We start from the raw sequence: 130,863 nt of genomic DNA, 5'->3' as shown, positions 1-130,863 counted from the left end.
TTTTAGCCCCCAGTCCTATGGGGATGATGTAGAGGTGGGCCCAGGTGGATGCTGGGTACATAGGTTTATGTCACAGTTGAGGTATACCAAGTTTAGGAAACTCTCTTATGAGGGAGCTGCTGGCAAATCTGCCTAACTTTTGCCCCAGAGGAGACATTAGCTTTAATATCCTGAATGGCAAACAGAACTTTCCTTTGCCCTAGGGGGAGCTGTCATTGCTGTCTTTCAAGCTGTTTACTGTACAAACACCTTTGAAAAGATAGTCCAAAATAAAAGCTTTCCCAAGACATGCAGAAACAGGGATTGGTGAAGACTTCTCTCTCAACTATACCTACCTCTTTCCATACACTCTTGACTTGTGGTGAAGTTTTCAGTGAATATGCTGCTCTGTTGGTCACTCTTACTAATCTGACAGGGGCTAGGACCAAATCCATTCAATTTGCCTAATGTGGCATTTAATTAAGGTTAATATCAACAGGACTCCTGGCAGTATGATGAAAACAATCTGTAATATTGACCTCAGCCATGTCTCCCTAGGGTACCAGACCTAACCAGCTGAAGAAATTCCATAAAACATCAGTGACTGGTTTAGAAAGTCAGGTGGCTTTCTTCTTAAATTTCAGTATTGACTGTTCCACTGAGACAACAACACAGAACAGGATATATTAGCTATTGTGTAAACTCCACCATTGCCTGCAGGAAGGGAGTCTAGAGCAATTCTTATCATGTGTAACAACCCTGGTCTAAACTAGCTAAATGAAAGAGAGAACTTGTTATTCATATAACTGAAAAGTTTAGCAATAATGCTGGCTTCACAAGTTCAATTGATGATGTTTGTTAAGCCTGGGTCTCTTCTTTTGGCCACTTCTGCCATGTGAATTTAATAGGATGGCCTATAATAGGTCCAGCTTTGCATCCTGTTGGATTGGCAGTCCTATTGGAAAGATAGTTTCTTCTTCCCCCAAATTCTAACTCAGATCTTCAGATTGAATCTCAGTGGACTGACTTGCACATCTGCCTCTCTGTCGTTGAAGCAGTTCTGTGGTCAGGATGATGGGATGTGCTAAGTCATTTGATCACCTCAAGAACCTTGGCATAAGTCCCACGTAAAATACTAATAAAACTATTACTGCTGCTGCTGCTACCTTTCCTAGGATGGATCTTGAGCAGTCCTCGCTTGTGTTTGTCACCAGATCCCAAATCAAAGTCAAGGTCAGAGGTCAGTGCCTAGCTACAAGAGAGGCTGGGAGAGTGAGAGTCTGACTTTTAACTCTGATAGTGGGAAGGGTCTCTGCCTCCTTTGGCTTCTTATCTAGAGCAGTCTCTAAACTTAGAGTAGGTGTTCGCATCTGGACAGTTAAAAAAGAATGACATAATCTTTTGTGGATGACTTGTGGCATTGTACTTGGGACAGAAACATACTAGAGAATTTATTTCAACTGATGTTTTGTGAATCTGAGAGATCCAGGGGCTGACTTGGCCAAGGGAGAGGTGGAAGAACTGGAAAACCATGACTTAACCTCACTCATTCTTTAAGACTGCTTCTTATGACTCTAGGGTGGCGGTTACCTGGGATGTCACAAGATCCCTGAGTAACGAAATTCTTTGAATATCACGAACGTTTCTATAGAAACAATCAATCCTAAAATCAACCCTAATAATCCTAAGGTGGGGACTGTAACTAACTCTGCTCTGAAGGTATATAACGTGCTCACGTAAGACCCCTTCTCGGGTCTCTCCACCCCCTTCTGGTGTCAGTGCCAGAAGCTGCCATACTTTCTTCCTAATAAACTGTTATTCTGTAACTTAAACCTGAGCAGCGGCTTCGGAGATCACGAATCCACTCCCTAGACGGATTTCACGGCATCATTTTGGGGGCTCGTCCGGGACTGAAGACAAGGTAAGGTCGCTCAGGCTTTTTTTGATTTCTGCCCTTTCCTGTCTCTACTAACCTGTTCACTACAGTATGAGTGACTGAGAGAGTGAGACGTCCGGTTGAGGACGGAGCGAGTGTGGAGTCCCGCTCCGCGATTTCATGGGTACCTTCATATGGCTAAGGGCAGCCCGTAAGGGAGCCTGTCAGGAGCTTGTACTGACCTGCCAAAGCTAAGAAGTACCCCAAGTCCTTGCGAGGGGCGTGGCTGGAAGAGGACTAAGCGTTTGGATTTTCCTTCTTCCTCCCCATCTCCCCCTTTCTTTCCTGGCCTCTTTGAACACTTTTCTGTGACCTGGGGAAGTTATGGGACTAACTTAACACTCGGGCTATGCAAGGCTTAGGGCATCTGCTCTCCCTGCTGTTACTGCCGTTTTCTGCTGATTTCTATATCAGGACAACACTCTTGGGGTACTCGGCCTCATCCCCATAGAGACATGAGATTCCATTTACATTGTCCCTTGATACAGTGTCAGGAGAGGCATGTTAAAGAATTGGGAGGCACCTTAGCCCCAGGCACTGCTCTGTGGCTAGAGATCACGTTATTAGCGGCTAGTAGCCGAGCCACACCTAGGAGAGATTGTTTCCTTCAATGGCTATGTCTTGAGATGCTATGGAAAGAGACCCTTATGACTTGTATGGACTTTCTCAGAACCCTGAATGGGAGCCCCTTCATATGGGCAGATTGGAAATGCAGTGGATTTCTTCCCTTGGTCTCTCTGGCCAGTCGTGGACCACCTTACGCCCTTAAATTGTTGTTAAAAAAGCTGCTACGGTATCCTTATTGTTCCATCTGTTGTGTAAGGATGAGTGCTTTTGAAGACCCCGACGACTTTCCTTTGGGTTGTCCACACCCCGCCGTGGCCGTCTCTACACCATTTCTTTCGCTATCATCTAATGTGGTGTGGAAATCCCAGGGCGCGGCATTATAGAATTCAAAACAGGCCGGTAAAAGTATATCTCTTCCACAGAGATTACCCCCCTCCACTGTTGTGTCCTAGAAGGAAAACTCAGGTGCTTTCACTTCAGCAGCAAGCGTGGGAAGCCTAACTATGGTATGTTAGGTGACAAGGCAGTCCTATAAAGGTTTTACTGGTGAGAAAGTGGCAACATACCTGGGTTGACGCCAGATCCACCGCTGGCTCATTCCCACCCCCACTTGTTGGTGGAACGAGTAGGGACGGGAGGAGGGACACCTGCATGGGTAAAAAGTGGGCAGAATAAGTCCGACCAGAGGGGAGAAGCAAGCTTTAGGCGGACGTCTGCCTCCACCCCCGTTCGTGATTAGGAGGGACGCCTCCTGGAAGGATTGGCGCTGGACGCCGGGTTTTTGTTTTGTAGATGGGAGCTTCACGAAGTTCCAGTCCCGTCCCTTTAGATTGCTTCATGAAGAGCTGGGACACGTTTGATCCGCAGAGCCTAAAAAAGAAGTGCCTGATTTTCTTTTGTAAAACTGCCTGGCCACAATACCCTTTGGGAGATGGTGAACGTTGGCCCCAGGGAGGGACGCTTAATTATAATACAATCCTTCAACTTGATTTGTTTTGTAGGAAACAAGGGAAATGGGTAGACGTTCCTTATGTAGAGCTGTTTTTCACCCTAAGGGATAGACGTAGGGTAGACGTTCCTTATGTAGAGCTGTTTTTCACCCTAAGGGATAGACGTAGGGTAGACGTTCCTTATGTAGAGCTTTTTTCACCCTAAGGGGTAGCCCTGAGATGTGTGCCAAGAATAATATCATGGTGATGACTCCCCCTCTCTCTCAGTTACCCCCATATTCTGACTCCCCTGAGGGAACTAGACACATACCTCAATTACCCTTAGCTCCCCTGGAGTCAGACCGGGAGGTAAAGTCCAATCAGGGAGAAAGCAATAAGTTACCTGTTAAGACCTCTCTCAAGTCCGAACCTCCTAAAATGATGCCTCTTCAAGAAATGGCTAATGGAGAGTTTGAACCCACAAAAATTCAAAAACCCTATTCTTATCAGGAAGTACAAAGGGTGAAAGGAGACTTGGGAGACTATTTAGAAGACCCTGATAAATATCTAAAGACTTTTGTGACTCTTAGTCACTTGTATGATTTGACTTGGAAAGATGTGAGGATGTTACTAAGCCAAACTCTGACCCAGGATTCTCTAGACCGAGTTTTATGCAAAGCTCGGAAGTGCGGGGATGAATGGTATGAATCAAATGCTAGGGGGAGATCTGAGGAAGAAAGTAAGGCGCTTCCCATTGGAGAGCAAGCTGTTCCCCCCGACTGAGCCTGATTGGGATTTCGATACTGAAAGGGGTGAATGGTTTAGAAATCATTTTGTCACGTATTCTTGTGGGACTGCGGAAGGCAAGAGCCAAGCCCCTTAATTACTCTAAATTGGCAGATATTGAACAAGGAGAGAGGGAGTCTCCCAGCAGATTTTTAGAAAGGCTAAGAGAAGCCCTACAAAAATTTACTGATTTAGACCCTGAAAGCCTTGAAGGCAAAGTTATCTTGAAGGATAAATTCCTCACTCAATTGGTGCCAGATATTCGAAAGAAATTACAGAAATATGCTTTTGGACCAGACCAGTCTTTAGATAGACTGTTACAATTGGCACAGTTTATTATGGTCGAGATGCCGAGGAGGAAAAACGTAGACAAAGGAGAACAAAGGAGAAAGCTGAGGCCTTGGTGATGGCAGTCCAGGCTGTAATGAAACAACCCCGAGCCCCAGGAGGTTCCTCGAGTTGGGGCTTCCCTGGCAAGGGACTTACCTGCTTTCTGTGTGGAAAGGAGGGGCACTTCAGATGAGAGTATCCTTGGGCTGTAAAGCTGCCCCTGTTCTTTGTCCTATCTGCAAGGGACTGCACTGGAGGAGGAACTGCCCCCAGGGGCGAAGGTCTTAGGGATGGGACCTCCCAGAAACCCAAGATTGACAGGTCCCGGGGGTCCCCACACAGGCCCCTGTCATGATAACATCTGAGGAACCCTGGGTGCAAATAACAGTGGGAGGCCGATCTATCAACTTCTTATTAGACACCAGGGCAACTTTCTCTGTTCTCGCTGAGACCCCTGGTCCACCTTCCTCTCGTTCTACGACCGTGAGAGGGCTGTCTGGTCAAACAAAATGATATTACTTTGCTCAGCCTTTAAGCTGTAGTTGGGACTCTGTTCTTTTTTCTCATGCCTTTCTGATAGTGCCTGAGATTCCGTCTGCCCTGTTAGGACGGGACATGTCAATGAAAGTTCAAGCGTCAGTGCATATGAATACCGAGGCCTCTGCTCCTTGATGTCTTCCTCTGGTAGAAACACGAGTAGATCCTGAAGTATGGGCTGAAGGAGGGAAAATTGGAGAGGCTAGATATACAAAACTGGTGGCTTATTTAAGTAAAACTTTAGATCTCGTGGCTCAGGGATGGCCTCACTGTCTAAGGGTAGGGGCCGCTATTTCTTTGTTAGTACCTGAAGCTCTCAAATTTGCTAATGGCCAAAACCTAAGAGTTCTTACCTCTCATGGTGTACCTGGGCTTCTTAACTCTAAAAGTAATCTTTGGATGTCTAATATAACCCACTATACTAACCACATGAGTCAAATGATAAAGTCTTTAAGCTCACCTGAAGTCTCTCTTTGGGATAAATTTAGGTCCTGGATTACTGGATCATCATGGGGAAAGATGTTGTTAACTGCTACTATATGTATCATTTTATTCTTCTTGTTTGCTCCTTGTCTTTTAATTGTATAAGCAGATTGATTTCCAGACGGCTGGAAACCTTCAGCTTACAGATGGTTGTGGAGCATTCTTCCGTTTATCTGCCAGGCTATGCTGGATCTTACTTAGGCCCTTTGGATCCAAGGTCCCCCAAAAGGGATGATGGAAATAATGCTGCTTTCCCTTCAATGACCACGCCCCTTCTCAGCAAGAAGTAGCTAGAGGAACATGGCACCCCTTTTCCCTGCAGCATTAATTTCCATCTCAAAGAGGGGGGTTATGAGAGTTCCAGGGGCTGACTTGGCCAGGGGAGAGATGGAAGAACTGGAAAACCATGACTTAACCTCACTCATTCTTTAAGACTGCTTCTTATGACTCTAGGGTGGGGGTTACCTGGGACATCACAAGATCACTGAGTAATGAAATTCTTTGAATATCACGAACATTTCTATAGAAACAATCAATCCTAAAATCAACCCTAATAATCCTAAGGTGGGGACTGTAACTAACTCTGCTCTGAAGGTATATCACGTGCTCACGTAAGACCCCTTCTCGGGTCTCTCCACCCCCTTCTGGTGTCAGTGCCAGAAGCTGCCATACTTTCTTCCTAATAAACTGTTATTCTGTAGCTTAAACCTGAGCGGCGGCTTGTTATTGATCCCGAGGAGAAATTCTTTTCCTTCGGAGATCATGAATCCACTCCCTAGACGGATTTCACGGCATCAAATCCAAGTGGAGGACAATTAGGATTTTCAGTTAATAATTAACATTTGTTTTTGTTAGTTGCAGTAATTTTTCACAAATATTAAAATTTCTGCTTCTCATCATGTTTATATATTTAAATTCTTCTTTTTTATGCACAGCTTTGGTATTTAATAAGCCAAGAGGCACCTTTGTGTCTGTGTTTCATGTAACAGCATGAGATTTTGGAGAGTCTGTAAACTGTCCCATAGAGTTATGATTCATCTTATGTGATGTCTCACTTTCTGGAAAAGCACTTCTCCATGCATATTCCATGGTGTTAAATAGGAAAGTGTTCTAAGGTCAAATGTGTTTGTTTTAAACTAAAATAAACAAAGTCTTTTAGTGTAGGGCTTTTTAGAGTTGCTAATATGTATTGTAAATCATAAAAAAGGGACTCTTATACAGAATTTCCTAAACTGATCTCACAGTAGAGTGCAAGGTTGGTTAAGTCCACCTAAATTAGAAGGTTTAGGACTATTGCTAGTCCATTGTCTTTGGCTGTAGAACATTTTCCTCAGGAGCATCACTTAGGACCAGTGATTTTGGGAACACATTTTGGGAAACCCTAGACTGAATTCACAAGTGGAATCACATTAACTTGTGGATTCTTGGTCTGCTTTGTTCAAGGCCAAAAAGTTTATTGTGACTTCAGTGTTAAGGTCACTGGGCTAAGTGCTGTTGGCATGATTATAAAATACTAAGAATATATTCAGAAGAATGTCTACAGGCATGTCTTGAACACCCACCTTGAATTATAAATTATACTATTTAGATTGGAATTCATTGATTATATACAAAATGTATATATAGTTACATTTGATTACATTTGATTATATGATTTATGATATTGAAGTACAACTTGTTTTTGAAGCTATATAAAAAAAACTTCACTTAAGGATGGGCAGGTCTGAGAGATGGAGAGATGGACCTACACTCTATGTTCCTAAACAGTTCCCTGCCTCCAGGATGATGTTGTCATGGATGTCAGGCTCTCCCAAGGTTCACCAGGCAGATAAGCCACTCCTCCCAGGAGGGGCAAGTAATGATCACCCCTTGTGGTAGGAGTGACTCAGAGTGACTCTGAGTATTCAGAGAGACTCTGAGTATTCAGAGATTAAAAGGGCTTGATTTCAGCTCTTCAAGTCCTACTGTGCCAGGCATATTAGTGGTTAGACACAAATCTTAAGGGAGTAGTTTTCTTGACATTTTTTTTTTTTTTTTTTTTTGTAGAGTGTGGGTTTAACAATTGGGTCAGTTGATGATTCTGGGCAAACCATTCTCTGAACTTGAGTGCCAGCTAAAACTGATGAGTGAGGAGTAAATAGAGGGCTCTACCTCACTGTTAAAGGACCAGATGATTCAAAGGAAGAGAGAGAAATCAGGGAATGTGCGGTTTCTGTTAAATCAGAGAAAACAGTTCTAATGGCTTGGAGGAGTTCAGGTACTTGTACATGTATTTGTGTCTTTTGGATATTAAATAGGAAAAATTTTATATAAAAATCATTCTCTCAGAAACCCTGTATCATCATCAGCATTGTCACCAGCATCATAGTCTAGCATCAGTTGCTAGACCATTTACTATGAAAGAGGAACACTACTGCTTCAGTTCTGATGTTTAAAACATGATAGGATTTTAGGTGATAGAAGAGGGAAGCTCCTAAATGGGAATTTTTTTTTTTTTTTTTAAGTGATGTTTTATTTATTTATTTGGCTGTGTTGGGTCTTCATTGCTGCGCACAGACTTTCTCTAGTTGTGGCAAGTGGGGGCTACTCTTTGTCACAGTGCATGACTTCTCATTGAGGTGGCTTCTCTTGTGGAGCATGCGCTGTAGGTGTGCGGGCTTCAGTAGTTGTGGCGTGCAGGCTCAGTAGTTGTGGCACATGGGCTTAGTTGCTCCACAGCATGTGGACCAGGGATCGAACCTGTGTCCCCTGCATTGGCAGGTGGATTCTTAACCACTGTGCTACCAGAGAAGTCCCTAAATGGGAAGTTATTTTTGGAAAAAGTTAGCTTTTGTTTCTGTTTGCATCGAATCAAAATAACTGATTGGTGCAGTCAATGCAGTGAAAATTCTGCTCACATTCTTATCTTAAATGAACTGTCCGGAGGGAAGTTGTTGTATAACAAAGGGAGTCCAACTCGAGGATGGAAGATGCCTTAGAGGACTGGGGCAGAGAGGGTGGGGGGGACTCGAGGGGGGGGCGTCAAGGAAGGGAGGGAATATGGGAATATGTGTATAAAAACAGTGGATTGAACCTGGTGTACCCCCCCCAAAAAAAAAAAAAAAAAATGAACTGTCCGGTTGTTTGTGAAGCAGCCAGAATTTCCCTGTAACTTAAGGGGTATAACTGATTGATGACACAATCTGTGGTATTGCTCTAGGGAGGGCAAAAACGACCTGAAAATGTTATCCAGGTGTACCAATGACCTGTTAGCTTTGTGTAATTATATTTAATATTCAAGTAAACTGCCTTTTTCTGGGTATGAAGAGGGAGGCTAGTAAACATTTTCTTGGAGGCTTTTTTCTCTGGCATCTACTGCTGTTGGTACATACATATATTTTTTTAAACATGCGCATCATCATTAATGGGCGTAGTCTGCATATCTCTGGTGGGAATGTTGTTTGTTACTGAATTGCAGACCAGTATTTTTGCAAGCTGGGAGATAAACAGGACAACTTCCTTCCATAAATCTTGCCGCCTGACTCATCAATTTGGGTTCCTTATTGAAATAAGGAAAGCATCTTTAATCATGCAAATATTTGGAAACTGCAAGCATATCTCTATTTGGAATTTGGGAGATAATTAAAATGGACAAGTTATGATTGATTAACTCATGAAGAATGGGTTAGTTAAAAGGCAGTTGCTTCTCTTTTTATCCTTATATCAACACCCCATCAATAGGAATTAAGAAAACAGCATACCTAGGTTCCAGCTCCTTGCTGAGGGCAATTAATCAGGACAGAAGAGTGGGGAGGTAAATTGAAATGATGCCAAATCAACCTGTTTTTGTATCTACATTTATCTTTGTTAATTCTTATAGACCATCTTAATATTTTGATCTTTGATTTGTATATTAGATGATAGATTTTAGGAAAAAATTCCTGGGTATTTTGAATTTTTAAATTAATAAATGACATCTTTTGTATTTCCATATTAACAGCTTTACTTTATTGGAAACAAACTTGTAAGAATGTGTACATTTCCACCTTTAATTCAAATATGAGAAATATTTGTTTTATTCCAGTTTGTAAGATAATGGGGAGCTTATTTTTGTCTTAAAATGCTGTCACAGAACATTCAAACTCCTTAAAACCTTTTGAAGAAAGGGCAGAGTTTTAATAAATAAATGTTAATAACATAAAATGCCATATGGGTAGAAAAATAAAAGCATAAAATCAATTCTAAAAAGAAAATGTCAATATTTTCTGACACCCTGTTTACTCTTTACCTGATATGAGTCTTAAAAAAGGTCTGTGTTCTACTTTGCATGGCTCCAGTTCAATTTCAATTTATTCTTAAAATTAGTTTGAAGGGCAGCCTCCAGGCACACAGATAATGCAGCGATGCTGTCATTCGGCAATCTGGTTCTAACTACCAGATTGTTTTTTTCTGTTCCCAGATTCTAAGTCATTGAGACTCCTGTGTTTCTTTTATATTACTATGAGGTAGTTTGATGGGCAAATCCCATGATGACTACTCAAGTTGACACTTGAGAGTAATAGGTTAAAAACAGATTCTCTCGTGGTCGTTTGAAAAAGTTAACATTTGAGTGCTTAGAAAGATGATCAGTACAGTGGGTGTTAGCACTTGGATTTTCGCACGTTAGGAGTGGTGTGTACTTTAATGTTGGAATGTTTTCCAGTCCCTTTGGAGGACTAGGTATTATATCACCATACTTTTAAATAATAAAATTCTTCCGAAGAGCTCTGAGAATTAAATAGCTAAATTGACACCTTTATTGAGATTTAAAAGAAGATTCCAGAATCTTAGATCGTTCAGGTTTTTTTTTTTTTAACCTCAGAGTTTTTTGGTCTCCAAATGCAAGCGGAGTGAGCTTGCTTCACAATTAATGACCTAATTTTGTAGCACTGCATGCTGCTCCCCAACATTGATCTGACTGGGAGGCAAGTGTGTTAAACACGATGTCAGGAGGAATTATTTTGACAGCTGCCAGAAGCAGTAACATAAGTCTCAAAAAGTGTTCATTTTAGAGTGTGGTGGTCTAGAGTATTGGTCTGATGTGTACATACTAATGGACAATTAAAGACAGTAGCATAGTATTCAAGAGAGGAACCCATAAGGAACCCATGTTAATGGAACATTGGGAGGTAAGGCCGAAACATACAAAAATATCCTCTTTAATTTCAAATTAGAACAGCAGAATCAAAGTGCATTCTTCTTTTTGATGGTCTCTGGTATTGTTTTACTGTCAAGAGAAATGATTCCAAACTGTATGAAATGCCATCCCCAATACACGGAGGATTGGCTGTTGACAGGTCCCTCTTAATCTGGAGAGAGTGCCTCTGTGGATGGGCTACAGTGTTCATTCTCAGGACTGATGATCCAGCATCAGATTACATGATAACACAAGCATGGTCTTGTGCTTTCTAACAGTGTTAGATAAACATTCAGTGTCTGCATTTCAGAGTGCTAACACAAGGATGAATCAGATAGCAAATTAAATTTAGGTATGCCATCTGCTGCCTTTATTTTATGAATTCCAGTCCATAGGACATTGACTGGGCATGAATGTATAAGCCACTGTCTTTTATTGTCAGACTTACTACAAGCATTGGACAAATGTTCATCCATGCTGTTGGTCTTCTTGGAAAGAGTAAAATTCAGCAAAAATGAATTTTTTTTTTAGTTGTAAGTTTTTTGTTTTAATAAACCTCAGCAGAAGAAAAGACAGCATGTACTCGTTTCTTAGAGTGCAACATCTCAGCAGGCTTTAGGAACTCATCCACAAGGGGTAAATTGTTTAATGCGTAATTGTAAGCAGAATTGTAAAAAGCCATATTAGGCTTCCATGATTTTACTCTCTTCTTCTGGTAAAAGATCATTACTTCTCCCTGGGCCCCTAATGGTTAAGCCTTTTATAACTTTTCCAAGAAAGTTCTTGGTTTCTTCTGATGGTGACTCTCATGCCATGTATTTCCTTCACAGTGGTTTCTTTAAGAAATTATGTTTTCCCAAATGTTTCTGAGGAATTTTTCTTATTTTCTTTCAAAACTTAAATTTTAAAAAGTCTCCATTTTGGAAAGATAATAAGTATATTTTCTTTGAGCAGTTTAATGTAAAGTATGAATTTACAGACATGAAATTACATTCTTATCTTTTAATATCTGTTCCCAGTCTGGCTCTTTAGCAGCATTTGCTCAGATGCAGTGGTTACCAGGACCAGTAAGAACTGCTTTTCAAGGACTTTTGTAGATTTTTAGCTAACACCATAAAATGAGTTCTCTATTTCTGAGGCTAATAAAAGTCTTAATGATATGTGCATCCAACAGATGGGACAGAGGGCTATTTTGGCAGTGGGCAGTTGAAATCTGCCCTCAGTTGTTTGTATAAGGCTCTCACTAAAGTCAATAGAAGGTAATTTTCACGCACAATTTAGTTCAGGGTATAAAATGTGGGAAAGAGTGGCTGGTTTAAGTCCAGTGGGCATAAGGGTAGCAGTTGGTAAAAGTTCTGTTTGATGGCACATTCTAACCGACAGACTGACAAGTTGATCAAGAGTAACACAGAACCAAGTCACAAATTGTGGACAATGGCAGGGCTTCAGAAGCTGGAGAAGGACATAGCTAAAGTAATTATCCCCAGCATCTCTGGCATAAGCCTTGGTGATTTTTTTTTTTTGAAAAGCTCTTTCTCTTTTTTTCTGTTCCCAGTCTTCTCTCTTTTTCACTCTCTCACTCATACCCATTTTTAAACTCATTCATTTGCTCATTCTGCTTAGCATTTTGTCCACTAAATGAAAAGTTTATATAAATTAATACCTCAGTGAGAGTGTCATAATGGCATCAGGCAGATTCAGAATATAATGTATAATTCCTGCCATGCAGGGTCAGGTGTGTGGCTCAAATCTGCTGCTATGAAAGACAGACTCCATATATTCTTTGTGGTTATGGTAGGGGATGTTATGTTTAATGCAGATAAGCCTTTAATGGGGCTGAGAAGGAGTCTAGAGACAGGTTCATAAGTGAAAATTATGCACAGAAACTGTCAGGACTTTGCTCTTTCATGCACTTGTTAAATGAATTGTTAAATGATTTATGCATATTAATAGCTTCATGTATTTTGGGAATTAAAAAAAGAGTCAACAGTGTTCTTGGCATGCATTATTTTATGTGATGCTGGTGATCTCTGAATATAGTTTGTTTGCATGGTAGGTATGCAGAACGGTTTTGTATTTTAGCTCTTATTATTGTTCAGTCTTTGAGGGCAGGTACTGTAACTCTATACACCAAATATACATGACAAATGAGAAATGAGCTTGAAGTCCTGGAATTAATGATATTTTGTCAGGCTGCTGCAGGGTTTCTTAATCTTAGCATTATTGACATTTTGGTCTGGGTAGTTCTTTGGGGGCTGTCTTGTGCTTTTTAGTCTGTTTAGCAGCATCCCTGGACTCTACCAATTAGATGCTAGTAGTAACCCCCTTATGCCCTGAGGTGTGACAACTAAAAATATCTTCAGACTTTGCTGAATGTCCCCTCAGGGCTAAACCTCTCCTATTGAGAACCACTAGTCCACTGGTAGGATTAGCTTGCTTCCAAGTAAATGAACTTTAGTAAGACTATAGCCCCAGGTGGAGAGGCAAATCAGGAAGAAGGTATATGTGTAGTATGTTTAGATTAGACATCGGTCATGGCTTTTTATGGCTCCATCAGCATCCTTAAGAACCTATTAGAGCATTAAATCACGAGACAGCATCAGTGACAATGAGGTAACTTACATGCCAGCATGAAAATGATGCTTGCTCCAAAGATTATTTTCTGGAGCTGAGCAGTGCAGAGAGGTTGGTGGCCTTGTAAGCAGCTGCGGTTTGGTGAGGTGAAGTGGAACAGCTGTACCCAGGGCAAAAGAAACCTTGAAACATGGTCTGAGGAGTGGAAGCTCAGATGTGACAAGTTGGAAAGCAGCAGCAGTTGCCTAAAAAGAGGTTGGCAGTTACTGAGTGGGAGGCTTTTCTTGACTAAAGGTAACTTGAATTCTTTAAAGTTCCTTGGCATTTGTTCCTCCTGAACACCTGCAAGCACTTCCAGTCTCCCAGGGAAACCTAAGTTCCCTGTACAGTCCAGCTGGGCCTAGAGCCTGTGACTGCGGTAAATGACTGATGCTTTCTCCTTGGGCTTGATTCTTTCTACCCTTTCCAGGTGAAGACAAGCTGGGGCAGGGAAACTAGGAGCTGAGTACTTCTAATTTCTTTCTATTTTAGTTATGATACTACCTCCCCAGAAGTAAAGAAGAGGGGCCCATTTCTTGCAAATTCTTGTCTCTGTGAGCCAATTGAATGATGTTTTTTATCCTTGACATTTCCCCATAGCACATTCTGAACTTCAGCCTCCCTAATGCTGTTAGTAAAAATCTGTGCAAGCACCAGACGTCCTTCCTTATTTATGTTTTTTAATTTTACATTTAACACATTTTTTAAGGAATATGTTTTAAAAGTATATTCTGTTTACTTAGAATTCTAAAGGACCAGTGTAATTTGCTGATTTCTAAGTTACAGAATTCTTAAAAATGTGTAGCTGCTCACTAGGTGATTTAAAAGAGGGTGGTTTCAAGACTGAAGTGAATGGTGCATCTTCATTTGAAATGAGATTGTGCTTCAGTGAGAGTTTGAAGGTGGATGCTGAGTACATTTTAGATGTAGGGGATTATGGGTGATTGTTGAAAGCCTGCTTAGTTGCTCAGAGCTTTTTGATAACAGACTGTTTCAAGTTGGTTTTTGTCTTTCCAGTTACCATAGTTGCCCAAACACACCAGGCATTTTCAAACACCCCTGCCTTTGCTTGTGCTCTGCCAGCTGCTTGGAATAGCTTCCTTTCTGAAGTCCAGCTGAGGAAATTCTTCACCTCCTTCCCACAATTTAATGAATCCAATCTCCCCCTCCCCATTTTTTTAAATTTGTTTTTAATTGTAACCGAGCCACGCAGCTTTTGGGACCTTGGTTCCCTGACCAGGGATTGAACCTGGGCCATGGCAGTGAAAGCACTGAATCCTAACCACTAGACCACCAGGGAACTCTCCCCATTTTAATGTGTCTTAATTTGCTGTGATTCTTACAATGAGCATATCATAATCAAGTTGGTGACTTTTTTCCTTAATAGTATATAAAGTAATGGTTTATCTTGTAGCTGATAGCAATTTAGATTTGATGAAATACAGTATATGAATCTGCCCTGCCAATATGTTATCCAAGTAGAAATATGCAGTAGGCAGTTGGAAGTGATTGTCTGGATCTTTGGAAAAGTGAAGGTACAAAATACATTCACCCGTCCCAACAGTCCCGGAAGTCTCAGTCCTCTACAGCATCAACTCTAAGGCCTAAAAGCACATTCCTGATAATTCATGTAATCTGAGGATTGAAGAGAAACCATTGAGGATGTAAATTTATAGAGCTGTGTAACTATCACCAAAATCCAAATTTTAGGACTTTTCTAATACCCCAAAAAGATCTCTCAGACCCCTGTGCAGTTAATCACTGCTTCCATCCCTGGTTCCGAGCAATCATTGATCTGCTCTCTGTTTCAGTAGATTTTTTTTCTGGGCATCTCATGTAAATTGAATGATATAGTAAGTGGTCTTTTGTGCCTGGATTATTTCACTCAACATAATCTTTTTCGAGGCTCATTCACGTTGTAGTATTTATCACTAGTTCATTCCTTTTTACTGCCAAATAATATTTCCTTGTCTGGATGGACCACATTTTGTTTATCCATTTACCAGTTCATGAGTGTTTTTGTTATTACGAACAGTGCTGCTGAGAACATTCACATGTAAGTCTTTGTGTGGATATATGTTTTCATTTCTCTTGGGTAGATACAGAATAATTTCTTGATCGAACTATGGATTCTTGTCTCAAGAGCTGGATATTGTATAGACATCTTTGCGATTTTCTCTTTCACATGGGGTTGTATTGAAACCTTGTTATATACCTAAAAATTAAAATACTAATGAGCATGTGAATATGAGAAGTGCAGCTAAAAGGCTGTTCAAATTTACTTGGCATCTGGTACAATTTACTGTCATTCACTAGTAACTACCTCCAGTCTTCCTGTCTGGAATAAAAATGACATATACATTATATTTACTACTCTGCTAATACCACCAAAAAGCCTAGCAATTGTCATTTCCAGACTGCTCTCAGGCAATGTAGCAATCTAATTCTTTAAAACTGTGTCCTTGAATGTATCATTTCTTCTCCCTGTTTGTTCTTTTATGGTTGAAGGACATTTTACATTTGACAACTGGGATTTAGATTGATTCTTAAAGGGGCCAAAAGAAAAAAAGTAATTTGTTTTAAAGCCTTTTCAAACCCAGAAGAACATACAGGAGAGTTTATTAATTTGCCAGAGAAGTTAAGAGGTTAGAAAACTCCACCCACCTTGATTTGCTCTTTTCCCTTGCTTCTTAGAATCGCAGAGCAATCTAGAGTCCAATTATACTTTTGCACATTTTTGACAGTATGAATAGGGAAAATGTGATGATGATGAATGTTAAAATAATGTTAACAAGAACACTTAGGACATTTCTGCTAAATTGGTATAAGAATAAGACTTATAATGTGGCCATTCATTCATTCATCTATTCACTAAACTAGCCTCATATTATTTCTACAGATATTTGTATAGCATCTTCCATGTGCTTGACACTGAGCTAGGCACCCTGATTACAACTGTGAACAGCAGTTTAAATTGTGCATAGTAAAGAAAGAAGCTATTTAGCAGATGGTTTTCCCAACTAATTAAAAAAGAGAGTTAATTTGCATTGGAAGAAGAAATTTGCAACTTTTGGTTACTTGGTTTAAAGATCCTTGGGGCTCTTTGATAGAGTAGCTTGGTTGGCATTTTCCTGAATCACCTATGAGTTTGGTATTGAGCAGCTTCTAAGATCAGGCCAAACGTGATCAAGGACAAGAAGAATCATTCTCTGAAGTGAAAGTTCCAAGGCTTCCAAGATGAGGCCTTCTGAACCCTATATCTCATGTTAAAACCTAAGGAGAAAGATATAAATATTGTTCAAAAATAAAAATGCAAGATTAATTAAAGTATTTCATACAGAATAAAAATGTGGTGCTGTGTTCTATTCATCTAAAATTCTTGCACATTTCTTTACACTATTGATCTTGTACAAGATGCTTAATGTTTGCATCAGTTGAGTGTGACACAATAGATCCTTAGTTAAAACTGACTGCTCTCTTGGGTACCAGATTCCCAGATTAATTTCCAGGTGAAGCATGATTTAATTTTTAAATTCAAACTTTTCTGCATCAAAATGAGCACTCATCAGATGACATCTAGGGAGTGAAACTTCCTATGAACTAGAGAAAATGGTATCCTAAGTTTTGGGAAGAAAGCCTAGAAACTAATGATGCTATTATCTAAAAGAAAAATCATTTTCAACACAGGCATATATCAAGTTACACTTCAAATTTATTAAATTCTAATTCATAGGGATATGGAGTTGTCCAGTGACCCTACAAAGACAATCTCACCGTAGTCCAACATCTATACTACGTTTTCCAAAGTGTGGATATCCGTAACACTGGTTGAGCCATACCAGAGTCACTGTTGTTTCTTTCTGGACTTTTATTATGTAACATTAACAAAACATTGAGTTCCAGTACTGTGACATTGTGATTTATAATAAGAAATATATATTTGGCCTTTATCCCCATTCCTAGCACAGAGCTCCTAAAACGCTTGGAATTTCCTAAGTGATAAGAGCCACACAGGTGTCTTGACATTCATAACAAACCCCTTTCAGCCACATCTGAGTGTATGTTAATAAGGTGACTTTTGGAAAGCACCTAAGGATGGGGCTGGTTGCTAGGAAAACTAACCGTGTAATTAGATGGTTGGAACTTTCGGTCCCACTTGCCTGTCCTTGGGGAGGGGAGAAGAGTGGAGGTTGAATCAATCACCAATGGCCAATGATTTAATCATTGGTGCCTGTTTAATGAAGTCTTCATAAAACCCCAAAAGAATGGGATTTAGAGAGTTTCTGGGTAGGTGAATGCATGCAGATTCAGGGGAAGTGGTGCGCCCAGAAAGCATGGAAGCTTCTAGCCTCTTCCCGCATTGCTTGCCATAGGCATCTCTTCCATCTGGCTGTTTCTGAGCTATATCCTTTTATAATAAAGCAGTAATCCAGTGAGTAAAGTGTTTCTCTGAGTTCTTTGAGCCACTCTAGCAAATTAATTGAACTCAAAGAATGGGGTGGTAGGAACCGCTGGTCTGCAGCTGGTCGGTCAGAAACACAGGTGACAACCTGGACTTGTGATTGGCCATCTTGAAGCAGTAGGGGCTGGGGTGGGCAAGCCTGTGGGACTGAACCCTTAACCTGTAGGATCGGATGCTACCTCCAGGTAGATAGTGTTAGAATTGAGTTAAATTGTAAGACACCCAGCTGGTGTCACAGAGAATTGCTTGGCGGTATTAAACACACACGCACACACATGAAGTATCAACCAATGCCAAATTAGTAAGTGCAATGTAAAGAGTCTCTATTTGTTAGTGCAATAGCTTTTAAGTAGAAAAAACTATGTTTGGTTTTGAAATATCAGAGTAGGAATCCAACTATGTTTATTATCTGCTGGGATTAGACCAGAGATGATCTGAGTTCCATAAATATATCTTCACTACCACAGGCCCACAGGAGAAAGTGGAGCTTTTGACTGTCAGAGGAAACAGGCCCTAAGGAACACTCAGCCTCCTGTTTTCTCCTGGTGCTATGCATATGCTGACGGTAGCCAGGTGGAGGATTTGGCTAGCCCAGCTAATTGCTTCTATCTGGAGGAGTAAGCAAATAGTGCAGTAACAGTGTGCTACCCCTAGATACAAATTAAATAGCACTAAAGTGCACTTAGAAGAAATTAGCAAAGCTCCAGAATGGAAAGTGACTTTAAAAAATTCATTCTCTTTTTATTTCGATTTTACGATTAATGGGAAATGAATAAATGAAAAGACCAAGTGGAGAGAGGAAATAGTAAGGAATTATTATCACCACATAAAGCTTTTATAAATATTGTATTTGAATGGACTGAATAAAGGAGATGGGTTTTTCGTCATTTTCCTAGTTTTAAAGATCATTATTACTTTAAAAAAATATTATTTTGGAAATCCCCAGGCTAAGCCAGTGTACTTTGGATTTCCAAATGCAGAAATCACAAAATTTTTATTTGTTCTCCCTAATAGAAGCAGTGCTATAGTTGTCCTCTCTAGTCCCAGGCATAATATGAGCTACTTACACTTGAAGTTAAAATTATACTTTTAACAACTTTGGTGTATAAAAAATGGCACACCATTGGCACACCATTGGCGTATGTTTCACAAAATATAAGGAGAACAAAATAGATTCCTAAACAGGTAAAAGGCATTCCACAGTATACAAAATTCAACTGTTCTTCCTTCTCATAGTTTGGAATATTATCTGCTCAGTTGGATGGATCTGTTAAAGACCATCACGGTATTATTTATGGAGAGCTTACTCTGTGCCAGGCTCAGGACTAACAACTTACCATGGATTGTCTATCTTGGTTTTCATTTTTGTTCTATGAGTTACACCTATATTACATTTGAAGAAACTGGGACTTAGAAAAAAATAACTGCTCAAGGTCACAGGATTAGTCAGGGAGCCCAGAACAGAATCAGAGACATTATGTTTATTTGCATTTGAAACAACAGGAAGGGAGAACTATGTAGTCTGGAAAGGGCAGAGTCTTCTGGGAAAAAAAAAAAAAGTGTGAGTTCAGGTGCGACTTTCACACAGATGCTTCTGTCTGCCTTCTGACTGAGTCTTCTTTGTGATGAATTAAGAACAAAATAACAAAAATCTTCATGTCGGAGTATTGAAGTAATTGGAATAGATCTCATTTTCTCTGGCTAGACAGCATAGTATTAAGTGCTTTCCCCAACTGGCATTCTTATAAATTATCATTATTTTTTCAGACAGTTTTCTACCCAGGTGGCCGAGTTTTTTGTTGCAAAATTAGTTCAGATGGTCTCACACAAAATTATGTTAAATGTTGTTACACCTGCTTTACTGAAATGAAATATTTAACATTTAATGAATTCCCTTTTCTCATTGGTAAGTCTAAACTATCTTGCACAATTTAAAAATAAATTTCATTTATGAGTCTCTTGTTTTCCTATTGTTTCCATATTTATTCCATATTTTTTTATTAACTACTTGCTGGGGGATTTAACCATCTTATGGATTACTTAGCCATGGCCCAGAAAGCCAACCAGAAAATTCAGTGGTCTCTAAGAGAATAATCATATAAGATGCTTCTAGAATATTATTTGAGAAGGAGGGTGATAAGTGTGTGTGTGTAGTATTGTTACACTTTTGAGTGCTCTGTATTTGCAGTATGTGGATAACAAATTTTAAGTGCTTGAATTCCTTGTAATCTTCTTGACTGTCCAGAAATATTTTTAGAACTATTATTTGTTAATACTAATTTCTATAACAATACAGGATTAATTAATGTAACCTTAGTTTCTATAAGAACTTGATATTTAAATGATAAAAATTATGTCAAAATATTCTACTTTGGAGATTAGATGATTTTAGTGACTGTCTATTGACTAAAGTTAACAAATAATTGCTGTTTTCATTCTCAGCTGTGGAGACTTTCTTTCACTTGTGACAGAAAGGCCTGGAACAAGCTTCATCCATCTCGTACCTGGGCCGCATTTCACGGTGTGTTCCCTCTGTGCCCAAACCTCCACTGTGTGCCATGGATGGACCAGTTCAAGGGCCTGTCCCGATGGGCTTGCTCACGTGGTCAGTGTGTTGAGAAGGGGATTCTAGAAAGTGAGAAAAGAGAATGAAGGAAGAGAATGGGAGGAGGAGAATGAAGTGAAGGAAGTAAGGAAAGAGTGAAGGGAAGGCAGAAACAGGAAGAAATAGTGAGAAGCTGCAGGAAAAGGGGACAGGAAGGGGATTTAGATATTCAGGACAAGTCTGGGGAAAGGGATGAATACAAAGCAGCAGAGAAGACTCATTTTCCTGTACCTTCTTTTTTTTTTTTTTTTGACAAAAATGTGTTTATTTGATATTTAAATTTCACTGGTGATTCTGTATTTTCTGGCCACCCTACCAGGAGCATCCTATTTTACAATAAAATCATGCCTAACAGGAATGCTTAAAATCATCCTGAATTTCCATCTTGGTGAAGAAGGGACTTGGACCTGATGGCAGGGTCATGGGCGGAGTCATTTTGAATGTCTTTTTAATTTATTTTTAAAATAAATTTATTCATTTATTTGTTTATTTATTTATTGGCTGTGTTGGGTCTTTGTTGCTGCACGCAGGCTTTCTCTAGTTGCAGCGAGCTGGGGCTACTCTTCATTGTGGTGGCTTCTCTTATTGCAGAGCATGGGCTCTAGGCATGCAGGCTTCAGTAGTTGCAGCACATGGGCTCAGTGGTTGTGGCTCACAGACTTAGTAGGTCCGAGGCATGTGGGATCTTCCCAGACTAGGGATCGAGCCCGTGTCCCCTGCATTGGCAGGTGGATTCTTAACCACTGTGCCACCTAGGAAGTCCCTAAATGTCTTTTCTGGTGGCCTTTGAGAGCCCCCAGCTGAGGGAAGGTGCTGTGATACTCTTGGTACTGACATAGGGCTCTAAGCAGATTCTGCAGCTCTCAGCTTTTCTGCTGGCTTTTCTTTGGAGGTATCGCACTCACAGAGAAATCAGGATCCCTCAATAGGTCTCTCTCATCATTGCTATCACTGAGCTTGACCTCAAGCATATCAATATCTGAGCTTCGCACAAGAAATTCCTGTTCTTGTAGGTGGACTCTGGTCTGTGAGGGAAAAAGCCAAATGAGATCAGTCTCCTATAAGACCCGGAAAGTAGCTGTCAAGGCATCCGATGGCATTGTACCATATAGACCCTCTTCATGGGAATGACCTGTTTGATTGAGCAACCTCCCCCACGTTAGGACAGCCAAATATCTTCCAGCGATGCATGACGCAAACTCTCACCCACTGAGGGATCACTGATTTAGAGTCAACCTCTCAGGTCCTAGCTTGTTCAACCCCCAGCTCGCAGTCCTCATCCCATCACTTCCTGTCCCAAAACAATCATTAGGGTCCTACTTATCCATCTTGGGTTTCTCCTTATTTCTTAGCACGTCCTCCATGTCTTTGCAACTCTCCTACCCACTTTCCTTGACTAAGTTCTGGGTCTCTGGCAGCATGCAGGTCATAAACTGCTCCAGCACCAGCTTGTCCATCATCTGCTCCTTGGTGTGAAGATCTGGCCTCAACCGCAGATGGCATAGTTCACGTAGTCTTCTCAGATCCTGGATGAGGTTGGATTCCTCTGAGCTGCTAAATGTTTTGAAGCAAACGTGTGACTTTTCTGGATCATAGTCTGGCTTTTCGCTGTGTGTGGCTTGGCGTGACACAGACATTGGAGACTCTGATCCAGGGCAGTCTGGGACTTTTCCATGACCCCGAGAAAAAAATGTCTGGTCCTCAGCCATGTTGACCATAGAATTCCCTATAGGACTGTGGGCAAACGTGTCTAGAAACCTGTGCCCGATTGACCCCTAATGGAACGGGATTTCCTCTGATTTTCCTCAGCAATAGAGTCACTCCTTTGAGTCCTCCTGCCTTCAGCCTCCTGAAGTCTCCCTTTCTTCTTTTAAAGCAGGCTTCTCAGTGTGAGATTCATAGAGAAAAATCAGGGGGTTCATGAGTTGAGATTTGGAAAAATTACATGCTTATTTTCCCTCATTTCTAACTCAAAGTTGGCATATCCCTCAACTATGAATTTAAGCCACAAACCAGTGTCATATTAGCAACACCCATGCCTTTGTTTTTAATAGAAATAACAAATGTTTTCACGTCACAGTGTAATTGTTGCAGATATCTTGAAATATTACCTATCCTCACAACTACTTTGAAATTATAGTAGTTACTAGACTTGCCACTAGATCTTATTTCATGCTTTAATAAGAAAAGCACATATACTATATCGTACATTTGGTTTTTAAATATTTTAAACTGTGTTTCAATATAATCAGTTTCCTTTTTAATCTTATGAATTTTATTTTATGCATTTAAAAATATTATTCTGAGAAGGGATCCATAAGCATCACCAGATACTAAAGGGGTCAATGGCACAAAAAAAGGTTAAGCTCCTCTGCTGGACAGAAAAGCTTCCCATGTGAATAGCTTACAATATATCTGAGATATTTATGCTCTCAGTCCTCAGGGTGGCAGTTTGCAGCTGGAGCAACCCCAGGCAGGTTGCCTGACCTCAGACAGCATTGTCTGTACAAACATTAACTTTATGTGTCCTGTGATATGAGAAAAGTTGGGGGAGGACTCTTTTATTTTATTTTTTTAAGCTCTTTATTGGAATATAATTGCTTTACACTCTTGTGCCAGCTTTTGAGGTACACCAAAATGAATCGGCTATGTCTATACATATATCCCCATATCCCCTCCCTTCTACGACTTCCTCCCACCCTTCTTGTCCTGGTCCTCTAAGTCATCACCCATCATCGAGTTTATCTCCCTATGTTATGCAGCAACTTCCCGCTAGCTATCTATTTTACATTTGGTAGTGTTTATATGTCAGTGCTACTCTCTCACTTCGTCCCAGCTTCCTCTTCACCCCCTCTCCAACCCCGTGTCCTCAAGTCCGTTCTCTGCATCTGCATCTTTATTCTTGCCCTGTCACTGGGTTCATCAGTACCATTTTTTTAGATTCTGTATATATGAGTTAGCATACGGTATTTGTTTTTCTCTTTCTGGCTTCCTTCGCTCTGTATGACAGTCTCTAGGTCTATCCACCTCATTACAAATAACTCAATTTCATTCCTTTTTGTGGCTAATATTCCATTGTATATATGTGCCACATCTTCTTTATCCATTCATCTGTTGATGGGCATTTAGGTTGCTTCCATGTCCTGGCTATTGTAGATAGTGCTGCAGTGAACATTATGGTACATGTTTCTTTTCGGATTATGGTTTTCTCTGGGTATGTGTCCAGTAGTGGGATTGCTGGGTCATATGGTAGTTCTATTTTTAGTTTTTTAAGGAACCTCCAAACTGTTTTCCATACTGGCTGTACCAACTTACATTCCCACCAACAGTGCAGGAGGGTTTTCTTTTGGGAGAACTCTTAAGTTACCAGTGATTGGACCCTTTTTAACATTAGTCTTCCAAGGATACCACACTTTTTCAAATTATCTCCTACATGGCATTATTATCTTTATTTCAGGGAAAGCAAGGGTTTATTACAGAGGGGAAAAGAGCTTAGAGCAACAAGAAGCTCTATGAACTAGGAGGCTCAAAAGTTCTTGGGGGAGAGCCCCTCAGACAGGAACAAGATTGCTGACAAGGGAAAATGGAGGCCCATTAAATGGGCTCCTTTTGGCTTCTTTTCTGGAACAGAGGAAGATGGTACATGGATTCTTCCTAAAAAATGTACCACCCCTGAATTCCAGAGACTCTCTTCCATTTGTTTAGGCATAAAGTTCAAATGACTTTGATATTGCCCACATTTATATCTGACCTGCAAAATTTTAATTCATTAAATTTTATCTCATAGAGCATAATGCTAAGTGTCTTTAGATATGGGTAGCTATAAAAGGATTAATTTCTTATCAATGCCCAAACTTCTTGTGAGAGGTTTGACTGATGACTTTTCCTTCATGTAGTCATTTTTCCCCGTTTAAGTAATATACAAAGCCAAATTTTAATAAATCCAGAGTCACACTCCATGTGTCATTTGGTACTCCCCAATCCAGAATCTGTATACATGCCAATTTCTCCTCAGTATTTGAACGATAAAATTATTAGAATAAAGGGCATTGTAGCTGATTGGATTGTTGGTTCTTTTTACAGACTGCTGAAGTTTTCTCTCCGTCACTTGCTGAGTCCCCAGCTTTGCAGTAGGAGGCTTTAAAGTAAATGGAATCCTTTCCTTTTTAAACTGTAACAAACAATGATGGTCCAAGGACTATACAGAAAGTGTCAAACTCAGATGAGCAGTACTGAAATGTAGAATAATATCACTAACTGGCCATCGATGACATATTCTGTTTCTTGGCAGTCAGGAGATTGAAAATCACTTGGTTTTCTTTATCTAGGCCACAGCTGCCTTGGGCCTGATTCCAATCATTTTGATCTGGTGAGGATTCTTGTTGGCAACATAAATGCAGTTGAGGAGGGGCTGTAATGACATGGTAGTGACAGCTGAAGTGCATATCCTCATTTTGATGTAGGTGAATGTTCTCAGTAGTATTGCTGGAGACCATATGCTTATTCCTCTCACACGTCTAGGAGAAGATTTTTTAAAGAGACCAAAAGGTATTTTTTTTTCTCCATTAAACTCCGGACAAAGAGCAGTTGTGAGCCAGTGTTTGTTAATCCATCATATTATAAAGTATGAAAATCAACAAACAGAAAAACCCAAAGTACCCCTGTGTGCCCACCCTGTCTCAAAGGAATTCATTCATCAGAAGAGGCAGCATCACAGCAGATTTGTTAGCCTAATTATGATGTATTTCCTTTTAACCACTTTGTATACGATAATTGATCAAAAGTCTTCATAACAGGCTTCCCAGAGCAATTCATTAGTTCAGTAAAACAATGTGAGTAATAGTTGGAACATGCTTGCTTCATAATCATTTTGTTAGGAAAAAAGAAAAAGAACAGCAGCTGTAGTTCAGGGTAGATGGCCATCAGAAACAGTTGATTTATCAAAATGAATTGATCTTGGCAGTTTCCATTCTGGGGCTTAGACAGAGAAACAAAATTAGAATTCACTGCTGCTCACATAGCCAGAACAAAGTAATGTTGGCTCATTTTCCACTCACATTATGGGTTACACCATGGATAGATAGAAGATTCAGAATTTATCCAGCCGTACAGATTAAGCCACACGTTTAAGTGACCCATAAATGGAGTAAAAGCATTCCCTGCTCTCCCTCCACAGGAAAATGGCAGGCCAATGCCTTGTTTTAAACTTGGACCTACTATCTTATTCCAAAGCACAGACTACCAATATAACACGTTCTAGCATACCAGGAAAACAATGGACTGAGGGCTTTAAAGGTGAGCTTGCAAAATGATCCCCCCCCACCCCCAACACACACAGTAAAATGTATTATCCTTCTGACTTCATAGGGTTGAACTCTGGGAAAATCCTCAGTCAGTTAGTGCGTATAATCCTGATTTTTAACCATAGATCATAGCTCTGCACAGCTGCATACATTCAAAACTTTTATCCTTTTCCAACCCACCCTCTCTTCTTAAAAACTGTGGCTTAATTCATTTGGTTTAGCAGCTGCCTGCTTACAGCACATGCCTCCCAGATATACAGATTACATCGATAACTGGCCATCTGTGTTCTACAGTCACCCGTACCAGCTCCAAATCTTTTCGGCTTCTCTTTCCAAATTCTCAGTGGGATACTTGACCCTCAGGTACTGGGATACAGTCAGAAATGCAAAGAGGTTTGGATTACACACAAGGGATGCAGGCTGAATGATTCCATGAAAGTGGCCTGTATATGACTGTGACCATTTTTTTTTTTTTTTTTTTAACGCAGGGAGATTCTGCAAGTACCTAAAACTTATTTTCCCATTACCCACCTTATCTCACCTAAGAGGAAGCGGATTTTCCAGGCCAGTGCTCATTTGTTGTTGCCACGAAGCTTTTAAGGTCCAAATCAGGCTCTCACTCACACTGCCAGGAAGAATGGTCAGCTGAATTTGTTATTAGCTTCCAACATTTTCTCATTCCGGAGACTTTGTGGTCTGCCTAGCTATGTTGCTTTGGGTGCCAAGTCTATTCTGTGGGGACCATGTGGGGAGCTCTGCAGAGAGACAGTGCACTCACTCACATACTAGAAAAGTCATGGTCACAGCGCTAAGGGAAAACAAACCAAATCCCCAAATCCCACAGTGAAAAGTCTTTGGTTTGCTGCTGAAGGCAGGAATGAAAGGGCCATGCTTGGACTCTGCTTAGAAGATGGTGTGACTGAAGGAAATTTGTTGAAGTTTCAATTCTGTTTAGTTGCTCTAGGCCCTGCCTGACATCCATTCTACTCCAGGTTTAGATAACCTGAACTTCCAAGAGCTGCTAAGATTTTGTGATCAAATGTATTCATGAACGACAGCACGACGGAAATAAATTTGTATCTGGAATAAACAGAGAAAAGACTAGAGATTTGATTTGTATGCCTTTACTTTGCTTTCTGTGAGAAACAGCCATAACTGCACCCTTCTGTGTGCAAGAAGGCAGTCTGATTAAACAAGTGATTATGGGAACTAAGAGCCTAGGATTGGAGGCACAGCCCGCTTGCAGAGCTCATTTGGGGTTCCCACTCTTTACCTATGTTCTCAGCATAAGCGGTAAACAAGGATTGATGATTACTGAGCAATGGTGAGTTCCTCTTCTTAAAGGTATTCAGATCATGTGATTTCAGAGTATTTTCAGTGTTTCATCCAAATCCACTTGATGAGTAGCTCTTGTTGCTGATTGATTCCCTCCACTCATGGCCTCCCCCAAATTAAAATGTCCTCATGGATGTTGTTTTCTGCTTATTTAAGGGTATCAGTAGTGTCCATCAGAGGAAGGCCAGAGGGAGATAGCATGGCTTGGGGACAGGGGGCTGCGTTGGGGGCAAGGTGCCCCAGATAGCTGTGCGATGTTGGACGAGCCGCTTAACTTTTCTAAAGACAGCGTAGTACTCTCAGTAATGAGAGGCTTTCTTTGACAATAAGATCCTGTTGTGACCCTTAGACAGAAAAATCAGACTATGCCTGATGCTTTCAGCACATACGACAGATTACATTAGTGTTTGTAAATATAAGCTACATGTATTAGCATCAACATGATATGAATAGAAAATAAATCGTATATCTTGGAGGTGTTAAAAAAGTTAATGTACTCTTATCCCCTTCCCATTCTATTTCAGGTTATAGCTTTGCTGTTCCCAGGAATTCTAAGGATAATGTTATTTAATATGAGCAGGAACTGGACAGAATCGGATATTTCCTGATGTAGTTGTCTTTAGTAGTTTATGAGAAAGGCTATCCCCAGGATATTCCCTGGTGTAGCATTCTCATCTTAGCCTAGGGCTTTTCCTCAACTCTTCTCTTTCCTTCTCCCCAGAGCCCCATGTCAGCAGCAATGAATGCTTAAGTAGGCTCTTGTCAGGAAAACTCTTGGTGACCTTGGAAACGGTATTTAACCTTTCCAGGGATCAGCCTCCAAATTGCAAAGCAAAAATGACAGGAGCTGCCTCTTTCACAAGTCTGTGAGTTATGACTAAGAAAGGGATTGTAAAACACTTTAAAAATCCTAAATGCTACAGAGAAGTCTAGTTATGTTAATAATTCACCAGCTCATGCCTGGCGGCCATCACCAGACCCTTAAAGCCAGCCTTGTGCTAGTCCAGGTCATTTCCTACTGGAAATGGAAAAAACTAAAAGGACGAAAACCTTCGCCAGTATTTGATGATTGTTAACAGGAAAACTGTGGATTTTTTGAAGTGCAGGTGAGGCATATCAGGGCTCTAAGAGGGTGTTTCTCCTGTGGTTAAGCCAAGGTCATGAGCTGTTAGTGTGGCTCCTTTCACCAGCACTAAGTTCATAAAAGTCTCTTATAACAAGTTTTTTTGTTTTTTGTTTTTTTTTTAGGAGAAGAAAACAGATTTGGCATAAGTTATATGACAGTCACAATGAGGCTTTCTTATGTATGAAAGACATTGACAGTCAGCCCCACGGGGTTTATATAATTTGAGAATATAGCTTTAAAAATCATATTACAGGCGGCAGTACTTAAGATTAATACAGAGGCCATTTACCCTTTTATTACATGTTTCATTAGCACTTAGCAGCTTGATTTATGAAAGAAAAAAATTGACTATAGTGTGTCAAAAGAGAAAGACTGCTCTAGGAAAATTAACATAAGAAGGTGACACTGCACTCCTCAGTTTTAGGAGAGAAAGTTGTGGAAAGTTTTCTGCAGAATGTGGCTGTGGGTTCCTTGGAAGATGATCTCCTAGGAAGGGCTAAAGTAGAATTAGGGGAGGACTTCTCCAGGGAGGTGGAAACTGTGGGAAGACCAAAGGGAATGTGTTTATCGTGGGGTGTAGGAGAAAGTGGGAGACCATCCAGACAGAGGGAACGGCATCTGCAAGGCCCTACGGCGAGAAAGAGATTGGCATGTTTTAGGAGCAGGTAGAAGAACAGTGTGGCTGGGGCATCATCAACAGGGTGGAGCATGGCAAAGTGAAGTTTAAGAGGCACGCAGTTAAAACTTTTTATTAAAAAATGGCCGTTTGCAAAATGAAACCTTAGTTTACTTGTTGATGTATCAAAAGTTACTGCATCTATAATAAAATTGTGCACAAATTTTAAGACAGTGATTCCATTTCTAGGGATTCTAAGGATATGATCAAATATATATAAAGAGGATTATATCCAAGAATGTTTATTATAGTATTGCTAACTTTTAGTTTTTTAATCACACTTAGTTTCTATTCTTTATCCAATTTTCTATAAGATCGATCAGGTTTTTGTTATTTCTCACATTTTTCTCTACTAATTTGGAAGTTTTTAATTCTATGTCTACTTCATTTTACCTTTGAAATTTCCATGTACCTTCTTAAATTCTAAAGTTAAACAGTACATCTGTATCCTCTTGTGAACCAATGTAAGGCCCTTGCAAATCCTTACCTCTGAAATCTCCCACTCATTTTCTTAGTTTTTGTCCCATATTTTAATCCTCTTGTTTTATTTAATATTTTTATTTATTTTTTATTGGCATATAGTTGCTTTACAATGTTGTATTAGTTTCTCCTGTACTGTCCCCTTGTTTTAAAATCATTTCTGTTCTAGGTTCCAAATCATTAACTCACTGTTAGCTGTGCCTGCTCTACTGTTGGACGTTTTTATTCTGTTAACATGAAATAATTTCATACCTAGAGAAAATTTGTAAGACTAGGATGAGGAACATTTCTTCCTGACCTGTTTAAGAGTAAGTGGCTGATGGGATGCCCTGTCACTTCCTATTACTCCAGTGTGTAATTCTTATGAACAAGGAAATGCTCCTACATAACCACAATCATCAAAATCAGGAAATTAACAGCGATGCATGTCTAATCAGACTCCATTTAGGTTTTGCCAGTTGTCTCAATAATGTCCTTTTTAGTGAAAGGACTCAGCACGGAATTATGCATTGCATGTAGTTGTCTTGTCTCTTTAGTCTCCTTTGGTCAGGAACAGCTCCTCAGTCTTCCTTGACTTGCATGTTGAAACTTCTGAAGATTACAGCTCAGTAATTTTGTAGAATGTCTCTCAGTTTTTGTATCTCTGATATCTCCTCGTGGTCAGATTCAGGTTATCTATTTTGATAAGAATATTACGGAAGTGACACCATATTCTTCTCATTGCATCCTATCAGGTGGCATATGGGTTTGATTTGTCCCATTATTGATGTTCATAATCATGGTTAAAGTGGTATTTGTCAGGAGTCTCCACTGTAAAAGTGCTCTTTATCCCTTTGTAATTAATAAGGATTTTGAGAAGAAGTACTTTGAAAATATATATCCCATTTCTCATTAAACTTTTACCGGGCTTCCCTGGTGACGCAGTGGTTAAGAGTCTGCCTGCCAATGCAGGGGACATGGGTTCGATTCCTGGAAGATCCTACATGCTGTAGAGCAGCTAAGCACAAGTGCCACAACTACTGAGCCTGTGCTCTAGAGCCCATTAGCCACAACTGTTGAGCCTGCATGCCACAGCTACTGAAGCCTACCAGCCTAGAGCCCGTGCTCTACAACAAGAGAAGCCACCGCAATGGGAAGCCCGTGCACAGCAACAAAGGGTAGCCCCTGCTTGCCGCAACTAGAGAAAACCTGCCTGCAGCAATGAAAACCCAATGCAGCCAATAAATAAATTGATTAATTAAAAAAAAATTTTCACTAAGTAGCTCTAGCATGGTGTTTCTTGGCTGAATTAATTATTACTCTGATGGTTGTCAAATTGTGATTTTCTGATCTCTTTATTCAATTTCCATTTATTCACTGGAAGTCTACTATAAGGGAAAGCTTTCTCCATGTTTAGATATTCACTTATTTATTTATATCAGTGTGGACTCATGAATTTCTGTTTTATTCAATGGATTATAATCCATTGCAATAATTATTTTGATGCTCAAATTGTCTAAAAATTGGCTAGCAATCGCTTTACACTGATGTCTGTGTCTTTGATATTTACCCATGATTCCCTGAGCATTTTATTACTTTTTGGTCCAAAGATGTTTCATGCTCACCTTGTACTTTCCTTGCCCTAGCTCAGGAAGCAGCCTTTCTACAAGGAGCCCTGTGGTTCCTTTTAGTGGAGAGTGGTTATTTAGAAAGTAAGATCTGAGTGTTAGGTGTAATCACTGCTGTTATGCTCAGATCATTCTCACAGTCTCTCTCTCCTTCTGTGTGTATCTATCTAGATACATATACATAAATACATACATATATATATGTATATATATACATTTCTATGTTTACTTCCCAAACCATCTATATTGACACCCATGAGTTCCCCTAATACCTTCAATTCCAATCCACTTTATTTTTTATCTTTTTGTATTTGCTACTCTTTTCTCTAACACGAGGAAAGTGACTTCCGTTATCCTTGATATATTTATTGCATCAGTCCTACCTACATGTGGCTCATTTCTCGTTGCATCTGTGTCCCCCCACCCACTGACCTTGCACGGACACCCACCATACTCAACTCCACTTAATGACTTTTGAATTGAAACATTTAAATTAAAAAAAAATTATGTTGGTCATATATTTTTATTTATAGAATCCTTTTTAAAAAATCACATTTGTACCTAATCCTCTGTTCTTGACATTGAGATTCTGTTCTTTATTTCTTTGATCATTTGAAAATTACTTTCATATTTATTTGCAAGTTTCCTTTGCACTGCTCTGTCATCTTCAGTTCTTAGGGTTCAGATGATCCCAGTAGTTGCATCTACTCACTCTGCTTCAGTGTAGCTCACTTTTGTGTAGGGCTTATAATTTTTTTCCTGTGAGCAGTTCTTCAGTAGGGGTTGTTTACTGCAGAAGTCCCTGTGTCTGGGTTGTGGAATTGTCTCTGTGGAGTCATTCCTGTGGAATGATTTTGTACTTGCCTCTTCCAAGGATTTATGAGTTTTACTGATTTGGACAAACTGTTCTATTAGTTTCTCATGTTGGGACTTCTGTACCCAGGGAATATGACCCTCTCACCCATGGCACAGGTTTGCTGCCCTGCTTTCCTACAGGTGATTCTTTTTCAACCTTATCCCTGTGTACATGCCCAGCTTCTTTATGGCTTTACAAGGCTGGCAAACAGAGCTGGTAGAATAGAATGCACAGTCCTTCACGGCTCCCAGTTTTATGCAAAGTTTAGTTCTGACTCTCATGGGTGTGACATCTCCTCTATTTCCTAACTTTGTTAAATTGCAGCCTGTAGCCCCTATGGCCTCTGATTCTAATACCCCTGGTGAGTGGTTTAATCTCCTACTTATCCTTTAGACTTTTAGTTTTCTCTTACTTGGCTATGTATTAAGATAGTTTTTTATTTTGATTGTTTTGGTTGTACATTGTTGCACATTTTAATGTTTGACCAGGGAAGTCTGTATTGTTTCTAGTAATAAAATGTTGCAAATGACTTAAATGTTTAACAATAGTTAAAACTGCTGCAATAAATTAGAATGTAGTTATACGATGAAGTAATATGTAACTATTACAAATAATGTGATTGAAATATCAGGTAGATAGGAAATGCTTATAATCTTAGGTTAGGAAGTGTGATGCAAAACTGTAGGATGTTTATTATGTAAAAAAATAAAAATAACGTGTAAGAAAAATATCTACAAGAATATATTAGAATGTTAGGAGTAATTGTCTCTAGTTTGTGGGATTATTATTGAATTAATTTTATTTTCTGTAAAGGTAACAGAAAAGTAACTTTGACAAACATTTCTAAACCATAGAATTTCGCAAATAATAATAATAAAAATACATTTTGACTGGCTGTGCCTTAAAAGTAAAAATAGTTGCTAGGAGGTTTAGTTGTAAAATTTTCCCTACATTTGAGATTGAATAAAAAGTTTTGAAAGTGAATAAGATACTTTGATTTCAAACCATTGTGAGCATTCTCAAAGGAATTTTATAACTTGAATCTAAATTAAATATTAATAACAAACAATCTTCATATGATTATCTAAGTTAAGTTTAAATAAAACTTTGTAACTTTTCCAATCTTTGTGTTCCTTAGTGCACCAAGTACTAAATTTGGAATTTTAAACTCACTGATACAAGAAATACTACTAATTATTAGTTCGTGGAATAGCATATATATTTGTATTCAGATTTTTATAGTTACCAATAAAAATTATTTGGTAACTATAAAATTATTTTGAAATCAGCTGCATCCAGTTGATTTTAAAGTACGCTGATGGGAATGCAATTTTGAGTTGTATAGCTTTAAGAAAAATAACAAAACAAAATAAGACAAAATATTTATGTATTTTCCTGTGGTATCCCAGAAGCAGACTTTATAATAAAGTGGTTGTTTCAAACACTACCATCGTTAGAGCACTGAATGTATTTCTTTACCTGTTTAACACTTAACCAGATTATCTTGCCTGAAAATGCTCACAACTCTAACTCATATTTCCAATTATTATATTCTTTTGAATTGACTACATCTCCAGTAACCATTTGTGACCTGTTTTTTCAGTGCCTTTTTTTTTTCTCTTCAGTTTCAAATCATTCTTCTCGTCAACATTCTCTCTCCATTTTCATTGCTGTTGTTTCATAGTCTGTTTTGGTGCTTTTCCCTTCTTTTTGTGCATAGAAAATGAAACTGTTTTTACACAGTGGGGTAAACAGGTAAGGCTACTTGCTCGAGGAACCCCAAGGCTGAGAGAGCACTATCTCAGATCACCTGTTTCCTGTTAGCACACCTGTACCCTTGGCAGTGGCCTGCTGATTGGGAAGCCTTGGATTATTCCATGCTGTCTCTATTTCATTAGGATTTTGTCTATGGGGTCTCAAAGTTCTCATGTGTTTCAGCCATTTTTGCACTTATTAAAACTTTAGAACTTTTGAATAAGTGAACCAACACTTAAAATGTATAAAATTATTTGATTAAGTAATCAAACCCTCAAATGCATATAGCTCTTAAGAATGGGCATCACCTACCTCTCACCTGTCCTCATCAACATTTATAAGTGAATGGGTGTGGCTTTCCTGGAATCACTGGGTGCTTGTGGGTGAGTTGCCTTGAGTGATTAAGGGAGGATATTGTCAGCTGAATCTTGAGATCTTGAGGAAATTTACTTAAAGTTTTATAAACATGCACACATATTAGATGCTGGTTTTATTCCCTCCCTGCCTCATGTTCTCCTCCCCTCTCCCTCCCCTCCCCTTCCCTTCCATTCCTCTTTCTCTTTTAAAATCTAGTCCTCTGAGCAATTTAAGGTTATGAAGAATTTATCATTTATTTTTTGAATTTTATCTTAATACAGGAGTTGTTTGTTTATTTAATAAGGAAAGAACTGTGCCCAGGAGAAAGTAATTTCAAAACCAGGTCAGAAAGGGATGCTACCCTCTAACTGGAATTGCCCTTAAAAAAGGGGAGGCAGGGACACTTTAGTGAGCAACTTACTTTGTGCTAGGTACTGCCTCATCCTTTCTTATATATATATTAGCTGTTAACATTATTACATAGTAAAAATTGTTATAGACAAGTAACATTTCCCATTTTTGCCTTTGCTGCCAGCAGGCTACAAATGGAACTGATACCCAAGTATAATTATGATCTCCCTTTAGTTTCCAGATGGAATGATCTCTTTCCTTCCTTTATATGGTTATTTATCTTTTTACTTTAAATGTTCCAGTTCATCTATCTTTTAACTAAGTGTTCCTTCAAATCCTTTTCCTGAATAAGCAAGCCTGAATAAATAAAATGAGGACGGGGATAGATGATCTTGAAGGTATCTTTGGACCAGGAATATTCTATTACTTTAGAGTGACACTATCGAAATTTACCAGATATTCAAAATTCTCTCTTCTCATCTTTCAAGTTGAGGATGATGCCTCTAGTTCCTTACATCTTAATAAAAATACTCACCAAATTTGCATTTTTGTGAGATAGTTCCTCTTCAAGCTAGAGAACACATAATTTAAGGTTTTGGCTCTTTTTGAGCATTTCACAAACTCTAAGATCTGTGGGAGTGTTTTTCTCTGAGGGAAAGATGTAATAACATAACAAATAATACTAGATATAATTTGATAAAGGAAAAAATCTTAGATAAGATCTTTGTTCATTGGAATGTCTTTGTTCCATCTTGAGAAGATGTGCAAACTCTAGTTGCGAAATGAGATCTTGGGAAACAAATTCTTCTTGGGTAAAACCAAGAAACTATAGAATAGTGGATAGAACAATAGACCAAGGCTCAAGGAAATAATCTGGGGTGTTTTTAAAGAGCATGGACTTTGGACTTTGGAGACAGAAAGATGTGGTTTCAAATCCTGAATTGACAGTTTGCTAGTGACCCGGCCTCATGTAATTTCCTTAACTACTGACTCAAATTTTATTTATGAAAATAAGAAAATAATACTATTTGAGTTGTTGTGAGATATCAGGTATCTAGTTCAGTGCCTGGCATCTGGTAGACTCCCCAGAAATAGTAGCCGCTGTTATTCGTATCAGCAAAGTCCTGGTTTAAGTTCTGGCCTTGGTTCATCTTATGTTTTATGATCTGTAGGTTCTTGCTGTTGGGTATTTAGCTAACATGGCAAGTTTACAGAGGCAGACCCCTGATCTGATGGCAGGTTTTTACCTTGACCCACATAGAAACTGTTTCCATGTGCTTCTGGAACAGACTGGACTAGTGGCAGAAGTCTCCGTGGGGGCTGCATGTTTCCAAGGTAACCAGTGGCAGATGAGCTAGTAGAAGTAGAGGATATAAATTCCTGGTTTATATAGTCAGATGCCTTGGGCTTCCCTCCAGGACAGTTCTGTTAGGTTCTACCACAGTAAACTTTTGATACTGTTTTCACATGCAAAGCCTGCGTTTTGTGCATGCGTATTGGTAATTGAGTCTTTATCTGCTCAATTTGCATAACAAGCATCCTGACATTTTTATGTGTAACAGACGTGACTGCCATACTCAAGAAGACCGATGCAATTTCAGAAGATGGCTTTATAATAATACCACAAATGGTAGGCCCTTTTGGCTGTGTGCAGAGTGTTGCAAATACTCTGTTAGCAGCAAAGGGAAAAAATGTGACCTTCAATGGTTTATTATTGGTTGAGACATCTTCCACAGAAATATTAGGATAGAATAATTCGTGGTTCATCTTATGTTTTATGATCTGTAGGTTCTCTAATGCAGGTTTGTGATATTATTTTTTAATATGACTATAGGTATAGTCCGAGTACTAAGACGGGCTTAATGAAGAATACATTTATTATACAGATTTACCTTGTGTCCCATTACTGGACTTTTGAAGTACACTTTAAATTCATATGTTTATATAGATTGTCATTATCTTGTGAATAATACAATTACTGCATTTCTTTGGTCTTATAAGGATCCATTTACTAAATGTAGGGTTTTAAAATATAGCACAATACCAAAAAACTCTGTTTTGGCATTCTTTATTTTTTATCATATTGGGAGTTTTAAAAAATAGAAGTGGCCTTGATCTTCTTGAATTTTACAGGCTCTGGTTCTTCATTGTTTTTTGTTGGATATAAATGTTATCTCTAAATATAAGCTATAAAATTCTAGAAAGCTGGGGCTATTTTTTAATTTATTCCTCCTATTTCCTTCCTTATATTTGCTTTTTTTAAAATTCTTCTTTTTCTAGGTTCTTGAAATGGGAGCTTAGATTATTGATTTGAGAGTTTTCCTTTTTACTAATGAATGCATTTAGTGCTTTAAATTCCCTCTTGATGCTACCTGTATCCTATTGATATATATTTTCATTATCATTCAGTTCAATGTATTTTTTGCTTTCCTTTCCTCTTGACCCATAGATTACTTAGAAGTATATTTAGTTTCCAAACCTACATGCATTGGAGATTTTCCTATTATCTTTTTCTTTTTTTAAAAAAAATTATTTGCTTATATATTTATTTATTGGCTGCATTGGGTCTTCGTTGCTGCACTCGGGCTTTCTGTAGTTGCGGTGAGTGGGCTTCTCGTGGTGGCTTCTCTTGTTGTGGAGCATGGGCTCTAGGTGTGCAGGCTTCAGCAGTTGCAGCACACAGGCTCAATAGTTGTGGCTCACGGGCTCTAGAGCACAGGCTTAAGTTGTGGCACACAGGCTTAGTTGCTCTGAGGCATGTGGGATCCTCCCGGAGCCGAGATTGAACCTGTGTCCCCTGCACTGGCAGGCGGACTCCCAACCACTGCGCCACCTAGAAAGTCCCTGTATTATCTTAATGTTATTGATTTCTAGTGTGGTTCCATTGTGGTCAAAGAACACACCCTATTGGTTTACTAGCAGTACCTTAAAAAAACTGTCACAGGCTGGGTGGCTTGAACAACAGAAATTTATTGTTTCACAGTTTTGGAGGCTACAAATCCAACATCAATGTCCTGGAAGGTTTAGTTTCTCACAAGGCCTGTTTCCTTGCCTTATAGGTAGCCACCTCTCACTGTGCCCTCACATGGTCTTTCCTTTGTGCACACACATTCCTGGCATCTCTTCCTCTTTCCATAAGGACACCAGTCATATTGGATGAGGGCCCCACTCTTATTACCTGGTTTAGGACCCCACTCCTGTAACCTTAATTACCTCTTTAAAGGCCCCAGCTCCACATATAGTCACATTGGGGGTTAGGACTTCAACATATGAATTTCTGGGAAACATTTCAGTCCTAATACATACTGTGTATGATTTCAGTTCTTTTAAATTTGTTGAGGTTTATTTTCTGGCTTAGGATATGTTCTATCCTGATATATATTCTGTGGGAACTTGAAAAGAATGTGTGCTTTCTGCACGTTGTTGGATGAGGTGTTCTATAAATGTCAGATTGTTTGATTGATGGTGTTGAGTTCTATATCCTTACTGATTTTCTGCCTATTTTTTCTATCAGTTGTTGAGAGAGGGGTATTGGAGTCTGCAATTATAGTTATGAACTTGTCTATTTCTGCTTTCAGGTCTATTAGTTTTTGCTTCATATATTTTGTAGCTCTGTTGTTTGGTGTATACCCAATTAGGACTGCTACATCTTCTTGGTGGATTGATCCTTTTCTCATTAGACAGTGTCCCTCTCTGTCTCTGGTAATTTTCTGTGCTCTGAAGTCTACTTTATTTGATATTAACATAGCCACTCTTGCTTTCTTTTGATTAATGTTCGTATGATATATCTTTTTCTATCCTTTTACTTTCAACTTGCCTATATCACATTTGAAGTGAGTTTCTTGTAGACAGCATATAGTTGGGTCATATTTTTAAAAAAATCACTCTGCCATCTCTGTCTTTTAATTGGTGTATTTAGACCATTTACATTTGTAGTAGGCAGAATAATGGCCCCACAAAGAGTCCACATCCTAATCCCTAGAACCTGTGAATTTGTCATCTTATATGGCAAAAAGGAATTATAGTAGCAGCTGGAATTAAAGTTGTTAATCAGCTGTCTTTGACATGAGGATACCTGGATTATCTGGGTGGGCCCAGTGTGATCACATGGATCCTTAAAAGTGGAAGAGAAAAGCAGAAGAGGAAGTTAGAGTGATATAATGTCAGAAGAGTCAACTCATCTTTGCTAGCTTAGAAGATGAGGAAAGAGCCACAAGTCAAGAAATGCAAGAAGCCTCTAGAAGCTGGAAAAGGCAAGGAAACAGAGCCTACATAGCCTTCATAAAAGAATGAAGACTTGCTGACTCTTTGATTTTATCCCAGTGAGACCTGTGTCAGACTTTTAGTCTGTAGAACTATAACATAATAAATTTGTGTTTTAAAGTTGCCAAGTTTATGATAATTTGTTACAGTGGCAGTAGAAAACCAATCCAACACTTACTGATATTATTGGTGTATTAGGGCTTGTTTTATTTTGTTTTTGTCTTCTGTTTGTTATCTTTGTTTTTCATTTCTCTGTTTTCTTTTCCCTGACTTCTGTGGGTTATTTGAATATTTTTTAAGAATTTCATTTTATTTGTGTAAAGTGTTTTTGAGAGTATCATATTATATAGCTGTTTTTAGTGATTGCTCTAAGTATTGCAATATGTATACCTTACTTCTCACAGTCTACTGCTGTTGTCATTTTACCCTCTTCCATTTATAATTATCTTAAATATTTCCTCTACATAAATTTAGAACCACATCAGATAGTGTTACACTTTTTCTTTAAGCAGTCAATCATAATTTAGAAAATTTAAGAGGAGAAAGAAAAGCTATTGTATTTACCATATTTTTGCTTATTGTGTCTTTTCTTCTATCATGAGGTTCCCAGCTTTCTTCCTTTTATGTTTCCTCCGTGTTTCGAGAAACTCCTGTAGCCATTCTTTTAGAGTAGGTTTGCTGGTGACAGATTCTCTTAGTTTACCTTCGTCTGACAATGCCTTGATTTCCCCTTCATTTCTGAAGGATATTTTCAATAGGCATAGGGTTCTAGGCTGACATTTTTTTTCCTGTCAGCACTTGAAAAATGTTGTGCCTCTTCCTTCTGGCCTCTATGGTTTTTGATGAGAAATCTGCTATCATTCAAATTGTTTTTCCATAGGTAAGGTTTTTTTTCCTATGACTTCTTTCAAGCTTTTTTCTTTGTCTTTAATTTTCAAAAGTTTAATGATGTTTTCTGGCATAGATTTATTTAGGTTTATCCTGTTTAGGGTTTGCTCAGCTTCTTAAACCTCTAAGTTTATAACTCTTGCCAAATATGGAAAGTTTTCAGCCATGATTTCTTTGAGTACATTTTCAGCTCTGCCTTCTTTCTCCTGTGTCCTTCTGGGGCTCTGGTGACACAGATGTTAGATCTTTTGTAGTAGTCTCCCAGCCTCCTGAGACTCTGTTTGTTTAATTTTTTTTTTTCAGTCTAATTTCTCACTGTTTTTCATACTGGGTAAGTTCTATTATTCTATCTTCCATATCTCTGGTTCTTTCCTCTGTGTCCTCCTGATGGGATGAGCTTTCCAAAATGGCTGCCACTTGTGTTTGTATCCCTGTGCTGAGTCCCAATTGCCTCCTGACTTCCTGGGAGGCTCCTGAAGATCAGCAAGTGAGCCTGAGCAAGGCTCCTTTCAAATTACTGCTTCTGTCCTGGGTCCTGGAGTGTGTGAAATTTTGTGTGCATCTGTTAAGAGTGGAGTCTCTTTCCCACAGCCCTCTGGCTCTCCTGAAAGTAAACCCCACTGGCCTTAAAAGCCAAACATTCTGGGGGCTTGTCTTCTTGGTGCAGGACCCCTAGGCTGGGTAGCCCTATGTGGAGCTTGGACCCCTTGCTCTTTGGGAAAAACCTTTGCAACTGTAATCATTCCTCTATTTGTAGGTTGCTTACCCTGTGGTATGAGTCTTGACTATGTCATGTTTCTCTCCCTCTTACCTGTCTCATTGTGGTTCCTTTTTCTATATCTTTAGTTGTAGAAGGTATTTTCTGCTAATCTTCAGGTTGTTCTCTGACAGTCGCTTTGTAAATATTTGTAATTTTGGTATTTGAGGGAGAGGGTGAGCTCAGAATCTTCCTACTCTGCCATCTTGGCTGTTCCCTCTGAAAACCGCTCGATGAAGCATTGCTATCAAGAGTGCTTTAAAACCATCATTAGATAATTCTGTTATCTTTGTCATCTCAGTGTTGCCAACTATTTTTTAAAAATTCAGTTTCAAAGCGAGAGAGTAGCACAGACATATATATACTACCAACTGTAAAATAGATAGTCAGTGGGAAGTTGTTGTATAACAAAGGGAGTCCAACTCGAGGATGGAAGATGCCTTAGAGGACTGGGGTGGGGAGGGTGGGGGGGATTCGAGGGAGGGGGGAGTCAAGGAAGGGAGGGAATACGGGGATATGTATATAAAAACAGATGATTGAACTTGGTGTACCCCCCCAAAAAAAAAAATTCAGTTTCAAATTTTTTTGTTCTTTGTGTGATAAGTGATGTTTTCTAATCGGAATCTGGACATTATGCGCTTTATATTATGAAACTCTGGATCTTATTTAAGCCTTGTGTTTTATCTGGCTTTCTCTGACACTGCTGTGTCAGGGGAAGGGATTGTGCCACCTCATTGCTACCAGATGGAGTTAGAAGTTCAGGTTCCTCTTCAGCCTCTTTTGACACCTGAGTGGGAGACTTTCTTATTGCTAGGCAGGGGTGGGAATTGTGGCTTATTGTGTCGTCTCTATTGGGAGCATAGTAGGGGTGGTCTTGTTACAGTGAAATTGCTGACCTTCTACCAGGCCTCCTCTGATATTACTGCAGTGGAAAGGAGGGGGGTGGGGTGGTGCCTTGTTACTGCTAAGAGGAATTCCAAGCACCCAGTGGTCTCCACCGATACCACAGGAGAAGCTTTTTCTTGGCGAGTGGAGATGAAAGTCCCAGCTCACTACTTGATACTCTCTGATTCCACCCTGACAGTGTAGGGGCACCTCATTACAGCCTCATGAGGGTAGAAATCTAGGTTCTACTCTTGGCTTTGCTGGTATGGGTGTGGGTGAGGCCACATTTTTTTCTGTGATATTTGTCTACAGTGGAGCAGTTATTATCTAAAAGTTTTCTGTCTTTTTAGGTGGCTCCTTCTCTAGTCCTTTGGCTAGAGAGAGCAAGCTTTGGTTGGGGCTTATTTTAGTTTGTGACCATTGGTATTTCTAGGTATTTCTAATATAATATTATTATTATTATTATTATTATTATTATTATTATTTGGCTGTGCTGTGTGGCATGTGGGATCTTAGTTCCCCAACCAGGAATGGAACCCATGCTCCCTGCAGTGGAAGCATGGAGCCCTAACCACTGGACAGCCAGGGAAGTCCTGGGGTTGTCATATTATTATTATTATTATTTTTTTAATTATTTTTTAATTTTTTGGGGGTACACCAGGTTCAATCATCTGTTTTTATACACATATCCCCGTATTCCCTCCCTTACTTGACTCCCCCTCACCTCGAGTCCCCCCCACCCTCCCCGCCCCAGTCCTCTAAGGCATCTTCCATCCTCGAGTTGGGCTCCCTTTGTTATACAACAACTTCCCACTGGCTATCTATTTTACAGTTGGTAGTATATATATGTCTGTGCTACTCTCTTGCTTCGTCTCAGTTTCCCCTTCACCCCCAGCCCCCTCCCATACCTCGAGTTCTCCAGTCCATTCTCTGTATCTGCATCCTTGTTCTTGTCACTGAGTTCATCAGTACCATTTTTAGATTCCGTATATGTGAGTTAGCATACAATATTTGTCCTTCTCTTTCTGACTTACTTCACTATGTATGACAGACTGTAGTTCTATCCACCTCATTACATATAGCTCCATCTCATCCCTTTTTATAGCTGAGTAATATTCCATTGTATATATATGCCACATCTTCTGTATCCATTCATCTGTTGATGGGCATTTCAGTTGCTTCCATGTCCTGGCTATTGTAAATAGTGCTGCAATAAACATTATGGTACAAGTTTCTTTTGGGATTATGGTTTTCTTTGGGTATATGCCCAGCAGTGGGATTACTGGATCATATGGTAGTTCTATTTGTAGTTTTTTAAGGAATCTCCAAATTGTTTTCCATAGTGGCTGTACCAACTTACAGTCCCACCAACAGTGCAGGAGAGTTCCCTTTTCTCCACACCCTCTCCAACATTTGTTGTTTCCAGACTTTGTGATGATGGTCATTCTGATCGGTGTGAGGTGATACCTCATTGTGGCTTTGACTTGCATTTCTCTGATGATTAGTGATGTTGAGCATCTTTTCATGTGTTTGTTGGCCATCTGTATGTCTTCTTTGGAGAAATGTCTATTTAGGTCTTCTGCCCATTTGTGGATTGGGTTATTTGCTTTTTTGGTATTAAGCTTCATGAGCTGCTTGTATATTTTGGAGGTTAATCCTTTGTCCGTTGTTTCATAGGCAATTATTTTTTCCCATTCTGAGCGTTGCCTTTTAGTCTTGTTTATGGTTTCTTTTGCTGTGCAAAAGCTTTTAAGTTTCATGAGGTCCCATTTGTTTATTCTTGATTTTATTTCCGTGATTCTAGGAGGTGGGTCCAAAAGGATCTTGCTTTGATGAATGTCATAGAGGGTTCTGCCTATGTTTTCCTCTAGGAGTTTGATAGTGTCTGGCCTTACATGTAGGTCTTTAATCCATTTGGAGCTTATTTTTGTGTCTGGTGTTAGGAGGTGTTCTAATGTCATTCTTTTACATGTAGCTGTCCAATTTTCCCAGCACCACTTATTGAAGAGGCTGTCTTTTTTCCATTGTATACTCGTGCCTCCTTTGTCAAAGATAAGGTGCCCATATGTGTTTGGGCTTACTTCTGAGTTCTCTATTCTATTCCATTGACCTTCCTTTCTATTTTTGTGCCAGTACCATACTGTCTTGATCACTATGGCCTTGTAGTATAGTTTGAAGTCAGGAAGCCTGATTCCACCAACTCCATTTTTCCTTCTCAAGATTGCTTTGGCTATTCGGGGTCTTTTGCGTTTCCATACAAATCGTAAGATTTCTTGCTCTAGTTCTGTGAAAAATGCCATGGATAATTTGATCGGGATTGCATTGAATCTGTAAATTGCTTTGGGTAGTACAGACATTTTCACGATGTTGATTCTTCCAATCCAGGAACATGGTATGTCTCTCCATCTGTTTGTGTCATCTTTGATTTCTTTCATCAATGTCTTAAAGTTTTCTGCATACAGATCTTTTGCCTCCTTAGGCAGGTTTATTCCTAGGTATTTTATTCTTTTGGTTGCAATGATGAATGGGAGAGTTTCCTTAATTTCTCTTTCTGCTCTTCCATTGTTCGTGTATAGGAATGCAAGAGATTTCTGTGCATTCATTTTGTATCCTGCTACTTTACTAAACTCATCAATTAGTGCTAGCAGTTTTCTGGTAGAGTCTTTAGAGTTTTCTATATATAATATCATGTCATCTGCAAAGAGTGACAATTTTACTTCTTCTTTTCCAATTTGGATTCCTTTGATTTCTTTTTCTTCTCTGATTGCTGTGGCTAACACTTCCAAAACTATGTTGAATAATAGTGGTGAGAGTGGACACCCTTGTCTTGTTGCTGTTCTTAGAGGGAATTCTTCCAGTTTTTCCCCGTTGAGAACGATGTTGGCTTTTGGTTTGTCATATATGGCTTTTATTATGTTGAGGTAATTTCCTTCTATGCCCATTTTCTGGAGAGCTTTTATCATAAATGGATGTTGAACTTTGTCAAAAGCTTTTTCTGCATCTATTGAAATGATCATATGGTTTTTTTCCTTCAATTTGTTGATATGATGTATCACGTTGATTGATTTGCGTATATTGAAGAATCCTTGCATCCCAGGCATAAACCCCACTTGATCATGGTGTATGATTTTTTTAATGTGCTCTTGGAGTCTGTTAGCTAGTATTTTGTTGAGGATTTTTGCATCTATATTCATCAGTGATATTGGCCTGTAGTTTTCTTTTTTTGTGACATCTTTGCCTGGTTTTGGTATCAGGGTGATGGTGGCCTCGTAGAATGAGTTTGGGAGTGTTCCGCCTTCTGCAATATTTTGGAAGAGTTTGAGAAGGATAGGTGTTAACTCTTCTCGAAATGTTTGATAGAATTCGCCCGTGAACCCATGTGGTCCTGGGCTTTTGTGTGTTGGGAGATTTCTAATCACTGCCTCAATTTCTGTACTTGTGATTGGTCTGTTCATGGTTTCTCTTTCTTCCTGGTTCAGTCTTGGAAGATTGTATTTTTCTAAGAATGTGTCCATTTCTTCCAGGTTATCCAATTGATTGGCATATAGTTGCTTGTAGTAGTCTCTCATGATGTTTTGTATTTCTGAGGTGTCCGTTGTTACTTCTCCTTTTTCATTTCTAATTGTGTTGATTTGCATCTTCTCCCTTTTTTTCTTGATGAGTCTGGCTAATGGTTTATCAATTTTGTTAATCTTCTCAAAGAACCAGCTTTTAGTTTTACTTATTTTTCTTATGGTTTCTTTCCTTTCTTTTTCATTTATTTCTGCTCTGATCTTTATGATTTCTTTCCTTCTGCTCCCTTTGGGGTTTCTTTGTTCTTCTTTCTCTAGTTGTTTGAGGTGTAAGGTTAGGTTGTTTATTCGATCATTTGGTAGGACTGTATTGCTATAAACTTCCCTCTTAGAACTGCTTTTGCTGCGTCCCATAGGTTTTGGGTTGTTGTGTTTTCGTTGTCATTTGTTTCTAGATATTTTTTGATTTCCTCTTTGATTTCTGTAGTGATTCCTTGGTTGTTTAAGAGTGAATTGTTTAGCCTCCATGTGTTTGTATTTTTTGCAGTTTTTTTCCTGTAATTGATATCTAGTCTCATGGCGTTGTGGTCTGAGAAGATGCTTGATATGATTTCAGTTTTCTTGAATTTGCTGAGGTTTGATTTGTGACCTAAGATGTGATCTATCCTGGAAAATGTTCCGTGTGCACTTGAGAAGAAAGTGTAGTCTGTCGTTTTTGGATGGAATGTCCTATAAATATCAATTAAGTCGAGGTGGTCTAATGTGTCCTTTAAAGCTTGTGTGTCGTTATTTATTTTCTGTTTGGATGATCTGTCCATTGATGTAAGTGGGGTGTTCAAGTCTCCCACTATTATTGTGTTCCTGTCGATGTCCCCTTTTATAGCTGTTAGCATTTGCCTTATGTATTGAGGTGCTCCTATATTGGGGGCATAGATATTTACCATTGTGATCTGTTCTTCTTGAATGGATCCCTTGATCATTATGTAGTGTCCTTCCTTGTCTCTTTTAATAGTCTTTACTTTCAAGTCTAATTTATCTGATATGAGTATTGCTACTCCAGCTTTCTTTTGACTTCCATTTGCATGGAATATCTTTTTCCATCCCTTTCCTTTCAGTCTATATGTATCCCTTGGTCTGAAGTGGGTTTCTTGTAGGCAGAATATAGAAGGGTCTTGTTTTTGTATCCATTCAGCCAGTCTGTGTCTTTTGGTTGGAGCATTTACTCCATTTACATTTAAAGTGATTATTGACCTGTGTGTTCCAATTACCATTTTCTTCATTGCTTTGGGTTTGTATTTGTAGGTGTTTTCCTTTTCTTGTGTTTCCTACTTAGAGAAGTTCCTTTAGCACTTGTTGTAAGGCTGGTTTGGTGGTGCTGAATTCTCTTAACTTTTGCTTGTCTGGAAGGCTTTTGCTTTCTCCCTCAAATCTGAATGAGATTCTTGCTGGATAGAGTATTCTTGGCTGTAGGTTTCTCTCTTTCAGGACTTTCAGTATATCCTGCCATTCCCTTCTGGCCTGCAGAGTTTCTGTAGAAAGGTCAGCTGTTATCCTTATGGGTTTTCCCTTATATGTTATTTGTTGCTTTTCTCTTGCTGCTTTTAATATTTTTTCTTTGTGTTTAATTGTCATTAGTTTGATTAATATGTGCCTTGGTGTATTTCTCCTTGGGTTTATTCTGTATGGGACTCTCTGTGCTTCTTGGACTTGGTGAATTATTTCCTTTCCCATGTTGGGGAAGTTTTCCACTATCACCTCTTCAAATATTTTCTCAGACCCTTTCTTGTTTTCTTCTCCTTCTGGGATGCCTATAATTTGAATGTTGGTACGTTTAAGGTTATCACTGAGGTCTCTGAGACTGTCTTCTATTCTTTTTATTCTTTTTTCTTATTCCTGCTCTGTGGCGTTTATTTCCCCCATTCTATCTTCCAACTCACTTGTTCGTTCTTCTGCCTCAGTCATTCTGCTGGTTATAGCATCTAGAGTATTTTTAATTTCAGTTATTTTGTTATCCATTGCTGTTTGTTTTTCTGAGTTCTTATGAACTGTTTCTTGTACTTTGTCTATTTTGTTATCGAGATTTTGTATCATTTTTACTATCATGACTCTAAATTCTTTTTCAGGCATTTTTCCTATTTCCTCCTCATTTATTTGGTCTTGTGGGTTTTTTTCCTGCTCCTTTGCCTGCATGGTGTTTCTTTGTTTCCTCATGGTTGTCCAGACTTTTGGGGTTGCTTGTCCTGGTGATAGAGGTGTTTATAGAAGACTGTCCAAGCCTCAGACTAATGTCCAAGTATTGGATTAAACGAATATTAAGTCTAGGAAACACATACATGTATAAGACACAGAATTACTGAATCCGTTAGGACATAAGGCTCTAGAACGACCTGACAGAACCCCAGTGTGCTATCAGATATTCAAAGAGAAACCCAGCAGAAATTGACAACTGAAACAGAATAAATCAGAGACAAAAGCAAAAGCAAACAAACAAACAAATAACACCCTACACACACAAACATCAATCCAGGGAGATTTTGTAAGCTAGGATCAAATATAGAAAAGAGCTAGAGTACCACCAGAGAGAATGGAGATTCTCAGAATGTAATTAGACAACTGTACTAAGAACTAAGATAAAGACAAAAGCCTAATATTAAATACCAAGGCAGTGCGTCATCTGGAGAATAGAGCAAGGAGTCTGAGCAGACCAATAGTGTTGCTTATAAGTATGTTTAGATAAAATAAACTTAAAAAGGCTGGAAGAAAGGGGACCAGGAGAGCATAATGTGTTTGGAAATATGGAAATAAAAAGAAAGGAATAGAAATGTATAAAAGATAGGGATGAAAGGAAAGTATGAGAGATATATTGTCCATACTACCAAAAACTTAGCTAGATATAGAAGTATATAAAAAGGCAAAAAAAAAAAAAAAGAATAAAAAATATCCTTAAAAAATTATGTTATAAAACTTGTAGATCCCTTAGGGCTAAGATCATATTTAATAAAGAAAAAATAAAAAGAGAGAGAGAAAAAGAAAAAAAAAAATCCAGAACTGATCCCAGAATGGACCAGTTCAATAGGTATTTATACTACTATTTCTGTTTCCTTAGCGTCTCAGCTGTAAGTGTCCTTCTCCTTGCCTTGGGTTTTTTTGCATTATTCTGTGACCAGCAGAGGTTCCTTTATTGTTGTCTGTAAGTGTAGGTGTGTGGGGAGGGAGAGGGTACAATAGTGGCTCCTTCTCCTGGGAGTGAGTGAGCAGTGGCGCACTGTTGCTTCAGTCAGGCTTGGAGGTGCCTGTTGCAGACGGACGCTGGTGGCTCAGGCGTAAACAGAAAGTCTTAGAGTTGGGCCTCTCTCGGGGTTTTTTTCTTTTTGATGCTGTTTTTTTTTTTTTTTTTTCTCTCGGCAACCTCCCTGCTGCTGGGTTGCAAGGGGTTTTAATCTAGCCCCGCCCGACTGCCTGAGGGTGCTTGTTATCCCTGAGCGCCTTAGGTGGCCCACGGGTGTCTCTCCACTGCCTGTTGCAGAGGCTCCGAAAGAGAGAGAGAGAGGCTTTGCGCGCGGCTCCTCCCCCCCGCCCGGGAGCCTGCAGCCTCCAGCCGCCATCATGGCCAGGCAGCCCTCAGGGACCGGCACTCCTCTCCGCGGACCTCCTCCCTCCTGTCCTCTCGGTCCGTCACTCTACCGGCAACAATGTTTCTCACCCTGAACCAGCTCTCTGGTTCCCACGCTCCCGCTCCTGGACCCTCCGTTCAGCCGCGGATCGATGTCTCGGTCCGGGAACGCTTAGCTGTGCTGCGGACCCTCCGTATGTTTCTCACTCCCTCCCGTCTGCCACAGCTCCGCCGCTTCACCCTCTTTGAGCCCTTGTAGATGCCTCCCTACTGGCTATGTTGGGCTCCCCGCAGCCCTTTCTGGTGTCCGAGGCCGTCTGCTGGTGTTCAGCTGGTTCTCTGTGGGAATGACTGCGTCCTTCTGTGCATTCCCAATGCATCTGTGGAGAGGGATGCACTCCACGTCTCTCTACTTCGCCGCCATCTTTTCTCTTCCATTGTCATATTATTTAACTCCAGGTCTGGTATGTATGAAGCAGAAAGAAAACCCAGGAATTCACCATTGTCTGTCCTAGAGTCCTGAGGTCCCGAGCTAGTCTACCACCTTCTCTCCATCTTTCAGTCTTGTTGTTGTTGTTGTTTTAATTTATTTGTTTGTTTATTTGTTGGCTGTGTTGGGTCTTTGTTGCTGCACGCGGGCTTTCTCTAGTTGCAGCGAGTGGGGACTACTCTGGTGCGCAGGCTCCTCCTTGCTGTGGCTTCTCTTGTTGCAGAGCACGGGCTCTAGGCGCGTGGGCTTCAGTAGTTGTGGCATATGGGCTGAATAGTTGTGGCACATGGGCTTAGTTGCTCCGCGGCATGTGGGATCTTCCTGGAGCAGGAATCAAACCCATGTCCCCTGCATTGGCAGGCGAATTCTTAACCACTGTGCCACCTAGGAAGCCCCAGTCTTCTTGTTTTTATTTTATATATAATGTTCAGGGTTTTAGTTGTGCTTAGTGAGGCACATCTGGGAAAGTACCTCTGCTCTTTCTTTCCAGAAGTGAAAATCCCCAGGAACTATATTCTTATTATTGCTTTGGTATCTCTGTTCCAAATGCATATACAAAGTACCAAGCACTTTTTAGGAAACATTATTTGATCTCTTGTGAGGCACTTATCTGCATTCATCCATTCATTTGACAGATGTTTTTATAGGTGTGGAGGACATTGCAGTGGCTTCCTAACTGGTCTCTCCATGTCCACCTGTGTCCTGCCTAATGATTATTCTCCACATGGGAGCTGGAATGAGCCTTTATAAAGTAAAGCAAATCATGAACTTTTCTCCCTAAAATGCTCCAATGACTTCCCACCACAATTCAGAATGAATCCTGAGTGTTTACTATGAATAATTCAAGTAAGAAAAAATTCTGGTATGAGGAGAAGTGGCGTTCTGGACCTAGCCCTGGCTCTGCCGCCAGATAAGGCTGTGACCTTGAGAAATCATCTAATTTCTCTGAGCATCTTTCTCTCTGACTTAAAAATAAGGGAGTTTGGTGAGCATCCCAAACTCACTGCTAATTCTAATATTCTCTGAAGATAAGAGACATGGAAACTATGTACTGTCTATAGGATTTTTCGTATTTGTGTAGAAGCGTAAATCTTGTCTCTGAATGAATCCAGACAAGTGTAAATCTTGTCTCTGAATCAATTTCCTTAGCCTATCTAGGAAGTCAGTTTTATTTGTTCACAGACTGTTTATCTCATTCATTACATTAACAAAGTCTTACAATAACCTATATAATCACTGCAAAATCTGCACATCCTCCCCACTTTGCATTTGCCATTCCCTCTGCTTGTAATACTTTTCTCCCAGGTATTACTGTGGCTGACTTCTCATCACCTTCGCTCAGGGTCACCATCACAGTGAGGTCTTCTCTGATACTACCCTGTGTTCAACTGAACTCCTGCCCCCTTCCCAAAACATGAAAATCATTGTCTTTTTCCCTGCTTTATTTTTCTCCTAAACAGCTACCACCTTTATATTCTATGTATTTTATTTATTACTTGTATTTTACTTATTTTACTTATCTGTCCCATTCATTATATTCTTCCTTCTTCTAGAATGTAATTTCTATGATTGCAGAGGTTATTTTTTAATGTTTCTTAAGTGCTGTATATCCAAAAATTTTGAGTGCTGAGTGCTCAAAAATATTTGTTGAATGAATCTTAAATTCACGTCTTATTGTGAATCTACCTTGTCATTGACATTAACAAAGAGAGAGGAATGGTTGAAGTCCTTAGATCCTTCTTTTCATCAGCCTTGTGCTTTGTTTGCATGTGTCAGTCACCCAGCATGTTGAAATAGGCTTCTGAAGATGCATTTTATTTAACTTCAGTATCAAATTAACTTGAAGAATCAGATTCCAGTAGCACTTGGAACACAGGAGAATAATATTTAGGCCAACAAAATGCACAATATTAGAACTATCCACTGAAGTTACCAAGATTTTATATGTTATAGTATGATCTCATGCAAAAGGAAAGCACCGATTCCTGCAGCACATAGTATTGTTATCAAGACCAGCTCATTTATGTGGCTATTTCAGCCCTAGACTACCTTGCCAAATGCTGATGCTGAGCTATGGCTGGAGATGTGGGTGGGTGTGCAGAATCTTTCTCCGCATGTATTTCACACATGCATTTTTTTTAATAATTTTATTTATTATTTTTTTGGGGGTACACCAAGTTCAATCATCTGTTTTTATGCACATATCCCCGTATTCACTCCCTCCCTCGCTTCCCCCCACCGCCTCGAGTACCCCCTACCCTCCCCGTCCCAGTCCTCTAAGGCATCATCCATCCTCGAGTTGAACTCCCTTTGTTATACAACAACTTCCCACTGGCTATCTGTTTTACAGTTGGTAGTATATATATGTCTGTGCTACTCTCTCGCTTCGTCTCAGCTTCGTTATGGACCCAGACCCCTTAGCTGGTGTCCTGTCTGCTCATTTGCATTTCCCCTTAGAAATGAATTACTGATCTGTGAGCCAGGAATGTCTCAAAGGGAGAGCTGGAACTATTATCTTCTTAATTTGCTTTGAAGAGGGTTCAATCCTATTGTTAATAATTCTGAAATGTCAACTAGAAAGGAACATTTTGTTTGAAGACATAAATGTTCAAATTTTCATTCTGGCGACCAAATTTGAGTCTGGTGAATGTCTGTCTTAAGAGTGTAAGAAAAAAGACTGCTTTAAAAAATAATGAATCTTGATTTCTTTTATGCCAATTTTTCTGCTGAGCGCAGCATTCTTACTTAGCAGTGCCTAGCCAGATCCTGGGTCTTGACTATGAGATGTGTAGAAAAGTTACAGAACCTGAAGCTTGAAGGTGAAGCTTCAGTTTATGGTGCCTTCACCTTTGGCTTCCCTCCAGTTATTCTGGGTCTGTGTAGGTTTCTGCTGAGTGTTCTGTAACAAGTGAGGCCTGCCATTTCCTTAGCCTATCCAGGAGGTCAGTTTTATTTCTTGTGCAGACTGTTTATCTCCTTCATTACATTAACAAACTATTGGGATGAGAAACAAACTGGTCTGGACATGTTAGCATATGAGACAAGATTGCAACATCACCACTCTTTAGAAAAAAAGCAAAGAAGCTCCAAACCAACCAACCAAGCAAACAAAAAGTCCTTTTTGTGGATTTTGCAGAATCTCCAAGTTGTCTTGTGCTCCCCTTCAGTCAGAAAGATTTTGCTGATCATGCATTGCAGACAGTGAAGCTTCAGTAGGATTTACCTTCTTGTTCTTTTATTTTGTGGAGAACGAGGTCCTGTAGAAAATGCCGTACATCATTTGAAAGAAGACAGATTGGAAATAGAAGCCATCAGTAAGCTCTGAAGCATGAAATCCTGAGCCTGAATGGTGGCTTAAAAAATCATCCTCTCTTAGATAACCTGACTTGATAAAGCTAGACTGGTGGGAATCTCATGTATGATATGGTGTGTTTATAATATTAAAGGTCATTTCCTTTACTTTCCTAAACATTATTTCAAATTGGTTTCAAGTTGATCCAGCTGCCTCTAGTGGAGTGTATCAGAAGCATAACTGCCCTAAATATGACAGATAGCTAGCAGCTGTTGTTGAAAAACTGACACTGCATTGGAATTGTCTCAACAGCAAAGTTGTGCTTTGCAAAGGCCACATGCTCTGAAATGTTTGTCTTTGTGATAAACTTTTGCATGAGGTCTCTCCTGATGGTAACACCGAGAAGGATGGTAACATCCTGCCATCTTCCATTTTTGAATTATAAATCTTTCCAAGAAAGCAAAGTAAACCAAAAGATGTATATATTTATCGTCAGGTTCCACATTTTCTGCACTGATTTCATAGATATTTTTGTTTCCTACCTCATATATCACAACATGTACTCTGTCCTCAATAACTATTAACTATGTACTTTTGGATTTACTTTATGATTTTTAGCCTCATGAATATATTATTTCCGTGTAGGTAGATAATATGGCAATATATAATGTTAAGTGGGTCTTTGGGATGAAAATGGAATTTATAAAAATAATCTAATCCATGTAGATATTTTCCAGCTCATCTTGGTGATCTTTTAATCCAAGCTTTTTCTTAAATACTGTATTTGCAATTTAAGCACTGCCACATGCTGCCACTGCAGTTACAGAGATACATTCGATTGATAGAATGATACTGCATTCTTTATGACTGGAGAAAATAATGACTTCCTCTGTTCTCTCTAATCATGTTTTTATGGTTTGTTTTCCAAAATACTGCATACTTGACCTTAAAAGGGGAAAAAGACTGCACATTTCATTTAACGAGTAATACAAAGTTGGGCTCTCATTTTGCATTTAAACCTATGGGGAATACATTTTACTCTAAGATATTTTCATTATGATCCCCAGGTCTCAGACAATTCTGGCTGACTCTGGCTGCTTAAGGACTGTATGTCTCAATAATTGAAAATAGATGCAGTGGACTTTGACCTATTTTGCTTTCTGTGTCTCCAAGTTGAAAACTACTTTTTAGTCTTCCATGAGATTTTAGGAAGCCACTGTTTCAAGTAAAAGGAAAAAACAAAACAAAACTCACGCTTCATTTTTTTCCCCATTCTTCACTGCTCCCTTTTAATGGTCCTGCCATTACAAATCCTAGATTAAAGGGTGAAATGTTACTGTCTGTTGCACCTTGTTTAAAAGGTAGAGCTCGTCTAATGCACTCCTCTAAGAGAATTACATTAGTTGAACAGTTTTTGGCTTTAAAGTTTAGGTTTAAGAAAGCTGGTTCTCTTCAAACCTTCAGATCTCTTATATCAGGCAGTTTGCATGTCCAGCATCATTCATGTAAATGGGAAGAGCCCCAAACAGAACACTAATGATAGTTAAAATAAAACTGTTTTGAACATAATAAAAAGCATAAGTACTCCATTCCTTTAGAAATGAAATGACATTGTAGATAAGACAAAAAATTTAATTTGAAACTTTCCCTTTAGTGAAACTTTCCTTTTAGGAACTTGAACTCCCCCAATTTTGGCTACATTAGACTTTACTCCTAAGTTATGAGGTTAAGGGATAGAATAAGTTTTTTAAAAAAATAAAAGCAGATTTTCAAAATTTTCTGCTTGTCAATTTGGGCCAGAGATTTTTAATAAAATTATATTATGTTCATGTAATGCAGTGTCTAAAGCATTTCAGTAATGCCCATTAACTCAATAAACTGCAAAATTTATATATGACTATGATAACCCGTAGAATTTTTACCGTAGTTATTGAAAGTTATATTGGGTTGGCCAAAAAGTTTGTTCAGTTTTAAACAAAAATAAAAGACACATTTTTCATCTTTACCAACAACTTTATTGAACAACATATTCATTAACCAAATGAACTTTTTTGGCCAATCCAATCCAATATTCATCTTTAAGAAGTCTTTGGAAATTTCAAGTAATATATTTTAGAAAACATATCAGGGAATCTGTATGTTTTTATTCTGGTTAGCAATAAATGAGTAGTAATTTGATAAGTCTGTTTTCTTCTTGGGCTTATTGTAGAAAGATGTTTAGAGGCTTTGTTACTCTCATTATGCTTCTCTTAGCTTCAATGGAGTATTGAATCCATGTTCCGTTGACTCTGCAGAATAAATGATTGGTTTTAGTGAAACAAAATATTCATAATTCACCTACTTCGTTTAATGATCATTCAAGAATTTGATGTTTCTGTTGCTTTCTAACAGTGTAGAAAACATGTTTCATTTATCATTAGAATTGATTTGACGAATATCAACTTATTTTCAAAATGTCTAAGTGGATCAGCCTTAAAAATTTAACCAGAAATTAGCAACTAATTTATCACTCAGTCTATACATAATCCAGGCAATATACTGTCACTTTCTAAGTAAGTTTTTCAGATTTGTTATTTTTAGTCTTAACAGTTAACACTTCATTCCATAAAGGAGGACAAAGAGCAAAGCCTGTTTGGAGGTTTGTGTGTGTACAGGAGGGGCAGCAGTGGGGGTGGGGATTGTTGCTGAGTGTCCACTATGCACTGAGCATGGCAGGTGATTACACGTCTCATTTTTGAGACGTGAACTTGTATGTTTGGAAAGCATATCACACCTTGACTATTGTAGCTCATACCTAGTTTCTCAGCTCTGATTGCTGGTTTTCTTACTGCTGCTCATAGTAAGGTGACCGAGTGGGAAGCCATGGGGACTTCCTTTTGGATCAGTGGATTTAGTTATAGGATCTTGGAGATGTTAGAGATTTTAGAGCTCATGTAATCTAATTCCCTAATTTTATAAAGGAGGAGAAAACTGGAACTCAGGAAGGTTAAGCAACTTTCTCAAGGTACCACAGTCACTAAGTTGTGAGCTTATACTTCTGGACCATTTTCATGCACTCCAAGTATTATTTCTGTGATGTGTGGATAGGCTCTCTTAGGCCTAGAATCTTTGGATTAGATGGATTCCCTAATTTAATTTAATTTAATTTTTGACATCGATCTTTGCTTTCAGTGCCATCTTGTTGCATTTCCTCTGGTGACATCTGGATCTTAGCAAGTATCATGCTATAGCTATGTTGGGATTGGGGATTCTGATAAATCAAACCAGAAATCTGACATCATGGAGCTCGAGTGAAAGTAAATTAGGACTTATTGCGATGTATACCAGGAAGCTCAGCCACAAAATTGATGGAAAAACTAAGCCTGAACATACACTTTTTCCCATATGTTTCTTGATGCATTCTTTTGTGCCTGCATTACCTGTTATACTTTTATAAGCATTTTTTATAGAAGAGCTAGAAGAATGAAAAGTTTATGAAAGGATCAAAGCATTTATTCCTCAATTTCCTCGAGCTATGGTACAAATCCCTTGACACTGGTGAATCTATTCATAGAAACATATATCTTTCAGAGAAAAAGAAATCACCCAGCATCCAACTCAGTCAGTGAAACATTCATTCATTTAGTGTATGTGTATGTGTGTGTGTGTGTGTGTGTGTGTGTGTGAGATAAGTTATTATTTCCACAAACCCATACTTTCTTTGGACTGGCAGTGGGATATCATTCAATAAGCTACCTTGAATTCATTGTGAAAGAAATTTCCCCTGGATAATTTAACAACTATTTTGTAATTCTTATTTAATAACTATAAACACTGAAGATATCTTAAGATAGCTCTATAACATATTTGTTACAATAAATGAAAACAACCTTCCTGGCTTCTAGCTTCCATTTTCATGAAGCTCTTTTCTCAGGGATAGTCTCAGGCATGTTTGTGCCATTATGGGGTTATGTGTTTCCACCTCTATATTACATAAGAAGAGCACTGCTCTCTGAAGTGTGTATGGGTATGCTTAGAGTTGGTTTTAGTTGACACAAATTAATTAGAATTGTAAATTATTACATAACTCTTCCATTCTTCACCGGGAGCTGTAGTTAAAATGCTGGCAGTGGCTAATTAATAGGCTCGATTCTGCCTTGTCAGTGAGGCTAGTCCATAAAGGATTTGATGCTTTCTTTCCTGAAACAAACAAAAACAGCTTTGGAACTGTCAGGAAATAACAGCAGTTCTTGAAGGCTAATCATTACCAGCTTTTGTCATGTGGTTGTAATTGTTGCATGAATTCTGCTTCAATCAGGGAAAAATATGCTTAAGTGCCAGTAAAAGTTTTTATGCTGCTATGAAATTTTGCAATTTATGGCTTTGTACAGATCAGCCTGTGTTACTAGGCAACATTGTATGTGTCGTTCACTCAAATTATTCCTTAATCCCCAGCATTGTGACAAACTCTAGCTAAAAAAAACAAAAAAACTATGATAAGCTATTATACATAGGGTTAAATCTGATGACAAAAATGAAATGGAAGTTGTGATGCTATAAAAAGAAGCAGTATTTTAAAAAGTACACTGGGTGGAAAACAATAAGAATATTTAGAGCTGTATTCACCTCAGGAGAAAAAAAAGTAGTTCCAAAATGATTTAATGATCATGTAGTTCTCTGATTGGCCATTAAGTGGGCCAGGTTTTTGGCACTTAAGCAATCATACTTGTGATGCTGGTTTTAATTAAGAAGTACACTGTAGGATATTCAATGACCAGGGAAGTGTGGTATTGCCGCTTGCTTGCTGTGCCTCTGTATGCATTTGAGACAATATAAAACCCTGAAAGAGGTATAATGGTTCTCTCTCTCCATCTTTAAATAGACAGTTAGCCTTAGATTGTGCATTGCTGTGCGGACTGCATCTTGGAATCTACGGGAAGTATGAGCATTGTCATTTAACAGGCAAGAAATTGCAGCTTGTTCCTCAAAGCAATACCAAATTAAGAGGCAAGGACAGAGCTGTAGATACCTCTGAGATGTTTGATGACTTAGAAGGGTATTAGAGAAACCCTAGAATTCAGTGTGGGAGCAGCCGTAGTAACCTTGGTTTGTGGTTTGGAAGTGCTTTCTGGTTTGATTGCTTTTAGTGTTTTAGGCTTCTGTTATTATTGTTCTCAAGCAGCCTACATGATATTTCATAGTTACCATGTCAGAAGTAACAAAAATTGTTTCGAGCGGAAGCTCCCCAAATTTCATTTTAGTACAGCTTTTATGTATAGGAAATGTTTCCTGGGTGAGAGCCTGTGGCTTACATATCTGGGAAGTAGGAGATTTGAGTTCAAACTCCCGCTGAACTCGGACTCCTGTATTGAATCCTCACTTTAAAGTTTGAGAAACACTGCTTTGGATTCCTCCCTGCCACAGGCCCTTTGCTTTGCTGGTTCAGGGTCTTAGGAGCTGGGAGTCATGACCCTGGGGACGTGTGGAAGTTATCACTATGAAAAACTAACAAGAACAAGCTTCTACTGAACTAGGTTTGGCTTATTAGAGCTGCTTCCAAATGGAACTAGGTTTCTCTTTCCTAATTACCTGCAAACCTATCTTCCCCTTCTCCCATTTCTGAGATTCCTTGGAGGTGACTTGTCATTTCCTCTCATTGCCTTTTTCTGTTATCAGCGTTAGCCTATGGTGTTATTTTAAGAGTCCTAGAAACATCTTCTACTCCAAAGTTCTCTCTCCTGTTTCTGATATTTAAGAGTTGGAATTCTGCTTCTGAAGTTCCGTTTCTTGTAAGGTATTGTCCTTAAAGCAAAAAGCCTCTGGGAGGACTAGGTTCATCTTCCAGGGGTGTGGTGTCATTGTCTTTAAAATGAGGAGGTTACAGAAGATCATATCCAACAAGTTTTCCTTTCCTATAATTGATAACATATGAAACTTTATTAGAGTCTTTCTGATGGAAGTGAAACTTGCCTTGATAAGGGGCAGGGGAAGAAAAATTTATAAAAGTAAAGTATTTGGTAAGTAAGAGATTCGCCAAGAAGGTTATGAAAAGAACATGTAGTTCAAGGGAACAAAAATTAATCTTTAACTTCAGTAAATTAATCAACCCCCCCCCCCGTATTTTTAAAAATGTGAGGCTGTATTAACAACATCACTAATTTTTATGCCTGCATCTGGTAAATGGAGAAAACGGTCACTTAGAATGTGTACTTCTAGGTATTAGTTACATAATGATTTCTATTTTAAAATAAAGATGATATTGTTTAAAATTTTTCAAATAACTATGGAATATGGGAATTTCTTAAAAACTAAGCCCAATTATAGGTTAAATGGATATAAGGGGGAAAAGGGGGAAAAGGTGGTACCACTTAAAAATCCATTGATAGAAGTCCATGAGTGTTGTCTTCATGAGTGGATGTCCACATAGATCACAGGGACCCTTCCCTATACAAAGCAGTGGGTAATCCCTGGCAAGTAGGGACAGCAGGAAGTGATGTATCAGAATGGCAGAAAAATATGAGGATTGATGGACATGAACCCTGAATAAATAAAATTATGGCTCCTCCATTCCATGAGAAATTTTTCTGCTTTCCACCATTAGGACTGGCACTACTACTATTTGAGGACCATTGGACTGTCAGTAGCTGGGTGAACAATATTTTATCTTATTGGTGTATGCTGGAATTTCTCTAAGGAAATATTATGACAGTCTGCTTTGGGGAGAAGATGAGTCTCTGCCTCAGGCGTGGTTGATATTCAGCACTGGGGAGCTAATGACATGAATGGTTAGGTTGTTTTATGTGAAAAAATAAGAGAAACTGGATTTGCTTCCATGAAGGGAGGTAGTGATAAAAGAGGAAAGAGTACAGAGAAGGAAGGGCATGATGTGTGAGATGGGGTGAAGGTGGGGACTGCATCGGGTCTAGGGAGAAACATCCAGAGTGATGGTGGACTTTTTGATACAAGGGTATCCCTCAATGCTTATAGATGCGGGTGTGTGTGTGTGTGTGTGATTGGAGCTGTTTCACTGCTGTATCCCATGGAACAGGGCAACTAATAAGCCTGTGCACCACAACTACTGAGCCTGAACTCTAGAGCCTGCGAGCCACAACTACTGAGCTCATATGCGGCAACTACTGAAGCCCATGAACTTAGAGCTCGTGCTCTGAAACAAGAGAAGCCACTACAATGAGAAGCCTGCGCGCTACAACAAAGAGTAGCCCCCATTCCCCACAACTAAAGAAAGCCTGTGAGCAGCAACGAAGACTCAACACAACCAAATAAATAAATAAATAAATACATACATACACATGCACATATACATACACATACATATGTATATATACAAATACGCATACGTATATATATAAATAAATTATTGATAGGTATGACATTGCCATTTTATTACTTGTTTTCTGGTTGCTTTTATAGTTCTTCTCTGTTCATTTCTTCTTGTTTTTGTTCTCTTGTGATTTCATGTTTTTCTTTAGTAGTATGTTTGTATTCCTTATTTTTTTTTCTAGTTTTTGTTTATCTATTGTAGGTTTTTGAATTGTGGTTACCATGGAGTTCATATATGTTGACCTATGTCTTTTTTTTTAAATTTTTTTATGTTTATTTTTATTTATTTATCCTATGTCTGTTTTAAACTGGTAATTATTTAAGTTCAAACATATTCTAAAAGATCTACATTTTTAAAACTCCCCTCCCCCAAATTTTGCATTTTTGATATCATATTTTATACGTTCATGTTTATCTTTTAATTGTTTATTGTAGTTGTGGTTGCTTTTATATAATTTTTTTTGTCTTTAAGTCTGTGTATTAGCTTATTTAAATGGTTAATCCTCAGCCCTTAGTGTATATTTGCCTTTCCTAGTAGAATTCTCCCTTTCCTATAGATTCTTACTACTTTTCCACTTAGAGAAGACCCTTTAACATTTATTTTAGGGTAGGTTTAATATTGATGAACTCTTTTGGTTTTTGCTTGTCTGAGAAGTTCTTTATCTCTCCTTTTCTAAATGATTATCTTGCTGGGTAGAGTATCTTAGGTTGCAGATTTTCCTGTTCAGCACCTTGAATATATCATGCCACTACTTTCTGGTCTGCAAAGTTTCTGCAGAGGAATACATTGATAGTCTTTGGAGAGTCCCTTGTATATGACTGTTTTTCTCTTGCTGCCTTCATAATTCTGTCTTTAACTTTTGCCGTTTTAATTATTATATATCTTGGTATGGGTCTGTTTCAGTTCATCTTGTTTGGGGCCCTCTGTGCTTGCTGTACCTGGATAACGGTTTGGGAAGTTTTCAGCTATAATTTCATCAAATACATTTTTGATTCCCTTCTCTCTTTTCTCCTACTGGGATCCCTGTAATATGAATGTTGGTATGCTTAATGTTATTCTAGAGATCTCTTAAACCATTCTCATTTTTTAAAACTTACTTTTCTTTTTGTTGTTCTGATTGAGTGATTTCCATTATTCTATCTTCCAGATCACATATTCATTCTTTTACATCAATTAGTCTGTTATTCACTCCTTCTAGTGTGTTTTTTATTTCAGTTGTTGAATTCTTCATTTCTGATTGGGTCTTTTTTATATTTTCTAGTTCCTTGTTAAAATTATCACTGGGTTTATCCATCCCTATCCTTAATTCAGTTAATGTTCTTATTACTAATGCTTAAAATTATTTATCTGGTAAATTGTTTATTTTTCATTATTTATTTTTTCAGGAGTTTTCTCTTGCTGTTTCAGTTGAGACCAGTTCTTCTGCCTTTTCATTTTGCTTAACTCTCTCTGCCTCTATGAATTTAGGTGAAATATTTACCTATTGTGGTCTTGGAGGTGTGTCCTTATGTGAGAGTGTCCCTATACAGACTGTGTGAGCCCTGTGCCTTTGGTGGGAGAGATGGATTTGATGTGGACACAAGACATGTCTTTTCTCAGGGTGTACTGCCAGCTATTACCTTGGTAGGAGGTGGGACTGGAGATGGAGAACCTAGAGCTGGAGCCAGGTGTGAGGTGGGGCCTCCCCTTTGCTCAGTGGTCATCACCACCCTGTCAGGAGTAGGGTCTGATCCCAGGTTGCTAGAGGAGAAGCCCTGAGGGTTGGGCCCTAGCTCATTCTGTTCCCTCTGAATATGTGCTTTCCCTTCTCCAGGCACTGAGACCCTTGCCCAAAGTGGGGAGTGCTGAAACAAGGGGAGTCTGTGTGGGCTCTCAGCTGGTGTCAGTAGCAGATAGAGGTCCAGTCTGTCTCCAGTGCAATTGTTTACCTTGCTCTGCTAAACTGTAGCCTCGAGTCCAAGCTCCTTTGTCCCTCATAGCCAATCGCTGCTCCAGCCTCTGCTACCCCTCCTTGTTGTGGAGCCACACTGCAGGGCAGAGGGCCCTGCATGGAGTCTTGGTGTGTACTGGCAAATGAGCTGTGGTGGACTGGTAGCTGTCAGAGTCCTAGGCTGCTTCTGATGTGCTGCTTAAATAAGCACCAACAATGGCTACCATCACCCTGCTCAAATGCTGCCCCAGGACCGAGTTGCTTCTGGGTTCCACATTTGAGCTTTCTTCCTGGTTGTGGCAGCCATAGATCCAGTGCCATGCTATGACATGGAGTAAGTGGGCTGAGTGTTCTCTCAGCTCGAGCTGGGGTGCTCTCTGAGGTGGTTGCGGGAAACTCAGTAGCCACTGGAGCCATTTCCTATCCGCTGTCTCTGCCCTGCCTTGGGACCACACCAGTGTGTGTGCACTCTGCATAAGTGGAGTCCGGGATTCTCATAGCCCTCCTGTTAGTCTCAGCAGTCCTTAAATCAGCCAAGGGGGCTCATCTCCCTGTGTAGGACCCTAGAACAGGGGTACCCAGTCTATGGCTCAAACTGCTCACTCCCCAGGGTGCATCTTTGCCCATGCATTGATAATTTCCCTTTTTCTCTGAGTCCCCTCCCAGGGGTACAGGTCCTGACCTGATTGTTTCTCTTCCCTTACTGCCCAATTCCTTGCGGATCTTTCTTACAGCCTTGGCTGTACAGGAGTCTTTCTGCCACTTTCTAGTTAGTTTTCAGTGAGAATCGTTCCACATGTAGAGATATATATATATATGAACTTTTATTGAGATATAATTGACATACAATAAACTGCATATATTTAAAGTGTACAATTTGATATATTTTTTCTTATTAGTAATGTATATATGGCAGTCCCAATCTCCCAATTCATCCCACCCTAACCCTCCCCCCACCCCTGCTTTCCCCACTTGGTGTCCATATGTTTAGTCTCTACATCTTTGTCTCTATTTCTGCCTTGCAAACTGGTTGATCTGTACCATTTTTCCAGATTCCACATATATGCGTTAATATACAATATTTGTTTTCCTCTTTCTGACTTACTTCACTCTGTATGACAGTCTCAAGGTCCATCCATGTCTCTACAAATGTCCCAATTTCATTCCTTTTTACAGCTGAGTAATATTACATTGTATATATGTACCACATCTTCTTCATCCATTCATCTGTTGATGGACATTTAGGTTGCTTCCATGACCTGGCTATTGTAAATAGTGCTGCAATGAACATTGGAGTGAATGTGTTTTTTTGAATTAGGGTTTTCTCTGGGTATATGCCCAGTAGTGGGATTGCTGGGTCACATGGTAATTCTATTTTTAGTTTTTCAGGAAACCTCCATAGTGTTCTCCATAGTGGCTGTATCAATTTACATTCCCACCAACAGTGCAAGAGGGTTCCTTTTCTCTACACTCTCTCTAGCATTTACTGTTTGTAGATTTTCTGATGATGCCCATTCTCACTGGTGTGAAGTGATACCTCCTTGTAGTTTTGATTTGTATTTCTCTAATAATTAGTGATGTTGAGCAGCTTTTCATGTACCTCTTGGCCACCTGTATATCTTCTTTGGAGAAATGCCTATTTAGGTCTTCTGCCCATTTTTTGATTGGGTTGTTTGTTTTTTTAATATTGAGCTGCATGAACTGTTTATATATTTTGGAGATTAATCCTTTGTCTGTTGATTCATTTGCAAATATTTTCTCTCATTCTGAGGGCTGTCCTTGCGTCATGCTTATAGTTTCCTTTGCTGTGCAAAAGCTTTTAAGTTTCTTTAGGTCCCACTTGCTTATTTTTGTTTTTATTTCCATTACTCTAGGGGGTGGATCAAAAAAGATCTTGTTGTGATTTGTCATAGAGTGTTCTTCCTATGTTTTCCTCTAAGAGTTTTATAGTGTCTGGCCTTACATTTAGGTCTTTAATCCATTTTGAGTTTATTTTTGTGTATGGTGTTAGGAAGTGTTCTAATTTCATTGTTTTACATGTAGCTGTCCAGTTTTCCCAGCACCGCTTATTGAAGAGGCTGTCTTTTCTCTATTGTATATCCTTACCTCCTTTGTCATAGATTAGTTGACCATAGTTTATCTCTGGGCTTTCTATCCTGTTCCACTGATTTATATTTCTGTTTTTGTGCCAGTACCATATTATCTTGATTACTGTAGCTTTGTAGTATAGTCTGAAGTCAGGGAGTCTGATTCCTCCAGTGCCATTTTTTTCCCTCAAGACTGCTTTGGCTATTTAGGGTCTTTTGTGTCTCCATACAAATTTTAGGATTTTTTGTCCTAGTTCTGTGAAAAATGCTATTGGTATTTTTATAGGGATTGCATTGAATCTGTAGATTGCTTTGGGTGGTATAGTCATTTTCACAATGTTGATTCTTCCAATCCAAGAACATGGTATATCTCTCCATCTGTTTGTGTGGTCTTTGATTTCTTTTATTAGTGTCTTATAGTTTTCTGAGTACAGGTCTTTTACCTTTGTAGTTAGATTTATTCCTAGGTATTTTATTCTTTTTGTTGCAATGTTGAATGAGATTGTTTCCTTAATTTCTCTTTCTGATCTTTCATTGTTAGTGTATAGAAATGCAGGAGATTTGTGTGTGTTAATTTTGTATCCTGCAGCTTTACCAAATTCATTGATTAGCTCAAGTAGTTTTCTGGTGGCATCTTTAGGATTTTCTATGTATAGTATCATGTCATCTGCAAACAGTGACAGTTTCAATTCTTCTTTTCCAATTTGGATTCCTTTTATTTCTTTTTCTTCTCTGATTGCTGTGGCAAGGAATTCCAAAACTGTGTTGAATAGTAGTGGGGAGAGTGGACATCCTTGTCTTGTTCCTGATCTTAGAGGGAATGCTTTCAGTTTTTTACCATTGAGAATGATGTTTGCTGTGGGTTTGTCATATATGACCTTTACTATGGTGAGGTAGGTTCCCTCTGTGCCCACCTTCTGGAGAGTTTTTATCATAAATGGGCATTGAATTTTGTCAAAAGCTTTTTCTGCATCTATTGAAATGATCATGTGGCTTTTATCCTTCAATTTGTTGGTTTGGTGTATCACATTGATTGATTTGCATATATTGAAGAATCCTTGCATTCGAGGGATAAACCTCACTTGATCATGGTGTATGATCCTTTTAATGTGTTGTTGGATTCTGTTGGCTAGTATTTTGTTGAGGATTTTTGCATCTAAATTCATCAGTGACATTGGTCTGTAGTTTTCTTTTGTTTGTAGTATCTTTGTCTGGTTTTGGTATCAGAGTGATGGTGACCTCGTAGAATGAGTTTGGGGGTGTTCTTTCCTCTGCAATTTTTTGGAAGAGTTTGAGAAGGATGAGTGTTAGACCTTCTCTAAATGTTTGGTAGAATTCACCTGTGAAGCTATCTGATCCTGGACTTTTGTTTGTTGGGAGATTTTTAATCACAGTTTCAATTTCATTACTTGTGATTTGTCTGTTCATATTTTCTGTTTCTTCCTGATTCAGCCTTGGAAGATTATACCTTTCTAAGAATTTGTCCATTTCTTCCAGGTTGTCCATTTTATTGGCATATAGTTGCTTGTAGTAGTCTCTTATGATGCTTTTTATTTCTGTGGTGTCTGTTGTAGCATCTCCTGTTTCATTTCTAATTATATTGTTTTAAGTCCTTTCCCTCTTTTTTTGATGAGTCTTGCTAAAGGTTTCTCAATTTTGTTTATCTTTTCAAAGAACCAGCTTTTAGTGTTATTGATTTTTGCTATTGTTTTCTTTGTTTCTATTTCATTTATTTCTGCTCTGATCTTTATTTCTCTCCTTCTACTAACTTTGGATTTTGTTTGTTCTTCTTTCTCTAGTTTCTTTAGGTGTGAGTTTAGATTGTTTATTTGGGATTTTTTTGTTTGTTTGTTTCTTGAGGTAGGATTGTATTGCTATAAACTTCCCTCTTAGAACTGCTTTTGCTGCATCCCGTAGGTTTTGAATCATTGTGTTTTCATTGTCATTTGTCTCTCAGTATTTTTTGATTTCCTCTTTAATTTCTTCTGTGATCTCTTGATTATTTAGTAGCGTATTGTTTAGCCTCCATATGTTTGTGTTTTTTACAGTTTTTTTTCCTGTAGTTGATTTCTAATCTCATAGCATTGTGGTTGGAAAAGATGCTTGATAGGATTTCAGTTTTCTTAAATTTACCAGGGCTTGATTTATGACCCAAGATGTGATCTATCCTGGAGAATGTTCCATGTGCACTTGAGAAGAACGTGTATTCTGTAGTTTTTGGATGGAATGTCTTATAAATATCAATTAAGTCTAGCTGGTCTATTGTGTCATTTAAAGCTTGTGTTTCCTTGTTAATTTTCTGCCAGGATAATTTGTCCATTGGTGTAAGTGGGGTGTTAAAGTCCCCCACTATTATTGTGTTGCTGTTTATTTCCTCTTTTATAGTTGTTAGCATTTGCCTATGTATTGAGGTGCTCCTATATTGGGTGCATATATATTTATAATTGTTATATCCTCTTCTTGGATTCATCCCTTGATCATTATGTAGTGTCTTTTTGTCTCTTGCAACATTTTTATTTTAAAGTCTATTTTATCTGCTATGACTATTGCTACTCCAGCTTTCTTTTGATTTCTTTTTGCATGGAATATCTTTTTCTGTTCCCTCACTTTCAGTCTGTATGTGTCCCTAGATCTGAAGTGGGTCTCTTGTAGACAGCGTATATATGGGTCTTGTTTATGTATCCATTCAGCCAGTCTGTGTCTTTTGGTTGCAGCGTTTAGTCCATTTACATTCAAGGTAATTATTGATATGTATGTTCCTATTGCCATTTTCTTGATTGTTTTGCTTTTGTTTTTGTGGGTCCTTTTCTCTTGTGTTTCCCACTTAGAGAAGTTCTTTTAGCATTTGTTGTAGAACTGGTTTGGTGGTGCTGAATTCTCTTAGCTGTTGCTTGTCTGTAAAGCTTTTGATTTTTCTGTCGAATCTGAATGAGATCCTTGCTGGGTAGTGTATTCTTGGTTGTAGGTTCTTCCCTTTCATCACTTGAAATATATCATGCCACTCCCTTCTGGCTTGCAGAGTTTCTGCTGAGAAATCAGCTGTTACCCTTATGGGAGTTCCCTGGTATGTTATTTGTTGTTTTTCCCTTGTTGCTTTTAATAATTTTTCTTTGTCTTTAATTTTTGTTAATTTGACTACTATGTGTCTTGGCATGTTTCTCCTTGGTTTTATCCTGCCTGGGACTCTCTGTGCTTCCTGGACTTGGGTGGCTATTTCCTTTCCCATGTTAGGGAAGTTTTCAACTATAACCTCTTTCATTATTTTCTCAGGTGCTTTCTCTCTGTCTTCTCCTTCTGGGACCCCTATAATGCAAATGTTGGTGTCTTTAACGTTGTCCCAGAGGTCTCTTAGGCTGTCTTTGTTTCTTTTCATTCTTTTCTCTTTATTCTTTTCTGCATCAGTGATTTTCACCATTCTGTCTTCCAGGTCACTTATCTGTTCTTTTGCCTTAGTTATTCTGCTATTGATTCTTTCTAGTATATTTTTCATTTCAGTTAGTGTATTGCTTATCTCTGTTTGTTTGTTCTGTAATTCTTCTAGGTCTTTGTTAAACTTTTCTTGCATCTTTTCTATCTTTGCATGCAGTCTTTTTTCAAAGTCCTGGATCTCTTCACTGTCATTATTGTGAATTCTTTTTCTGGAAAGTTGCCTACCTTTACTTCATTTAGTTGTTTTTCTGGGGTTTTATCTTGTTCCTTCATCTATTTTAAAGTCTTCTGCGTTTTCATTTTCTCTATCTTTCTGTGGCTGTTTTTAGTTCCACAGAACAAAATACTGCTGATACTGCTTGATTCTGCTGTCTACCCTCTTGTGGAGGAGGCTATCTAAGAGGCTTGTGCCATGCATGTAGATGTAATTTTGAACTGTTTGTGGGGGCAGATGAGTTCCAGGTCCTCCTACTCCACCATCTCGATAAATCTCCTCCATTACTACTTTATGATTCACATTGGCTGTTGAAATTTTCATCATATTGTGGTCATCCTCTCAGCCCATGACTGAGTCACCATGTTTTTAAGTGTCTCCTGTGTAACCACTCCTTTCAACCTGTCCTGCATCCTGAAGCAAAGGTGAAGTGATGACCATATTTTGCCTGATCTGTTGCAACTCTCTTCTTAGCTCTCACTGGTTTGAATAGTATCCATTTTGAGATGATTTTCAATAATGCTGCTAGAACTTTCCTCAAGACTCATGGCTGTGATCTTATTGCCTTTATTCTTCTGGTCTCTGGACACAGTTGAGATAAATCAAACTTTTGTTTCCATTATTCTAAGTATATTCTTCATCTAAACTTATTGCCAAATCTGAACTGTATAACTTAAGAGAAAATCTCTTAGAATGTAATATAGTTTCTCCACAATGTTTTCTCAAAAGAACATCCTTCCATTAGGTTGTAAGAAGATAAAATTCGACATGAAAAATTAATTTAGGAATTTCCTCCCCCCCCTCGCATTTAGTAAATACCATCTAAATTATTGGCTGCAGCAAGGACCAGAGCAATGAACTAATTACCATGATAGTTAGCAGTCATAGCCTGTTTATTTGCTAGACCCAATGTAAGCTCATCCAAAATCAAATTACGGTAAATGTAAAATCCAGTGTTATGCTGTGTAAGGTCAATTAGTACTTTCCATTAATGAGCCCATCTTTCAAGGACAAAGACTATTGAAATTCTAACTTGAGCCCCAGTAAGTCTGAGTTTAACACAAAGCAAAATGATACTCATGTTGATTTTCAATAGACTTGGGCAATATTTTGGAAGGTGACTACATGATTCATGTTTTGTAATGCTATTTTTTGAAAAGGGGCAACATAGTTTAGTAAATAAGAGCACAGATTCTGGAGTCAAAATGTCTGGGTTCAGATTTCAGCTCTAACATTTGCCAGTCATGTTGCCTGGGACCAATTATACAAAATCTCTAAGCCTCATTTTGTCTCACTGGGTAATAATAGAACTGATAAAACTGGTTGTTGTGAGGAGTAAATAATATAATGCATATAATCAGAGAACTCTGTCCTATATTAAGAATTTGATAGATGGTGGCTATAGTGATTTTGCTGAAGATTGGATTTTAGTGGATAATTTGACAGGAAACTCATCCTCAGCGAGCTTAAGAAAAAAGATAAGTCTGGAGGGTAGTGCTGGCTCCTGGCACAGAAAGTCAGTTCTTGAATGATATTGTAAAGGCTTGGTTCTTCTCCAGTTCTTCGTCCACCCTTTTATTATTTTGGTTTCATATGTTGGCTTTATTCTTATGCTTCCTGTGAAAACTCCAGGAAATTTTTGCCTCTCCCTATGGAGTGACCAAATGCTGCATCTGTCCCTCACATTTACTTAAGTTCTGTTTGATGAGAAAGAACAAGCAGTTTGTCTGGTGGCTCCTGGCAAAATTAGGAAATTCACCTTGATTAGGTCCTTTTAGGTTATGTGCCCATTCCATTGCAGTCAGGGGAATATATGGGCTGATTTGCTTAGGTCTCCTCACATCCCCTATTGCATGTGTTGCAAAGAGGGGTAGAGCCCTATCCAGACTCTGCTCTAAATATGGGAAGGAGAAGGCACCAGAATGGAAATAGGGGGCTATTTCTGGAACAAGATGGAATACATTGTGGTACTCAAAGAATAACTATAAAGGTGATATCAGTGGAAAGGCTTTTTTTTTTCTTTTCGTACTATTCATTTACTACATGAATGAATGAAAATAACAGTTACTTATTTGTAAGCACATCACATTACATACTTGAGGATCCTTCTCTGTCTCTCTCTCTCTCTCCATTTTGTTGTTGCATATCTCTAGTCATTGAAATTGAGGTGCATCTTATTTTCTGTAAATGATAATTTAGCAATTTTATGTGCCAATGCAGCATAGCAGAACTTCATCAGGCTTGGAAAAGAGGTCCTGTGAGATATAGCCCAACTCCTTGGGATGTTCAGGCAGGATTTCTATTTCTCATCTTGTTCAGTTTTTCAAAAGAAGCTTTGTAAGACATGAAAAGAATCAAGAAATGGACCCAGGGGCATATATGGCTCATCATCATTTTGATATTTGAAGCAAAGTAATCATAATAGCAAACTGGCTCTTAATAGTTTTAAAATTAACATCATTTATTTATCAAATTTACATCTCTTATGCACATAGATAAATATTTTCCTATCATGCTGTTTGAAGGGCAAACCTCAGGGTATTTAAGCTCTTAGGTGGTTATTATACAAAGTTGCTTTGTATATGAGTGACTTAGAATTAAATATTAATAAAGATAAATCCTCTCATTCTAAGTTATTGCCTTTTGAAAAAAAAGGGCAACAATCCAATTCTGACTCTTTCTGATTGTGAAAATTCAGTTATCTCATTTCTCAAGTAAGGTGGGTGGACTTGTTGAATGAAGGGCTTTTCTGTTGTATTTGGGAAGGATAGGGTGCCATGTTTGTAAGGTCCTTGAGATCTAGAGAACATCCAGGTCATGGAGAGAGGAGGGTCCAGGCAGCGCATAGACCATTATTTGAACTCTCAGGCGGGTTCAGGGTGCTCATTACCTCTCTTTACTTACATTTAATGGTTCAGATAATACTTATCATAATTTATTGGGCAACGGAAGAGTGTTTTACCAGTGTGCCACCTCAGGGGAAGGTCTCAGTTTTATAATAATTTACAATAGTATGTACTGTAGTATCCTTAGTGCCGTCTAAATATGGATCCTTCTCTGTCAGCACACCTCTTCTCCTCCCCTCTAACACACACACTCCTGGATGTCCTGGTCCTCGCCCTTTCATAAGGAGACTTGTGAAAAAAGGATAGTACACATGATCCTTTATTAAGATAGAGGTCAAGATATTTTGGGACCTAGACTGGTATCTTGCTGGATGGTCAATGGGTGATGTGTTGACCACTACAGAAAGGAAATTCTTATTTATCAATTAGGAAGGAACACATGCAGATCTCAGCTACAGATCATTATATTCTGTCCCCTGATTAGAGACATGGATGCTAGTTCCTAGTATAAGGTGGGCAGGGATACAGCTGGGCATTGGACGAAGATAGAATCAAGGACTCAGTATCCTCAGGACTTTCTTGCCTTTCTGTTAACTTCAGTCTCAGTACAGAAGATTTATCCAGAGTGGAGACTTGATTGCTAATAGAGCCCAAGCTTACATCTCACAACTTCTCTCCTAGCAGCGTACAACACTGGACCTGGGCCAACTCTTCATCAGTATCTGTTTAAAAAAAATCTTTAGGAAAAAAGCTGTGAATGGTTCACTTAAAGCCTGGGTTGATTAACTGTGGCCTGGGGGTAGGGTTAGGTAGGAAAATGGCCCATTCTTCAGTGAGTTGGGAAATTCCAAATGAAATGATAAGGGAAGAGGGGACACTGTGCAGATATCGCCACAGGTGTCCACTACACAAATCCATCAGACAAGAGTGGCTGTCGTTACAGATGTCATATTTTAACTGATTCAATCAAATTTTTAGATTTGAAACGTCTGACTCTGTGATCGTTAGCTCCGTATTCCACCTCTTCCATTTCCTTATTCCTTTTACATTATTCTTCAGTCGCATCAAAACCTCCAGTATGGATAGTTCTTCAGAGGACTTTTTCTTTCCCCAAATACAGCCTGAAATAATGACAGATTGTTGAGTTTTCCCCACACCGTTGTCTGCTGTTTATTACTTGCTTCCCCTCCTGATGTTTAGGTTCTTTCTTCCTCTGGTTGGTCTGGGTCCAGTGGGTCGAACGTGGCCCTGGGGGCCTAAACATCTGTATGCAGCTCTGCTGGAGGTTTGCACCCTGACATCTGAGGCAGTGTGTGGCTGTCCTAGGCCCCTACCACACCTCAATCTTCTGTATCTCAGCTGCTCCTGATTTATTTTCTTCACTGCTTTCAGGGAAATCACCCTTCATACCAGTATTCATAATTCCCTGGGACTCCTTTTCTTCACTCATTTCACTTCACTTCTGTGACCTGTCTGAATCTACTTTCCCTTCTTTGGTTCTCCAGGTTGGCATGTATTGTTGGAAAAAAATTGGCCTAATATACAGTTATAAAGCTGATAATGTGTGGCATTGGACCTTTGTGAGCCTTTCCATGGTTTGGTAGTCAAGCTACTTTTCACTTGGCTTGCTGTCACACTCCCCACAGCAGCTGGTTGAAACGTTTACTGTGCATTTTAAGCTGTATGTTACATAGCTATTCCTCCATCACAGAATAGGTAAACAATACAAAATTTATTGAATCCATGAACTAATGAATTATTGACTGAGAAGATGAATCTTTTGTGAGGGAAATAAGGATTGGAATATATATATATATATATATATATATATATATGGCCCTTGAGTTCTGTTGGGTACCTAGATCCCTGTGGTAAATATTCCTTTCTGATTAATTTAAAAATATTCCAAAAATAAGGAATCCACCTAACGTATAAATATATTCATGAAGAATAAATCATGGGATACCATCTTAACATTTTGATAAGTAGGCTGTCAACTTCAATATTAAATTGGTCTCACTGATAAAGCAAAATTAATCATGAAATTACCAATATCTATTTCACAAAATGGGATGGGGAAAAAAATCACAGTATAATTTGATGAAATTAAAATGAAAACAAGGCTTGGAGCTTTATTCACACCAGTTAATAAATACATGAGATAGAGGGTATCTAAGTACAATTATCTACCAGAAATCTTATCAGCTATAACTTATTAAATGATAAGTTTGAAGTACTTGTAATCACTTGGCTTAAGGTGAACATTGAATAAAAAATGAACTGTTATACAGCTGACTTGGAGGGATTTCAAGTAGGGTAAGTTTGCAGCATAATTTGAGATAAGCTAGAATTTATTTTTTAGAGGTGATTCTTTGTGAAAGTAGTAAAGGAACTTTGGAGTTAGCGGTTGGCATTAAAAACAATGTAAAAGGAAAACGAGGCATATGTAATCACATTTATTCACAAAATAACCCCATCCTTGGGAAGGTGAATGTAATAGGCTGCTTTGTGGAGATCCTGCCCAGCTCACCAAGGCCTCTCTGAACGCTCCCCCTCACCGACACCTCCAAATCAATTCCTTTATACGTCACACCAATCCTTGGCCACTGTTTGTGGAGTCAGATGAGTACCTCTGCCTGCTCTGTGTGGAGCAAGGCAGGAGAGGCCTCTAGGATGCTCCAAGGGGAGCAGAAACACTACAGCTTTTCAGTGCAGTTGTATCCCTGCTCTTGCACGTGGCCCCTGGATTCTTACAGTAAATTTTCCTTTTCTGCTTAAATCTGGTATATATTCCATGCTGCTGAGGCTGTGGTGAGATATGGTCATACATAGTTGGTAGTATTATAAATTGTTATGTTTTCTGGAAGATATTTGGCAGTACGTATTAAGAATATTAAAAACGTTCATATCTGTATACTCAGTTGTACCACTTCTAGGCATGTATCATGAGGGATTTATCAGATTCACGTACTTGAATGTTCATGTTCAATGCAATTTATGATACTGAAAAATCAGAAAAAAACTAAATGTTCCAATTTGAATACTAGCTAACTATATCATGACGTGTCTGTATTTTGTAATGTTATGCAACTATTAAAATGTTTTAGAAAAACATTTAATGGTGTAGCAAACTACTATGTGATGACATTAAGTGAAAAATCTGTATACAAAATACTATATACTCTATGACTCCAGTATCATGATTTATACATGTACGTGTGTATAGTGAATACAAGAAAAGTAGATCATTACATCTAAATGTTAAAAATGGTAATTTTTGAGCAGGAGATACAAATATGACTTTTTTAAATTGCTTTCATATACATCCTATATTTCTTATATAATCATGTACGTGAATGCAAAAATCTTATTAAAATTTTTGCGTAAAATAATGTATTATTTTAGTGTTATAAGGAATGAGTGTTTTCTTTGTTGCGTGAAAAACTTTGAAAAATTCAGAATGGTGTATTTACTCCATGTTGTGCAGTGAAATAAAGTGTGTTCTTTATCTTTTCAATGGCAGGATATAAAATCTAAAACCAACAGTGTTAGACTATCAGTTGTACCAAAATTTAAGTGGAAATGTGTTTGTACTTATTCACAATTGTCTTGTTTTAAAAATAAGTCAGCATCTATTTTAAGTAATGAAAATTAAATACATTACAGTAACCTTTTAATGTGAATATAACTTTGCCAGATTTTAATAAAGTAACAACAGTTTAGAGATACACATATACAGGTAGAATATATGCTCTTTAAAACAGTAAGGCATATTTTATGATATATAATCTTTTTACCACAAAATATATATACTTCTCAGATACGAAATAAAACTAATATGACTAGGAAGATACTACTACCTGGAACCAGAATAACACCTTTACAAATAGTTTAATTTTTATATGTGACTTTAGTAACATCGTTATACAAATAAGCCATTTAGCTGGCATACTTTGGCAGTGTGAATCTGTAAGACACTGGTTGAATTTCACATAAGCTTCTGGAACCTGACAGCTACTGCTTAGCAAGTCTTGGTAGAAAATGTGCAGTAGCAGGTACAAGTGGGCCACAGTTGCTAATAGCTAAATAAGCACAAAAGCTTTGCTACCCTTTGGAAATTGGGCAGAGCAGTCTTGAGCTCTGATCTCCTGTTGCTCCTCTCAAGTTTTAACATATTCTAAGTACCTTTATGTGGAAATCAAAAATAACAGCACAAGAGCAGACTGGGGAGCTGGCACTTCTACCAGTAAAATTTCCCAAATCAACACACTCATCCAGATTCTGACATTGTTCTTTGAGTGGACACCATCTATCTAATGCAAAGTGTGGCAAAATGTGGCTTTGCTTTGTGTAGTTGCAAAGGGAAAGAAAAGCTTTTGTTCAGAGCTTTAGAAAAGTCAGTTCAGTCCACATAATCCATTTTCTTCTTTAATTCTGAAAAGTAGCTCATGCTTTTTTTGGTAGTGAAGTGTTGTAGAGGAATGTTTCTCTTGCTCCGTCTTCCACAAGATGACTTCACAGACAGGTTTCAAGTGTGTCACTCAACCTCAGTACATGGGGCAGGCTTTTTGGTTGATGAGCTTCCATTTTCTGAGAGGCGGTAGGAAAGCATGCTCATCTTTGTTGACAGGGTTGAGTGGGATTTGGCCTTTGGGGGAATGTATTTCAGAAGCTGGAGAAAATGTTTTTTAAATTTTTTCCCCAGAAAGCCATAAAAGAGAGGATTCAGACAATTGTTAAAATAAGCTAAGCAAATAGTGATGGGCATGGCGGTGTCGACAATATCTGAAATTTTACAGTCATGTATGATGCCCAACTGAATCAATACATCCAGAAAAGTGAATATTTGGTGGGGAACCCAGGAGAAGAAAAAGAAAAGCACAATTGCCAAAATTATCTTGAAAATATCATCTTTTCTTGGTTTGTTCTTCTGAATTTCATAAGCCTTCTTTAGGGTCTTCCAAATAAGAGTATAACTTGTAAGAATGATCAGAAAAGGAAACAAGAAACCCAGTATATTCTTGGTTAGGCCTAGCCCTACGGGGAGGGTTGAATTTTGGGATTCATAATGGAAAGCACAGACTGTGATATTGATATTCTCGATGAAAAATACATTGCGGTGGATTATAGTTGGCAAACTGGCCAAGCCAGCCAACAGCCAAATAATGATGCAAGTGACTTTGGCCACAAGCATTGTGCGCCGAAGGCGGGACTTCATTGGGTGAACAATAGCCAGGTAGCGATCAATGCTTAGGCATGTGAGTAGAAACACACTGGCATAGAGGTTGAAACTGACGCTGGCTGAAGCGATCTTACATAGGTAATTGCCAAAGGGCCAGCGGTATTCCATAGCAGTGTAGACAGCCCATAGTGGCAAAGTCAGTAAAAAGCATAAGTCAGCCAGTGCTAAATTCAAAAGAAAAACACTGGCCACAGTCTTCAGTTTCATGTAAAAGTAAATGACAATCACTACCAAGCTGTTTCCAAATATTCCCACCACAAAGATAATACTATATAAAGTGGGGATCATGACAAATATGTAATTGTGCCTTCCAGCTTTGGGACAGTCTTCTTGGATTCTTTTAATACCCTCTTCAGTGGAAGAGTTGAGGATCATTTTGATCTCCTGGGTTAGTTGGTCTCAGACACTATGCCAAAGGCACCTAGAAAAAATAAAAATGAAAAGGTAAAAAAATTTTTAACTTCCAGTTGTAAACAGATAGTTTTATTTCTCAATCATAAATATAGTAACTTAACTTTAGTTTCAGGAAAAAAATTAGATTGTATTTTCTGGAGAAAAGTTGTGAACTGATAAAATCTAAGACTGCACATTTAAACTAAGTTTTTGAACAGATTGCTTTTCTGGGAAATGATAAATATCTTCCAGACAAGTGGATGTGGGGTCCTATGTGAATACTCCTCTGGGTCCTTTGCCGTTTTTCTAGGAGTTAATCCTACCTTCCAAATTGATTAGAAAAAAAAATGTATGATCTAAATCTCAGAGAATACTACTGAATTAAATTAGTTATTCAGAAAGACCTGAGTTTTTCCTGAGGTAAGCAAGGCTAATTAATTTGTCTTTAACCTCAGAAATGTGACACATCCATATCTTATTCTTTGAACCATTTCTTCCATCTCACAACCTTAAGTATAAAAATTATTCGCATCCTCCCTTAAGTGGTCTGAATAGCTGCCTCTAGGTTACTGAGGAATTGATTTGAGAGGATAATAGGGAGGGCTCAAGGCTTTGGGGAATAGCATCCTTTCCATGATTTTCCAGGTCACTACAGGCGGTCACCACTTATTCTTTAACTTCCAACTCAGTCTATCAAAAGAGCCTGAATCTCCTAACTTTTGTGCCTACAAGCCATTTCTGGAGTTAACTCTGAGGTTAACCATTTTGTCAAATGAATAGAATAGGTCAGGATTATCAATAAAATATGATATTTGTGGGGGCTAAAGACAGCAATGGTTCTTTAGGGTTTTAGGAAGAACCAGAGGCTCAGGAGTGAGCTCCATGAAGACTTTTTGCAAATATTTGCTCCAATATTTTATAAAATCAACAATCAAGCTGTTCATTTATGTGATTTAGAAAAGCATCATATTCTGCTCTAGACAAAGTCTATCAAAAAGCCCTTGGAAGGGAAGCTGAAGATGCTGTCAGAATGACATGGCAGGGAGTGGCACAGGCAGTCTCTCAGGTGAAGGTCAGCCCTAGGCACAGGCGAGGCTGCCCAGGCAGGGTAGTGGTGTTGGGTAAAGACCTTATTGCTCCACCAGGAGTGGGTCCCTAGATGAGCAAGGGTGTACATTCTACTTGTAGCAAAGCATCCTGTGTAAGAAGAGGAACAGGAATAAGATATTAATAGCCTGTCCAGGATAGCTGCACTTGGCATCCAGGAGAGCTGGATGAACTCATGCACCTAAGGTAGTGTCCATCTTGGTGCAAAGTGGTGCTATGAAAAGGATGAGTCTCAAGTAGCCAGATTTTAAGAGCTAACACTGGGAAAAAGATTCTTAAGTGGCCTCTATGCCTTCCCCAAGGAGGCAGTTATTCTCCCTACCCAAGTTTTTGGCTCTATGCCCTCCTTACCTTCCCCATTTGTACTTAGAACAATATCACCTAAATCCATTTCTTCTTTCATTCACGGGGGCATAAGCATCCAGCAACAGGCAAATGTCACATCCTCTGTGGTGCCTTCCTGACTTGTCTGGGCAATTGGCTGTCCCATTTTTTGAGCTGCTTTGGCACTTTGGATGTAGGTTTTGACATATGTATTATAATGGTATATTGACATATCTGTCTCTCCACTGGTTTGTCAGTGGCTTGAGTGTAAGGCCTGTTTCAAATCATCTTGTTCATTAGTATAGGCCCTGACACCTTCCAGGAGGCAGATGATAAAAGTCTGATGAATAAGAGAGTGACTGGACAAATGAGTGAGTGAATATTATATAAAAGCTATAAGTGGAGAGTATTGAGACTAATTTCTAGGGGCTAATGAAATTGATTTACATTCTGCTCCCAAAGAATCTGACAGAAAATATTCAACGTCAACTTGGGCCTCACCTTGGATAATAAAACAGAACCCAAACCTAAACCTAAACCCAAACCAAACCAAGCCAAACTGACAAAAAAACCCTTGGCACTTTTAGAAATCTGTAATTTACAAAACAGAAGAAGATGAAAATAAAGAATAATTTAACACAAATTAGGGCTAGGCTTTCAGGAAGGTTTGACCTATTCCTCACACAGAAGTATTTCTCTGCACTTCCCTGTTTTTTCAGTTTTTAAAAAAGTCACAATTACTGGAATTATGCCAATTTAGAAGTATAAATTCATTCAGGTAAATAAATATTTTCTATTAAAAGTTAAATGCTTCTTAAAAAGTTTATGGGTTAGCATTCATTTACACCTTAATGTGGATTAATTTACTTATTTGCTCTCCTTCTAACATCCAGTTGAGATAAGTTGGATTTTGCTTAGGAAAAAATCGGAAATGTCAAGGTTAAAGAATCTCAAAGATTAAAACTGGGCTGGGTTGAACTCCATAACTGAAAATAGGGCAGAGTTAAATATTTGTTTCAGTTTGGGCATAAGGGCACTAAAAGTTCTAAAGAAGTAAACTGGATGCATTAGGATCCCTTGGGTCCCCTGAGCTTGGGTGCGCAAGAGCAGGGAAGATTCTCTTTCCTCTTTCCTCTCTTGACCTTACTTTGAGGGCACACAACTCTGGTTGGTCCCATTAATTTTTTGTCTAGAGGGGGTAAAACTTTATTGACTAGGCTGGAACTATAACTATCATTTATAAAAGAATTTCTAACAGACTAATCACAAGCACTGAAATTGAGACTGTGATTAAAAATCTCCCAACAAAAAAAATCCCAGGGTCAGATGGCTTCACAGGTGAATTCTATCAAACATTTAGGGAAGAGCTAACACCTATCCTTCTCAAACTCTTCCAAAATACAGCAGAAGGAGGAATACTCCCAAACTCATTCTATGAGGCCACCATCACCCTGATACCAAAACCAGACAAAGATGTCACAAAATAAGAAAATTATAGGCCAATAACACAGATGAATATAGATGCAAAAATCCTCAACAAAATACTAGCAAACATAATCCAACAGCACATTAAAAAGATCATACACCACGATCAAGTGGGGTTTATCCCTGGAAAGCAAGGATTCTTCAATATACGCAAATCCATCAATGTGATACACCATATTAACAAAGTGAAGGATAAAAATCATATGATAATCTCAATAGATGCAGAAAAAGCTTTTGACAAAATTCAACACCCATTTATGATAAAAACTCTCCAGAAAGTGGGCATAGAAGGAAATTACCTCAACATAAGAAAAGCCATATATGACAAACCAACAGCCAACATCATTCTAAATGGTGAAAAACTGAAAGCATCCCCTCTAAGAACAGGAACAAGACAAGGGTGCCCACTCTCACCACTATTATTCAACATAGTTTTGGAAGTTTTAGCCACAGCAATCAGAGAAGAAAATGAGATAAAAGGAATCCAAATTGGAAAAGAAGAAGTAAAATGGTCACTCTTTGCAGATGACATGATATTATACATAGAAAACCCAAAGGATGCTATCAGAAAACTGCTGGCACTAATTGATGAATTTAGTAGAGTAGCAGGATACAAAGTTAATACACAGAAATCTCTTGCATTCCTATACACTAAGAATGAAAGAGCAGAAAGAGAAATTAAGGAAACATTCCCATTTACTATTGCAACCAAAAGAATAAAATAGCTAGGAATAAACTTGCCTAAGGAGGCAAAAGACCTGTGTGCAGAAAACTATAAGACACTGATGAAAGAAATCAAAGACGATACAAACAGATGGAGAGATATACCACGTCCTAGGATTGGAAGAATCAACATCGTGAAAATGACTGTACTACCCAAAGCAATTTACAGATTCAGTGCAATCTCTATCAAATTACAAATGGCATTTTTCACAGAACTATAACAAGAAATTTTATGATTTGCATGGAAATGCAAAAGACCCCGAATAGCCAAAGCAATCTTGAGAAGGAAAGACAGAGCTGGAGGAATTAGGCTCCCTGACTTCAAACTAAACTACAAGGCTACAGTGATCAAGACAGTATGGTATTGGCACAAAAACAGAAATATAGATCAATGGAACAGAATGGAGAGCCCAGAGATAAATCCACGCACATACGGGCAGCTTATCTTTGCCAAAGAAGGCAAGAATATACAATGGAGAAAAGACAGCCTCTTCAATAAGTGCTGCTGGGAAAATTGGACAGCAACACGTAAAAGAAAAATTAGAACACTTCCTAACACCATACACAAAAATAAATTCAAAATGGATTAAAGAGCTAAACATAAGGCCAGACACTATAAAACTCTTAGAGGAAAACATAGGCAGAACACTCTATGACATACATCAAAGCAAGATCCTTTTTGACCCACCTCCTAGGATAATGGAAATAAAAACAAAAATAAACAAATGGGACCTAATGAAACTTAAAAGTTTTTGCACAGTGAAAGAAACCATAAACAAGACAAGAAGACCACCCTCAGAATGGGGGAAAATATTTGCCAATGAAGCAACTGACAAAGGATTAATCTCCAAAATATACAAGCCCAGCTCATGCAGCTTAATATCAAAAAAACAAATAACCCAATCCACAAATGGGCGGAAGACCTCAATAGACATTTCTCCAAAGAAGACATGCAGATGGCTAACAAACACATGAAAAGATGCTCAACATCACTAATCATTAGAGAAATGCAAGTAAAAGCCACAATGAGATATCACCTCACACTGGTCAGAATGGCCATCATCAAAAAATCTAGAAACAATAAATGCTGGAGAGGGTGTGGAGAAAAGGGAACTCTCTTGCACTGTTGGTGGGAATGTAAATCGGTATAGCCACTATAGAAAACAGTTTGGAGGTTCCTTAAAAAACTAAAAATAGAACTACCATATGACCCAGTAATCCCACTACTGGGCATACACCCTGAGAAAACCATAATCCAAACAGATACAGGTACCACAGTGTTCACTGCAGCACTATTTACAATAGCCAGGACATGCAAGCAGCCTAAATGTCCATCAACACGTGAATGGATAAAGAAGATGTGTCATATATATACAATGGAATATTAGCCTAAAAAGGAATGAAACTGAGTTATTTGTAGTGAGGTGGATGGACTACAGTCTGTCATACAAAGTGAAGTAAGCCAGAAAGAGAGAAACAAATACTGTATGCTAACACATATATATGGAATCTAAAAAAATGGTACTGATGAATCCAGTGGCAGGACAAGAATAAAGATGCAGATGTAGAGAACAGACTTGAGGACACAGGCAGGTGCGGGGTGGGGGTGGGGGGTGGCGAAGGGGAAGCTGGGACGAAGTGAGAGAGTAGCATTGACATATATATACTACCAAATGTAAAATAGATAGCTAGTGGGAAGCTGCTGCATAACATAGGGAGATCAACTCGATGATTGGCGATGACTTAGAAGGGTGAGATAGGGAGGGTGGAAAGGAGTTGCGGGAGGGAGGGGTTATGGGGATATATGTATAAAAACAGGTGATTCACTTTGTTCTATAGCAGAAAGTGGCACAACAGTGTAAATAAAGCAATTATACTCCAATAAAGAGCTTAAAAGAAAGAATTCCTGTGGAAAAAGTTGCATTTGAAAGGACCAATTTATAAACATGGTTTTAGACTCCAATCCCTTTACATTCTGAGGGCGGCCTTTTCTTAAGTTTCCATCAGTCCATATTGACTAATATTTAAAATGTAAAAAGTTGGTCTGAACAACTAGGGAAACATCCCTGGAAATTTGAGTGAGGTATCTATTATTTTAATGAGTATGTTACTTTAGAAACTCTGGGCATAGCATTGAATATACTAATTGGAAGAACATTTTATATAAATGTTTATATGAGTAATGACCAAGACTTCCTACCAAGTAAGGAGGTGGTGAGAGGAATTTCAGGGAATGAAAATAGCAGGAATAAGTACAAGGAAGCAGAAATGCAAATAGGGCATTCAGCTGGCAGTGGATCCATGCATCCCATATTCACTAAACACCTGCTATGTGCTGGGGTCAGGGTTGCAAAATGAATAGAGTCACAGTCCTTCTCCTCCTCTGGATAATTTGAGTCTAGCTGAGGGAACAGGAGCCTTAAAGCCAGAATCATGTCCAGTGTGTTGAATGCTATACCATACCAGAGGCATGTGAAACGTTCTGTATTTATCACCGACCCAGCTTGGTGGTGGGAATGTCTGGGAGTGATCAGGGACATTTCCGAGAGATGGCACTTGCGCTTTGGGGGATGTACGGGAAACAGAGTGGTTAGAAGTTAAAGACAACCATCTGGCCAGCTAAGGTGGTATAGAGATATTGTTATCACTTGAACTTTTCCCTCCTTATAAATGTCTGCAGCTCCATCTATGGGAAACTGCTCTTGTAAATTTACAGATATTGCACAACCTTCCAGGCAGGGGTGTGAGGTCTGAATGTGTACTGGATGGGAGGGTCACACAGGTTATCCTAGTATGTAAGAAATATCGTTCTCTTAGTCTGCACTGCTGCCACTCATAGGCTTCCCTAGAGAAACTTGGCTCTTAAGAAAGAGATAAAATGGAACACTTATGATTGGAATCACCTTGAATTGATGAAAAATAAGTGGTAAAGAGTAGGCTGCTTTTCTCTTTGAAGCTTGAAAGGATGCTGTTTTGGTAAGCAGCTGAAGGAGAGAGAGATGTGATCTCCTAGGACACCAAACTTTTGAGTCCCAGAAAGCAGCTACTTTTTTGTTTCATCCTGCTGCTTCTTCCACTAGCATTATAGGCAGGTAGAATACTGATTAAAAATACAGGAGGATTCACCTCTCTCTATTTCTGGGTCTCACCGTAGCTTTTACTCAGGCTCTGTGGTTTACATGAATTCCACAACATCATTTCCTCTTGGGGGAAAGAAGATGGAATTTGGAGTCAAAATGCTTGTAACGGAATCTTCCTTTACCACTTACAAATCTATGTGGGTTTAGATAAGTCACCCAATTTCTCTGAACATCTAAGCCTCAGTTTCCTCATCTGTAAGAAATGGGAGCAATGATTCTTATTGCACTTAATTGTTGGAGTAATTATATAAGATAGCTTGAAAGCACTGGACTTATCTTTCAAATAGTAAGTGTTTAATAAATGTGTTTTATTTGAATCTTTACTATTGTTTTTTTGAATGCAAGGCAAACGCTGACTCAGCCATGGATCAAAAACTCATGAGAGATTTAAAAAAGGGGTTTATCATTGGTAAGCCTTTTCTCTTGCCATTAAAAGTCTAAAAATACCAAGCTGTTTTTCTTTCAAAGTATGAGTACAAAATAATCTTAAGCAGCTGAATAAATTTGCCATGAGTCAGGTGGGAACTTTCAGTCTGCTACAAATACAAGGTTGGCTCATGGTGGCCAAACCACATTTATCTACTGCTTGCTTTGCTAGGGGTTACCTTGCATTCCTTGACAGCTTCCCTAGTTCTTGAAAACAAATCTAAGAAAGACGATTTTCTTTTTTTTTTTCCCTTTCTTTCTCTCTTTCTTTCTCTCTTTTTTTTATTCTAAGAATATTTCCCCAAGACTTTTGATTAGAATATTAATACCTCCTTAAGCTTTTAGGCAGGCCAAAACCAATCTAATTAAATTGTTCATTACAAGCTCCTTTTTTTAATGAGTTTGCAATCTGAAGAAAAAAAATACCCTGAAGTTTCCTGTGATAATGAAGAGAGAACTAAATGACCAAGTAATTATATTTTAGGATAATCTATCAAAGCATCTTTCTTAAATATCAAAAAGAATAGGCCAGTGTTTGTAAGTTATTTGCTTGTAGTGCTGGACAGCTCAATACACCATCCTGTTCAAAAGGCATTCTCTTTATTGCTCCTGTCTTATAATTCAGACATTAGAAACCGTTTCCACTCCTGCGTGTTTTTCCCTCAGTAATAAATGAGGCATTCTACAGGGAATAACTGTTAGTCAGTATCCATTTGTGAATTCACTGAATTATAGAAGTTGGCGTTAAAATTTTTAGGGTTTCTACTTATTTCTTTTTCAAATCCAGTTGTTCTTATTTCTTAACCTTCTGTTCTTATTTTATGGGGACTATTTCTACCCTTATCTCCTTAAACATTCTGAACATCTGTATGTTAAGAGCCCCTACCCAATTGTTTAAATATTTGTAGTTCTTCAGGTATAAATTCTATTTGTTTCATCCATAGAAGCTCTTTCTTGGCATTTGCCTTCATCTTAGGTTTTGTAATCTTTGACTGCGGGTTCATCTCTAGTGGGAATTAACTTCTTTAGGAGGCCTGAGTGTCTGGATGGTGGTGGTAGGTGAAATTTCTGCTTGGGCATACAACACTCACTTGATCTGGAAAGGCTTTTAATGCCAATTCTCAGTCTATTTTCCACCCCCTTACTCTGCAAATACTGCAGACTAGGCCCTACACCCATTATCAAATTTTTGCTGGTCTACAGAAGTTATCTCAGTCTTTGGTTACAATGGGCAGTAATTTTCCAGTTCCTGGCTTTAAACAGGAAACCCAGTTTCAGTTGCCTTCAGTACGAGTCTAATGGTCTTAAGTTCCATCCAGTAAAGTCATTAGAACTTTATCTCAGCTGTGTATCTGGTGTTGGTTCTTCTCTGGCCCATGTGGTCATGATTCTTATTTGGAGCTGTAATGTGATATTTTTATGTACAAGGGTGAGTCAAAAATTATCTGCACTCTGGCTGTAGAATTTTTAAATTAACTTTTAGAAAAGACAAGTACATAATTTTTTGACATTATCTCCTTTCTTTTCAATACACTTTGTCCATCTGTCAACAAGCTTTCGTATTCCCTCATTAAAAAATGTTTTAGGCTGAGCTGTGAGCCACGAATGCACCACTGTCTTCACTTCTTCATCAGAAGTGAATCTTCATCCTCGTAGGGCTGCTTTCAGGGGACCAAACAGGTGAAAGTCTGATGGAGCAAGATCAGGACTATCGGGAGGATGCTTTAACACCTCAAAATGAAGTTTTTGCAGAGTGTCAACAGTGTGGGCAGAAGTATGTAGACATGCACACCCTCAGACCACAAAAAACAAATCACTGCACGCTGCTCTTCTTTCATGCAAACCACGAGTGGGGCATCCATTTTTGCTTGCACTGCAGTTACAAATTAATGTTCACACCTGCACAGCAGTGACTGGGGAGACAGTAGCCTTGAATGGAAAGCACTTATAAGACAGTGCAGCCAACAGAAGTTTGAATATAACCGGAGTGCAGCTAATTTTTGAGTTACCCTCGTATTTAGAGAAAAAAGGTAATATCCATGATTGCTTAATCCATTGCCTTCATCTTGACTGGAAGTTGCCCTACTCATTATTTTGTGGTAATAATTAAGTTGCTTGGATCCAGTAAGCTTTGCATTATAGTCTTGTCCCTCTTCTTGCTCCCCCCTCCCCATCATGCCCTTTGATGATGCATCCAGGCCTTTCTGGGTAACACTCTCCTCCATGCTGGTAATCCTGGCAGCCATGAAGAAGGGAGCGTGGCAAAGAGCCTGCATCATAAGGCAAGTGACCAGGATTATTCTCAAGTCAGATCCACAGGAGACTGCCATGCTTTCGGTCGGCAATCCCAGCCTAACTTCTCTATGTTAAATACTTTCCTTGGAGATGATTTTGTTTGCCTCTACAATTCCCACATTAATCTTCCTCTTAATACAAAAATATTTTATTAAAATTATTAATGCCGTACTGATTAAGTACATAAGATTCAATCTCCTCAAACTTAATGAATGCAAGTGTGGTATGTCTAAGAGGTAAGCAGTGGTTTCTGGCCCTCTTCCTAAGTCAGTGTCATCCATTATGGCCTGCCCTCACAAGAAATGAAAACAGTGCAATCTGCTTTCTTATTTCTGCTCATACCAAGTGTAACCAACTGTGGTGATGCTGGTTAGATGCTTTGTCATCCTCCCCTTTGCTTTGTCCAAAATAGCCCAAGAACCTAAAGAACTCAGCTTTATGAAAGAAAATTCAGAAGTTCCTTCCAAGTTAGGGTATAAATTTCAAGGAAAGTAAAATGTTAATCCCAAATTTTTGCTTCTTGGAAATTATTCAATACTTTAATATCTAATGTAACACTAAACTACAATTATATTTCTCTCCACTTGAGAAGCTCCTATTTATCATAAATTATAGTTTAAACAAGTTGGTCGTGATGAATAGCCCAAGCTCCCCAAAGAACTCTTTTCATTCCTATGGTATTTCCTCCCACTTTTGGCTATCCTAAACTCTTGGCTGTTTCTGTTTTTTGTTTTGTTTTGTATTTTTTTTTTTTTTTTAATTTCAAGAAGAAAAGATGGGGTGAAAGATATGTGATTAAGTCTAATCAGGTGCTTAATAATCTTCCTTTGACATGTTGATGTTAGCAGAAAATATTCTTATGTTAAATACAGAAGGCCATGGAAGGTTTTCTAGTGAGCTTAGAAAGAGTAGTCCTCCAGAGACTAGGAGAAAAAGAAAATAACATCTAACTTGGAAGAAAGCTTGCACATAAATGAACCCCTGTCCTTTACTACTCCCAAATTCCTCAAACTTATAGACTCATAGAATTTCCCTGAGGGAATCATAACCACATTTCAAAAGATCAGTATCTTGGCCATCAAGAAGGAGGTAACCTCATTTTTAATATATGGCTTTTGGAGACTATTTACAAGCTTTTTCAGCAGAAGAAAAATGCAGCTCCTACGTGGGCATCTCAGTCAACAGTAGCTGCTTTATCCAACTTATCAACAAAACCCCAGATTTCATCTGTTAAGCCACTCCACATTTGCTTCTTTGAGACTTCAAATCAGCAGCAGAAACTGCTTATCTCATTTCAAATTCCACTTTAGGGGGTATGAGGAAAGTTACTGGGAAGGAAAGGCTGCACTAATATTTATGCCCTTAAGAAATGATGATAATATTATAGAATTTATATGTATTATGAGTTTTATGTTAGAGATTATTGGCCACATGGCAATTCATTTCAGATTAAAGTTTTTAATGTTATACAAATCACTTAACCATAAATTTTATTTACTTTTTATTTTTTTTAAGAACTTTTATTGAGACACAGTTAACAGACAATAAACAGCATATATTTAGAGTGTACAATTTGGTATCCCAATCTCCCAATTCACTCCCCCCAAGCCTCCCTGCTTTCCCCACTTGGTGTCCATGTGTTTGTTCTCTACATCTGTGTCTCTATTTCTGCCTTGCTTCCTCTTTTCATAGTTGTTAGCATTTGCCTTATGTACTGAGGTGCTCCTATATTGGGTGTATATATATTTATAATTGTTATCTCCGCTTCTTGGATGAATCCCTTGATCTTTATGTAATGTCCTTTCTTGTCTCTTGTAACATTTTTTATTTTAAAGTCTATTTTATCTGATATGAGTATTGCTACTCCAGCTTTCTTTTGATTTTCATTTGCATGGAATATCTTTTCCCATCCCCTCACTTTCAGTCTGTATGTGTCCCTAGGTCTGAAGTGGGTCTCTTGGAGACAGCATATGTATGGGTCTTGTTTTTGTATCCATTCAGCCAGTCTGTGTCTTTTCGTTGGAGCATTTAGTCCACTTACATATGTATGTTCCTATTACCATTTTCTTGATTGTTTTGTTTTTGTTTTTGTAGGTCCTTTTCTTCTCTTATGTTTCCCCCTTGGAGAAGTTCCTTTAGCATTTGTTGTAGGGCTGGTTTGGTGGTGCTGAATTCTCTTAGCTGTTGCTTGTCTGTAAAGCTTTTGATGTCTCCATCAAATCTGAATGAGATCCTTGCTGGGTAGTGTATTCTTGGTTGTAGGTTCTTCCCTTTCATCACTTGAAATATATCATGCCACTCCTTTCTGGCTTGCAGAGTTTCTGCTGAGAGATCAGCTGTTACCCTTAAGGGAGTTCCCTTGTATGTTATTTGTTGTTTTTCCCTTGTTGCTTTTAATAAATTTTCTCTTTAATTTTTGTCAGTTTGACTACTATGTGTCTTGGTGTGTTTCTCCTTGGGTTTATCCTGCCTGGAACTCTCTGCGCTTCCTGGACTTGGGTAGCTATTTCCTTTCCCATGTTAGGGAAGTTTTCAACTATAACCTCTTCCAATATTTTCTCGGGTCCTTTCTCTCTCTTTTCTCCTTCTGGGACCCCTATAATGCGAATGTTGGTGCGTTTAACATTGTCCCAGAGATCTCTTAGGCTGTCTTCAGTTCTTTTCATTCTTTTTTCTTTATTCTTTTCTGCATCAGTGATTATCACCATTCTGTCTTCCAGGTTACTTATTCGCCCTTCTGCTTCAGTTAATCTGCTATTGGTTCCTTACAGTGTATTTTTCATTTCAGTTATTGTGTTGCATATCTCTATTTGTTTGCTCTTTACTTCTTCTAGGTCTTTGGTAAACTTTTCAATCTTTGCATGCAGTCTTTTTTCAAAGTCCTGGATCATCTTCACCCTCATTTTTCTGAATTCTTTTTCTGGAAGGGTGCCTATCTCCTCTTCATTTAGTTGTTTTTCTGGGGTTTTATCTTGTTCCTTCATCTGTTATAAAGTCTTCTGCTTTTTCATTTTCTCTGTCTTTCTGTGGCTGTGGTTTTCAGTTCCACAAGACGAAATATTGCTGATACTGCTTGATCCTGCTGTCTGCCCTCTTGTGGAGGAAGCTACCTAGGAGGCTCCTGTGTGCTTCCTGATGGGAGGGACTGATGGTGGGTAGGGCTGGATGGGTGGAGCTCAGTAAGACTTTAATCTGCTTGTCTGCTAATGGGTAGCGCTATGTTCCCACCTTGTTGGTTGTTTGCCCTGAGGCTACCTAGCACTGGAGCTTACAGGCTCTTTGGTGGGGCTAATGCCAGACTCTGGGAGGGCACACGCCAATGAGCACTTCCCAAAACCCCTGCTGCCAGTGCCCCTGTCTCCTCGGTGAGCCACAGCTGCCCCCCACCTCTGCAGGCAATCCTCTAACACCAGCAGGTAGGTCTGGTTCAGCCTCTTATGGGGTCACTGCTCCTTCCCCCTGGGTCCTGATGAGCACACTTTTTTGTGTGCCCTCCAAGAGTGGAGGCTCTGTTTCCCCCAGTCCTGTGGAGGTCCTGCAATCAAATCCCGCTGGCTTTCAAAGTCTGATTCTCTGGGGATTCCTCCTCCCATTGCTAGACTCCCAGGTTGGGAAGCCTGACATGGGGCTCAGAACCCTCGCTTCAGTGTGTGGACTTCTGCAGTATAATTGTTCTCCAGTTTGTGAGTCACCCACCCAGCATTCATGAGATTTGATTGTAACGTGATTGCGCCCCTCCTACTGTCTCATTGCGGCTTCTCCTTTGCCTCTGGATGTGGAGTGTCTTTTTTGGTGAGTTCCAGTGTCCTGCTGTCAATGATTGTTCAGCAGTTAGTTGTAATTCTGGTGCTCTTGCAAGAGGGAGTCAACCATAAATTTTAAATGAAGCTAGAAGGATTAAATATTCAGTATATTGTACATGTTTCCCCAAATTACCCTGTATCCTAATTGCAGCAGGAATAGTCTTTGGATGATAGTCTACAAATTGGTCCTATACAATGTGTGAGGAGACTTGGGTTCTAATTTTGGCTTTCCCACTCACTAGCTAGGTGACCTTGAACCAGTCACTTAGCTTTTTAGATCTCTCTGTCGTCAGGGAGTTGGTACATGCTTCAAGAAATCTCCTGAAACATTGAAATTTCATAATCTTTCTTCTGAATGGGTATACATCTTTCAAAGACAAAGGCAATAATGGCTTGACAAGTTGAAATTACCTGATAAATCATTAAATCAGCCAACTATTTGTTTATCTATTGATATAGATATTATTAGTGCAACAATGACTCAGTAACATTCTGTAATTAAATATAAGAACACTTTTTATTAAAATGAAAAGAATTTTACCTTTTATTGAAGATCAATAAAGAAGCTACTTAAGATCATTATTTTATAGTGACAGTGGGTTTCCCCCCATTTTTAGATTATCTACCCAAAGAAATGTTTCCCCAGCAGAACATTTGGATAGCTGGTTGTGATTCTAGGTTGATGAGGTCAAGATTATAGGTTTGGACCCAATCTATACTAGCTAATTTCACTCCATTTATGGTCAAAGACAGTGAGCCTCTCAGGCATCTCCTGTGTTATTCACAGGCAATTCCAGGTGAAAGGGTAAAGACAGATTTGTTCATGGCTGCAAGTCAAAATTAAAAGCATGCCCTGAAGTTAAGAAGTCAGGATTACATCATCCTATGAAAAAGGTGGCATGAGATATTCTTGTTCAAACAACTTATTCAAAATGAACCTACTCTCAGATTCTTTGTGGGGAAAATACAACTTTTTAAAGTTTAACAAATACTTAAAGTGGTTCAGTGCCCAGATAAAACAGAGGTGAGGGCAGAGTAATATAAAAGAACCTCACTGTAATATACTGCTCAGTATAATATTTCAAAGTATTATATTAGTCAGTGTTTCGAAGAGTTAAATGGACTTTTGTGCTAAGAAAATGAATTCTGTAAGGGTAATGTTCATTTGATTTTATCACAGAGTTACATTTTTTTTTCAAATACAGTTTTGTATACTACTTTTAATTTTATTTTTTACATTAAAATGTTGTAAAAATGGAGAGAGAGCAGAATGGTTTGGCAGAGAAAGCACTGGACTAGAGCCCTGTCCAAGGGCTTCTTTTGTCACTAAAATCATACATAAGTAATTTAATCTCTTACTTTATTATCCCTTAAGTTTACAAAATATTTAGAATGGGAACATCAACACCTGTTCTTAACTCTACTTCATAGATTGTTAAAGAGTGAAGTCTTTGGCCTAAATGTAAGGCCAGACATTATAAAAGTCTTAGAGGAAAACATAGGCAGATTGACTCACCTCCTAGGGTAATGGAAATAAAAACAAAAATAAACAAATGGGACCTAATGAAACAAAAGTTTTTGCATAGCAAAGGAAACCATAAACAAGACAAAAAGACAACCCTCAGAATGGGATAAAATATTTGCAAATGAAGCAACTGACAAAGGATTAATCTCCAAAATATACAAGCAGCTCATGCAGCTCAATATCAAAAAAACAAACAACCCAATCCAAAAATGGGAGGAAGACCAAAATAGACATTTCTCCAAAGAAGATATACAGATGGCCAACAAACACATGAAAAGATGCTCAACATCACTAATCATTAGAGACATGCAAATCAAAACCACAGTGAGGTATCACCTCACACCAGTCAGAGTGGCCATCATCAAAAAATCTAGGAACAATACATGCCGGAGAGGGTGCGATGAAAAGGGAACTCTCCTACAGTGTTGGTAGGAATGTAAATTGATACAGTCACTATGGAAAACAGTATGGAGATTCCTTAAAAAACTACAAATAAAACTACCATATGACCCAGCAATCCCACTACTGGGCATATACCCTAAGAAAACCATAATTCAAAAAGATACATGGTACCACGATGTTCATTGCAGCACTATTTACAATAGCCAGGACATGGAAAAAACCTAAATGTCCATCGACACATGAATGGATAAAGAAGATGTGGTACATATATACAATGGAATGTTACTCAACCATAAAAAGGAATGAAATTGAGTTATTTGTAGTGAGGTGGATGGACCTAGAGACTGTCATACATGGTGAAGTAAGTCAGAAAGAGAAAAACAAAATACTGTATGCTAATACCATATATATGGAATATAAAAAAATGGTACTGATGAACATAGTGTCAGAGCAAGAATAAAGACGCAGATGTAAAGAATGGACTAGAGCACATGGGGGTAGGGGAATCTGGGATGAAGTGAGAGAGTAGCATTGACATATACACTCTATCAAATGTAAAATGGATGGCTAGTGGGAAGCTGCTGCATACACAGTGAGATAAGCTTGGCCCTTTGTGATGACCTAGAGGGGTGGGATAGGGAGGGTGGGAGGCTGGCTCAAGAGGGAAGGGATATGGGAATATATATATAAATACAGCAGATTCACTTTGTTGTATAGCAGAAACTAGCACAACATTGTAAAGCTATTATACTCCAGTAAAGATGTAAAAAAAAAAAAAAAAAAAAAAGCAAGGTCTTTGGAAGATATGGAAGCACTTTGAAAATATAACCTCTATAAGGCAAGGATAAGTGAAATGAATTTAATGAAAAAAGAAAAAAACCTCAGAACTTCAAAACATTAATGGAATTTTTTGTTTCAGAAATTCAGCAGAAATATTTTTCATTATTGTAATCTAATGCTTTTACTGCAAGAATTATAGCAAGGTACTTGATTAATGCTGAAAGGAAAGGTAAAATGATAAGATATTGTATAGCATCTACATTTACATTGTAGCAGCAAATGTTTGCGTACAAATTGGGGTCCTCAGGCTAGATCTGATGGACAGATGTATTTTCTTTGGCCCCCAAAGTGTTTATAGCTTTCGGGATTTGAATACTCTGTGGTTGACTAATCCCCACCATTCTCTGTTTTCTGATTCTTTAGGTCAGTGCTATTCAAAAGAAATATAATGAGCCACATATGTAATTAAACATTTTCTAGTAGCCACATTAAAAAATAAAAAGCAACAGGTGAAATTAATTTTGGTAATATGTTTTACTTAACCCAGTATATCCAAAATATTGTCATTTCAACTTGTTATCAATGTAAAAATTATTGAGATGTTTTAGTGTCGTTGTTGTTGCATGGTACAAAGTCTTCAAAATCCAGAGTATAGTTTATGTTTGTAGTACATCTTAGTTGAAACTAACCACACTTCAAGCACTCAGTCCCCACTTGGGGCTGGCCACCGAACAGGACAGCATAGCATAGGTGCTTCCCTCATGTAAGTCACCTACCTGTCCCTTTTAGCAATGGTTCTGAAGACATGGTCCCTGGAACAGCAGCATCACCATCACCTGGGAATTCCTTCGAACTACAAATCTAAGGTCCCACCCCAGACCTACTGATTCAGGAACTCTGTGGGTGAGGTCCAACAAGCTATAGTTTAATAGCCCTCCAGGTGATTCTGATGCCCATTAACATTTAAAAACCACTGCCCTGTTGGGATCATCATTTGCAACCCTCGCTTATATGCTCCATGCCTTTCATGATTCACAGGCAAAAACAAATCCAACAAACAACAAAAGTGCCATCAGCTAAAATGTTTTCATTTGTCCCTCCTGAGGCATTAAAACCTGAAAAAATAGGACAAATTCCTAAATGCAGGTTGAGAATTACTCATTAAACTGTGTATTTCTTTTAAATATTCAGGACTGGCGTAGTTAAGGGGAGCCCAACAAGAGGTCACCTAGTCAAATAACCCTTGCACCTACTCCTAGATGTCTGGAATTTCTTTAACTGGGGTGGGGTGAGTGATCCCCACTTCTATACTGCCATTAGAACCAAGATCTACCTACGGGAGGATGCACACTGACTCAGGTGAGAGCCAGAGTTAAGGCAGTGGGAGAGCATGGTGCTGGGAACCAAAAGATCTGAATCAAGTACATGATTTACCTCTCATGAGCTCTGGAGTTTTCAACTTTTCTCCTAACCTGTGACTCATCTTATTCATCTGGAAAATAATGATAATGAAGTTCATGATGATGAAGTAAAAAGTATCTGTCCAGTTCGGCTCACAACACCATTGCAAACCTCAAACGAGATCATGCATGTGGAGATGCTCTGAGAGCCTGTAGCTTTAAGACTTTCCTTAGTATTATTAAAATCACACTGTGGTGTAAATGACTAATTTTTCCCCTGCAAGTAATATGGATAAGGAGGATTGGAAAACTGCCTGTGATTCTGGAAGAAGCAGCAGCTAAAGGACCAGAAGGAGGTGGAAAGGCTCGGAGAGGGCTGATAAGCTTCTTGACCAGAAAGTTTTTCCAGTTCTAACCATTCTCTTGAATATCTATATAATTTTAAAATGTATGCGACAATGATACTACACTGATTTTAATAAAAAAATTTAGACCATTCTATCTCCCATTATTTACATCTCCACTCATTTCTATGTGGGGCTACTTGTGTTTTCTAATTATTCAGCCTGTGACAAGAGGCACGGATGGTGGGCCAATAAAAGGTAAACAACACTTTGCCAACTGAAAAATACAATGAGATACTGGTGACTGCTACTTCCTGTGAAAACTTCATTAGCAATAAATGAGTTACCAGATGTCACACATCAGATTTGAAATTAAAATATATTCCCAGTATTTGTGTGCAGTCTGAGCAGGAGAAAATGAACTCTTTCTAAGAGAGCTGCATAAGATAATGCACCTCTTTGCCTTCGATTGTTTGTTTCTGCTCTAAATGTAGAATAAATGCATCCCTTAGCTTGTAAAGGGGAAATACAGCATTTCTGCATACAAGGGCTATGTAGTGAAGTGACACATTACTCATACAGCAGCAGCTCTTTAAAGACAAGGTGAATGTTTTCAAACATTCTGTGCCACACCAAGACCACCATCTCCTCTTGTTTTTAACTTTGTCATAGCAATTTCTGTCTTTTCTCGCCTTCACTTTCAGCAAGCAATTTCTACTTTTATTACCAACAATAAAACTGTTCACCTCAGCAACTGTCAATGTTGACTCCATTCTTCCTGAACTTGCTGTAAAAACAACCCCGTTAGTGGTTTCCTTTTTTCTTGAGATATGAAACCTCTCCTCTTGTTTTTCTAGCTAGCTGAGCTGACTCTGTTCTGGTCCTCAAAGTTACAAGCCTCTGATCGGAAAGCAATTGTGGATAAGGAGGAAGTCCCACAGTAGGATATAGGACAGCATGGTTTCATTTGAGCCAGCAGAAATTTCAAATGATAAGCCAGTGTGGTAGAAATATCTAACACTCTTTAGTTTTTATAAAAAAAATTTTTTTTTTTGGCAGAAGAAGGCCCCTGTTCCTTTGCAATTTCAAAATCTCCATGGGTTTTTGGTTCCAACTGAAAACCATGAGTGTTTGAAACTGTTTATGTCTTTTCCTCCCTAGTTTATTTTTGTTCTTATCTCCTGTAAGATAGGTGGAGCTTATAAATCAAATTAAGAGGGTGAACGTGAATTATCATCCTCAAGCCTCCTCTTGGAGAAATATTTACATGGAATTTCTTTACACACAGAAATTCCCCAAAACACTTAAAAGATTATTTCTGGGTCATTTACTACTCATTAGATGCTGGGGATGTAGGATCTACTGCCCTTTGACATTTGCATAAAGAAAGTCAGAAGATCTTTGAAATAATTACCTAGGTCAGTGAGGAAATGTCAGTTTAAACTTTTTAGCTGTGTAACTTCAGTGACACACAAGTGTTCAAATAAACTTATTTAATGTACAATTGTTTTATACTCTTGTGTTTCAGCTGGTATCTGATTCACATGAAGGACTTATAATAGTGGCTTAATATTTACAATAGTAACATTTATGATTTATGATTAATTGAATGCTTACTATATGCCAAGTATTGTGCTAATTGCTTTCATCTCTGTAAGAGTCCTGTTATGAACTGAAGTGTGTCCCCCCACCATCCCAAATTCATAGATTGAAGCCTAAATCTTCCATGTGACTGTATTTGGAGACAGGGCCTTTAAAGAGGTAATTAAGGTTAAATGAGGTCGTAAGCTTGGGTCCCTAATCCAGTATGATTGGTATCCTTATAAGAGGAAGACACACCAGGAACATGCTTGCACTGAGGAAAAACCACGTGAAGACCGTGAGAAGGTGGCTATCTTCAAGTAAAAAATAAAGGTCTTACCAGAAACCAACCCTGCTGGCACCTTGATCTTGAACTTCTAGCCTCCAGAACTGTGAGAAAATAAATTTCTGCTGTTATTTTGTTATGGCAGTTCCAGCAAACTAATACAAGGCTTATGAGGGAAGGCACCATTATTCCTACTCTTGAGATGAGGAAACTGAGGCTTAGAGAGCAGATCCTTACATTTTTGATGTTCTAAAGTTTCAAGGTTCAGTTCTTTTTTGGGGGAGGGCAGGGCAGGTCATCTCTTCATATTCCAGTTAAATGCTTCTCAAGCAGGGGTAATTTTGCCCTCCAGGGATATTTTGCAATGTCTGGAGACATTTTTGGTTCCCATAACAGGGGGAGAGGTGGGGGAGGTGTTACTAGCATGTAGTGGGTAGAGACCAAAGATACTGCTAATCATCTTACAAGACACAGGACAGACTGCCGCAGCAAAGAATTATCCAGTCCAAGATATCAGTAGTACTGTTGCTGAGAAACCTTTCTGGTCCGGACTTTTTTTTTTTCCTTTCAATTCTTGATAACCTGTAGTTCTTATCTTTCACAGAATAAGTTAACTATACACTATGTTTTCTTCATGGCTTTTATTTAATGTATTATATTCATATCTTCCCAGGGAAACTATAGATCCTTCAAAAGATAAAATTCTGTCAGGTAGCCTTCAAATGTTCAAGGTCATGTTGACTAGTTAGTAGGGGCTCTAAAATTGTGAGTTGACTAAATATCTGTTGTGTCAGATCATTCTAGAAATTATCCTCTCTAAGCATTTTCCAGAATTCTGGGATTCTGTACAAGAACAATAGAAGAGAGAACTTGAACTTAGATTCATTATAAGGTTCCAAGGGATTTGATGGCTCTTATAGTAGCTCCAAGGTTGCCTCTGGAGGGAGGCAGCCACCAGGTCCGGAAGTCAAACCCTGCCCTCTGGTGGCATCACTGCCATAGGCAACTGCTGTGTCAGTCTAAGTCGTTATTGTCTGAACCGATTGTACGATATTTGAGTGTAAATTCATCTTTGCATTCACATTAGGCCTTTTTTCTCTGTGGATCAACACACTGAATGTAGCCTGTCATCAAGGCTCTCATGAGAATTAAACCAGGTAGAGAAGAGTAAGAAAGGGATAAACAGTTACAATTGATAATCTCTCCGACTTTGTCAACCAAAGAGTTTCAATGACTTAGTTTGAGTCCCTGTTACTTGTCTCCTCTGCCCAACTGCTTTTCTGATCCATGAGGGCAATGAGTAGCTGTTTTTGTAGCTGAAGAACATTTCTGGACAAAAGGGTTCTAAAGGACCAATATTAATAGAGTTCCATGACCAAAGTTTTAATTGTTTATTGGTTCCTGTGGTATTTTCCCTACAAATTTCTTACAGACTAGTTCTAGAAGAAAAGCACCATTCTGTTCAAAATACCAGCTAAATCTGAGGAAATTATACTTCCCCCTTTCCCCATTAAGAACTCTATTCTCTCACTAGAAAAACACTGCTGTACTTCTTATCACAGAATGCAGCCTTTTGTGTATACTGATGCCAAATGGGTAACATTTTAGTGGGGCATTTGAAGTTGTGATATGCAACTCCATGGGAGACAGACAAGGTCATTTAGAAGGTCTTTTCATTGAGAACATCAGAGCTTTCAAAAGACGCAGGCAGCCTTTCCTGGATAATTGGGGTAAAACTGAAATAAAGAAAAATCCCATAAAGTATAAAAATTAGCAATCAGATGGAAACACTCAGAATTAAGAGGTAGAAGATATGGTAAATGCTGATACTGAATCTTAATATATAAAACCAACAGCAGTGAGTGAAAAAGCAAGATAATTTGAGAAGCTGAAGAGTAGAAATCAGTTGATTGCAGGGTTTAGCAGAGGGGGAAAGAAAAGACTGAGAACTAACAGTAGTCTGGAACTGGAGGTTGGAGGACTTAGCAGCTTTTTCTTTGCCATTCTAGATACTGAGACCTTAGGCAAATCATTAAACCTTCATTGGACTTTGCTCTGACAAATAAGAATGAGACGATAAAGCCTAGTCTACCTTGCCCTTGTAAGAATGTTGTAAGATTCTTTGTTTAAAATAATTTCCTCAAAAGATAATTTATTATACCCATTCCCTGTGAATAGACTTTATACCATAAAAACAAGTTTAATATATGGCTGAAGTGGGAAGCTAATCATGTATCAAGAGGTATATATTCAGCACTTAGAATCTTAAAAGGGAACATTAATTAACGTTAGCAGAGTCTGGTGGCTGGCAGGCATCATGGGAAACAAACCATAAGCTTTGCAGTCACAAAGGTTAGTTAAGATCCTGGCTCAACCTCTGGGCTGATTTACTCATCCTCATCGAGCTTTAGTCTCCTCATCTTTTAAAACAGGTTAAAAACTTACTGTTAACATGAGGGTTAGATAAAACATGGGGGAAAAAACATTGCCATATATTAAATACTCAATAAATGTTATCTATTATTACTATCATTTTATATATTCTCAATATATACCCATATATCCCCACCAAATACTCAGTGAATTACCCCATAAATTTATATATATGAATAGCTTGTCACATTATTACACATGGCCAAGAAACAGACTGGAATGATGTTAGGGCTCTGTCAATACAATACAGTATGGTGCTACAATCTGTTATTAATCCCATAAAGCAATGTAAAGGATCCAGGAGGGATCTGTTTTTAAAAGAAGTATGAACATCTGAAGTGCAGATGATTGTAAGATTACTTTAAGCCGGAGGGGGAAAGTATCACATTATAGACCTTTGGTTGGTGAATCGTACCTAAACTAATTAAATGGCAAAAATTTCCTTCAAAGTGTAGGATTCAGAGAAAAAATTTCTTTGCCAGCAACTCCCCTAGTATTCATATAAGTCTCTTCCCTGAATTATCTGACTTAACATGTGGTAATTGTTGTTTTTTAATATGACTTCACGAGATTCACTTTCTAATAATTATAAAACACTATATTGTTTCTGGTAATAACATTTTTGATATTACTTTATTACTATATAAAATAATGGAAAAACAAATTAGGCTAAATATTTTTGTACTCAGAATAGAGCAGGCAGATTTGTGAAGTTCATTAGAACTTTGTGAGAGTAACATAATATGCTAATAATTTTGGATATGAAGAGGTTCTAATTCAGAAAAGATATGTTTAGAAATCAGTCTGTTTCAGTATGCATTGTTATATGCATGCCAACGAGCAGCTTAAAGCCATTCTCTAGGTAAATTACATGGTTCATGTTACACTAACAAATTAAGATGCTCTCTTTACATAAAAAGTCATTCTGTAACTATGGACTTTCGATTTAGGTTTGGAGTGTAGCTTTAGCTCAGTGTGGATCATGATGTCACAGAAATTTCTGCTATGGCAGGAAATTTAGGGGTCATATTTATTGCTTTTCTTCTTGAGAGAAATACAGGAACATATACGTATGCCCTTAGAGACACCAGGGGAGGCAGAGACAAAATGGTGGAGTAGAAGGACTCATCTCCTCTTATGAAAACACCAAAATCACAACTAACTGATGAACAACCATCGACAACAAAGACTGGAACCTACCAAAAAATATAGTCTACATCCAAAGACAAGAAGAAGCCACAATGAGATGGTAGGAGGGGTGCATTCGTGATACAAAGAAATCCAATGCCCGCCGGGTGGGTGACCCACAAACTACTGTATGTTGCCCTTTGTTGCTGTAAACATACACAATTATGATATTCTAAATAGGGTCTTGGTTGTCAGTCTACTCAAGCAAAATCTACACTTGATCTTAGCCAAAAGGCCGAGAAGCAATACCCCAGCAAAATCTATTTTAACCTATAATATAGTTGAAATATTATTCACTACAGTCCTTTGCTTTTTTCCTAATAAATTTATTTATTTATTTATTTTATTGGCTGTGTTGGGTCTTTTTTGCCGTGTGCGGGCTTTCTTTAGTTGTGGTGAGTGGGGGCTACTCTTCGTTGTGGTGTGCGGGCCCCTCATTGCCGTGGCTTCTCTTATTGCGGAGCACGGGCTCTAGGTGCGTGCACTTCAGTAGTTGCAGCGCATGGGCTCAATAGTTGTGGCTCATGGGCTCTAAAGCGCAGGCTCAATAGTTGTGACGCATGGGCTTAGTTGCTCTGAGGCATGTGGGATCTTCCTGGAGCAGGGATTGAACCCGTGTCCCCTGCATTGGCAGGTGGATTCTTAAGCACTGCGCCACCTAGGAAGCCCTACAGGCCTTTGCTTTTATTGAAACAACTTGAGTCAGAGATTCATGACATTTTATTGCTGGAATGGGCCCTAGAAATTACATGCTCCAGGGTTCACATTTAAATACTTAATAGGGGTTGGGAGCAACAGAGAAGGGTGAAGCAGGCATGGTGGTGGACCCTTCCTCTTTGTCCAAGGAGGTAGGGATGGGGATTCTCAGTTGTGCCAGTGGTAATCAGGGAGAGATACAGGCTGATTTTGTAAGATAAGCTGGAATTTCAAATTTTACGTGGAATATCCTATTTTGAAATGTGTTCAACTAAGGCAAATAAGAAAAAAAAAAGCAACATTGTGTGGAACTAAACAGAACTCTTTTGCAGATCATAGTTGGTCCAAGGCCTGCCAATTTACAACTTAGCATCCAGGCCAACCACCTAATTTTACAATTAAGAAAACAGACTTCAAGCCCCAGCAAGATGCTGCAGACCCCCGTTCCAGTGTTTTTATACTACACTACATACTTGAACTGTACCACTGTTACACACCCCCATTCCATTTCCACAGTCAACAATAGTCCATGACCAAGGAGTAGCAAGTAGTGGGAAAACAGAGATGTGATGAGGTGAGGTTACTACCCACCCCTGTTCTCATGAGGCTGGCCTGCCGCAGAGTCTGAGGACTATCTTCTAATGGCAGCTGGGACGGCACCTCCCTGCTTCTTTGATCTTGCCAGCAGCGTATCTTTCCTTTTTCCTTTTTATATTTTGGTAAAGATACTGTGACGTTTTCTAGAGCTGTTGTTGCATTTCACTGAAGTGATATCTCCGTGTGGGTGAGTACAGCACACAACCTGTGATATTTGGTTCTTGCATATTATTTTACCATTTATTCAAAAAATGACACCTAGTGCCCCAAAGATGATCAGTAGTGAAAGGGCCTGATGCCATTTCATAAAGCCACAATGACCAAATGGCCCTGGTTATATAACTGGTGATGAGGTTAAATTTTAAAATAGTTTTAGTAAGTGCTGAAAAATACTTGTTTTTGAAAGCGTCATTGTCAAGTAAAGTGTTTCTAAAGTGAACTGTGATGCTCCAAGCATGAAATTATCTACACGTTTGTGTTGTAAGGCTACATTTGTGTTTTGATACTATTTTGTAAATTCATTCACTGCAGGTTTAGGAACACACACACAAAGTACACAGAGAGAACATATCTGCTATTAAGTGGGTGCATTGACTGAGGGAGTCACACAGGATGAACACTGGATGAATATGGAGCATTTCTGATGAACAGTAACATTTGGTTAGCATATACATTTTGGGGGATTCTAGCTTCCCAATAAAACTTCTTAGACAAGTAAGTTGATTTTTTAGCTTGGTTGGAAAAATAGGTTAATTCTCATGAGCATCTTTTGAATTCTGTAAAAGGACAACATGTACATTTTGGTTCATTGCTTCTTAGACTGGAAGAACACAGTTTGTGATTTTATACATAGTGCCTTGGATGGGAAGGGTGGGGAGCTACAAAACTATCAATACTAACTTCCATTTTAATTTTATTTTGGGTGAAGAGAACAAATTTCATGCTTTTTCAAACTCCAGAGTTTTTAGGTGAGATAGAAAATCCAGATAGAACATGGTAGTCTGATAATGTAAACTTTCTTATACTTCAGAAGGTGCCATGTTGAGGACTGCTAGTAGGTACTTTACTGAGGAGTCTATGCTAGAGTGGAGCGTTAAGTCCACGGGCAGTGGTGCCGTCTGCTCCATGAGCCAGAGACAGGCTAGGGGGAGTCAAAGGGAGATGGGAAAGGGCCCATGTGGAGCCCTTCAGGAAGTCTGTTGTCTTCAGATGCTAAACCCCTCTTAAAGGAAGTATTCACCTGGGAATTTCAGTATTAAGCAAGTATTAAGTATTTGGCTGCTGGGATCAAACTCATGATCCAGGGAAGAAAAATAGTGGGGTCAGTGTAAGGAACAAGGTCATCGTGTCTGAAGTCTTGGTCTGCGTTTTCAGCTCCAGAAATTCTATTTTCGATTTTTTAATATTGTCCATGTCTCGTCAATATGTTCAGACTTTCCTCTAGCTTCTTGAACATATGGAATACGCTTATAGTCATCTGATGTCCTTGTACACTAATTCTATCATCTGTGTCATTACTCGGTCTATTTCTATTCATTTTTTTTTCTTTTTATGGACTTTGTTTTCCTGCTTCTTTGCATGCCTGGTAATTTTTGAATGGATGCTATACACTGTGAACTTTACCTTGTTGGATATTGGATGTTTTTTGTATTCCTATATAAATTCTCCAGCTTTGTTCTGGGAAGCAATTAAATTACTTGCAAACAGTTTGGGTCCTTCAGGTCTGGCTCTTAAGATTTCTTAGGTGGGTCCAGAGCAGCAATTGGTCTAATTTTTTCCTATTCCTGAGGCAAAACCCTTCTCAGTATGCTACCTGATGCCCCATGAATTATGTGTTTCGCCCCTCTGGCTAGTGGGAACAACTATTTTCTGCCTCTGGATGGTCTCTGGGGATTGTTCCCTCTAATCCTTTCGGGTGATTACTCACTCCCATGCACTGAAACTCAGGGGGGACCGTTCAGATTCCCATGCACTGAAACTCAGGGGGGACCGTTCAGATTTCCATGCTCTGTCTTTGTAAAGCTCTCTAGTGTCTGGTATTCTGCTCTGTGAACTCTAGCTCATTGCCTCTCTGGACCCCCAGCTCCATCTTCCCAGTTCAGGGAGACCTGGGAGCTCCTTCTGGATTATTCTTTCCTGAGCCATGGCTTGGAACTTTCTCCAGTGATCTGGGGCTTACTTCATTTGTCTCCCATCCCTCAGAGACTGCTGTTCTTTGTCCCCTGATGTCCACGGCCTTGAAAATCATATATATAATATTTTAGTAGCTGTTTTAGGTGAGACAGTAAATCCCTCTAACTCCATCTTGGCTGGAAGCAGAAGTCTCTGGGTTTGAGTTTGACCTACATCTTGTGCGCTATTTAATTTTGGAAGAATTACTTAGTCTCCTCCTCTTCTTTGTCTATTTACGAAATAGGGATAATAATATAATGATTAATCAGAGGGGTCACATAGGGTAGAACATGTTATAGTCTATATGATTAGGCAAAGGAAGGACTTCCCTGGTGGTCCAGTGGCTAAGACTCCATGCTCCCAATGCAGGGGCCCTGGGTTCCATCCCTGGTCAGGGAACTAGACCCCACATGTCACAACTAAGACCCAGTGCAGCCAAATAAATAAGTAAATACATATTTATAAAAAAAAAGATTAGGCAAAGGAGCAGCCATACATTGAGAGTGGACTTTAAACAAAGACCTACATTGGGTGAACCTCTTTCTCCCTCACAGGAATCACCTGAGCTCTTTTCTTTTGCCCAAACAGGGATACTTCCCTTATTTTTTGCCCTTATACCAACTAATGACACTGCTCTTTACCTTGTAGACCTACTGATGAAGGGTCTATAAGCCAAAGGCAACTTGTCTCCTCTCAGAACCCATGGGGTAAAAAACAAGTTTATCAGAAACATTTTGCCAAAGCTACACTGCCACACAACTGTAGTACCTCAACAGAGTCTATGTGATTTGCGGTTAAAAAAAGAGATTTTTTTCTTATTTACACCTTAAGTTAAAATAGCTTTTCATTTTCGCCAAACTCCTGTGAAGCAGAATGCATAACACTATTAATTGAGAACATCTGCCCATAATTATAAATATATAGAACTCATTCAGCTTATAGTTAGTACATTAACATTTGAAAAGAAACTGTTATTTTTTTAAGGGAAAGATATCTTTCTTCTGACATATTAAAATTCCAACTTACTAAACTAGTAACGTGAGTGAAAAAATAATAAAATCGTATGGCTTTATTGCATGTTTATTTAGGCCAAACCAGTATGAGGCAGCTAGATTAATTACTTTTATACTGTTAAGTACTGTACATAGTTAATTATTTCATCTAAGTCGTTTCTGAGCTAAACCTGTGAATTACTGTTCATGCAGGGCAATGATGATAATTTATGTACTCCCTCCATGCTACAGCCTGTTAATATATTATTTTTGATTTGAAACTAGATGTTAAAAGTTTGCAAGAGGCTTTTCAAGACTATCCCATGACATAAGTTCTAAAATTATGGATTTCAAAATTAAGGTTGACAACATGCTATAATAGGAACTTATTTAGATGATGGATTTTGCCAGAGAAATATTTTTCCCATGGTTTACTCTGATCTGTTGACTCTCATGATTTCAGCTTGTGCTTTTTATTCTGCCTGATTTTACGATGTTGATGTTTCTTTGGGCCCTTATTAGTTTTTCAGCATGCACAAAACCTGATCTCACCCGCTCTCTGAGTATGGCTAATCAGTTATTTAATTGTGGTTGCAAATGCCTGATGACTTCGAGTGCGAGAGGTGCTCACAACCACCGTGAACTCACGAAACTAAACAGACGACACTGAATCCATTCTTAAAATGTAGGATCAACTTTGCAATACCTGAATAACAGGTTCCCAGAGATATTTGTACATAGTCAAGTGAAAGAGAACTTTAAAAGTTTTATAAAGTCAAAAATTAAATTTTGAAATGCCATTGAAGTAAAAAAGAAGAAAAAGGTGAAGAAATCAGTGAAACACAAAGTGTAATAAAAAGTTAGAGATGTTATAGCATCTCCTTGCTGTTCCTGGGTGTGGTCCTAGATGCCAGCATTAGCATCACCTGAGAGCTTTCTAGTAAAGCAACCTCAGGCCCCACTCCACGCCTACTGAGTCAGAATCCGAATGTCAACAAGATTCTCCAGGTGATTTGTGTATCCATTCATGTTTGAGAAACACTGATCTAGACAGACATTTAATAATCACCAAAGCATGGATCCAATAGTTTGCCCCTCACTTAGAGAAACACCCCAATCACTAAGCCCCAGTCCAGTGGAGTGTGGCTGCCCTCATGGAGAGAATCTGGGAAAGGACAGACAAGCAGTGGCTGTGTGAGAGCCTCCTGCATTTTTCACCAGGAGCCCTTGGGGTTTAGAGGAAGAAGAGTCTCATTGAGACAAAACTGTGTGCCAAGGAAAATCAAATCTACTTTACATAATGCAAATATCTGCCAGCTCAATTTGTAAAACAAGTGAATTGGATGTTAATCTTTCAGAGGAAAACCAGTACAGATCCAGACTTCTTGCTGGGACTTTGATGGGAGGGGTCCTTGCTTGTTTTGGGAGAACTGAGAGCATCTAAAAGGATGGGAAGTGCTCCATCTTCCCTTGCTGCACATTATTACCTGTTTTGGGTTTGTATGAAATATGTGAATTTTGCATTGTGAGTAATTTTAAATAGCAACTGTTTTCCCTTTTTAAAATGCAAGCACTTGATGCACAATTTCCTTTCCTTGCAGAGGCTTTCAAACTGTTCAACCACTAGAGGTCTGTATTACCTATTTTAAAAAATCACACCCAACTGGTTGAGACTTTCAGCTCTCAATTTCAACACCTATTTCTATGTTTTAAGATTTAAAATCTTTTAAAAACATAACACCAGGGAGTAAAAATCACAACACTTTAGGAAATTAAGGAGAAAAGCTAATAGGAACCCTTTCATTCAGAAGGGTACCATCTTCCCTACTTTGTCTAGGAGACAGCTAAGTACACCTTCACACTCAGAAACACAGAAATCAACAGCTAGTCACAAATCCGGGGGACAAATTTATTTTCTGTAAAATAATTTCCCCCCAATATATTTTAAAATCTCTGTGTTTTAACTTTACTTTTTAAGGCATTTATTTTCCTATTGCAACAAAAGTTAAAGCAATTTAATTCTGTTTAGTTCTTAAAACACCAATTTTACTGCTTTTATGACGGTTTTTAAATAAGAATTTCTTTTCTTGTTGATCCAAGCTTAGACTAAAAATTAACTTTCTTTCAGGCTTAATTTATAAGGCTTTGCTGCAATTTTATAAACAAATGCATGAGCCTGGGCTTGCCTGGTTAAAGCTGTAATAGTGGTGATGATTGCCAGTGGTGACGACTACAAGTTGAGTCTCTCAAGTTTTCACTTGGTTCCATGTTTGTCAGGGATTTTTCACTAGCATAGCCCATTTGGCTCTGCCTTCTCCCAGCAGCGGGACAGGCTCTAAGCCTTCCAGAAATCGAAAAATGAGGTGTCCCATTTACAGGACACCTGATTAATAGTGATGAAACCTTTCCACAGCATTATAGAGCAGGCCTCCTAAAACACCACACACTCATATACTCACATACTTAAATGGAATGGTTGAAAATACTAGCGGTAAAAAGCTGTAATTTATGAGTATGTATTGCAGCAGGGGTTTGGGATTTGGATGCTGGATTTTCATAGATTCTAATTATGCCTGCATTTGGAGTAAGTGGCTACATTTGTTGCCAGGCAAGGTGTAACCAAGCAGCTCCCTTCTTTTAAAAGGCATTATTGCATAATGTTCCTGGTCTGTAAAGCCTCCAGAAGCATAAGCAGGTCTAGTGTGGCTTCTCTCTAGTCTGTCACTTTATTAAAACACAACAATTTGCAAGTGTTATTTAGCAGATCAGCTGGGTTCATTTCCAAGCCTAATATTTAACAGAGGAGAAAAATAACCCATCCCAATCCCTTTAAAAAGTGTTTTCTATGTATTCTCAGGCAAATTGCCTAGTGTTTTATACAGATCTCAAAGCTAGGATTCAAGGATAATTTTAGTAATGTCTTAACACCGCTTGTCTATGTAATCTAAATGATCAATTCTACAGCAGAAGGAAACTGATTCACAGTGCAATAATTTGTACTCAGATCACATTATTTTAAGTAGTTGAGTTTTTCATTTCCTGTTGCATTTCTGCATATGGCTGGTGGCATATGAATTAATTTTCTCACTGAAGTGTGACAGAAAAATATCTGCTTTACACAATGCTGAACATTACCTTCAGAGCCCCTGACTCTTCTACTATTATTCGAAATGATGCTAGCTTATACTTGCATCCAATATCAGTATAAACCTATAATTAAATATTAACACAGTGTTCACTTGTATACATATATGTAAAAAAAATGCTGACAGTGTAGCAGTTAATTAAAAACAGAAAGGAAGATCTCAGGCTTTGAAGAATTTGATGGGTTACATCTGGAAGAGAAATGAGAACAAGGGCTTTGGAGTCAGTCCCAAATTCCAGTTCTTATCCTGGCATCGGTTAGCAATATGGGCCCCTTAGACTCACTGTCTGTGAAAAAATGAAACCAATAAGAAAACCTAGCTTGTAGTTTTGTTTTGTTTTGTGAATTAAGAAAATGGAGATGAAGTAACTGACTCAGTGTCTGACCAAGCAAGTGTCCAATCAATAGATGTTAACTATTACATTCTCTTTGTCTGCATTCAAAAAATAGGAATATGATACAATGGCAATAATCCTAGTTACTTTTAAGTGTTGTTGTGGGAAGGTGATAATATTAAGTGTATGAAACAGTACCAGGCTCTGGTTGCTTCCCAAACTGGTCTCCCAAAGTTTTCACCCATGAACCTAGACTGCGAGTTGGGAGAGTTTTAAGGATGATTCATTCCTGAATTTTTTATTTCTTATTTTTAATTATTTGTTTATTTTTGAGTAAGAAGATTGCACCATTTTGATTACTTTATGTCTCACTTATTTTTTTCTGCTCAGGATGATGACAAATTTGCGACTCTACTAGATTAAGCAGATGTAACATTGCCCTGAAATAAGAGTCAGCTAGGGACAAACTATTTTCAGGGCAGTTAAAAAACTGAAATTAAGAATCTGTTCAACCTCAGGGAATTTAAAGAAAAAAACGTGATGCTTAAGATGCTATTTTCAACCCTTTTATTACCTTACCCCTAGTGATTGAGAAAAGTTTGTTTTCCCTAAAATGCTGTATAATATCTCCTTTCAGGAGAAAAATCTGTGGGAGAGGGATTTGAAGGAAGCTGTGACTAACTAGGTTTTATTAGGGACAGAATACTTATTATATTACAGGCATTGTTTTAACTCAACGTGTCTTCCTAATACTATTGGGGTTTAGAATGAAAATTGTGGTATTTTTGCAATGACCACTGAAGAGAACAAAGACCAGCTACTGACATACAACTAAAAGGTTTTACTCAGAGAAGGACTAGACTTTGGCAGTTTGGCCTTTATGCAGCAATTTCCAAGGACACACTAGAGTTTCAAAAGAGATACATGCTTCCTGAAATCACAGGCCTTCGCCTGGACAGAAGTCTGTGTCAATTCCAACCAACCTTCATGCTTTTGCATGAGAAAAGGAAAACTCATTTAAAGTTATGTGTTGTATGTTCTCAGAATGTTCTAGTTCTTTTGCAGGGCTGGTTTTATGGGATGTCAATGATATGAGGGGTCCTGGGAAATAAATTCTTGTATAGTTGTAAATAAATAACTATTTGTACCGTTAACTAGCCCTGGGACCTGGAATTACACCAGAAGAAGTTCTTTTGGGGTTATATTTTAGTTTAGAGAGCCAGCCACGTATTATCAATTAAGAACTGAATCCCTTATCTTTCTGTCAACTCAGCACAACCCCGTTTCCAGAAGTCTGCTTCTATCACTGCCACTTTGGAAATCAAATCAGCATTTCCACTTCTAGGCGCATACCTCATAACTCTCCACACGTGCAGGAGAAATGTACGAAAATGTTTTCCTGTAGCATTGTGAACCAGCCACTGAGTGCTGTTTTTCTACAATAAAGGAAATTGCATTTTTTCCTCATCCTGTTCATGATCACTTCTCATTTCTTACTTTGAGGAAGTCTCTAATGGAGGCCTGAAAGGCAGCTGGCCTATCTGGGGGAAGCATGACATCACAGATGATTGTCTATTCCGTGGCCCCATCTGCTGGAAATAGTAACTAAGTCCTCTGCCTAAGCTGGTAGGAGAGGAGCTGTAGAAAATCAAATTAGCAGGAGAGAAACTATTAGTCTTCATTTTCTTGTTCCCAACCTGCAAATACAGATTGTTAAATATGCCTGTTCTCTAATCCTCATTAGGAAATCTTGAAGAATAGCAGGACAGGAAAAAAGGCATGGGGATTATGAGAAAACACCATCATTAAAAAATAATACAAAGTCAGAATTGTTCCTTCTCATTCAGACTATCTTACGTGTTTAGAGGTGGTTGAATTTGAAATTTTCTGTTAAATAATTTTACTTCAGTTATATGTGGATGGATTATTTAGAATTTTCTTTTTCTTGGACTTGAAGATAAAATAATTTAAGTGGAATAACCGGTATATGAAATCATTTTGCATTCAGCGGTAGCCCCAGAAATTATTAAGTTCATCAGTGTATTTGCGTCAGAAGGCAAAGCTTTCACTAAAAATAATCTAATGGCAATGTCGTGCACCACTAACTCTGTTATGGGGAGTTTTATTTTCAGGCCCAGAGACATGGGATTACAGGTCAGTGATAGGCAAAGTGTTTTTGAGGTACACCAAAGCTGCCAAGCAAATCAGTTGGTTGTCCAGGAGGAAATGATATAAAATGCAGGTTTTTAATGATTGGAGTTCTAGTTGTAGCCCCTGACCATGATGGCTACTGAACTAATCACTGGGGATTGAGTCATGGACCTGACTTCTTTTTAAAATCTCTTGCATGAAAATATTCCACTACATTTCAAAGCATCTGTAATCTTTAAACCATTTCAGTTTAAAAATTCCATGTGCTCCCCTCTTCTAGCATCCGTTCTAAATATGTCTCTAGTCTACCTGTCAGTTTATACCCTTCAATACTTGCTTTCTGGATACTGACCTATTTGCTGTGCCTTGAATATGCCAGTATAGTGCTGCCTCAGGGCCTTTTGCATTTGCTCTGCCCTCTCCATAGAGCCATCTTCCTCCAGATGTCCACATAGTTCCTTCCTTCTTACTAAGCAAGCTTTCCCTAAACTCCCTTTAAAAACTGCACCCTTCTCCCTCGCTGCTTCCACCTTCTATTTCCATTATTCATGTCATCCAACATATTATAAACTTTACTTATTTCTCTGCCTACATGCACTAGAGTGTAAGTTGTAAGAGGGTTGGGATTTTTGCCTGCTTTGCTCACACTTTGTCCTTAATGCTGAGAATAGTGACTGGCATGTAGGTGTCCAGCAAAATACATTTTGAGTGAATAACAGCAGAATCTGTTGCAAACTGCACCCCTCAATAGGACTACCTTGTGTTTAATATAATTTTCATTCAGAAGACTTTTTACTGTCATGACATTTCTTTGATATTCTTATTTTAGAGTCAGAAGAAAGAAACTTTAGGGTTACCGCACAGCTGTTCAATAATAACCTTCTAGGTCAAAATAGTTGCAAACTGAAATGCCATCAGGATTTAGGCAGTTAAATAAATGTGTGAAGTGCTATTAAGCAGTGGTGGAAGCTGTGGCAAATAGTTGAGTTCATGTACTATTCTACTTAAAGGCATTCAAATTTGAGAAAGAAATTTAAACATGGCCCTGTCTGAAGGAAACCTGTCTACCTGTGGTTTCAAAGGCCTGCTTTGGCAGTTAGTTTGTGGTCAACAGAACCATGAAGACGTTTTTTCTACCTCTTTCCAACTATACTATATATATTGATATATATATATAATATATAAGTGTAGTGTATATATAGTATTTATATATACTATATATATTATACTATATAGTGTGTGTGTGTATATTTATAGTATATAGTACATAAATATACTATATATATCTCCAACCCAACAACTATATTTAGGCTTGGGTATGTGCCTGATTCCACATCAGGACAGGAATACTCAACTGATCAAATCTAATTACATTCGCTTCCCAACTAAATTGTATATCACCTTCCCCTCTTGTGAGGGAAATGGCCCCTCCAGGGTCCTCAGCATCTGATTATTGCAAACCTAATTGATTTGTGACATTTCATTAATAAAGTTAACTAAAACTAATTATACATATTGAATAAAAGTTTCCTGTGAAATGAATTATTCTGTTTAGCTTAAGGGTTCTTAATTGTTAGAATGAATTGCTGAGGAGGATTGCAGCATTACTTTCTCTTGAGATCTATACATCTATATCTATATCTATATCACCAGTATGGATTGATAGATGTTTACATCATGGAAACTGAAAAAAGAGAAAAAAATTATTAAATATGAAGGTTAAAGATATCAAAGCATCCTCCTAAGGAGATAAAAATCACAAAACATGTTACATGTAGATCTCTCCATTTTAAGATGTCAAATTAGGTCTGTTACATTTGTCATATAAAGGAAGCTAAAATTATTTTAAATTTATTGACACATTATTTTATCCATAGTATAATTTTTCCTTCACTTAATTGGTTCATATTGTATTTCTCACTCTTTAATTCAGATGCTATGTGTCTAATTCATCGATCTAATTCAATCAAAATTCTAGCAGAAATCCAGAGGGAGCCTGTGCTAACTACTTCAATTGCTCCAAACCAAGCAGATGCATTGTGGGCCAATACTTCTCACAGGGCCATTTCCAACATTCCCTGTTTGTTCAGTTATGTATAGATAAATATGTTCTATGTAAAATGAAGATGAGCATTCATTAATGGTTTATAGTTGAATAAAATATGGCTGGGCCATTAGTGTTATAGAATAATCTTATATATCACATGAGAAGCTGTTGTCATCAATGACTCCAATTTGCATTGCTTTCATACTGCCAAAGCAGGCTGGATTTCCTTATTTGCACTGTTAAGAAGAAACTCAGTTTTTTCACCCTCCTGCTCTGTACACTGACTGCACTGGAGGGACCAAGAGGCAGCAAAATGCCCATCTTATTCTTCCTCTTTGGCCTGGAGCATCACTGAAGAGTCAAGGTTCAGACTCTAGGTCAAAAGACAGCCTTTACCCACTGCCTGGTTTTATCTACAGTGGCTTTGTTTGCTTTTTATGGTGGCCCATGCTGTGTGCAGAAGTATTTTGACTTTGCCTGGATAAGAGGAGGAGGAAGGCTGCTCTTAACTGGATTTTGGACTTGCCATATGACATTGTTCCTGTTGTCCCAGGGAAACCCTGGGATAGTCCAATGTTTTCTTCCAAATCTGGAACGATGCCAGAGACCTAGTTCCAGATAATTGGTTACCTTCAGTCAGGTCTGTACTGTACTATTATGTTACATTTCGGAGATATCTTGGATATTCCGGGAATTAAAAAAATGACTCATATATATTAAATTGTCTTAAGAGTCTTAAAAGGAATGACTAGTTAGTTGAAGGGAGAGGATGACAACACTTTTGGTACTAGTGAAAAGTTCTTCCTGCCAGCAAAACAGAACCTCTAAATTTAAAGGCTAATTCTCTGAGCTCTTTTAATGTTAAAAAAGTTAATAGTAATCCAGTTTAAATTAGAATTTCCTACATAGTTTTATGCTAAGCATATCTAGCTATATTACTTAAAGCTAGGAACAATGTTACTGTAGATAAACTGTGTGAATAATAGGTTATTTGACATAAACCCGTTATTCTACAAAGAAAGCTATTTTTTTGGTTTATTGAAAGAAAAAAAAAACTTCAAGTGGCTAACCTTTACACTGCCTTTTTTCATTGGTAAGACTCGGATTCATATTTAACAATTCCAAACTGGGTCCAAACTTCTGTTATCTGTGCTTTCCTTGAAAAATACTATTAAATGTGTAAAGAGAATATTGGCTGGATATTTATATGCCTTTTTCACTGCTAGTTATATAGCTATTTCAAATCCTTGATGCTTCAGTGACTCAAAGATAAATTTGTTTTTAATTTCTTGCTTAGTCCAGGAACCAAATTTAATTGAACTACTAGGTATAAGTGACTGGAAAGTACTCGAGATTGATGTTAAATAATGGGATCATATTAGTGGAAAAATGCTGACTAAGAAGTTTAAGAATACACTGTAAAAGGGAGCGATTATATTAATTAAAATTATAAACAAACTGTTGATGCATACAATTTGGAAATCCAAATGGAGCCTATTAATATATTACACATTTCCATTAAAAAAAGAGGAAAAGAAATAAATGATGTAATAGTTATTTTGCTTGGCTCTCCAATTGCTTAAAAAACATAAATCAGCTTTAGTTAAGTCAGTATAATTGAGACATCTATCATTGTAGGAAAAAGAAAATCTTACAGAATATAAAGAACAAAGAAAAAATATTGGCCTTTAAAAATGATCCTACATCTTTTCTAGTTTTGCTTAATTGAAGATGTCAGTGATTCAGGTGAAAAAGCCAACAACCACATATTAGCGTAACATAACAAAACTGTACCATTTTCACAATTTTTAAGGAAACAAAACCCTCTAACTTTAGAAGAGTAAATAAAATATTTAAATAAGTATTTAAGTAAAACATTTAATTCCACATATTTAATATGCAAACAAATAGGAAAGAGAAAAGGGGGCCTTTGAGAACTGTACACCAGATAACCTACAACCGAGAAAACTGGAATTTAAAAGACTATTTAAACATTTCCAAATAAGTATAAAAGAGCACAAAACTTTCTTACCAAATAGTAATGGAAGTCCACTGCATTATTAATAATTTGTTTACAACAGCACTGTCTAATAGAACTTTCCATAATGAGAGAAGTGTTCTATATCTGTGCTATTCAGTACAGTAGCCACTAACTACATGTGTCTATTGAGACTTTAAAATGTGGCTAGTACAACTGAGGAACTCAGTTTTTAATTTCATTTATTATAATTAATTTAAATAGCCCTACTCAGTTTTTAATTTCATTTATTATAATTAATTTAAATAGCCACATGGGCAAATGGTTATCATAGATTTTAAGCCACTGAATATGTTCTTTATTCTTTTATATATCGTAACCAGGTTTTCCCATTTATCATAATTAGATTCAACCTAAATATTTTTAGTTCTATAAAACAAGCTCTGAAATGTTGTTTACACATTACTAGTTTAAATCAATAAGAGATCAAAGTTCTGTAGTTGTAAGCTGGTGAAAGTTTTAAAGTGACAATACAAAGTTCAGAAGGCCCTTGGAAAACACTTTTTGTATGTCAATATAGTGACCATGGATTGCGTTGGGGCCTTGAAGATTTGTTCACAGGAAACCAAAGGCAAAGTTGCTAGTTAGTGGTAGGATTCGCATGGCATTAGTTCTTTAACAAAAAATAACTTCTTAGAATTAGGCATGTTTTGCTCATTCATCTGAAACTTAAAGGTTTGAAAAAGTTTAAAATTTTACACAATGTTTTTGTTCAGTGTTTTCTTATTTGTAAGCAAAAATGTCATAGTTATTTGGAAGGTTTTGCTACAAATGTGTGAATGTTCATCAGAAACTGAGGGGCTTCCAAAATACAGGAGAAGAGAGGCTGGTCTAAGAATCATTTCCAGCAGGAACCCCCATATTACTGTCCTGATTCTTCTGCTTTAACACTAATGGGGTATTACGAAGAGCTCCTCTGTTCAGTACTTTTAGGATGCAAAAGAAAGCTTCCAGTCTTGGTGTCTTCCTAACAGGGACATATATTTTAATGCACTTTTTCCAGAGCTGGATTTTTGCTGAAAACATGCACAGCTAAACTTCCTAAGTTTAACTACACCTCACAAAACAAAAACCCCTAAAGATTTCCAGTGGCAGAACTGTAGAATGTTACTATTTTTGTCTCCAAGATTAAAGCAGTCCTAAATAGTTTCCTAATAGCACTGTGAGTGCCTTCCAGCAAGTGTGTCCTACTTGTTAATCAAAAAGACTAATCACCTCTAACATATGTCTGCCCACCTACCACTTATCTTATCTACTTTCTATTTTGATAAAATGCAATCACAACATATTCGGAAAGAGACAAGCTACTCTTTTCATTCTCCTTGGAGGAACTAGGGAATGTCTCCCCTGTTAACTTCAGAAGCCGAAGGCTTGTTCTTTGAGCTTGAGTTTATGTCAGGAGAAAAAAATTCCCTCTAGCTGGGTAAATCCAGGAGTCTTTTTATGAAAAATATCATACAGGTCTATGTGATAGGAATTAGACCGAAAGAGTAGTCCCCCAGCTGCCCTCTGAGTGTAATGCCCTGCTGTGTGACTCAACGGGACTCAGTCTGCCAGGGGGTTAAACTGCATGGGAATTAAAGGGTACCTCTATATCCAATTTCAGAGCCCCTTTTCCTATATCTTATTGGAGTAAGGGAGGCTTTTGTAAGAATGAGACTCTGAGACATTCCAGTTTCTGAAGGTGTGCAGGTCGTTTCAAAGTTTATGGTCTTAGACGTATGCCTCTGAAAGTGAGTGCTGGGGCATCACAGAGCCCCAATTCCCCATTTGGTGGCTGATAAGAGAGCAGTCATTTCTCTCCTGGCCCTCCTAAAGCCCTACATAGCATGGAAAGTGCTACTCAAAGCAATCACCTATGACCACAAGGAGATCCTCGCCAAGGGGTGGCACATCTCTCACATGGTTTATCATCAATACATGAATATCTTGGTAATTCTGACACTATATTGAAGATCATATCAATATATATGTTCTTGAGCTGTGTATTGGAAGGGATGGGGTAAGACTGGAACTTCATTCTTTTCTGCTTCCTCTGTTTCTGTCACCTGACAATGGCATAGGTGGCTTTTTGTGCTACCTTCACTGTTGACATGTTAGAGAAAATTACTGACAGATACAGTGTTATAGGTGTAAAGCATTTACCTGGATGCAGACCTTCTGGGATGGCTTCAGTGACTTATTTAGATAAAACCTCAGCCATTGCAGACCAATTTATCATGTATCAAATCTGGAAAGAAAAAAAAAGATTAATGTGAGTCACTGAATATGGTCAGATTTTAATTTTCTAATTTATAAAATAAGCTGCAACACTACATCTTAAGAATGTTTTTGAAAGGAATGAAGCCATCTGGTCCACTTCAAGAACATATTTTTCCTTATACAGACTTGGGCTCTACTGAGTGGCTGTCTGTCATGGGACCTCATCCTCTTCCTATGTATAGTCAACATCTTCCTTCACACCTTTGTAGATAAACACAAGAGAAGGAGAAAAAGAATGTTTTGGGGTTAAAAATAGTGCAATCTTCTAAGGCACTTCTGTAGACATAACTACAAAATATAAGAAATATCCTAATAGATTAGATTTTTACTTGTGAATTTACAGTTAAACTTTGATATATGAGTCTAAAGCTTATACAAGTGTTATTATACCATACCACTTTTTAAAAGTTTTTTTTCAGTCTTAATTTTTCATAGAAGTAATATATGCATGTGGTATAAGTGTTAAATTACAGAAACGTATAAAACAAAAGTATGTCTCTTAACGCTCTGTCTCTCCAGATCTACTTCCCAGAGATACTACTAATAGTTTCTTATGTACCCTTTTAGGACTTTAAAAAATCTATACAACCATAATCCGAAAAGAAACATGTACCATAATGTTTATTGCAGCACTATTTACAATAGCCAGGACATGGAAGCAACCTAAATGCCCATCAACACATGAATAGATAAAGAAGATGTGGCATATATATACAATGGAATATTACTCAGCTATAAAAAGGGATGAGATGGAGCTATATGTAATGAGGTGGATAGACCTAGAGTCTGTCATACAGAGTGAAGTAAGTCAGAAAGAGAAAGACAAATATTGTATGCTAACTCACATATACGGAATCTAAAAATGGTACTGATGAACTCAGTGATAAGACAAGAACAAGGATGCAGATACAGGGAATAGACTGGAGAACTCGAGGTTTGGGGGGGCGGGGGGTGAAGGGGAAGCTGAGATGAAGTGAGAGAGTAGCATAGACATATATATACTACCAAGTGTAAAATAGATAGCCAGTGGGAAGTTGCTGTATAACAAAGGGAGTTCAACTCGAGGATGGATGATGCCTTAGAGGACTGGGACAGGGAGGGTGGGGGGGAGTCAAGGGAGGGAGGGAATACAGGGATATGTGTATTAAAAACAGATGACTGAACTTGGTGTACCCCCCCAAAAATAATAAATAAATAAATTTAAAAAAAATCTATACATGTGCATATAAATGTGTATATCCATGTTTTTTCATGTTATACATTATATTTTCTGTGTTTTGCTTTCTTTTTTTTTTTAAACTTAATATGGCTAGCAGAACTTTTTACATCAGAGTACATAAATCTGTCTCATTTTGACAGCTATATAGTATTCCATTCATTGCATTGAAATATGATAATTTATTTAACCAGCCCCTATTATGGGCTGTAAGGTTTCAATGTAAGGTTTTTTGTTTTCAATTTCCCTTTTTTGGATGCTTAAAAAAAGCCCCTATGATCATATTTATACATATGCATTTTTGTACTTACATGATTATATCGGTAGAATAAGTTCCAAACATAACTGTTGATGCAAATTATTTATACGCTCTAAGTTTTTGAAAGATACTTACAAAATGTCCCCTGTAAAGGTTACATGAATTTATGGTGCCAAAAATCTGGCTTGTATCAAATATTAAATTTTTTTCTCAGTCTGGTAAGTGAGAAGTATGTATTTGTTTTGGTTTGCATTTTTTTTTTTTTAGTTATGAATGAGGTTGAGCTTCTCTCTTCTTATTTTTTGTAGTTATTTTTCTATTAGTTTGCTCAGTCATGGCCTTTGCTCATTTTTCCATTGGGTTGTTCATTGTTTCTTATTTTAAAGAGCTCATGTTGAAAACTGGCATTTTACATGTAATGTGTAGCAAAAAGCTTTCCCAAGTTCCTGTTTATCATTTGACTTTGTTTATGGTTCTTTTTAATATGTAACCATTAACATTTTTTTTATGTGGCCAAAGTTAGCAATATTTTTCATCATGGATTTGGGGATATTTTTAAGTAAGAAATTTTTTAAAGTTAAAGAGTTACTCAAGAAGACTGTGTAGAGGTTGCTTTTTTTTTATGAAAAAAAAAAAAAAAAACAATGTAAACCAGCTTTACTATCACATTGTGATACAGGAGAATTTGGGCATTATAACGATCTATTTTTATCCCAATTTTTTGTTGGTTTTGTTATTATAGCAAAGATTTTCCCATTAGATGATTTTTCCTATAAAATACCACTCTGGTATAAAATCTGTGGACTCTTGTAAGGCTCTAGTGTACCTCAGGGAAGAAAATAGAGACAGGGCTGCTTGCTAGTATTATTCTCTAGAGGGTTAATCATAGTTGTCTACAATCTGAAATCTAGAGTGAGTTAGAAGGAAAGGAAAAGAAATTCCAAGATAAACAGAAAGTATGAAGTATAATAAAGGAAATTTTGAAAGCACATGCAAAAATAAAGGGGCAAAGAAAAAAAGTAACCTTTGATCTTAGCCTTGATCTTAATAATCCTCAAAAGCTTTTAAGATTTGTTATATATTTTTCCTAGTGTTTCTTATCTGTTCTGCAAATATGCAGGCATTTAAAAAATATATCAGTGATTTTACTCACAAATCACTGCTAATATAACTGAACTATTTTCATTAGAATACCAATGACCCAAATAAGACTGTAATGGCACCTTGACAAGAATCTATCAAACACATATACACACACAGGCTCTCACTCGATTTATGTTTTATACATTGTTTTATACATTATATTTTATACATCACTTGTGATTATCTTTCCTTGTCACTAAATATTTTAAAATATATTTATATAAAAATACAATGACTATTTAATATTCCATCATATGGCATAATGGCAAATTTAAAAGAGTAGATGTGTATTTCTCTCAAAAATCCATTCTGTTAACCCAGTAGATCAAACGCTGGGACACATTCAGGAAATCATTACGTAGGAATGACATCAGATTCTTTTCCATTCCTGATAAAGTGGGAGCAATTAACTGTGTGAAGGTTAAGTGCTGGAAGACATCATGGTACAATGTGTTTTATGTGAAATGACATCATTTGAATGGAAAGAGAATTAGATTATTAAAGCTGGGTAAATGGAACACTGTTGTTCTAGAGGCATCTCACATAATTTAGAAGCATGTAGGATGCATTTGAATTGTGTAACAAGAAAAGTTTGGGTCAAAAAGTGAAGAAACATGTATGTGATGATAAAATTGTAAACACATGAAGTTTACTAGAAGAAATGCTGTGAGATTTTTCTTTCAATTTATTTAGGAATAAACCTGACACAGATTAAATTCAGCCATAGTCACAGATATTTGGGTTTAGTGAGACCAGCAGGACTGTAAAGGGTCATAAGAGACTTGCTAGTACTTTATTGTTTATTAGCACTAAGAAACTCTACCTGCTAATATGCAGGATGTCTCCTGGGCACGAGTTCCCTTGCTACTTGGCTTTAAGGCATCTCTGGGTTGACTTTGCCCTCAGCCATGACTTACAAGTTCGACACTGTACTATTAGTGCTTCCGAAAGTTCTAGATCTAAGCAGCTGGTGAAATTCTGTCTCCCAAGGATGTCCCTTTATCACGGAGAAAATCCCATTGACATACCTCTCCTCTCAAACATGATCACAAGGAGCCCAGGCTCACCTCAGTCTTTTGACCAATATCAATGAGCCCCTGTCAAAACAATAGACATTTGACTGGATCCAACTGACAACTCTCAGAGAATCCACATGCTTTGGGAGAAATCTTTCAGAGACTAGGTCATTTGGTGAGTCACTGGCTTAAAAAAAGTCACCTTTGCTTGTAGACTGACTGATTAGTAACTATAATTCAACTAAAGTTTTGTAAACCATGCTTATAGATAAATGTTTATATTAAAAGCTGAAAGAGTGATATATAATTTGAGTTAGAAAGCTGAACAGTTTATATATATAGGAAATGGCTTGTTCAATTTGAGAGAACTTTTTAGAAAAAAGTTTATCAGAACACCAAAAGGTTAAAAAAAAAAGTAAGTTTCAGGTAAGTTATGGGAAAAAGTAGAGATATCAAACCTTAAGTTTTAAATAATGGTCTAGTTTTCATATTTATTTCCAACTAAAGAAATTTCTAGAATTTTTCATTATTGCAGTTAAAGGTAAGGTAATAGGCAAATATTACAATCCAAATGGAATAGATCTGGTTTTTTCTCTATAAGGGAAACAGAACTTAATTTCCAATTATTACTGTAGATAAATCCTCAAATAATTAACTGGCCTTAAAAAGCAAGCACCATAGTGTAGAGCAGACAGTGTAGGTGGCAGCTCAGAGCAGAGGAATCAAAATTTGTGTTTAAATCTTGACTCTACCAGTTATGACATTTGGGTAAGCTACTTATCTCATTATTGCTTAGTATCCCAATCTATAAAATGGAGATTAGGCTGTGACTATTACATAGGGATATTGTGAGGATTAAATAAAACACAACATTTAAAGGCTGAACATTGTGTGGCACGTTATATGTGCTCAATAAATGTCAGCTTTATTAAAAATGTTAGTTTATTAAAAAGCCGAGAAAATAACCTCTAGGTAATCATTCTGAACAAGCCAGAGGTACTGTCCACTTGTGCTCCTCCAGCTTTAATGTGCATTTGAATCACGTGGGGATCTTGTTAAAATGCAGATTCTAATTCAGTGGATCTGGGCGGGGTCTGAAAGTCTGCATTTCTAGTAAGCTTCGAGGTGATGCCCAGGATGCTAGTCTCTGGACCTTGACAGTTGAGGTAATAATGCATGATTGGTTCTAATCTGTAACAGATATGGTGGTTCTCAATAGAGGGAAATGGGGCAAGGAGGAAAAAGGGAAGTGCAGACAATATGTACAGATCTGAAATGCTCCCCAAGTGACTGTCATATGCTTGCCTCTCTGCTCTTTAACACCTGAAGAACCACTGGTTTGATGTTTCAAACTTTTATTCTTTTTCGTGTCTCCTTTTCTTACTCTTTTCTCTGCCTTGCCCTTGTCATTACAGTTTTAGATGAAAAAAAAATGGTATTAGTACCTAGTTCCTCTTTTAGTAAGACTAAAGCATCAGTTTTAAGTCATTTTATTGTGTGTAATAGGAAATGGTTTCTCTCTAATATTTCTCTTCTACAATATAAGGATCTGAAAATGTATTTAATGTATTTTATAGCTGTAGTCAAAAAACAAACAAACAGGCACGAAAGTGACTTGTGGAGCATTTCATAACAGAATACAAGGATGCAACTGGGTGTGGTGCATACTATCAAAGGAGTTATAACCCCATGGGGAAAGGGAAGTTGTAGTGGTTATTATGGAAGGGGCCAGAATCAAACAATGTAACCACAGTAGACATTCCACCTGATCTGAAAATAGGAGGAAGGAGGGTTGTTTTTAAGTGGATTCCCACCCCAGTGGCATTGAGATGATTAGAGAGACCCATATCTAAATATGTACTTAGCTTGACCAACATCTCTCTAGGGCAAAGACCATTTTTACACTTTCATGTGTCCTCAGGGCTTAATATCACTCAGATCCATTGCATTCCCTCTGTAAGTATCTTCTGCTATTCTTGATATATTTCATAGATATAATTATTCATTTTCCAAGGTAGATAAGACGAGTGCTGATTAACATAAAATGGGAAATAGCTAACGAATACTTAGAGAGGAAATTAGCAATCATTAACTCCCTTTAAAAGTGCAGAACCAAATGTATATTCTCCACTATTCTTACTCTGAAGTTAACTAGTCAAAGCACTTTAATTCATTGATCTGAATGAGCTTGTAACATCATTTGATGAAGAACAAAGCAGCTTATGTGTATATAAAATGAGCAAGAAATCCCATAAAAGTTGACCCAAACTGAATGATTATTAATTCTATGATTTTAAATTTTAAGGACACCTAGAATTGGGACTTGGAATGTGAAGGCACAATGGGATTATGAAAAATGAAGCATACCTATTTCTTACACATTTTTCCAACTTGTGTTAGAAAAGTATTAAATATGAGATTGGCAAAACAATTTAAAATATGCTTGAATATGGGAAGAAAAATCAAACAATAACTGGCAGATTCTAGACACATTTCTACGTAAGACATTTAGATGATGCACCTAGTTAGGAACCAAACAAACAAAAACAAACTCTTCTAAACTGAGCTATAAAAATAATGCATCAATGGTATAATGTAGTTGCATAGCATTTACAATGTATAGTGCATTGTTAGTAAAATATTTTGAAAGAAATTTTGGTTTTCATATTCAAGGGAATTTTTTCCCCCTGTGATCATTTGCTATGAAGAGAAAGAATCAAAATCAGATAGAGGAACTTTTACTGTTAATACAACCACAAAGATTCACTTATCATTTTTATGATTGTTCTAAATATGTATTTTGTTTTCTAATTGTCGAATTTATCATTAAAGTAACCGCCAACTAACAAAACATCTGAAAAATTTATAGGTCTTTAGATGTTTTTTTGCTGTGATTTATTTTAGATGTATTTTAGATCTTTAATAGGATAATGGTAGTCATTTCCCAAATCATTTGAATATTACCTTAAATCCCTATAGATACTCCTAGATTTAAGATGGCTTTGTGTATTGTCATCGAAAAGTTGATTTTTAGTAGCTTATATTCACATCATGATTAAAAATAGAGAATGTAAAGTAATAGCTAAATTTAGGCTGGAAATGGAACAAAATTTACTTTTGTTTATAGGAGCTTTAGTATTTTTTTTTTTTTTTACATTTATCTATCACGTTTATTTTTTTTTATTTTATTTTTTTTGGGGGGGTACACCAGGTTCAATCATCTGTTTTTATACACATATCCCCGTATTCCCTCCCTTCCTTGACTCCCCCCCCTCGAGTCCCCCCCACCCTCCCTGCCCCATAGTATACTGTTTTAATAAACACTTCTGTGAAAAGAAACACAAACTATGTAATCCAATGACTTCAGGCAATGTTGAAAGAGAAACCTTATAAACATTTTGAAGAAAATAATAGTACTTTCCAGTGGTGACAGGTTAAAAAGCTTATTTTTCTACTTTGCTAGATAACATGGGAGAAAAGTGTTCCTAACCCAGCCCTGGATACTTTGTTATATTTTGTTGTTCTGACTCTATATTTGTTTATCGCCATAGCCTGTCTTCAAGACAGCTTTTTAATTTTCACAACACTTGGATTTACTTCAAACTTCTAAATAAAATTCTTAGTTCGCCAGCCTACTTGGGAGGCTCTCTGGCATTGCTCAGTCATGTCTGAGCAGGAAAAAGACTAAGTAAACTAGTGAGCATGGGGCTAAAGACTGGGAGCCTGCATCAGGCAGCCAAAACATCTAAGTGTGAGGGGACCTGATCTTGGTCCCTGTAACAGATTTGAGAGCAAAATACAGCAACTGTCAGCTGCGTAAAAGGGACACTGTGACAGCACAGACAAAACTCTAGGAGACGTGCATCATGCCTTTAAACTGTGAGTTTCAAACTCCTTCTCAGCTAAGTATTTTGCCTGGGCTTTAGGTAAGGAGCAGATTAAATTTTCTATCATTTTCCCGCTAGCACAGGGCAAGCAATTAGTCATAGTAACAGCAGCGGTAATAAGCAGCAGCAGCAGCAAAACAACCCCCAGTAATACACAGGTACACACACAACTCTCACCCAAAGCAGGAAAGGGAAGAACAAAGAAGTAAGAAACCTGAACAATGCGCAAAGTCACAACTTGAGCACTGAGGCAGGGCAGGAGAGGGACAGAGATTTAAGCTCAGCGCTCTTGGGATGCAGAGCATTGCCAAAGCAACAGTGACTGAAGGACACTTTATAAAACTCAAGGAAGACACGTCTACCTTTGGCATCAGTGGAAGAAAACCAGTTTTTTTCTGAGTTGGGTGATGGAGCAGTTGATTCAGTTTAAGATTAAAGAAGAACCTAGCTAGAAATCAAGGCCTCATGATAGGCACAAAGAACAATGAAGTCAGGGAAAAAAAGGGGGAAATAGAGTAGATAACAGAATTGACACTAATCATGAAACATTAGCAAATGTTGAGATCTAGCAATTTGGGGCCACTCTCTGAGCCTTAAGCCAGGTGGTAGGAACTGCCAACTGTAATTTGTGGGAGGACACTTGGACCTAATGATTTTCCAGAGCAGATAATTTACCAGGGGAGCTATTTAGACAGATTGGAGGACCACAAACATGGGCTAAAAGGGTAATTATTTTAGAGTTTTATTTTTTGAAGCAATAACTATGAAACAAAAGCAATCAAGGAATTTTATCACTGGAGGGAAACTTACAGGCAGGGACTTGAGGTTCAGAGTTGTGAAATAACAGCACATGGCCAGTTAAGTGGGAGTCTCCATTCCCAGCGCTCTGTGCTTCCCTGCTCCTGTGCTATCTTCCAGAAGGGTGGTGGAATCCACCACAGCCTGAGGAAAGATTATCCACATGGTGGGGCCTTTAGAGCTAGGGAAACACTGCAGGGGACAAGGGAAAGAGGCAGTTGCCTTTTTCGAGAAGACTTATGAAGGTGTTACAACTTATGCTAAGGAGAATGAACCTTGGGGACCCAGGATCCTTGGGTGGTAGCTACCAAGAGAATCACGTTGGGGATGAGGCAGCTTTAAGAGGAGATATAAGTTGCTCAAAAAAGTTATAAACCTGAGCAGCAGGGTGCCAGATTTCCTCCTTGCCCCATTATTAGTTTCTCTTCCAGGAATGACACCAGAAGTAAATGCAGCCAGGTCGAAAATGTAATCCCAGGGGAAAGTGAGCACCCAAACTTTCACCAAGAAGAAAGGATGCCAGAGGGCCACTAGTGGGTCTTTGATTCTTAATGAAGCCATCAGCAAACACAGATTAGGTAAAGAGGCTCCAGAAGGGTTCCATAGCCAGGTCTCTAATGGCTGCCCAAAGTCAGGGCAGGAGATGCTTCTGGTGACAAAAGCATCTGGCACTGTGGAGAGATTGCGCTGGACATTTAAGAGAACTGGAGAGCGGGGTGCTACGTAGAGGAGTGCATGAAGCGAAGGGGCCACTAAGCAAGACTTTTTATTCAGTCTTGGTAGCAGAAGAACTTCTCCTAAAATCCCTCCCAGTTACAATCTTGCCCTAGCCAAGGCTGTGCGGACTGGGGTGTGGAGAAGCCCCAGTTTTTCCCCTCCCCAGTTAATTAGATGTGGGCGCGGCAGCCCGTGCCAAGGACCGACCGATATGGTTTGCAGAGAGGTGTGTGGGGGAGGTGAGCCTTGCTGGTGCGTGGCCTGGGGAGGCAGAGTGTGGGGACACTCAACTTCAATTTTAGAAGTGGCACAACTTTTAGATGGACGCCTCGTGGAGTCGTGCAGTCAGGTCACAGTTAAAAGACAAGTTAGCTAAAAGCCTCGGGGAAAAAGTTTACTTGGTTGCATCCCATTTCTGCAGATTCCTTGCTTGTACTCGATAGAATTTGGTCAAATCGGAATGAAATTTCTGGGGCATGCGGCAAACAAGCTCAAATTGTTTCTTCCCAAGTCAGATGTCCCTCATCTGATTTGGGGAAGGGACTCCAGCTCCTGGTGGGCGCCGGCTGGAATTAAGCTCGCTCTCGCCTTCGTCCCCGGGAGCCTCCCGACACAGCGCCCGCAGTTGACACTTTGGCATGAAACTGACCACCCCAGCCCCCAAGCCTGGCGGGGCAGTCCGCGCCACTCACCCCCACTCGGCACGCTGCGCCCACGTCTGGCCGAGCTGGCGGCGCTGGTGTGGGGTGCGCCCTCACTCCCGGGGTCTGGCCGGGTTCCTCCCCATGAGTCGCCGCCGCGGCCGGCAGAGCTGCTCGTCGTGTGTCCGCCCAGGCGCTCAGTCGTCCACTGCCTGGGGCCCTGGGCTGACAGGGGCTGGAATCATCCTCTAAGAGGCAGCTCCAAATTTATAGCGAGGGGCGTTGCTGCTTTGAGGGTTCCAGGGGCGAGGCCGTGTTTTGCACTCCCTCCGCCTACGCCCCGCCTGAGAGACCCTCTCGGCCCAACCCCCTTTCCTCTCCAGATGCTGACGGAAGCGGGATGATGCCACAGTCATCCCTAGTGTCACTTATCAGATCTGCAAGTACCTGGCCCAGAACCCAGGATCTGGGGAGGGAGTGGAGAAAAGGAAGAGAGCTGGGGTTGCAGGAGCAGCCATTCACACCTAAGTCGATGCTCCTCTTCTTCTTCTTTTTTAACTTGGAAAACTTTTAAGGACAAATTAGGGGACTTCTTTCTCTTCCCAGGGAGTAACTCAAACTTTGACAATACCATTGTGGATCATAGATGTATGCTATAGATTAATCTCAGGGTTGTTACAGAGTGAAAAGATGGACATTCATTTCCTCCTGTGGGACATGCTATAGGAGTTGCATTTTTTTAAATACAAAAATAGAAGAAGTTAAAAAAAATTTAAGGAAGAATTAATATAAATTCTTTATAAATTCTTCCAAAAAACAAAAGAAGGAGTGTCACTTCCCAACTCTCACAATGAGGCCAGTATCACCCTTATTCCAAAACCAGATGAGACATCAGGAGAAAAGAAAACCACAAATCTCCCATATGAATGTAGATAAAAATCCTCAGCAAAATATTAGGAAATCAAATCCAGTAACATATTAAAAGGATTATACACTATGACCAAGTGAGATTTATCCCAGAAATGCAAGATTAGTTTACCAAAAATCAATTGATATAATAATATTCCATATTCATAAAGGACAAAAAAACCACAGGATCATCTTAATAAATCAGAAAAGCATTTAACAAAATCTAGCTCTTTTTCATGTTAAAATCATCCAGCAAACTAGGAATAGAAAGGAACTTCTTCAAATTGTAAAGTCTACCTGTGAAAACTCACTAACATCATACTTAATGTTGAAAAATAATGTTTCTGCATCTAAGATGAGGAAAAAGACAAAGTTCTTTGCCTTCAACACTTCTATCAAACGTTGTACTAGAGGTTCTAGCTAGGGCAATTGGGCAAGAAAAAGAAATGAAAGGCATCCAGATTAGAAAGGAAGTGAAACTATTTTTCTGTGCAGATGATGTGATCTTGTCTTTAGAAAATCCTGAGAAATCAATTAAAAAGCTATTAGTGCTAATAAATGAGTTCAGAAAGGCTTCATGGTACAAGAACAGTATACAAAATCAGTTGTATTTCTTTTTTTAAAAAATAAATGTATTATTTATTTATTGGCTGCATTGGGTCGTCATTGCTGTGCGTGGGCTTTCTGTAATTGCAGGTGAGCAGGGGCTACTCTGTTGTGGTGTACGGGCTTCTCATTGTGCTGGCTTCTCTTGTTGTGGAGCACAGGCTCAAGGCTCATGGACTTCAGTAGCTGTGGCACAGGGGCTTAGTTGCTCTGGGGCATGTGGGATCCTCCCGGACCAGAGATTGAACTCATGTCCCCTGCGTTGGCAGGTGGATTGTTAACCCCTTCGCTACCAGGGAACTGCCAAATCAGTTGTATTTCTATACATCAGCAATGAGCAATCCAAAAATGAATTAAGAAAAAACTGCATTTACCACAGATCAAAAATATTAAAATACTTAGGAATAAACTGAGTAAAAGGGTGCAAAACTTGTACTCTGAAAACAGAAAACATTGTTGAAAGAAATTAAATTAGACCTAAATAAACAGAATGGCATTCCATGTTCATGGATTGGAAGATTTAATATTGTTAAAACAGCAATAATCTCCAGGTAATATACAGAGTACACACAATCTATATCAAGATCCCAACAAGCTGTCTTTTAAGAAATTAACAAGGTGATCCTGAACTTCATATGGAAGTGCAAGGGACCCAGAGTAGCCAAAACAATCTTGAAAAAGAACAAAGTGGGAGGACTGTAACTTGCTTCATGGTATCATAGATATTTGGGATCATTTATCACCAGACCTTTTGTAGAAAAGCCAAAAGTTGGTGACAATCAAATTCCAGAGCCTATGAGTGATATTAGGAAGTGCTCCTGTGGTTATTGTTTAAGAATCAGGAGAGCTTTATATTTTTAAACTTATTTAGTGCTATAAATCTTTAACCATAGTCACGCCTGTACTAAATTGCACCTTGATTTTAGAAATGATAATAGTTTTGAGAACTGGAAGTCTGTTACAGAGTTAGATGTTTTGGGTGAAAGTTGTCAAAAGGGTGGGGATCACTCCTTGGAATGTTATGTCATCAGACACAATGAGATGAGAAGGACAAGTTTCCAAGAAATTAATGGCATCATTATTATTGTGCTGAGTCAGCTGAGTGATAGTGTGGTTTAAACCCAACACATAAGCTGAACCCAGCTTTGCTGCTCGTTAGCCTCACACACAAATTTACCCTCTGATATGGATTTTTTAATATATAGGGTAACAATGTTCTCTAAACTCTTGTCAGGATTAAGGGAAAGAGTATATATAAAAGCTTCAGGTCCCGTGCCTGGTACATAGTAAAGTGCTTAATAATTGGCAGTCGTTTTTAGTGAGTAACCAGCAGTTTTCCATACTGGTCAGGGTTGTATTGGCTTTTTGATGTTTTAAAAACAAGAGGTAAACTTTTTGATATCTCTCTGATGATTAAATTTGTTTCTGGTACTTAAAATTTGAAATTTGGATATAAATGAAGTCTTCTGATACAGTGCACTGAGGTGTAGGCTTTTTTTCTCTTTCCTCTCTGTGTGCGTCATGTGAGGCAGAATCAGAGTGAGCCATCACGGTGAAGCACAGCAGGAAAGGGGCTGTTGAAACGCTCGGTGAGCAAAAGCTGAATGCAGAGCCTCACTGCTGCTGAGGCCAGGGCTTGGCTCATGTCGAATTCTAGATCATCTAAAAAAGACTCAATTCTGAATATCATTCTGGAGTGAAAATTCAACAGGACACGCAAAAGCAGTGCAGTGCCCAATAAACATGAAAAAAAGTTTACTCTTCAAAGTAATAAAAATGAAATTTAAAGCAACAAGGTGCAATTTTTCACCTATAAAATCACCAGAGATTAAAGAAAAGAGAGAACACCAGAATTCAATTTTTGCAAGGTGGTAGGTAAATTGGTATTCTCAGAAACAGAAAAAAACAATGTGTATGATACTATAGGATCGCTGCATACCCTCATCAACCAGGAATTTATTCTAAATGATAATCATGTATATATGCAAAGCTTTATATACAAGGATGTTTACATTGTTAAGCATGATAGTACATGATTGGAAATGACCTTAACGTCCCCTAAATAAAGAGCTAAATATATGATGGTACATCTAGAATACAACTTAGCCATTGAAAGTAATGTAGAAAGATATTTAATGATATGGAAAATGTTTATGATATGTAACAGTGAAAATCAGCTTATTGAACAATATATATACTATTATCCAAATTATCTAAAACACACACACACACACACATGCATACACACTCATACACATGCATCTACACAGAAAAGTTTAGGTGTATATTCACTAAAATGTATACAGTGGTTTCTTCTGAATGAAGAATGTAGTGATTATGGATACTTTTAAATTATATTTTATTTTTATGTTGGTTTATATTATCCAAATTTTGCATAACTATTAAATCACCATGAAAAAGTTAGCAGAATGAATGAGAAGGCAGGAAACTTAGCACAGAAACTGTTTGGAGATCAAGGAACATTAGGGAGCACCTTTGATGGACAGTTTTTGCTGACACTGAACTTGAAGGCCCCATGACTTCAACCCTGTGAGAGCACCTATACCTGTACTGTTTTTGAATATGTAAAGTAGCATGAGTTTACGGGAAGATGTGTTAACTAGGAATTCAGAGACATGGAGCCCATTTTCCGTTATCTCTAGAGGCATCAGTGGAGCTTGGCCAAGACCGTTGACATCTAGATCTTTCCTTAAAATAAGGGTTTTCCAATACCTGTTTACTAACTGTGTGAACTTGGGCAAGTTTCCTAAATGTTTAAGAGAAGGAAGTTTTATATAGTAAATGCTAAAAACGGAGGTGCTGAGAAATGAAACATCTGGGAAGAACAAGGTAGGTATTTAGGAGGCAAAGAGGATCTATTTTGACCCATATAAAGAACTCAACCTAAAAATTCTAGGAAAATGGGTGACATTTGTAAAATTGTGTTTGAATTTAACTGTCTGAGGAAAGATGAGATGAGGCTGTCTCAATTTTATTTAAATTCCCATTGTCTTTAGAATACAATCCAAATATTTTTCACCGTATTTCTTATTTTGGCTCAATGTTGGTGGCTGGTCCCTTCTTTACTGTCAGATAGTTCATTCATACAGTCATGCTGACAGTCCTTTACTCACTACAGAGGTCATGATAACAGGTTGTCCACTTTGGCTGATTCTTCTCTGGCATCTGGCCACCTTGAGAACACCCCTGCTGGCTGAGGGCACACTCCCACCCTGCAAATTGAGCTGTGTGATTCCTGGTCCAAGCAGAAGGCTCCTCCCTAATCAGTGAAAGGCGTATCTTTGACAGAGTGGAGATGTTTATAGCTGATTTGAGCTCCATTGGTTAGAGACGTCTCTTAATGAATAAAGCTTTTCCTGGCCCATTTAGAATCTTCAACTTGACCCTGCAGTCCCAATACTTCTTTACACATAAGCAAATTATGTTTAAAAAAAGTAAAACTTGATGCACTCACCTGCAACCCCTAGATTGCTAACAGCTGTCATCTATACTAGTTTTCATGCTGGAGGCATTCACAAAGTAGTCCATATTTGGCTGGCTTGAAAACCACTTATTAGCAAGGTTTGAGCAATTGTTTTTTGGAAATGAAGTATGAATATTGAAGTCATGCCATCAGCACTCATTTGTACCACTTGGAGTTCATATGTACCACTTGGTGGAGGCGTGGTTGGGTTGAAGATATCTTCTGAATAGCAAATTTTTAAAATTAAGTGCTGTCTTGTCTAGTATATCAGTCAAAAGTTAATTTTGTACTTATCCTTATAGATTATTTTAATTGAAAACACTTTTTCACATGGCTATTGGTATAATTTTTAATAGACAATTTCAGGTTTCTTTGGCTGCCTCTGCTTGTACTCACACTTTGTTTGGTTTGTATTCCACAGTCTTTTTCTATGAACTTACGCTGCTAGTTGCTCATTAAGTTGTTCTTGCCTAAGTACTTCCTGATCAATTCTATTATTATTTGTTCTTTTCTTTCCTAGTATTGATGTTAACTGCTTGGTAATTTCCTGGATCTCCCCTTTGGCACATCTTAAAGATTAGAATAGTTATTATTATAATTATTTTCTTGAATCTTTCCGCAGCCCATCCATCTTTCTCTATTTTCTGCATTGTTTGCAACTTAAAGGTCTACAGTATGTAGATATATTATTCATATAAAGCAAATATCTTATTGTGAGGATAACGTTCTCACATATTTCTTAGCAAAGAGATTTATATTTCACTAAAATATACTTTGAATATACTAAAATAAGAAACAATTTAGAGGGTAAAATAAGCATTAACAGCTAAATATGGCTTTATTGGCAAGTCATTTGGCTTTTCCTGAATGAACAAAGTATAAAAGTCAAATTTTTAAAATTTAAAATACTATTTTATTCATATTATTTATACATGAGCAACATATGTTGTCTCTTTAAATATATTTTACTATTTAATTTTTTCAAATATTGCTTATTATTACAGTGTAGATATAAGCCAGCTTTTGGCCTTTAGTCACAGAAGAGACACAACTAATTACTGAAAGCACTGATAATGACTACTGAGTTAGGCATTGGGACATCAATAAGACACAGCCTCTG

General features: G+C 38.3%; 1 protein-coding gene across 3 annotated transcripts; it reads right to left on the bottom strand.

The window, feature by feature from the left end:
* Window positions 1–73,365: 73,365 nt before the first annotated feature.
* Window positions 73,366–125,049, bottom strand: AGTR1 (angiotensin II receptor type 1). 3 transcript variants are annotated; one of them, XM_057740153.1, is made up of 4 exons: window positions 124,796–125,049; window positions 114,951–115,035; window positions 95,066–95,115; window positions 73,366–75,418 (listed from the first exon to the last, which is right to left on the bottom strand). In XM_057740153.1, the coding sequence occupies exon 4, from the start codon at window positions 75,370–75,372 to the stop codon at window positions 74,293–74,295; it is 1,080 nt and encodes a 359-aa protein (XP_057596136.1). In that variant the 5' UTR covers window positions 75,373–75,418; window positions 95,066–95,115; window positions 114,951–115,035; window positions 124,796–125,049; the 3' UTR covers window positions 73,366–74,292. The 3 variants fall into 3 exon arrangements, with proteins under 3 accessions (XP_057596136.1, XP_057596135.1, XP_057596137.1); XM_057740152.1 differs by lacking the exon at window positions 95,066–95,115; XM_057740154.1 differs by lacking the exon at window positions 95,066–95,115 and having other exon boundaries at window positions 114,963–115,035.
* Between the last annotated feature and the right edge of the window lie 5,814 nt (window positions 125,050–130,863).

Source organism: Hippopotamus amphibius, chromosome 6, assembly GCF_030028045.1.
Source record: "Hippopotamus amphibius kiboko isolate mHipAmp2 chromosome 6, mHipAmp2.hap2, whole genome shotgun sequence".
Taxonomy (NCBI): domain Eukaryota; kingdom Metazoa; phylum Chordata; class Mammalia; order Artiodactyla; family Hippopotamidae; genus Hippopotamus; species Hippopotamus amphibius.
Note: the sequence above shows the minus strand (reverse complement) of the source record. Positions and strands in the feature narration are given on the sequence as shown.

Excerpts from the sequence above, each read along its gene's own strand:
- AGTR1 (XM_057740153.1), bottom strand. The coding sequence starts at position 75,372 with ATGATCCTCAACTCTTCCACTGAAGAGGGTATTAAAAGAATCCAAGAA.